The sequence below is a fragment of the Myotis daubentonii genome, chromosome 8 (assembly GCF_963259705.1).
Source record: "Myotis daubentonii chromosome 8, mMyoDau2.1, whole genome shotgun sequence".
NCBI lineage: Eukaryota > Metazoa > Chordata > Mammalia > Chiroptera > Vespertilionidae > Myotis > Myotis daubentonii.
Window position 1 is genome coordinate 89,517,370 of NC_081847.1, and position 111,728 is coordinate 89,629,097.

Sequence of the window (111,728 nt, forward strand, 5' to 3'; positions counted from 1 at the left end):
CGGAATCTACATATATAAAAGCCTAAGCGACCGTTATGACTGGTCGATGGAAAGACTGGTAGCTATGACCATGCACTGATCACCAGGGGGCAGACGCTCAATGCAGGAGCTGCCCCTTAGTGGTAAGTGCACTCCCACAGCCAACCTCCCATGGCTGGCCAGCCCTTATCGGCCCTGATCAGGACTGGGTGAGATGGGCCCAATCGGCCACAATCACTGGCCAGGTCGAGGGACTGCACCCATGCACAAATTCGTGCACCGGGCCTCTAGTATTTATATAAAATCATGTAACTGTACCTATTTTATGAGAATAAATGAATTAAAACATTTAAGGCGTTTAGTCAGGTATTTTTTTATCCTTAGCTGAGGATATTTTCCCATTGATTTTTAGAGAGAGAGATTAAAAGACAGAGGGAAATATCGATGTGAGAGAAACATATCAATTGGTTGCATCCTGCACGAGCCCTGACCAGAGCCTGGCCAGGGAGGAGCTTGCCCTTGACCAGAATCGATCCTGGGACCCTGCAGTCTGCAGGCTGACTATCTACTGAGCCAAACAGGCTAGGGCCAGATCAGTTTCAATAAATGCCAGTTTAAAGAATGCTGCACTGTTCAAATTTCTCTAATATAAAATCTGGAAGAGACTGTGGAGTAACGCAAACAAAAAAATCCCATAACACTAAGTAAAATTAATGAAGTATTTTGTAAATACTTTAATAGAACAGAAAAGGAATGTCATCCTGCACCGGAAATAACTTAGTGAAACGGAGAAGCCTCTATCTCCCACTGACTTACTTGGGGGAGGTGGACTCTCATTATTATAATCATGGAAGTCAGTATTCGGAGGAGGAAGATGCTTTAGTCTTCTCCTTTCTTTCAAAAGTAAATGTCCTCTTTCGCCCTCTGGTGGCTAAAGGCAGCATTTTCCCTGTGGATGAAACAGTTGAACTATGGTAACAGCCAATTATGTTTAATGCTTCTGATTCATCTCGCTGTAAAAATATGTGTATTTTTAACCAATGTAAATATAACTGAGGCAGTTTTGCTCTAATGGTTCCCAGCACTTTATTCAAATAACCCTAGGTATAATATCTAAGATAAAAATATTAATGAGCAATGTAAAAAGAATTTTTAAAAGTTAACTCATTTTGAAAGTTAAAATTAAATAGGGAAGTAACTTTCCTTGAACTGAGTGTCCTTTAGTATAAAGAATAAACAAGCTCTTTACGAAAACAGAAAGACCCTAATATATTTTCAAATGATAAGCATAGTAGATACCATTCATCTCAAAGAGGTTTCAGTTTGGTTTTGACTGTTGTAACAATATTCATAATCGTATGTTCACAACTCACCACACCAAGGAGAAGGTGGATAATTTAACAGCACATGGTTGTGCTTCTCTGTATATTTTTTCTTAAGTAAAATTTTCAATGTACTTATCAGTGCATTTTCTGCATACAAACTATCTCACTTCAGAAAAGAATTAAACATGACAACCACTTAATGTTGAATTTCTTTATTTTCGCCAGAACAGTTGAATATTGAAACCCAACTTGTTACTTTGAGAAAGGGAAGAATCGAGAAACATGAAAAGACAAACATTTTGTTTAACTTATGGTATTGTGAGCAGTCACTTTTGTAGGCAACACTTTTTTTCTTTGTAGAAAAGAAGAAATAAAAAACAAACAGCACCATTAAAGAATGCGTGATCCCTGAATTCCAAACAAAACGCCGTCTAAAAGTTGTTTAAATGCTTGTTGTACTCAGTCAGATTCCGTCGGGTATCCAATCAAGCACACCAGTTTCCAATCGCAGCCGCCTCGCTGAACCCACCGCGCCCCCTGCTGAGGACTCCCCACTCCTTTGCCGAGCTTTCCCGCGGGAGGGATATATTCTTTGGTAGAGGACCGAGGAGGGCGTGCCCTCTCTGGATGCTGATATAAAACGTCTATGTATGTCTAGGGCCTGAGCCCCAATCTGTTTGTCATACATGTTGTGTTGGGGCGATTTCACATTTTCCCGTTACACTGTAAGAGTAATACCACCTTTAAAAAAAAAGGCATTAAATGGCTAATGTCAAACAGATGTAAACATTCAGAATACTGACCAAAGAGGAAAAAAAAATACACACAAACACATATATAAAAAAAGGAAACTGCAGTGAAAAATATGAATCGGATTAGGTTTCCATGAAGCAGGGGAAGAGATACAGCAGTACAAAGAAATGATGGCAGCCGAGTAGAGCACTTTCTTCGAAACATTCATGAATAGTACAATACAACCAGGTTTTCCTACGGCCTACATTCTGCGACTATCAAATATAGTACAAAGCGAAAGAGTATGTGCTATAAAAAAAAGCAGCTCCTTTCAATTATGTAAAAATGCGTCTTGTTTGCTCTGCAGTGACAGAGCGTGAGGACTGAAGACAGCACGGATCTTCTATTCAGTGACATTCTGGCTCCGCAGGCCCCTGACAGTCTGGTGAGCTCCTCTGCCCGGAGTCACATGGACAGTGGCTCTGGGCTCTGCGTGTTCCGTGGGCTCCTGCCCACCGGGCAGCCAGCACGGTGCTTGGCCTTGACCCCAGAGACCACGCAACCCTGACCTGGCTGCAGCTTCCGTCAGTGGGACTTGACCAGACCGAGGAGGAACCCAGGCCAGGGGAACGCCCCGCTTTTGAAATTCTGAGTGTCTGTCAAGGAAGCCGGTGCATGATGGGTGCTTGCCCCTGACTGCCTCGTGAAGCCGTGCACCGCAGCTCGCTTGTGTCTGTGTTTATTCTGGAAGAGTAAGACTACCCAAGGTCTGGAAGTCAACTAAACCTTCTACAGCTCGTCCTAGAAGCACGCATCTCCACAAAGTCTTTATAGCAACCAGGCTCAACCTCATAGGCTTTTCAAGTTTCCTTTCTCACACTCGACCTTAGCAGGGAAGTCTGGTCACCGTGGTGCTTGGTTCACCACCAGCCTCCCTGCTCTTCTCACTTGGGGGGGGGGGTAAGGACATGCTTTTCATTTTGAAAATGAATTTGCATCCGAACATGCCCACTTATGAACATGCCCACTGACGACCTGAACGTCTTTGTACACCTCAGGCAAATGCATATCAAGTAGGAGGGGGGTGGGGAGTGGCGCGTCCCTCCTTCCCCTGCTCCGAAAGTGCTACTTACGGAAATACATCCTTTGTGATAAAAAAAAAAAAAATTGCATGTCACATGTGCAAGTTCTACTCCTGATGAGGATGGATAGCATAGCGGCCAAGGATCAGGATGATGCACATGCTAAGATTTGCACATTACACCACAATAACCATGTAGGAAGTCACATATTCCATTTGCACGCAGGCAGACACCTGTGGGAGTCAGGAAACTAAGGACCTACTCCCCTCATCTAAATAGACTGGCTTTTGTGTATCTAGTCAATGGACCGTCTACTTCTGCATTTGTTTCTTTCTTTCCATGATTTTTTAGCCCAAAGATACTAATTTTTCAGTCATAAAAACCATATGTCAACATTAGAACTTTAAACTGGGGCAAAAACAAACAAACAAACAAACAAACACACAAACCCCACAACAGCAAGGGCATGGAAAAAGTAAGCTCTTTGGACCAGGGGATAGAATCCATGCATGGTCAACGATTGATCTCCCAAACCTATTCGGCGAAAAATCAAAACATACAGAAGGACACTTTTCTTTATTCCCAGTAAGCGACTTGCAGGCAGGATTCCACCAGGACGGAGCGGACAACGGGCTCAGCACCACATCGGCCTCGATCGTACCTCATCGGCAGAGTGCAAAGGTTTCGTAGGCTGGGGTGTCTTTCAACACCGTGTCAGTTACTGATAGGATAGAAGTGAATCTGCTGGTGTAGACAGTACCTGACACTGGCAGAGCAGCAGCTGAGCGTGGAAGGAGTTGGCATGCACGTGTCTAGATTAGGGGATGCCCCTCTGAGAGCCGGAGGAGGTGACAGCATGCTCCTCTGACCCAGGGTACATCAGAGCCCAGCAGGCCACTGGGACGCTGAGACGAGGATGCCGCCCTCAGGCCACCCGGAGCGGAGGCGAGGTTCGCGGGCGCTCAGCTGCATCCCTCCTCCCCGGGAAGGGCTGGTTCAGGGCATTGCTATTTTTCTCGGGTATGAGTTGATCTTGTTACTGTTCATGTGAAAAACAGAAGTGACGGTACTGAAGCACCAAATTGAGGCCACCCGGGCCCTTCTTTGCTTGTCTTGATTTGGAAGATAAAATACCTTTCCCTACCAGCAATGCGTTAACGACGACAGCTCTGCCACCTAACAAAATTTGGCAACATCACAATAATAAATATGGAGGGGGGGGGGACATATACCATAGTTGATTATTGTGAAAAAAAAAAATCACAAGTGTGTTTTTTTTCTTCTCCAGAATGCAATTTCTGTTCATTCCAGTTCATTTTTAAGACGTATTTTAAGGGAATGTCAAAAGTTTGCACGGATTAGGATGATCCCACGTGAAAATATCTGTCATTCTCACCGTGGGCAGGTGAAACCCCCACCCCCCATGTTTTGTGTTTTTAAATTCTACAGCCTCAGTCAATCAGCGGGTTAATGGCACTCCACGTTTTGTGCTCTGTAATCGGAAGTGAAATGGCGGGGCTTTTGTTGTCTCCCATCTTCTCACAACATGCATGTGCTTTTGAACTTGCTTTAGGGAACAGAGCTGGAACTAAAGCTGTTCTCCGGCACGAGGGCGGGCCACGCTCAGGGAGGGAGCTCGGGTAAGCAACACTCAGACGCACGGGGCACACACGGGCGCGTGGAAGACGCAGCGTCCCTTTTCCGAAGCAGCTCCGCTCCCCAGACAGGAAGACTGCACTGCACTCACCTGAGGGGAAAGAAAACACAACAGGCGATGCCTGCGACGATTTCAAAAACGGTGGCTGTTTCAGCGTGAAGCAGGATCGGATAGATTTCGAATCACGAGGAAAAAGTTGCTCAGAAAAACGTCGGCCCTTCAGCCTTCTGTGGTCCCTTGGATCGTCAAGGACACTTAAACATGAGGTGGCCAACCTCTGCGGAGCTGGGAGCCGGAGGCACTGGTGCCGCCCGCAGGGTCTATGGTAACTTCCCCCCAGCGTTAATATCTAGTCATTGTAAAGGGGTGAAGAGAACGGACTGATATTGACATGACCCGCCCCTTTGCATGTGTTGGCACGCACAGCATTTTTCTTTGAATTTTAAGGCATTGTTACAATACTTGCTCTTAAAGCCCGCACACGAAGCTCTGACATCCTCTGGGCCTAGGGCTCTGTGGTGGCCAACGGATCCCCCAGGATCAGGTGTCAAAGGGCGCGGACCAGGCTACTGCCATGCAATGTCCGGCCCGAGACACATTATGGGACAACGTGTGCACCATGTCCCAGGCCCACGCAGATAGCCTGCCGTCTCTGAGAGGAGGGCGCAGGGAGGAAGGAGAGTCAGGAGATACCTTTCACTGTATCTTTTGTGATGTGAGTAAAGACAAGGAAGGGAACATTGAGATCAGAGTCCCCTTTCCAACTACGGTCTCACCACGGGGAAAGGCGGTGCCAGAGGAGCCAACCGTAAACCCTCGCCGTAACGGCTCATCTACAGGAAATGCACCGCCCACCTCACATCACTGACCACATCTTTCTGCACCTGCATCGGGTTAGTACTAACGGACAATGTCCCTTTCCTTGTGCACCTGAACTGAAACAAACACCACAAACGAAAGGTGGGTAGTGACCTGCAAACACGGGCGGAAATTGTCCAAAGCTGGGGAGCCACCTACAGACGTGACAGACACGCCACTGAGCAACTCGGATGGGAGGCCCGCTCGCCTTCCCGAGACACGCAAACAGCCCCACGGAGAGCGGTCACCTGGCCCAGAGGAAGGAAATGAGCGCACCCACAGCTCCGCGCTACTCGACTGGCTGCGGCCGCTGGGCATTTGCACCGTGGAAAAGGGACACTGCACCTCGCACTGCGCTCACCGCACCCCCAGGCACGCCACGCACAGGCTCTCACTGCACCACCAGGTATGACATGCACATGCGCTCACTACACCCCCAGGCATGCCATGCACACACACACTCACCGCACCACCAGGCATGCCACACACAGGCTCTCACTGCACCACCAGGCATGACATGCACTCATGCTCACTGCACCCCCAAGGCACGCCACGCACACACACACTCACCGCACCACCAGGCATGCCACACACAGGCTCTCACTGCACCACCAGGCATGACATGCACATGCGCTCACTACACCCCCAGGCACGCCACGCACACATACACTCACCGCACCACCAGGCATGCCACACACAGGCTCTCACTGCACCACCAGGCATGACATGCACATGCGCTCACTACACCCCCAGGCACGCCACGCACACACACACTCACCGCACCACCAGGCATGCCACACACAGGCTCTCACTGCACCACCAGGCATGACATGCACATGCGCTCACTGCACCCCCAGGCACGCCACGCACACACACACTCACCGCACCACCAGGCATGCCACACACAGGCTCTCACTGCACCACCAGGCATGACATGCACTCATGCTCACTGCACCCCCAGGTACGCCACGCACACACACATGCACTCACCGCACACACATACACATGCACGCTCACCGCGCCACCATGCACACACGTGCTCACGGCACCACCAGGCACACCGCACGCGTGCTCAACGCACCACCAGGCACGCCACGCAGAGCTTGGAGGGCCCTATGCAGTCGTCGTGGCAGAAGGCGCCGCAGCCCTTGCACACGATCATGGCTTTCAGGCGGCAGGAGCACTTGAGCTCCAGCTCCTCGGCGCTGCTGCTGTCGGCGAAGTTCTGCGCGGGCATCGGGGCGCCCTGGCCGGGCAGGCCCGCGGCGGCGGCCCCAGGGCCGCTGCCCAACATCCCGATGGACTTCTCGATGGCAGAGGCCGCCCGTTTGAAGCTCGTGCCGCCGAAGTGTATGGCTGGGTAGTTTCCGCAGAGCGGCGGCGGAGGCGCCGGCATCTTCTGCGCAGCTAATGGGGGGAAAGGCTTTTGTGGCTCAGAAAGCAAATAGGGAGAGAAGTCTGCGTTCTTCAGCGCAAACGCTTTCAGCTGTTCTTTCATCTCGTTCTGGTCGTAGGGAACCTGCTTCAGGCCCAGTTCACAGCTGCTGCCCAGGCCTTCCTCGAAGGAGACCGGCTCGGATTTGATATTGCTACAGAGGCCCGCGGCCGGCGGCCAGCCCAGGCGCTTGGCGGTCTCCGCGGCCACGGGAGGCTGTTTCTGCTCGGCCGGGGCTTCCGCGTGAGCAACGGGTGGAGGTAGTGGAGGTGGTGGGGGCGGCGGCGGGGGCAGGGCCAAGGGCGGCGGGGGCGGCGGCGGGAGCACCAGTGCTTTGCTGGGCATGGCGTGCGCGGGCCCCCCCACGTCATCGCCCTCTTTAATGGGCACGCTGGGGGACAGCATGTTGGCCAGCCTCAGCTGGTGGGGTGCCGGGGCCAGGCCCGCCTCCCCCAGGCCCTTTTGTTCCAGATGCCGATGGAAGGCGAAGGCGCTGCAGCCCGCGGGGGCCTTGGCGGAGGCCGGCAGCAGGGCCGCGGGGGGCACGGGGCCCCGGGCCACCACGGGCATTTGGTAGAACTGCTGTCGGTGCGAGGCGCCCGCCTCGGGATGGGGATGGAAGCCGCCGTTCTTGTCCGCGTGGAACAGGCTCTGCTGGAAGCTGCAGGCGGGCAGCAGCCGCTTCTGCTGCTTGACGTCGGGGCCGGGGGCCGCCCTGGCCGGCGGGGCCTGCTTGCCCAGCCACTCCTGCGGGAAGGGCTGCCCGGGGCCCAGCGGGGCCAGGCCGGGGCCCAGGACGCAGGGCAGGGCCTTGACCTCCGGCTCCACCAGCAACCTCCCTGGCTCGCATTTGACGTGAGCGTGCTCCCCCGCCGTCCTGGCCGCTCTCTTTTTGGGGTGGTTCTCCCGCTTTCGCATGTGGAGCGGCGCGAGGGTCCCCGCCAGGTAGCCCTTCCCGTCGGGGTTCGGGGAGCTGGAGGGCATTTCCAGGACGCTCCTCTCCGCGGCGGCTTTCCCCGCTGAGGTAGGTTGAAGGGGCGCCGGGAGCCGGTTGATTTCCAGCTTGGCTCCCAGCCGGGGCTGCGGCAGCACTTTCTCCAGAGGCAGGTTGCCCTGCAGGAGCTGGGTCACCAGTGGGTTGTTCGCCTCCACGGACGACAGACGGCAGCTCGAGCTGCCTGCGTTGGGCGCTCTTTTCAGGGTGTCCGCAGCCAAGGACACCGCCTCGTCCCCGGGGCCCGAGGTGGGGGCCTTCCTGTTCTGCGTCTGCTGCACCCCCGGGGCTGCCTCCGTGGCCGGAGGGGGCCGCTCGGGGCCGGGGAGGTCCCCAGTGTCCGCTCGGAAGCCCCTGTCCGCTCTGTCCACTGCCTGGGGCTCGGGCTTCGGGGGGAGAGGGACCCCCGGCAGGAGGCTCCTGGGGTGGAGCTCCGCCACGTGCGAGTAGCCGGCGCGCTCGGCTTTGACGGCCTTGGCACAGCCCAGCTCTGGACGCTCCTTCTGTCTGCTCGGCCCTGAGTGGCTGCCCGGCGGCCCGGTGCTCCTCACGGCCTCCTCCTTCCAGCTCAGCCGGCCGCCTGCGGTGTACGGGCCGCCGCTGGTTGTGTCGGCTTCACTTTTGAAAGTGGCCGGGCCACGGGCCTGCTCAGCAAAGCTGTTGCCAGGCGCCGTTGGCTCGTGTCGTTTCTCGGGAAGGACCAGGGGCGCCTCCCGGAGGCCTGAGCAGGGGGCCTGCATCGGTTTGCTGTCTGGTTTGGCTGCAGCCCCGGCGATGACACTGGGCCCGGGATCGATGCTTTCGGTGGCGGCCGGCTCTGGCCTGCTGATCACGGACACCTGGGGGCAGGCCACGGGCTGTAGGGCCACCTCTGTCCTCCCCGACCTGCCCTGGGTGTCCGCACCCGCCTCTGCACTGGCCACGGCCACGGCCAGGGACACTGCGGAGGCCAGGGTGGCGCTGTGATCCACGATGACCTTGCAGGGGATCGACCTGTTGATGGCTGCCGTGGCGAAGGCCGCCGGGTGCTGGGCTTTCCCACAGTTCTCTGCCCTGTTCCGAGGCCCTGAAGTTTTGTCCACGCTCTCGGCACTGAACTTGGGGGCACAGTCGTAAGAGCTGATGGTCAACATGCCTCCGGTAAACACGGCGATGGACGGGCGGGCCACCAGAGGGTCCGTGACGGCTCCCGCGTCCCTGCAGCCGAGGGCCGCTCGCCCTGGGGTCCCCGTGGGCACGGCCTGCTCGTCACCCCCCGGCACGGCTCTCTTCTCGGGAGGGAACCTGGTGCTCATTCCCGGTGAGGCAACCAGGACAGAGGTCGTGGCGAGGTGGTTTGGCAAGTTCTTTGCGATGGAGAGGGTTGGCACAGAGGCAAACTGCCCGGAGACCACGCCGCCCGCACCACCGCTGGACGTGAGCGCCTGCGTGTCATCCACGGAGCCCACGGTGCTGGCGCCCTTGGGGGCGGCGGGGAGGGGCGTGCTCTCGGCGCATTTTGGTACAACGGCTATGCACGGGGCATCCGCGCCCTGGATGGTGGTGAGCACGCTTAGACTGCAGGCAGAAATGGTGGTGTTTGCACTATCGACAGACACGAGGACGGAGGGCTGATCGACGGGACTCACAAAGGGATGCTCTTTCATCGCTCCCGACACAGCCGCGCTGCAGGCTGACACGGGGACCGCACCTGCACTGAACAGCATGGGCACATCGCTCTTTTCCGAAGAGGTAGAGGAAACCGGTTTCTCAGACACACGGGACCCGGGTACACGTTCCTCAGGACCATGCACGGCTGCGTCCGTGGCCGCATCTGGGGGTTTGGTGGGCGGGAGAGGCGGCTGGAGGGCAGGGGTGGCCTCCCGGAGGGGCGGGGGCTTGCTGCTGGGTGACCTGCAGTTGGGATTGGCCATGATGACGCCGGTTGAACCTTCGGGTTTGGCCTCGGGGGCGGGAGGGACCTCTAAGCTCGAGGGGCCTTCCTTGCAGCCAAGTGGAGGCAGCCGGGGCTCTTTGGCGCTCTGGAAGAGGTGCGCTCGGGCCTGGTGCTTTGCGAAGAGCTTCGCCTTCGTCTGCTCCTTGATGTGCGCCAGGGTTCTGGCTTTGCCACCCTCTCCCGGGCCGCCCATGGCCCCCGAGACGATGCTCGCCGCGGCAGCTACCGCGGCAGCCGCCGCTGCCTCTCGCTGAGCCCTTGCCTGCTGGGCCCGGGCCTTGATATCCGCCAGGGTCCTGGCCCCCGTGTTCCGGCCTCCACCCACGGATGTGCTGGGGGAGGCTCGAGGCTCTGGCTTGGAGACTGGCTGGCTCTTGATGATGAAAGGCGGCCCGATCTTGGAAAGCTGGATCTACAAGGAGGGAGAGTGGAAAGATAATGTTGGTCCGTGGTCACAGAGGAGACGCATGGCACATAACAGCAGCTGCATTTTCTCATAATGTGGCAGGAGCTACCCCTAAATCCCCGGTGGGCCTTTAGGGTACAAAGGGACATGACATGCAGCATGGATGTGAGAATTAAACATTTTAATCTCTGCTTTTACGCTATGAAAACAGCAACCTGGTGACTTCATTTGCAATGGAAATGAAGCACCTTCTTAATGCCTCATATAGATGGAAACCAAGTCCAGGCCTGTTAAAACGAGGTTAGCTAAAAGACAGTGAGGTTAGCTAATAGAGATATTTAGCTTTTAAATAATCTTCCTTGCTGGCATGAAAATCTGGGACCCTAACTCTACTTGAGTTTATCTGTCTTAATTACATACACACACCTCTAGCCGGGGGTCAGGAGACGAATTCTCATCCTGACTTTATTCAGAGGAACGTTGTGATGCTACACAAATCACTGTGTCCTCCAGTGTCTTCAATACCCTCCCTGAGCCAGAGACCCTAGTTGTGTATCCTTGTTTTTATGCATCCTTGTATCGCCGTGCCTGCTGCCTTATACATATGTAATAAGCACCCACAAAAAGTCTGTGAACTCAGATGTAAAGTGAGACTAGTTACTTCCGGTCCAGTTCCTTCAAAGGACTGTTAGAAAGATGGAACTCTGGTTTTCCGCCCCTAAAAGGAAGTATGAGTCAGGCAGTTTCTTTTCATCCTGGTAATCTATAGTTTGCTGAATTTTGTCAATGTCCCAACCCACACTGTTCACCTACTCATGCTAATGAAGAGACACAGTCATGGCCAATCAGGAGGCACAAGACCTAACAACCCACACACCATAGCAATGCCTGCGATTCTCTAGTCGCAAAGAATATCCTTAGATCAGAGCCTGGTAGAGCTAGAAGGGACCTAGCTAAGGTCTCATTTTACTCTGGAAAAATCTGGAGGTAATGCAGATCGCCATGCCGTTGGGCCATCTAGCACTGAGCCTCAGGGAGAGCCTTGGGGCTCCCCATTAAGAGCCGTTGACATGCCCTGTGTGTCCTCTTCCCCCTTCTATCCCCCTCCCCCCACAGAAAAAGCTTTCATAGAAAACATCTCTCTTCTTAACTGTATATTCACATTATAAACACCTGACACATACTAGTACTGCAGGATCATGTCACTTTGGAATTAGGCTGTGGAAGGCTGGCAGATGGAATTACCTTCCCGAGCTACCTCATTTCTCATTTTCAAACGTGTGATGTCTCTCTTCTGATTCAAACGCTCCAAAGTGAAGGTGAATTCAGAGAGGGGATTCAATGTTTCCTTTTCAAGATTTCCCTTAGTTTAAGAAACTTGGAACATTAAAAAAATTAAGCCTAATTAAGTCTTAAGACCTCAAGATCAAACAAACACCAAGTACACTTGTAGTATCTACCTATTTATCTATCTTTACATAAAGTGTGTATCACTTTGAAAATAAGCTTTTGGCAAAAGAAAAGAATACGTTTAAGAAGATTTCTAATGAAAAGCATGCTAGTGTTTTTCTTTCCATGGCTTCATAAATTAAAACACATAGCCGTGTTTTATATTCATCTTTTACATCTCCAGAATCTCATTTACTAGGGACTGCTTTATTAAACAATAACTACAGCCACACTCTTAAAAGCCAACCCGATGGAGATCATGAGTCACATATAAAAAGGTGGCAGAGCACAGCAAATAAAAAGAGATTAAGAAAAGCAAAGCTTGAGTGTGTTTATGATTCCAGACCAATCCTACGTGGAATAATCCATTTTATTGTGGAGCAATATAAATGGACTCAGATAAAAGCATGGCATAAGTTTAAATTACAGTGGGTAGAATTTTTTTTTTTTTTATTAAACAGACTTTCTTTGAATTACACTTAATTTTCAGATTATCAGGAAGAGCCAATTTATATAAAAGGTTTGTTTTCCAAGAGTTAAAATCTACTGGGATCAAAAGAAAATATTTACATAGAAATGTTTGTCCACAGGCTTTATGTTTTGTGTGAAGTTAAATACCTCGTTCACTAGCTCAGAAGGAGAAAAAAAAAAAGGGTTTGTATGCCTATATATCCACAGCATTTCCCTTCAGGGTTCACAAAGCAATTTCATTGATTTGTTGAAGGAAATTTAATGAGGCTCTTCCAGAAGCCAGGTCCCTCTCTGCTAGGCAATGGTGGTGTTCAATGTTTGTTGGAAAATGAATGAAGGGATAACAAGTACCTTCATCTCTTTAGTGCATGCCTCGAATCCCAGACTTCTTTCTCTAGTTCTTCTGAACTTTTAAAGGCCAAGGAATTAGCTTTCAAGTTTCCCCAAGTTCATTTAGTGCAATGCTCTGTCCTACACCCTGGAGTCCCCAAAAGACCCTGCATCTCACTGGCCTGTGGTCAAGTCCAGGCCCTGTTCTGCCTCCCCACTTCGTTTCCCTTAAATGCTGAGGTCAAAGTACATACATGCATCTAACTTCTATTAGCTCAACGCACAGTCTTAAAAAGGATCCCTTAATATTAGACTGGTGCCGGGAGTGTTCGATTATCGACTGCTACATAAAAACCCAGAGGGAGCAAGATCTCATTTATTTCTGGAAAATTCAGTCTCTAAGTCGGGAGAGCCTATGCATGGAAGTGCCGTTTTCCCCTTTTCTCCATTCTTATAAAACTCTGTACCTTGAGAGGAGGGACTCTGGGTTCCTCTCGTGGAGGCTGCTGCTCCTTCTCAGCGGGGCTGCCAGATGCCGCGTTCCGGGTGGGCGGCTCATCCTCGATCCTCGCCCTCTTCTCCTTGCAGATGCCAAAGCTGTGCTGCTCTGCGGTCTTCCTCTTCGCGATCTCGGATTCTCTGCTTTCGTTCCTTCCGCCGTCAGGTGACTTGGAGGGCTCTGACAGCTTGGAAGGATACGGGGTCTCCAACCGGTTCTGCGAGCTTCCTTGCTTATGTGTTTTACTCCTGGAGCCTTCTGGAAATGAAGCCTTCTCTCCCAGGGAGACAGACTGCTGGTCCTGTGACTGGGCTGCGGGAAGCTCCGTTCCTTTACTCTCCGTCTCCTCCGAAAAGACAGGCGGTTCCAGCGGTGAAGACGCCCCTTTCTTTTCTGTTCTCGGCAGCACATGAGGATTTTTCCCTTTGGTGATTTCTGCAGAAGGAAGTTCTGGAATCGGGGCGGGATAGGGCTTCTCTGTGTCACCATGTGACTGACACGGCTGCTGAGCCGGGGGCTGGCCGGGGAGTTCTGTGGACGGAAACGCTTCGGGAGCCATGGGAGAAGGGCCCGGGAGGATGGGCTCCGGAGTGCTGGACCGAGTCTTCTGCTGAGAGAGAAGGCCCTCTCCCAGGGGCTGGGCCGGGGCGGGGCCTTCGTCCTTCTGCGGAGAGAGCGGCTCTTCAGACCCGGACGGGGACTTTCTTGGTTGATGCGTCGCTCTTTCATTCAGGGAGGAGCTGGAAGCTGGAGATGTTTCTGGAGGGAGTGGCACGCTGGATGCGAAAGTGGTCTCGGCCGTGAGAAGCACGGAAGACACTGAAGACGTTTCTGATGTCAGCGGCAGGTCGGACAGGGGCGATGCTTCCGACGTTAAAGGTACATTGGATACGGGGGATGCTTCCGAGGTTAACGGTACATTGGACATGAGCGACGCTTCTGATCTTTCAGGGGAAGTGGACGCGGGCGATATTTCTGATATCAGAGATGCGTGGAGGTTTTCATCGGAGGGCTTCCTCTGGTTGTATTTGTCCGCGTGTTCAGTGCTGGATACCTCAGAACCAAACGTCGTCTCCAGAGAGGCTGGAGTGCATGATTCTTCTGAAGTCGACTGGGTTTCCCCTCCGGGGGATGGCGTGCTGGTACCGGCCCCCTCCGGGCTCTCAGAGGAGAAGGAGGTTTCAGAGATGCAAGCGTTTTCAGAAAGCTGTTCCTCAGGATCGCTCTGTAGCTCCATGTCCACAGCGACCCCGGCCTTCGGAAACTGGCCGTCTAAAGGAGATGCCCCTGTTTTCGTTTTTGGAGTATGGGTCTCTGCGTCAGTTTCTGGCTCCTCATGTTCTGGGTCGTTGAGGTGAGTCACAGGAGAAGTGGAAGGAATGAGAGAGTCACAGACTTCTAGCTGCTCAACAACCACGGACATTTCTTCCTGGGGAGACTCGGATTTCTCTTCCACCTTCAGCTCAACGTGAGGCTCGGTCTCTACAACATCGTTCATTATAACACAAGATTCCAAGTTTTCTTCGGGAATTGCTATCTGGGGCTCTTCATGAGCACTGCCTGGAATTTCAGACTCCTCCAAAAATTCGGGTATTGCCTTAAGATTTTCATCCTGGCACTCACAGATACTTGTCTCTACCTCTTCTGCAATTTCCTCCTGAATCACAGATTCTTCAGGGATCAAGATATCCTCTGATTCCGACTCTGCCATTACCTCCTTTCCTACATCTACCATAGGGCAGAGCCCAGAACAGAACTCAGGCTCTGCAGAAGTTGGACTTTTCATGATTTTTGGCTTTTGTTCTTCCGAGGGAGCCTGTGAAGAAAGACCTGGAAGACTCGAGCTCCCACATGAAGAACTACTTTCAGCTCCATCACTGTTTGGTCCAGCCGTGAGCTTTGTAGATTCCTCTCTTGACATGCCCAACCTGCACAGAAATTAGGAACATTGTTGTTCACAAAATGCAAAAGGTACAGTTCGATCTCTCACAAATGTAGTATTTAATAAAAGCAAATGCATCAAATTAACTTTATAATCACTAAGTAATATGCTCAATTTATATAAATTAGTTCATAATGACTTGGTTTATCTACTTTATAATCATAACTATTTCTGGTTAAGAAAGATATAGATTTTTATTCTGTAAGCAAAGAGATATGAACCCTACCAACTGTTTGTAAAAGGAATAAGAAAATTACAGACTACAAAAGAATAGAAAATATGGTCAGAAAAGCAAAAAATGTATAAGATCTAAGATTTTTTAAGTCATAAAGTAGAAATCTGTCACTATAGTAGAAAAATAACAGCCTTCAAAGGATGCACCATAACCAAATAATTAAGATCCATAGAAGATGGGTATGTTGTAAAATCTTGACACTGAAATGACTTCCAAAGATTAAGTTCTCTTAAACCAATTAAAGAGTTGTTGTTCAATCACCTTATTTTAGAATCTAAGCATCTAACCTAAGACAACATGGAAATTTCACTAAAGAATAACAAACATATTTGGGATCATCAGAGTGGATTCTGCTAGGTTACATTTGTGTGAGGCAAGACGAATTCTTTCGTGTAGATCTCTTACTGTAAAAATATTCCATAAAAAAAGATTAGAAATAATCCAGCCTAATGTTCAGATCATAAGGCAAAGTTAATCAGGATTACAATCAAAGATACTGCGAATCACTGTTTCCTGTCATACGGAGCTACCAGATCAGCATCAGGGGCAAGGGAACACGATGATCTAAGTGCATTACATTAGAGCACTAGGGGCAATTGCAGAGATAAGTGGGAGAGAGAACATCTCCAGAGCAAGAAACACGGCTGAAATACAGCTCTAATAATATCCATGCGGGAAAATACCTCCGAGAAATCTTCAACCTTTTACTTAAATTACATCCTCAAAATGAAAGGGAAAAAGCTGAATACACTTTGTGGGTGTTTGATCATTGACTTCTTTACTAAAACATTCTGAAAAGAAGAAAGAAGATGCTGCTTTCATAATTAGTCTCTTTTCTTTCAACTTTCCCTAAGATGGGTTCAAACTAAGCTATCATTTATAACTATACTATACTGAGAGGAACAGAATAGCTACATTACAGACAAATTTTAAAGCAGAATTATCAGCTAGAAATAAGGTCTTTGGGGGCTAGGTCAAGCAGGGATACCAGGCTAGATACTAAATTAAGTGTAGAGCATACAGAAGCTATCCACTAGCAGCCAAATTTGCTAGTTGGTTACTGACAATGTTATTAAATATGTTTAACACACACACACACACACACACACACACACACACACACACACACACACATATATACTAGAGGTCCAGTGCATGAAATTTGTGCATGGGGGCAGTGTCCCTCAGCCCAGCCTGCACCCTTCCAATCTGGGACCCCTTGGGGGAATGTCCAACTGCTGGTTTAAACTGGCAGTCCAACATCCCTCTCACAATCCGGGACTGCTGGCTCCCAACTGCTCGCCTGCCTGCCTGCCTACCTGCCTGATTGCCCCTAACTGCTTCTGCCTGCCAGCCTGATCACCCCCTAACCATTCCTCTGCCAGCCTGATTGATGCCTAACTGCTTCCCTGCCAGACAGATCACTCCCAACTGCCCTCCCCTGCCAGCCTGGTTGCCCCCAACTGCCTTCCCTCCCCTGCCAGCCCGGTTGCCCCCAACTGTCCTCCCCTGCAGGCCTAGTCACCCCTAACTGCCATCCCCTGCAGGCCTGGTCGCCCCCAACTGCCCTCCCCTGCTGGCCTGGTCACCCCTAACTGCCTTCCCCTGCTGGCCTGATGGCTCACAACTGCCCTCCCCTGCCAGCCATCTTGTGCTGGCCACCTTTTGACCACTTGAAGGTGGCCATCTTTGACCACCTGGGGGCAGCCATCTTTTGTGAGGGCATGGCAGTTAATTAGCATATCCCCTCCTTATTGGCTGTGGGCACCACCATCTTTGCGATGGAGTGAGGGTCAATTAGCATATTCCCTCTTTATTAGATAGGATGTATGTATATGATATATAGGGTGTCCCAAAAATGTATACACACTTGGAATAATTATGAATTCCAATGGGTTAAATCTGGAAGGAAAAAAAAAATCAACTGAGCTATCAGAAAAAGTGTATACACTTACAAATCATATAGAAATCATATAGGTCATATAGAAATCGTATAAATCATATAGAAAACAGCACTGTGTGAAATATGCCCATATCAACATTTTATTTTCATGGGAAAATAGATTTAAGATGGCATAAGGCATAGAAAGAAGAGGCTTAGAGCACACCACATAACCACACAAAGGAAACCCTGCCCTCAGAAATCTAAACTGCAAATCAGACCAACTCTCACAATTCTGAGTTAGCATACATGTGGGTGATTCCCAAGTAACTAAAATATACCAGAGTACTATGTCACCAGCAGAGTGAGCCAATAAGGACCATCATAAAGACCTCAAACAAAGAGAAAAAAACGAAATCAGACAGATTTAACTAGAAGTGAAATTGGATAGCAACATTGTGGGGAAAACTCGGAGCAATGAAAAGGCACATGGTGTCAGTCAAGGGACAGGGTGTGATACTCGGGAAAAATCCCTCACATATTGGGAAAACGTGGGCAATCTAAAAGTCACAAAACTAGAAGGGCAGTCAGTGAAATGTCCAGAATATATCTGTCATCCGATATGAAATCAAAGACAGGAAAAAGCAAGCAAGAAGTCCAGTACCTTTAAGAGACAGAAACTCTGTGGAAAACTATAGCAAGAAAGCGGTTAAGTGAAAAAGAACTGTTTGTATTTGGAGCTCAGGAGTGGAGATGGGAGCCTTCCTTACAGTATTGTAGCTGTCACCCTCTGGGGCAGGGACCTTTAGCCTGATCAACCTATGGGAGCCTGTGAAACCCCCAATGCCATGTAGAAAAATGTATGTGGCTCAGCTGGTGTAGCTCAGTGCTTCAGCATCAACCCATGAACCAGGAGGTCACGGTTCGATTCCCGGTCAGGGCACATGCCCCGGTTGTGGGCTCCATCCCCAATGGGGGGCTTACAGGAGGCAGCTGATCCATGATTCTCTCTCATCCTTGGTGTTTCTACCTCTCTCTCCCTCTCCCTTCCTCTCTGAAATCAATAAAAGTATATTTTAAAAAAATGTATATGTATGAATTTTTCTGAGAAGAACTTGTAGCATTAAGACCCTGAGCAAACGACTTTGCCATGCCTTATAAATCAGGTAAAATTAAGTTTCACTGTCCCTCCATTTTGGACACCGTTTTTAAAATATAAGGATAATAATGATATCCACCTTATAGGATTTGTTGGGAGAATTACGTGAAGTAACATTAGCAAAACTCTTAGAAACATGTCATGGCCAGAGTATGCGCAATGATTATTTGTTGGAGGAAGGAAAGCTACATGGACTCTGGAATGTAGGCCTTCGGAGGGCAGAGCCAGGAAACTCCCAGATGACTGTACCTCTGGCATCTCGGACGGTGTCTGACACTGAGGAGATGTTGGATAAATGTTGGGTTCATGAAAGAGTAGGCCCAACACCAATAATAATTCAGGACTAGTGTGTTGGAGGTAACTGCCTCAGTTATGCTTCTGCCGTCACAGAAAAGCATGCCCCCCACATTCCCTTTGTCAGAGGGTGATGAGGGCGGGCTCCACTCCTGGACATGCCCAATCGGTATGTCTGGGGCGGGTTCTGGAAACCTGTACCTATTTTTCAAAGCTCCGATGAGGATCGGATATGGCCAGGCTTGAATAACACTGCCAGTGACTATCTAGGAAGGCAAAGACCTAGCCTGCCACATTTTTGTTTTTGAAAAAAAGATGGTAATGATCTTTTACTTTTGCTTAAATACGTTTACGTATCCAAGGTCCTAGGACAGCCCCTGAAAACAAGCCTTCCGACTCCAGAGCACGGCCTTGGGGCAAGTCACCAAAGGGTAAGGAGGCCATGTGGCATGCGATTCCTTTCTGTGACATTCCTTCTGAGGCTTTTTCCTCATTTACTGAGAATGGGGGAGGGGGAGAAGCGAGGGGGGTTGTGAAATGAGTCCAAAGGTACAGGTTTTGTTACCCACACGACCTCAGTATCTTTTACACAAAATAACTCTCAGGCATTAATCGAAGCATTACTCCTGTACATGGGAGTTAAAGCTCAAATTCCTCTACTTAGGAGGGTCTCAAGTTACTGTCAGTGTCAGCTTCTTAATCCCTCCTCCTTCTAGGGATCCGATGGTCTCTGAGATGCCGATTCTGCTCACGTAGAATAGGTACGTCCCTCTAACCGTGAAGCAATGGAGAAATACTTTCAGTTTAGTGCCGTCACTACCACGCTATGTGTGGCCAGTATTATTTTGAAAAGAAACACACACGATAAAAATAACTTAAAACAGGTTGCACCCCAAGAGAAAGATGGGTAGAGTGAAGGGTAACACCTCAAGCTCTCCCTGAAATAAAGACTAAACAGACATATATATATATGCATGGTCAGTATTTTTGGGAAAATGTGGGGATTAAATATGCCTAAAACTACTTAGGTCTAAAGTATTCATTAATAAAAATAACTTGGATTAATAAAAACGGAGATTTTTACTAAAATCCAGTTAAGAAGGCCAAAATTGACTTCCATGGGATTTCATGCTGTTTTCAGTCCAAAATGAATTTTCATGGACAAGTTATAAACCCTTGAAAATGCATTTTTAATCATTTAAGTGCTGATATGCCACTATAATTTTCCCTGCAGTTTCTTACACTGAGGGACTATTGCCTTTTATCACAGGTTTATTAAGTTTTACAGCATATGAGTATGCTATGCGAAGCAGAGAATTACATTTTCATTTCCTTCTAAGAGAAATGAGAAAAAATGCTCTAGCACTTACTTTTCTCCATAAAACCTTTCAAAGAATTTTTCTTTCCAAGGTTCTGTTTTCTTTTCCTTCTCAATTTCTTGCCTTATCCGCAATTGCATTTCTGGCGTAAACTCTCCTAGAAAGAAAAGGCTTATATATTGAGTCAAAGAGGCCGCATCTCTTGCCAATTAATAAAGAATACATGTCATTAATTTGAGTAGACTTTTATGGATGTTGAAGACTAAAAGCTGAGTACCGGTAATATTTCTACAGCTTCTCTTTTTATGAACATCACTTAAACAGTCATTGAGGCACAGATGAACCTAAAGCATTTAGCAAATGTCCTGCATGCTCAGGGCTGGGAATGAGAGTGGACCCACTGTCCTTAATGAAGTCTGTCTGGTGAGAGAGTAGGCATACATTTAGCTATAATATGATGTCAAGAGCCCTTGATAGGATAAATGGACTAAAAGTATAGAAGGGAAAGCATTTAATTCTGCCTAAATCTATTAGAGAAGGCCACATATTAGAACTGATGCTTTCTTTTAAAAAAAAAATCTTTATTGTTGGAAGTATTACATATGTCCCCTTTCTTCCCCCACTGACCCCTTCTAACCTGCCCCTACCCACCCCAGGCCTTCACCTCCCTATTGTCTGCATCCATGGGTTATGCAGATATGCACACAAGTTCTTTGGTTGATCTCTTCCCACCCACTCCTGCCTTCCCTCTGAGATTCCACAGTCTGTCGGAACTGATTCTTGAGTTAGCTTCTCAAAGATGATCAAGCTTTCATAAAGTAATTAACGCAGAAGGCACAGAGATATGAATATGTATATTTATGTTCTTTTGAATGGACAATTGTGAATAGAACATAGGATGAAATGAAATAGGAAAGGCAGGCTGCCGCCAATTACCCAACGTGCATTCTAACAAGAGCTCTGAATGTTTCCTGTCAGACACAGAGGGAGGTTCTGGTGATGGTCCATGAGGGAGGAATCTGGCCAAAGAAGCAGTTACATCGAAGGACTCCACCTAGGAGCCCACTGACTACCGCAGAGGAGACATGGAAAGCGCAGTCAGACAGTAGCTGTGGGACCAGGAAGGGTACGCTGACTCACAGCACAATTAACACTTCCTGGACAGATGGACCTGTGGAGATAGAAGAGGACCAAAGATGCTGTCCTTTAAAGTGAGGAGCCGTGAGGAGGGTGGCGCTATTAACCTTGAGAAGGCAGAAGGAATCGGAGATATTACAGGGAAGATGGGGAGTTTAGCATTGGCCTGTTGGTTTGAAGGTGCCTTATGTCAGCTAGGGGATCCAGTAGGTGCTGGGAATGGAACACCAAGGAACAAGAAAGAGGAGTGAGAGCCAGGTGTGGGCCATAGCGAGGGGAAGGAGGCTGGGTAGAGGCTATGTGTAAGTTACCAAAGAAAATGTCAGGGAAGAGAATGGTAGAGGCATTAACATTTACCTTCTGATGAAAGAAGAGGGGATCCGGAAAGAAGCTGAGGATCAGCGGTCAGAAAGGCAGCTTTAGGAAGAGATTTTACTTATATTATGAGTGCCCACAGGGGATGGTTTCCAGTTGGATGGGATAAAAAGCAAACGAGAAACTGGAGAAGGAACATGAACTGTAAGGACTGAGGCGAGGAGACTGGACTTGGCCATTAGGAAGCTGTCAGCATTTTCTAGGAGAGATTATTTCATTGTGTACAGTGGGGCCACACCCAACCATGACAAGCTGAGTGAGTGAGGGAATAAAGTGTGGTAGGTAGCATTGATATTGTTACTCTTTCAAGAAGCCTGGTGACAAAAGGAAGATAAGGTAAAGTGGTGGCTTCAAGGGAAGAAAGTATTGAAAGAAGATTCCTTATGCCCCCAGGACATGAATCCTATATTATAAAAGAGTGACATGCAAATCAACCAAACAGCAGAGTGACTGGTCGCTATGATGCACACTGACCATCAGGGGGCAGACGCTCAACGCAAGAGCTGCCCCCTGGTGGTCAGTGTGCTCCCACAGGGGGAGTGTCACTCAGCCACAAGCCGGGCTGGCAAGCACAGTGGCCCACCTCCGCTGCAGCACTAAGGATGTCCAACTGTGGCTTAGACCCGCTCCCTGCAGGGAGCGAGCCTAAGCCATCTGTCGGACATCCCCTGAGGGTTCCCGGACTGTGAAAGGGTGCAGGCTGGGCTGAGGGATCACCCTCCCTCCCCCCCGAGTGCACGAATGTCATGCACCAGGCCTCTAGTAAAATATAAAATGCATCAAACAAGTAATTAAATTTAACACTTCCCCCCAATATCTTGCTATAGCAACATTTTTATTATGTTCTGGATAACATCATGCTTTCTTCAAAAAATGTCTGATATCAAAGATGCCAAGTGTAACGAAGCATTGGTGAAGTCCCTGGGAACAGAATGTGAGTTTTTATTAAATTAAAGTAGACTCCGGGGGGTGAAGAGACTGGGAAGCAGAGAAAGGGGCAAGCTCAGTACAGCGTGTGCACTCAGATACGTCAAGTAGGAGCGGGAAATAGGCATTTACCTTCTGCCAGCCGCTGCTTCCATCCTTGTGCTGCATATGCAAAGAACTCATTATTTAGAGCTGATGTGCTGAGGCGTAAAACTCCATCACTTCCCATCTAGGAAATAAGCCGAAAAAACAAGATTCCATGAAGACTAATTCCAAGGCAAAGTATTCAGGAAAGAAGCAAAAACTAAGGGTGTGTGTGTGTGTGTGTGTGTGTGTGTGTGAGAGAGAGAGGGGGGGGGGGTTGGGGGGAGAGAGACAGCGCAGGTGGGAGGAAGGGAGGAAAGGAGCCCAAGGAAAGGGACCCTCCCTGTGTGAGTGGCGCACTGTTCACAGCAACTGGTACCAGGACCAAACCCATCTACCCCAAGGAGACCCTACGAGGTGTTTCCGTTATGGGCGGTGAGTAAAGTGAATGGGTGCAGTTTAATCAAAACAAGTTTTACGCCCTGGCCCGTTGGGTTAAGTCGTGTCGGCCTGGGGACCGAAGGGTCGCAGGTTCAACTCCCAGTCAAGGGCATGTACCCTGCTTGCAGGTTCTATCCCAGCCGTGGCAAACTACGGCCCGCGGGCCGGATCTGGCCCGTTTGAAATGAATAAAACTATTGAAAAAAAAGACCGTACCCTTTTATGTAATGATGTTTACTTTGAATTTATATTAGTTCACACAAACACTCCATCCATACTTTTGTTCCGGCCCTCCGGTCCAGTTTAAGAACCCATTGTGGCCCTCGAGTCAAAAAGTTTGCCCACCCCTGTTCTATCCCCAGCCCAGTTGGGGCGTGTGCAGGAGACAACCAATTGATCTCTCTCTCTCTCTCTCTCTCTCTCTCTCTCTCTGTCTGAATCTCTCCCCCCCCCCCTTTCACTCTCTCTAAAAATCAATGGAAAAATATCTTTGGGTGAGGAGTACAGTAAATAAATAATAAAATAAGTTTCCAGTGTTTATTCTAATATGCCTCAGATTGTACCAAATTAAACATCAACATATGTTTCTACCTTTAGATTAGGTTTTTTAAATGAAATTTTCTACAGTGTGTGAAAAATAAAGAAATCCGGTCCGATCCCTTGGATTCCTTTGCTGTCAGTGGTGTGTTCAATAAAAAGTTATGAAGTATATTAAAACAAGTACACCCACACTATCATACCTATCCCTGCACCCCTCCTTCTACTGTTATCACCTCTTTGGATACACACAAAATCGGATAGACAACAAAGATTAAAATATGTGCGACTTCACACTACTAGCCTTTTCCTCAAACACACTAACTTTTTTAAAAACACACTAACTTTTTAAAAACTCACGTATACAAGAGATTCAGGTAAATAGCACCAAACCGGATGCTTTTAACTTTCCAACTAGTTACTGTGTCTTCTCTGGGCATGGAGTCTGCTGGCTGACACAGGGGATTGAGCCTGTCTTGTCCCTGGCCAGCTTCGTATGAAGAGTGAAGATAAAACACATAAATAGTCGGCAATGCCAGCATGAGACAGGCGGGAAGAACTTAACGCCAGAGGTGACCCTGGTACAGGGTCTGGGGAGAGGACAGACTGAGACAGAGTGGGTTTGGGGGTACAGCATACAGTAGACGGACTGTCAGAGAGTGTGAGCCGTACTGTAGATGCCGGGCATCGTGGCCAGTCAGTAACTGGACTGTCTGAAGGTGTGAGGATGCTGTATGTAAGCCTGCTACTCCCAGGCCCTGCTCACAGTAGCTCCAATCCTATTTGCACAGATTTCCTCTTTCCCCCATGTGCACACATCATACATCCTCAACTCCAATTAGCCACTGTTACCTGGAAATACACTCAAAGGTTTCTTATCCCCGTTTCTGTTTGTCTGTGGCCTTCTCATACGCCATCTTTGCCCACAGACACATGAGCCCTATTTTAAAATTTAACTCAAATAATGCCTTCAGGAATGTGTCAGCTAAACCACCAAGCAGGAGCAGAGGAGAGCACTCAATCGAAAAGTAAATGCTATACTCGCTACTCTAAACTGGACCATGGCCAGTCAAATCCAGAAACAGTGACATCGTGGACAAATGTGAGACCTGCTGAAGGCTGCCAATCACATCTATAGCAAGGCACAGATCTGAGATCCTGTGATTCTTCATCTACAAAACATTCATCTGAGTTTCACTCTAAAGTTTCTTCATCTAAGAAACACTACAATATTGAATACCCCTGGGCAATTTCAGCACACTTTCATTCATTCATTCGCTGTTTACTTACTCAATTATTTCATCTGTGCTCAGCAGACACTAAGCCACTCATGGGAACCCATGTACTGGAGCCTGTGTGGGTGCTGGCAATGCAGGGGCAGTATGGATACGTTCTACATACAGCAGATGCTTCTGGTCTCTGTACATCCTCCCAGCCACTAAAGTCCAGCACAGCTGCACTGTACGGTTGTATTACAAGCCAGCATCCCACCTCTTGGTCTCACCACAGCCCCAAGACGTGAGTACATAAATGTCCCAGCCTTCCCATCTTCTGATTGGACAATTCTAGGATACTGTCCTGTGGAGCGCAGAATACACACTGAAGCAATGGATGGGGTGAAGGAGTGAAGGGGTGAAGGGGTGAAGGGGTGAAGGGGTGAAGGGGTGAAGGGGTGAGGAGATAAAGGCACTGGAAGAGTAGTTCAGGCCCGGTTGCCATGGCTCAGTGGCTGAGTGTCAACCTATGAACCAGGAGGTCACAGTTCGATTCCCGGTCAGGGCACATGCCCGGGTTGCTGGTTCAGTCCCCAGTATGGGGCGTGCAGGAGGCAGCCGATCAATGATTCTCTCTCATCATTAAAGTTTCTATCTCTCTCTCTGCTTCTCTGAAATCAGTAACAATATATTTTTTAAAAAGACTATTGCAGGAGACACTACCCACGCTCAGGCCGATGGTGGGAGATGGGGTGAATGAAAAAGGCAGCCGGGCTTGGTCAGAGGTGCGCAGGGGCTGTGATCAGGGATGGCTAGCAAACAGTAAGGATGAGGGAGAAGATACGCCTCCAGGGAGTCCGACGTTTCCTGTGAATATTGACTCCGAATATTTGTCCTTGTGGTTTGGGAATGACGAGTAAAAGCAACTCCACTTAGGAAGACTAACGAGGAAGAGGTATCCTTATCGCACGGATTCTAAATAGACTAGACGGTGGAAGGCACGTTCCCTCAAAAGGTAAAGGAGTTTGTTGCTGGGAAGTGCGTGTGTACAAGGAGGTGGAAAAGGTAGACTTGCTACACCTGGGGTTATGCATGTGCCGTGTACCCCTCTGTGGGCCATGCGAGGCCCAGCGTATCACAGGCACTCAGTAAATGTCTATCGCACCGCCCTTGCTCTCTGTAGTGAAAGATTTAAAACTTAACCCCAGGAGCTGAGGATCAGGGTTTTAGTTTTGTGCCTTCTGCCAGGCCAGGGACATGATTAGCTGTTAATTGAAATTTCCGCATTATTTTAAGACACAAAGAAATACCAGTTCCAGATTCGCTCTGACAGATTCTCAGGATTTGAGCACATGAAAAGGCAAAGGCAGTGTGACATAAACACATTCGAGAGAATACGGAAGCTAGCCCTGGAGGAAATGTGTGTCCTTTAAAACAGAGAAGTCGTATTAACCGCCGGAGCCCCAGCCTGTAAGGAGACAGCACAATTAAGCACGGGGGCTAAATTAGACTTAGGAAGTAAACGCCAATAAAGCTTTTAAAATACACTATTAATTTTATGGCCTTTAAGAAATACTGTCCGAGAGACATAACATTTTAATGAGCTGGAACAATAAACATTTCTGAAAGGGTTATTTATTTATTTATTTATTTATTGCTGAGCTATAAATTCTTGTTTTCCTGAATTACCCTTAATAGAAATGCACATTCTAAAACTCACCCCCCCCCCGCCCCGCCTCTCTCACTGCTAATAAAATGTCTCAGCTATTGATCAGTATGCCCCCTTTTCAATTAGGAGGAAATCTCTGATCATACCAATGGCTACAGAGGAGAATAAATATCAGCACAGGGAAACTTATTCAAGTAGAGATCCTTTTACAAAACTTTAAACTGTGGGTGAGTATATCATTTGCCTTTAGTATTGATTATATGAATATACATTTTATGGGATGAATGTCAGTGGAATTTAAGGGTTGAAAAGTGGCTATTTACATATCACCCAATGTTTAAAGTTCAATGAATGTGAATTCTGTATAAGAATATAACTACATTTGCCCTAACCGGTTTGGCTCAATGGATAGAGCGTCGGCCTGCGGACTGACGGGTCCCAGGTTCGATTCCGGTCAAGGGTGTGTACCTTGGTTGTGGGCACATCCCCAGTAGGTGGTGTGCAGGAGGCAGCTGATCGATGTTTCTCTCTCATCGATGTTTCTCTCTATTCCTCTCCCTTCCTCTCTGTAAAAAATCAATAAAATATATTTTTTTTAAAAAAAGAATATAACTACATTTGATAAAGTCCTTTAACCCTCTACCATATTCTTTATCACTTTGTTCCCTATCTTGGGTTTCTTGTGAGTGACTCAGAGTGCGAGGCAGGCAAGCTGCTTAGAGCAGTGGTTCTCAACCTTCTGGCCCTTTGAATACAGTTCCTCTGGTTGTGACCCAACCATAAAATTATTTTTGTGGCTACTTCATAACTGTAATGTTGCTACTGTTATGAATCATAATGTAAATATCTGATATGCAGGATGGTCTTAGGCGAAACTGTGAAAGGGGCCGTGACCCACAGGTTGAGAACCACTGGCTTAGGGGGATAGTGAGCGATGTGCTGGAGAGCGAGAAAGTGGCTGAATGGTAACGGGACGCCTAGTGTCCTAAGCAATTGGGGCTTCGTTCTGCAGACGGTGAGGAGCCCTTCACAGCGAAGCCAAGCCATGCTGAGAGGTTCCTGCTGAGTGTGTGCAGGTGAGCCGACTGTGGCTTTAGATACAGGGTTCAGAATGGGCCTCTCTAACGCTTGCCATTGATAAGGGACATTGGAGCAGACACCTGAACGAAGTGAGGAAGGGAAACACACAGCCCTGGCCCAGTTGGTTGGAGCATTGTCCCATACACCAAAGGTTGCAGGTTCGATTCCTGGTCAGGGCACATGCCTAGATTGTGGGTCCCATCCCCAGTTGGGGAACTTTTGGGAGGCAACTGATTGATGTTTCTCTCCCACATCAATGTTTCTCTCTTACCCCCTTCCTCTCGCTCTAAAATAAATTTTTTTTAAAAAAGCATACCCTCGGGTGAGGACTGAAATAAGAAGGGAGGCATCAGCCATCTGGGGAGGAGTGGGAGACGAGAAGGAAGGGATATAAATGCAGAGGCCCTCAGGCGGGCTGCAAGGAGCCCCTAAGAGCTGAGAAGACCTTGGAGAATGGGAGGAAAGGAGCGGAGGGGACAGATCATGCCAGGCCTTGGGGCCCAACGCAAAGACTGGCTTTTCTCCGGGTTCGCTGGGACGCTTGTGGAGGACTTGGGCCGGGAAACTGCAAAGATCTGACATTTCCGAGGGCTGGCTCTGCCTGCTGTGTGTAAAGACGACTCTGGAGCAGCTGTCTGAAAGCATAGCTGAGGGAGCCACACATGTGATTTTAATTTTTCCATAATCACACTGAAACAGTAAAAGAAACACGGGACATTAATTTATTTCTAAGTCAACTGATCCAAAATGTTGTTTCGGCATATAATCAGTATGAAATATTGTTGAGATAGTCTTCATTCTCTTTGTACACTAATTCTCCAATATCCAGTGTGTGTTTTTACAACACATCTCAATTCAGATCAACAGCCACTGGTGGCTAGTAGCTACTACATTGGACAACATAGTTTTAGGAGATAAAGACTTCCCAGGGACATGAATAAGTCGTTATTGTAAAACTCCAGGAAAATGACGATAGCACTATGGACTAGGGCAGTGATGGCGAACCTATGACATGCGTGTCAGAGGTGACACGTGAACTCATTTTTTTAGTTGATTTTTCTTTCTTAAATGGCATTTAAGTATATAAAATAAATATCAAAATATAAGTCTTTGTTTTACTATGGTTGCAAATATCAAAAAATGTCTATATGTGACACGGCACCAGAGTTAAGTTAGGGTTTTTCAAAATGCTGGCACGCCGAGCTCAAAAGGTTCGCCATCACTGGACTAGGGTGACAGCAGTATAGGGGGTGAGAAATACTTGGGTTCTGATTATATTCTGAAAGTTGAGCCAACAGGGCTTGATGACGGGTGGGATGTCTGATATGAGAGAAATAGAGCTGGCAAGATGGCACCAAAGACTTTTGGCAATTGAAGCAAAAGGGGATAACTGGGGATGGAAAGAGACTGTGCTTTGGGTGAGGGGTGCGCGGTGCAGTGTGAGGTGAGGTTTTGTTGAGGTGTACACTTGAAACCTGTATGGTTTTGTGAACCAATGTCACCCCAATAAAGTCAATAAAAATTATGAAATGGCTATTTCTTAAAGGAGAGGAGGAGGTTTGGTTTTGAACCAATTAAGGTTGAAATGTTTATTATAATTCCAAGTAGATATCTTAGATAAATCATTCTGTAGGTAGCACAGAGGATGCCCTGGACATAGGCAAGATGAGAGACAGGGACTCCTATCAAAAAGCATCAAGAAGCCCAGCTGGTGTGGCTCAGTGGTTGAATGTTGACCCGTGAACCAAGAGGTCACTGGTTCGATCCCCAGTGCAGGGGCAGGGGTGCAGAAGGCTGTGTATCATTGATGTTTCTTTCTCATCTATGTTTCTATCTCTCTATCTCTCTCCCTTACCCTCTCTCAAAAATCAATAAAAATATATTTTTTTAAAAAGCATCGAAGAAAGGCCAAGGAACAAATGATGGAAAGTTTGTTCAGGCAATGGGAGTAAAGATATATATCAGTCAAAAGAGGAACCAGCATCGATGGGGCTGAATGAGCATGTGTGTAAGTGGTGAATATGATAAAGGCATGAAAGACGATTCCTAGGAATAAGGCTTGTATAGCTGGGTAGACGCTGGTAGCAGACACCAGGACAGGAAAAGACACAAGGAGGAACCATGTTTTAGACAAAGAAATAGTAGTTTGTTTCTTTGCATATGCTAATTAGGGATCTCTGGAAGGCTATCACGTGAAGATGGTCTAATCAATAACCCAGACGAGGGCAAGCAGCTCCACAGTGATGATGGGACTGCACATGGAAGAACAGGAATTATTAGCGAAGAAAGTGTAACTGACAACGTGGATGTGGGTGATCACACACAGGAAGAATGACCTAAAGAGAGGATGACTTGAAGCAGAGCCTGGAGGAATGCCAGCATAGAAGGGATGGGCAGAAAAATCCATGCTGTTAGGAAGACTGAGCCAAAGCAATCAGAGGCAGGAAGAAAATCAGAGCAAAAAGCATCATAGATGCAAGGAAAGAATGTGTTTCAAGAAGGTGATCTGTATTGCCTACGTGCTAGTATCTCCAGCCGTGTAGAATTACTTAGGCCAACAGTCTGTGCAGTACACCATGTTAGCTGCTGTGTCCAACAAAAGCAATCAAAAGGGTCTTTCGAGCAAAGCCAACCTAGGCAGTAAGAGTCCAACCAGGAGCCGAACGCAACAGCAAAAGAGTAAGGAGCAGATGAACTACGTAAACTGTTATCACGTACCCTCTTATATTCTAATCCGAGGGTCTGAGCCATTTTATCCATAAGAAAAAATGTAATCCCATAAGCGTAAAGTGAGGCATAAAAATAATAGAGGATGGCTGAGAGTACCAGGAAGGGCGATAGGACCAACAATATCCTAAAGACAATCTGGCCAATACTTTTTGAATGCTGTTTCCAGTGTTGCAATCTATGATAATAAAAGCGTAATATGCTAATTAGATTAGATGTCCTTCTGGACATCATTCTGGACATCCTTCCGGATGAAGCTGGGCCAGAGGTAAGCCCGGGTCCCGGGGGCCAGAGGGAAGCCAGGGCGGGCAGCCAGGGGAAGGGAGGCCTACTCTTGCACAAATTTCGTGCATTGGGCCTCTAGTAAGAAAGACACTATTTCTCAAACTGGGCTTTGCAAAATAGGAATCTTAATAGGTGATTTTAATTTTAATGGGTAACCTACCCAAAAGGAAAACTGTCCGAAAACCCAATAAATATAACCAGTACTTGCTAAATATGGCCAAATGGTGTTTTGTTTTGTTTTGTTTTGTTTTTTGCTACATGTAATGCTAGAATTTGTTTTAAGCCCCAAAGAATATATTTATCATTCAGTATTCCCCAAATGTTTTAACCTTGTAACCCTCTGACAGGAAAATTATCACCATGTCATAGAACAAGAGACCGTCCGGGAAATGATGCATTCAGTGTTGTGAAAGCATTGTTGTCAGAAGCAGTCCAACGAGAAGAACTCAGCACCGTGGTCTGCACACGCTAGACACTAAATCCCTGCTGAATAAGTGACTGACAATCTCTAAGATCTGGATATAGAATAAAGTTCAAGCCATCGCAAAAACCAAATGTTCCAAATAAAGAAAACAGTAGCAACTTGTAAAGGGTGATGTAATAGCTTTGGTCTGCAAACGTAAATGGCCGTGGTCTCGAAGCCCACTCCCTGAAGCAACTGCTTGACTTCCCCTTTTAAAAACTGGATCAAAACCTACGTGTGTGTACGATCAGGGGCTGTCACTACTGAGTGGTAATAAAGACCAACTGGAATCATCAGGATGTTCACGAGGAAAGAAAGCTACACTATTTCCAAATTCTGCCCGTCTAATTAAAATATTACGCATGACATGAAGCTAAAGTGAACAAAAGGGAAATCTCATCATGGATGTTTCTCTCTCTCCCTCCCTCTCCTTTCCTCTCTGAAATCAATTAAAAAATATTTTTTTAAAAAAGGGAAATTCAGAGAGAAAATATCACCCAAAAAAGTCAATATTTTGCCATACAAGTGGAAGGCTTTTTGTGTCCTCGCTGTTATCATTGGGCTTCAAAGCTGCTTTTATAAAAAAGCCTCCCTTCCGAGCCAAGCTGATTTCTTCTTTTCCTCTCCTGTTGCTTCGGGGGACCACACCAGTGCAGCATCACCAGGAATGAAGTCCCGCCTGAGGACCGGGGAGCTCCCACTCAGAATGATGTCAGCCGCACTCCTTCCCTCGGATAGAGTTCTACCTCGGATAGAGTTCTACAGCCAGAGGAGTGGGCCGGAGGAGTACAGAGCAACACTGCGTTATTAAATGAGATCTGTGAGTATGTACATGGCAGAGGGTCTGAAAACCAAAGATTCTATGATAACATAATAACAACTAATCTTGCCCTGGCCAGCGTAGCTCAGTGGATTGAGCGTCATCCCATGCACCATAAGGTCACGGTTCTATTCCTGGCCAGAGCACATGCCCGGGTTGTGGGCTTGATCCCCAGTCGGGGGCGTGCAGGAAGCAACGGATAGATGTTTCTCTTTCACGTGGATATTTCTCTCCCTCTCCCTTCCTTTCTCTCTAAAACAAACACACAAAAATCAATAAAAACGTATTTTAAAATAATAGTCTTGTGGGAACTGAATACAGCCTTCTCATTAAAAAGATACATATGAACATCTATGTGTATAGCCATATATTCTTATCTATTTCTATCTATACATACATGTACATATACTAGTATGTCTGTGCATGCATGCACACACACAACACACACACACATACACATTTTCTCCTTCCTCTGGACACACCATTTGTAAGCCAGCGAACCGCTTGCTAAGACAGATGATGGTCTCCTTTGGAATGACTCTCTGGCACCTCCAGGAGAAGCCTTCTTCCTTCCACCAAGCGACCTGCTCAGGGCCACAGGTCTCAGAGGAGACGTTCCATTCGAGGGTGGAAGGCATGCCCTCACGCAAGATCTCCTGGCAAGCGATTTCTCCAACCTCAGTGAATGGGGGAGAAGAATTCGCTGGGAATATGAGAAAAATATTTTCTCTCAATTGCTGAAAAGAATTTCAGCATATACTATATGGGAAATCATACTTGAAGAATGTATATAATATTAGAAACATATTTTATTTAAAAAGATCATCTTGATATTGGTTCTGAAAAGGTTTCAATTATTGAACTTCATTTACTATAGTTACATGGGATTTCCCTTCATTGCTCTACAACGTTAAAAACCACAATCATTCCATAGTGATTTTAAGTCTACACTTTTACATTCTGCCTCCTTTCCTAAGAATCATCCTGCTTTCAAATTTCAAAGCTCTATTCAAAGTATCACAATGTCCCCGATGCTACAGCAGTCCTGCTCAGAAGACGTGTAGCCCGTGGTGAGATAGGTAATAACAACAAAATAAAGGCATCTAAAGGCGAAAGTAAAGGCATTGACAGATCAAGAGTTAATCAACTCCTCAAAATTAAAGAAGAATGCTTTGATATTTATGGCTCATCTTTTTCATTAAACGTTGTGGACAAGCCCTGGCCACATATTGGGACAATCTGATCGGCCTTGATGAGAAATGATTTTTTTTAATCCAAATGCATATAAATAAAAATTTGAACATGCTGACAATATGTGTATGTCTTAAAAGAGGATCTCTCTTATAATTTGCATTTTTATCAATGTTTCCTCTGGGGGAGGAATATAAAAAAAGCAAACTTTCTTTGTACCCAACCATGACACAGAAAACAAATGCTCTATTTAGTGCAAATCAAGCTCATGTTCTTGTACAGATGAAATAAGGGCATGTTACAATGTAGTAGGAGTCAATGAATCACTGTTTCCACTTGAAATACACTGAACAGCTGTGTTTAAGTGACTATTAGTCACTCGTGTCTTTAACAAATATTTCATAAGCATCTACTACGTGCCAAGAACTGTGAAGTGGACAGTTTCTGCTGCCACAAGAGCATAGCACCTAGCAAATGAGCGAAAGGGATGCTGTCCGTTATAATAGCACTAGAGGTCCAGTGCACGAAATTCGTGCACTCGGGGGCTGGGGGTCCCCTCAGCCCGGCCTGCACCCTCTTGCAGTCTGGGAGTCCTTTGGGGATGTCCGACTGACAGCTTAGGCCCGCTCCCAATGGGGAATGGGCCTAAGCTGGCAGTTGGACATCCTTAATGCTGCTGCGGAGAGGCTCCTGCCACCACCATTGCGCTCACCAGCTGTGGGCCAGGCTTCTGGCTGAGCAGCACTCTCCCTGTGGGAGTGCACTGTGCACCAGGGGGCAGCTCCTGCATTGAGCATCTGCCCCCTGGTGGTCAGTGCATGTCATAGGGACTGGTCGTTCTGCTATTTGGTCGATTTGCATATTAGCCTTTTATCATATAGGATAGGATGGTAAGTACCCGGAGAAGGAATAGAAGTGGTGAAGACCCTCCAGGCGGAGTGCCTAGCAGGCCTTCAATTCCCCTTTGTAGTCTGTTAATATCAATGTCTTTTCTCCTCTCCCAGTCACCCAGTGGCTCCCAACCATTTAACTGTTCAGTAATAGCTCTAATGCATAACTATAATAATAACTAAAGTCAATTTAATACCTACAGCCATGAAGGCAGGGCAGGCAGTGTTTTCACAGGATTTGGCCCCCCAGAATGTAGCTTTTCCATTCCACAGGCTTCCTTTATTAAGGTGTTTAGTCTTCCACTCAAAACCTTCATGTGCTCGGTGCTGGGAACACAACAACAACCAAACAGGAAAGAAACGGTGCCTGTCCTCTGAGGCCGTCCTGACAAACATGTAAGGACCCTGAAGGAGCAGGAACCAGCCCCCGGTGAGAACGCTCCAGTGTGCGCAGGAGGGGTGGTCTGAGGCGTTCACTCCAGGCAGAGATGCCCGTGAAGGAGGGGACGAGTGAGCCCTGGTGAGCAAAGAAGGGAATCCACCAAAACTGAAAAGGGAAAAGAAAACGCTTGTTGCCAGGGAAACGGGGGGAGAGTGTGGGAACCGAAGGAATATATAACACCAAGATTTGTTGTTGTTTGCCGGGAGCCGGTCCATCCTTGCTGTTTCAAGGGACCTGGCATATATGGCATATGGTTCTTAATATGTTTGCTCACCTTCTTGGCGCTGTGTTTTAACCAAGGTCACCTCTCCGAGAAAGGTTGAATCCCCAGGTAGGGATTTTCCCCTGAAGTTAGGGAGGGAATAAAACCCCTCAACTAAGTGCCAGGCGGGTAATTAATCCCTTTAACTACGAACAATCATGCTTAAACTACATAATCTTTTCTCCCTGGAATGGAGATAAGAAACGCCCTAACCTTTGTAATAGAGATTGATAGGATTGAATCAACTGGTATAAATACAGTTGTAACAAGACAGAAACACTCAGAACTTAGAACAGAATCAAGAAGACAGAACCTACACGGAGCCTAGAGACAGAAGAACTTCGCTGGAGAGAGCATGCCGGAGGATCCTGGACAGGGACTGGCCTTAGAGCCTAGAGACAGAGCCTAGCGGGAGAACATGGCAAGGGATCCTGGACTGAACCTGACTACAGAGATTGGCAGGAGAACCTGACTGGAACCTGGACACTGAACCTGACTGGAGAGCCTGGACAGAACCTGGCTGGAGAACCTAGCGAGGGAACATGGCTACAGAACCTCGCTGGAGATCCGAAGCAGAACCTCTCTGGAGATCCAGACCAGAACTTGGCTGGAGATCCTGGCTAGAGATCCTGGCTAGGCTGCTGATCAACTGAACACTATCTCCGTGTCCTTCCTTCTTCGCCGACTCCGTCTACACCTTTGGGGAACCCCTGGACCCGCTGGGGCTGGACCCCGGCATATGGCGCCCGAACAGGGACCCCTAGGTAAGCGCCCCGCACTCGGGACGGATCAGACTCCACCGTAGGAAGAGGGTGGATAGTCTTCGCCTACTCCGTCCACACCTTTGGGAACCCCTGGGACAGGATTCCCTTAGGTAAGCCCCCCCCCCCCTTGAAAACCCCCACACTCGGGACGGATAGGACTCCACCAGGGTGCTACAGACCCCCCTATAGAGGATAAATAGGGTAAGAAGGTGGATAGTACAGAACTTAGATTGAGAAGATGTGCCATACTGAGTCCAAAGAAAGAAGACTCTGTATTGATCTTTAGATTAAGAAGATGTGCCATACTGAGTCTAAAGAAAAAAAGACTCTGTATTGATCTTTTAAACATATATGCTTGCTAGCAGAGGAATTAAGGTTACTCCCAGTCAGACAGAACGTTTTATACAAGAAATACGTCCATGCTTTTCTGAGGAAGGAAAGGTGCTGGAAAGGTAAATGTAGAGGCATGGGAGAAGGTAGGCCCAAGGAGCCTTATCCTTAACCCCACTGCAGCCTTTCTACCCTGGGAAAGTGCAGGATTGGCAAGCTCTCCCTGGGATGATAGATCAGGACTCAGGTAATAGCAGAAAGCGCCAATCCTACTCTTAAAATGGATATAAGAGAGCATTTCAGGTTTTTCTTTTTAATGCCTGCTTTTAAAAAATAAAAAAGGGGGAATTTGCCGGGAGCCGGTCCATCCTTGCTGTTTCAAGGGACCTGGCATATATGGCATATGGTTCTTAATATGTTTGCTCACCTTCTTGGCGCTGTGTTTTAACCAAGGTCACCTCTCCGAGAAAGGTTGAATCCCCAGGTAGGGATTTTCCCCTGAAGTTAGGGAGGGAATAAAACCCCTCAACTAAGTGCCAGGCGGGTAATTAATCCCTTTAACTACGAACAATCATGCTTAAACTACATAATCTTTTCTCCCTGGAATGGAGATAAGAAACGCCCTAACCTTTGTAATAGAGATTGATAGGATTGAATCAACTGGTATAAATACAGTTGTAACAAGACAGAAACACTCAGAACTTAGAACAGAATCAAGAAGACAGAACCTACACGGAGCCTAGAGACAGAAGAACTTCGCTGGAGAGAGCATGCCGGAGGATCCTGGACAGGGACTGGCCTTAGAGCCTAGAGACAGAGCCTAGCGGGAGAACATGGCAAGGGATCCTGGACTGAACCTGACTACAGAGATTGGCAGGAGAACCTGACTGGAACCTGGACACTGAACCTGACTGGAGAGCCTGGACAGAACCTGGCTGGAGAACCTAGCGAGGGAACATGGCTACAGAACCTCGCTGGAGATCCGAAGCAGAACCTCTCTGGAGATCCAGACCAGAACTTGGCTGGAGATCCTGGCTAGAGATCCTGGCTAGGCTGCTGATCAACTGAACACTATCTCCGTGTCCTTCCTTCTTCGCCGACTCCGTCCACACCTTTGGGGACCCCTGGACCTGCTGGGGCAGGACCCCGGCAGTTGTTTGTGCCTTTTTACTTTTTAAAAAGTATATTTTTATTGATTTCTGAGAGGAAGAGGGAGGGAGAGACAGAAACATCAATGATGGGAGAGAATCACTGATCGGCTGCCTCCTGCATGCCCCGACCTGGGGATCAAGCCCACAATCCAGGCATGTGCCCTGACTGGGAATCGAACCGTGACCTCCTGGTTCATAGGTCGACGATCAACCACCGAGCCACACTGGCTGGGCAAGTGCCTTTTTACTTTTGTTAAATGAATATTCTTACCTGAGAAGGACCCTCCTCTCCATGCTTCAGGTTTATCATTTGTAAACTAAGAATAGCAAACTGCATATTTCATAGACCAGTGGTTCTCAACCTTGGCTGCACATTAGAATCACCTGGGAATCCTTTTAAAATCCTGATTTCTGGGCCTCATCCTCCGGAAATTCTGTTTCTTTGTTATGGGGTGGGGCCACAACATTAGTAACAAAGAAACGGAATTTCCGGAGGATGAGGCCCAGAAATCAGGATTTTAAAAAGATTCCCAGGTGATTCTAATGTGCAGCCAAGGTTGAGAACCACTGTCATAGACATTTCGTGAGAATTAAATCAGTAAATAGATGTAACGTGCTTTGAATAATGCTGATTTGGGGAAAGATCTCAAGAAGTTCAGTTATAGCAATAATCAGTTGTATTTGGTAGCCCGTGTGACAGACTCACCCTAGGGTGCCCCCAGTGAGTCCCACTTTCTTTTTTTTTTTTTTAAATATATTTTATTGATTTTTTACAGAGAAGAAGGGAGAGGGATAGAAAGTCAGAAACATTGATGAGAGAGATCGATCAGCTGCCTCCTGCACATCCCCAGACCAACGTACATGCCCTTGACCGGAATCGAACCCGGGACCCTTGAGTCCGCAGGCCTGCCGGGAGCCGGACGCTCTATCCACTGAGCCAAACCGGTTCGGCGTGAGTCCCACTTTCACACAGCCCCCCTTCCCTGGAACGTGGAGAGCCCGGGACTTGTTTCTGACCCACGGGACCTGGAAGGGTGACACTGTCACTCTCGATCATGTGATGAAAGACTCCATCGTAACCCAAGGAGGCGGAAGCACCCTCACACTGGCCTTGCGGACACGCCAAACCATGCTGTGCCTTTGTCTGTGGCCCCGAGAGCGGAGGGCATCCGCCCCACAGCGGGCAGGAAGTCCTAGTAAAACCGGCCAGCGATCTGCATGAACTTGGAGGAGGCCCCCGGCTGCCCGTGAATCCGCCCAGGCCCAGACTCAGCCTGAGGAGATCGGAACAGAGTACTCACCACGGGGCTGTACGCTAACACACACGTGCTCCCTGAGCCTCTAACGTGTGGGGGCGTGTTACACAGCACAGAGAACGAACACAGGGCGGGGGGAAGCCCGTTGGATTGCTGCTGCTTTGTCAGAGAGGGGACACTCTCGGTTGACAGGTGTGTCAATCCCTTTCACTCTCCCTTAAAATTAATGGGAAAAAATATCCTCGGGTGAGGATTAAAACAAAACAAAACAAAACAACGTTAGAAATACTGAATGTAAAGACTCTCATACACCCCCCAGCGAGGAGTGGGATTTTAGAAGATGAACACAGTGGCCCTGACCACGACTGCGGAGCTGGTGATCTCTTAAATCCCGGGACTCTCCGCCGTGTCCTCCTCAGTTTACCCACCTGAGCAGAGGCCGTGGCGTCTCAGCAGCAGCGCTGGGAAGGGGCTGCCTGCTTTGGGACAGGGATCGGAGCTGGAGGGGCAGGTGGGGGCAGGCTTGGCTGCCCTTGTGCTGGCTGGTCACGTGACCCGCCCTGTCTGAGAGCAGCCCTTAGCCACCTGAGCCGAACCAGCCCTGCTCCCAGGCCCTGGCTGTCTGCCCGGGATCAGGGCCGGAGACGAAGCTGCCGCAGAGCAGAGCAACATCCTAGGACAAAAAGATCAGTGAATCACCCCCTCGCGGTCTCAGGGAGCGGTAAGGTCTGAACTACCCACCGTCAAAGAGAGGCCCCAGGACCACACGGGAAAGGAAGAGGGAGGCGGCGCCTGGCAAACCCCCCCTCTCCTCCTGTAACTCCTAAAGGCTTGTTTTCCCCCTCAGATCTCTAGTTTGTGCAACCTGACCAGGGCCAACTAGGAAGTAGTACACTGAGTAATCTTCAAACACGGTCCACGGTGAAGAGAGAGCAAAGTTTGCAGGAGAAAGAAATTCCAGTTGCCAAAGGAAAGCCAAAGGCCACGGGAAGGTTGAAGGTCAATAGGACAGCAGCACCCGCACGGGCGGAGGTTCACAGGGGTCAAACTCCACACCAGGGGAGCCCCCCAGATCCCACGGACACCCAGCATCTCGGACAAAGTGCCGAGACCACAGCTCTCCTGTCCTTAGTGATGAGAATGCCATCCTCTCCCGACCTGGGAAATAAGATGTCACAGATCAGCACCCGCCAGGCCAGCCTTGGCTGCTCTGCTTCCCCCACTCCCCCAGCACACGGTCCGACAGTCATCCAGGAGGTGTTCCAGGGAAATAAAACTTCTATGATCGCTTCAGTTTGAGAAACATTGTTTACAGTGAGTTCAACAATTTTCCTCCCTAGCGAGCTTTGGGGCCTTTATCATGCAAATGAGAGCAACATCCCTCCGCTCCCAGGAGCACCAAGCAGGGCTCTCCATAGCATGTCCCCTGGGAAGTGTGTTCTGTGCTTCATGTCCTATAGGAAATGCCTCCTCACAGGGTTGGGACCACATGGGCGCACCCCAGAAGCACAGGGCGAAACTCTACCACTCTGTCCCTGAATGAAGGCCTTTGTAAATTCCAATTGTTAAAAAAAATATATTCTTAGTGATTTCAGAGAGGAAGGGAGAGGGAGAAAGAGATAGAAACATCAATGATGAGAGAGAAATCACTGATCGGCTGCCTCCTGCACACCCCCTACTGGGGATCGAGCCCGAAACCCTGGCATGTGCCCTGACGGGGAATCGAAACGTGACTTCCTGGTTCACAGGTTGAAGCTCAACCACTGAGCCACACCACCCGGGCTGTAAATTCTAATTTAATGAATTCTCCACCTGCTGTCAGAGGCCAGAACACGAAATGGCCTTTGTGATCTGTGTCCTGGCCATTCTTACAAAACTGCCATTGGAACATCATTCAGATACTGTCTGGTTCTTCCCACACATGAATTCATGATTCCTTAAAAAAAACATAACAAACAATGAGGCCTGTGTGACTTCTTGTGTTTGACTGTTGCCTTTGATCTCAGGAATCTTTGAAATAAGTTGTGTCCTCAACCTCAGGCCCTTTACTCGGGGTGGGTTTTGATATAATGACCACATTCTCTCTTTTCTCTTTATTGGCTGCTAAGTATCTCTTACCTATATCTCAAAATCTTAATTTTTTTAATCATATGTATTGGCCTGCTGCTTCTTAAATATAAAGAGATCATAAAAAATAAAATCAGCTTTAAGATCCTTGGTTTTCCTGTAAATATTTGATAAATAGGAAAAAATATTGTTTGTGCTGAAGCTAAAGAAAAAATAGACACATCATTGCTAATGAAAAAAATATTACTCATGCAAAGAGGATGTCTGAGGTGTTAATCAATGTATTTTTGAAAATTACAAGTCCACACTGGCCCGCTCCCTACAGCAAACTCACTCTTCCTCCAGTGACTGCCTGAGGGGTAGCAGGAGGCTAACCTGAATGTGATGAAATGTCCAAATGGCATTTAGCAAAGCTGACGTGGAAGCAGAGATGACGCTGGGACGGAACGTGAGGCCGTGTCTCTAAGATGCCAGCGCGCATGGCAGACCGGGACGTGCCAGGTTGGCTTTGGAGCGGGAGGAATGGGTTTGCTGAGTTTTAAAGAGAACTTGCTGGTTCAGGAGCAGGAAAAAGAAAGAAAACCCCAGAGAACACAGTGAGAGTGGGTAGTCCCAGGAAGGTCATGTAGACTCGGAATTTCAACTAAAAACATACATGTGTTAGGTAGCAAGGTCTCCAACACAGCACTCCGCCCAGAGTGGGCACCAGGCAGTGCTCCGCTGGGAAGCAGAAATGAAATAGAGCAGCGACATTCAACCTTTTTCTTCTCATGGCACATAAACTAACTGCTAAAGTTCTGCGGCACACCAATATGACCAAAAAAAAAAAAAAGTGTAATTTTGATTCATTCACACCGAACAGTGGTTGTTGTGCTGGCTGTTGTCATTTTGTTATTGGACAGTTGAAGGGAAAAGAGGTCGGTGCCCCTGACTACACAGTCAGGTACTGCATGTTTTAACAATTCTTGTGGCTCACTAGTGTGTCGCGGCACACCAGCTGAAAATTGCTGAAATACAATGAGACACCGAACCTCACTTGACCTTCATGCCCATTGCCCTGAGTCACTTACTGTTGGGGAGGCAGTGAGGGAAGAGGGGGAGCTAATTCCACGTGGAAGCACCTCCACCTTCATTCACTCTATTTGAAAGCATCACACCCAACTAGTCCCCAGTGAAGTAACTTGACCAATGGTAGATTTTAACTAAGCTAATCATCAAACAATGGACGAGGGGCTTGGAAGGTCCCTACCAAGACATGGAGTCAGCACTAATAAGCAAATGTAATGAACAGAAATACAGCGAAGCTGGCGTCGGCCCTTCTAGTAGGAATTCACCAGGAGCCACATGGATAGAAGGACCAGGATGAGGAGCCTGGGGGACCCGGGGGGGGGGGGGGGAGGAAGGGGACGGAGATGTATACACCAGGGGTCTAAAAACACCATCAACTCAGGAAATGAGCTGTGGTCAAAAGCTGAGTTGGAGGAAACTTGGACGGAATAAAAAGGATGCTTGCTTCCCGGGGGAAATATGGGAGCAATAAGAGAGATCCTTGGCCCGAGTTGGAGTTAGAAGAAACCATATGTCGCTGGGCAAGTGACTGCAGCCAGATGAAACTCATTTAAAAGGTCCGTAAAACCAAGTGATTAAAATAGAAGGTCTCTAATGTTTCTTCCAGATCCAAGGGCCTCTGACACAGGTAGGAGCAAAGGGGAGGGAGATGGCAGTGATCCCATGAAAAAGCTGAAAGATCAAGCCCCAAAGAGCGCCACCTAATGACAACAGGGGGAAGCAGAGTTAGGATGAAAGTGGGCGCTGACAGGAGCGATCAGCGTGAGTCCCTGAGCCAGTGGCCACCTGCATTGAAGGCAACCTGTCCTTGAAAGTGGCTGCTCTAAACACAGGAATGACACTGCAGAGATGTAAAGGGCTGGCGTGCGTGTGCGTGTGAGAGCGTGGGTACCATGAAGACCCGAAGCAGCAAGGGAGTGGGGGGGAGGACTACCAGGGGAAACCTTTCTCCAGGTTGTGGACTCAATCCCTAGTAGGGGGCGTGCAGGAGGCAGCCGGGCAATGATTCTCTCTCCCCTCCCTTCTTCTCTGAAATCAATAAGAATACATATATTTTTAAATGTACGTGTGTGAGCCCATAACTTGAGCATGTGCCCTGACTGGGAATTGAACGGGTAACCCCTGATTAATGAGTCTACACTCAACCACTGAGCCACAACAGCCGGACAAACCCTATTTTTAAATACATTCGCTTTCTGTCATTCATAGAGGGTAAATATCTAAAGCAAATATCTTGCAATAAAGTGGAAAACACAGAGCTGAAGTCATACTCTATGATTAACCACTATGAACAAATACACTTTAAAAATATAAGAATTTTACACAAATAGCAACTGTAGAATCAATACTAAATCCCAAATTTTTGCCAAAACAACATGATCTATTTTCCCTTTAATTCTATTCTCATCTTAGCAAGCAAATAATGTCCAAAGAATAACCTACTGTCCGTACACCAGAAAGTGCAGGAGCGTGCGAAGCTAATTAACGTCAGATAGTATAAAGATGCGAGAAAATGAGGATTGCATATTTCATGACTGCACTGCTGTTTCTCCAGCAGCTGCAGGAGCGGGTAGAATTTTAATCTTTCTGACAGAAGTTTTGTGCTGCTCAATGATATACAAGTGGCTGCACCAACAATCTGTGAATGTGGGACCCCGAGAGGAACTCTCAGGGAAGCCACCCTGTAAAGCGTGGCCCTGCCTCTAAGGGGACACCCCGGGCCCCCCAGCACAGGCTGATCCAATCCCACCATATGCTCTCAGCCGCAGGATCCCTCCGACCCGAGTGCAAACAATCACTTCCAACAACCGCATTTTATTCACGTGACAAAGGGAATGAATGGCTTTGAAGATTCCAAGCTGTTTAAAGATCAGTTACCAATGACACAATTCATTATCATAATAACTGAAAAATGTGCCCATCCAATTAAATAATAACCATATCCTGACAAGTTAACAATTAGTTCATTGGGGAGTTCAGAGAGTCCATAATAGGTTCTTACCTCATAATCGGCAATTACATCAATACTGAATAAAATTAGGGAAGGGGAGCCAAACTCAATTCTGGAAGAAAACCATGTATATTTTCAAAGCCAGTGGAAGCATATGGCACAAGATCAAATAAAAAATTAAATGGGAAGAATATTCATCAAATTTGCATATAAAGAGCAAACGTGAAAGCTATCGACATTAGAAATAAATAAAAAGAGATCTATTTTACCAAAAGGAATAGAGAAATTATGGCAATAAAATAAATTCAAACATCTGTTTACAAAATAAGATGTAATTTAGTTAATTTAGAAATCAATCCAAGAAAAACCATGATTGTTACAGTCATTCTAAAATGACAAAACTGCTCTGTTGGGCTAAAATACAAAAAACTAAACAGAAAATCTAAATAAAATAATAAAGCTGAAAAAGTGAAAAAAAGTAAGGATATCTTAAAACATTAGTGAAAATAATACTTATATGCCTAAACAACAATGATTTATATATACATTTATTTTATCATCAATTTAAAAACATATTTTATAAAATCAAAGCTAGGTAAAATATTTCTTTTCCAAAAACAATCAAACAAAATTTCCTAAACATTCAATAAAGAAATATTATCAAGAGTTTACTATGGTCAGGTAAACTGCAAATCCATATAGCTCATCATATGGTTAAAGGCAATAATTTAATACACACACTTTTCATGTTTGAAAAAAACAAAAGAGAAAATAAATTTTAAAAAATATTCACCAATTGATTAATGTCTAAATAATTAGGGGATTCAAAATTAGATAATCAAATCAAGGACAAAGATTCAAGGAAAATAGTGGTTGGATCAATACTATTTAGAAAGAATACAGAGACATATGTCTTTAACAATTAAACTAATGGGGTGTCTAAACATATATTCAGAGGCTCCCAGGCATCCCTTCCTCTAACCACAATCAAGTGGAAGAGAAAACTAAAAAAATTAAGTTAATTATGAACAACTCTGTCTAGACAATACTTTTTTTCCAATTATGGTTGCAATTTTTGAATCTGAAACTAATGCTGATAGCGTTTCCTAACTGACTTTTAATGAGTGACCAATGAAACAAGGTACAAGTAGCAGAAAAAAAAACCCAAAACGTTTGTCCACGATTCCATTTTTAAGTCAGGACACATGGGCTAGGGGTAGCTGTGGGAGCATAGGTGATCAGGAAGCAGTGTTGAGAAGGAAGAGGTGATCAGGAAACCGTGGTGAGAAGGAAGAGGTGATCAGGAAGCAGTGGTGAGAAGGAAGAGAAAGATAACTCTAGTTGCCGAAGAGATTGGCCATTGCAGAGGCAAATTATGGGGAGAGTAGGGTTTTTTTTTAAACAATGTTTATAACTTTTTATTGAACATATATAGAAAGTGAATAAATTACAAGTACAGAGCTTGATTAATTTTCACAAACTGAACACTCCCATGTTATCAGCATCCAGATTAAGAAGTGGAACATTGCCTGGCTAGTGTGGCTCAGTGGTTGAACATCAACCTATGAACCAGGAGATCATTGCTCTCGATTCCCTGTCAGGGCATATGCTTGGGTTGGCGGGCTCCATCCCCAGTAGGGGTTGTGCAGGAGGCAGCCGATCAATGATTCTATTTCATCAATGATGTTTCTATCTCTCTCTCCCTCTCTGAAATCATTATCTATCTATCTACCTATCTATCTATCTATCTATCTATCTATCTATCTATCTCCCTCCCTCCCTCCCTCCTTCCCTAAGAGAAGGAAACAGAGCAGTGACATCACTCAGAAGTGCCAGGCACTAATTCCCAAGGATAATATAATGCCACAGATGAGTCCTGCCTGTCTTCGACCTCCATAGAGAAAACATTAGACAGTACATATACTTTTGTATTGGGCACGTCGGCTCAACTTGTTTGTAAGATTCATCAACACTGTTGTATATGGAGGTGCTTTGTTCAGTCTCACTGTGTTAAACTCAAACACTGGAACACTACACAATTTATCTATCTGTTCTGCTGTTCATGGGCATTGTAGTAGTTTCCACATTTTGAATCTTATGGCTATATGAACAGTATGGCTATAAACATTGCTGCTCATGCCTTTTGGTACGGCATTGAGTATAAACATAGAAATTTAAATGCTGGGTCAACTTTAATAAATATTGTCAGATCATTTTTCAGAGTAGCCGCACACTCCCACCAAAGCACGAGTTCCAGCTTCCCTTCCTAACCAGCATTTGTTATTGTGCATATATGTATATATGTATGTGTATATACTAGTATACACATGTTTTTAATTTTTTTATGTCTGGTTGCATTTGTGTTTACTCGATGACCAGTGAGGCTGACCACCTTTTCATATGTTTATTGGCCATTTCCATAACAGGTATTTTGAAGCGCCAACTCAAGTTTTTCCCCCCCAAATTGATAAAAGTTATTAGCATTAATAAATAAATTTAGCAAAGCTGTTGCGTCGCAATCCAGAAAAACCAATGTTATCACTAAATATCAGCGCCAAACAGAAAATAAATTTTAGAAAGGTACTATATACATTAGTGTGAATGATACGGTAATACTCTGGGAGAAGTAAATCCAAATGAAAGATGCGTGAGACCCTCCACACCAGTGATCTCAGCCTCGCAGCCTGGAGAGATCTGTCCGGCCAGGCACAGTTAACAATATCTAGAGCAGGGTTCTCAACCTGTGGGTCCCGACTCCTTTGGAGGTCGAACGACCCTTTCACAGGGGTCACCTAAGACCATCGGAAAACACATATATAATTACATATTGTTTTTGTGATTAATCACTATGCTTTAATTATGTTCAATTTGAAACGATGAAATTGGGGGTCCCCACAACATGAGGAGCTGTATTAAAGGGTCGCGGCGTTAGGAAGGCTGAGAACCACTGATCTAGAGAGTGCTCTCAATTGTTAGGAGGGAGGAATGGGGTCTTACTGAGGACTTGTGGGCAGAGGCCAGATGTGCTGGCAAATGTCCTGTCATGCATGTGACAGGCCTCCCCAGCCCACTCCCCACCCACAGAGGATGACTCAGCACAGGGACCCTGCCGAACACCGAAAACTACAAAACGCCTCAGAAATTAAAGACCTCAGTAAAAGAAGGGATGGGGCAGACCATGCTTACGGATGGGAAGGCGTACTACGGTTAGACGTGAGCAGGAAATGAGGGCATTCTTTGGGGTGAGACGTCTGTTCATTGTCTTGACCTCAGGACTGGTTTGGTGCACGTATTTGTATGTCAAAATGTATCAACTTACACACTTTCAATGTGTGCAGTATATTTTATGTCAACTATACTTCAATGGAGCTGTTAATTTTTTTTAACTCTTAAAAACCAAAATTAATAAAAATGACTGAAATTAAAAGAAGTTCTACATCTACTAAGAATATTGAATCTGCAATTAAAAGCTTTCCACATAGAGATCTGCAGGCCTAGAAAACGTTACAAGTGAATCTTTCCATTTTGAAAAAGCAAGAATCTTATACAAATTTCCCCACCAAACAGAACATTTACTAAGTGATTTTCAGAGGTCAGCATTACTGTTACTAAGCAAAACCTGACAAATCATTATCAGAAAGGAATATGATAGGCCAAGTTCTCCCTCTATCATAAATGTAAAAATCCTAAGCAAAATATTAGCAAATTGCCTTTTATATGTATGTGTGTTTTGTTTATTCCAGAAATATACAGCTTCTTTAAAATCTGAAAAGAAATTGGTCATTAACCACTTGAATATAATAAAGGAGAAAACAATCATCTTAATAGATGCAGAATATATAATTTGCGATTAAAACTCAGAAAACTAGAAAACGTATAAAACGTCCTTAATATGATAAAAAGCTTCTATTTTAAAAAAATCTACATTTAAGCTTCCTGCATATACTAGTAAATGAAACAATACAATCTTTATCCCTGAGATTGAAAACAAGATACAGATGGAAGCTATTACCACTTCTATTCAAAACTGTACTGAAGATATTATGCAGTGAAATCATGTAATAAAGATATCAACATTTTAAAAGAATAAACAAAGCTGTAATTGTTACAAACAATATAATTGTATATGCAGAGAATCCAAAAGAAACTATACACTTTACAATTAATAGGTGAATTAGCACGTTCACTGGGTAAAATCAATATACAAAAATGTATTTCTATATCATCAACAAAAAATAGAAATAATTTAGAATAGCAGCAAAAATGAGCAAATATGTAGGAACAAATCTATTAAAAGATGTGTAAGAGCTTACCTAAGGAAACTATCAAACATTATTGAGAGACATTAGAGAAGACATAAATAGAAGAACAAACTATATTAATGGATTACAGGATTCAATGTGGTAAAAGTTTTAATTTTTTCCTAAACTGATCTATATATTAGATGCAGTCACCAGTATGTTTTGATAACAAACATATAAAATGTTGCTCAACTGCATTAGTCATCAGAGAAATGCAAATTAAACCCAAAATATAAAAAATTATAAACACTGACAATACCCAGTTCTGGTAAGAATATGGAATAGCCTACATCTTCATATATTCCCCGTGAAATGGGGGTAGCCACTTTGGGAAGCTGTTGCATACTTCTTTCAAACGCTGACTATATGCAAATTCTATGACCCAGCAATTAGACCTGTAGGCATCAACCCAAATACTTTGTTCTTAGGCCAACCAAAAAAAATAGAGAAAAAAGTGTTTGTTTGGAGCAATACCACTCAAAATAGCTCCAAAATAAAATTAACCTAAAAATCCACCAAAAGAATCAATAGAGAAATTATAGTATAATTCCTCAACGGACTACTACACAGCAATGAGAATACTACATTAACCACTGCCACATACAACAAAATATGTGAATCTCACTAACAATATTAAGTTTAATGAAACAAATAGGGTACACACAATGTCTTCATTTACATAAACTTCAAAAACAGGTAACACTAGTTGATGGTTACACAAGTCAGGATAGTGGGTTCCTTGGAGTGAACCCACTACTCGAGTGAGTCACAAAGAGTTCCCAATAGGATAGGGTCCCCCTTTAAAAAAAAATCTGTATGCCAGTTACAAGGGTGTGCCCCCTTTTTAGAAATTCATAAAACTACAGAACTATCAGATGGGCGTTTATCCGTATGCATGTTATACTTTAAAAAACACATATAAAAATCAAGAAATAATTGTTTTCCTTCCATTACACCCTCCTGGTAAGAAATAGCTGACCTATAGACCAGCAAGAAAAATGAATGTGACACCAGTAAAGACCCAGGGTTGATAAACTCAGAAATGGCCAAGGTAAATTGGGGAGCTTGCATAAATAATACATTTTCTACAAGCATCTGTTGTGTGGTGTATGTTTTTAAAAATCTTGAGTAAAAACATGACTTTGCTGGTGAATATGGCTCCTTTTACATAAAGTTAAAGCTTATCGTAATTAATTGGCCACATCATTAAATTTAAATAAAGTTGTCAAACACATTTGGTGTAAGGAAAATATTTTCAGTTAAATTTTTTTTAAAATGCAGCATATCATCCAGCTGGTTGAGCATCCGACCATGAACCAGTAGGTCATGGTTTGATTCCTGGTCAGGGCACATGCCCAGGTTGAGGGCTCGATCCCCAGTTGGGGTGTGTGTGTGTGTGTGTGTGTGTGTGTGTGTGTGTGTGCAGGAGGCAGCCGAGCGATGTTTCTCATCGATATTTCCCTCTCTCTACCCCTTTTCCTTCCTCTCTCGAAAATCAACAAAAACATATATTTTTTAAAATGCAGCATATCTTCAGGATTTGGATATGCATCTGTATGAAAGTGGTGGGATGGTAACCCTTGTTTTCCTTCCCCAATGAAACATATTTAGTGTATATTAAAAACACAATAAAGTTGTTTTGCCTTTTGTAATATGAAGTATATGCATGTGTATTTAAGATACCCCCAAAAGCAAAAAATATGCCATATTTATTAAGAACCAAATGTATATTAATATATTGAGTTATATTAATATAATAAATATATCTAAGCTATTGAAAACATATTAAACAATATCTGAGTGTCAATAAGAGCTTATTCAATCCTGTTTAACAGATTTTTTTCTAGCTTCCTTCTTTTCCTTTCAATGGAATCTCTGAATAGATAAAACATTAGATGAATAATTTAAATGAAAACACAGAGTACAAAAGTAACTTTCTGGAAACAATCCCAAGAGGAGATGAAAGAAAACAGAGAAATTGAACCACTTGAAATAAAAGATGGTTTATTTCATCAACTATCCATTAATGAATTTTTTCTTTCACTAACCAATTATTTAATGTTATCTCTATGTACAAAACACCAGACTTAACCAAAATTTGGCACTAAAACATCAATTAATAAACACAAATCTCTAAAGTTTTGATACAAACTTACTCTAGGCAGGAAAAATAAATGAAACATATTCTAAGTAGCATTGCAACCTCTGAACTCCCCCATTTCAAAGGCATTCTTCTGTTTTAGAACTTCTCGCACTATTTTCGAAGGCTGTATATCAGACTCTTCCAGATTGTAAAGTCCTTGAGTACACGCTTCCACTCATTAATTTTATTCCTAGTGGCTACCAAAGAAATAGGGTACTTAAAAACAGGCTCAATAGTTATGAGTTGCAAAGTGCAATTTTACTGTCACCATTGAAAATCTAATATAAATTCATTATCCCTTTCTCCAAAGCAAATATAAACTCCTCAAAATTATGAAAAGTAACTATAAGTTAAATGTACAGTCAAAAGAAATATCTTGCTTTGAAGAAAAAGTACTTAAACAATTGCTAAAGGTGTTACTAATGAAAACTGTCAAACTCTATGTATTGTTTTTTAAATTATCTATACTCTAATTCAACTGTCTCTCTACAACCTTCTGTGATATAAAAAAGCTTAGCAATACTGCAACTCTTCTCTTTGAAGTCTGAATGCAAAATGTAATCTAAGATGATAGGAAGAATATAAAGCAGTTTTCTTGAGGTGTTTTGCTCATAGAGATAAGATTTTAATCTGAATTTTACTGAAAAAAATTATCTGATATGAACATATGGCTCATATCAAAACATCCATGCATTACTAATATATCACTTCTGTGAAAAAGATGGTTTACTTATTAAATGCTTTAGTAATCCAGCAGAAAAAATCTTATTTTTACAGACTATTTATTATAAATAAATTATTTATTACCATATATAAAATTTCATTAAAATTCTAAAGGTAGCAGAGCTCCACTTTCAGAATGGGGATGTGAGGAACTCAGTGAAATAACCATAATAGTGAAAATCATTAAAAAGCACTCACACACCACTTAAAGTTTCTGGAATACAGCCAATGAGAAAACAGTTGTTCAAAAAACCCTCTAAATCTCTGTAACCACAACAAGAGTCTGTGCAACTTAAGCCCAAACCCACTCCCTCCACCCCACCGTTTCCTCCGAGGGAAACTCTTCTCCTGGGGTTGTACCCAGAAGGCAGGGCCCCCACTTCCGCAGCCCCCAGGAAGGAAGGCAGTGAGTCATGGGAGAGGCAGGCCAGCGGCATTTCTCATCCCCTCCAGCCCTGAACTGCAGAGGCTGAACTCCTGGCAAGCACAGCCAAGAGGCCAGGGCGCCTTTTCTCTACCCAGCGATCTCCAGGTCTCCCGAGGGTGGTGGCTCTGCCCGGGGGGTGGCAGGCCAAGGATCCTGGGCCCCGGAGGCTCTTGCTCCAGCTCACTCGTAGGGTGAGGGTTCCACGCCCGCAGAGGCAACACGAGCAGGCCAGACAGAGGCTGCCTCCTGCACCCGTGCTCTGCTTCTAGAGTCGGGGGATGACTCCTGTCACCAGCTCTGGAACGTGGCTCCAGGTTTGTCTCAGGTGGGAAGGGAGCCCGGAGAACAGAGAGCTTCTATGGCCTCCCCGAAGTAACTGCTTTTTAAAATGGAGCAGAGAAAAATTCAAGCCAAGGGTGCTCTTCAAAGGAATGGAATTTCTGCTGGTGAGCAATTAAGAGGAGGCTGGTAGCTGAGAGCAGCCAGCTGACCCTCAGGCCACCTCATTTACCAGCGAGAAAAGAGAGAAAGAGGCAAAGAGGCGTGAGCAGTGCTCTCCTAGGGCCCTGCAGAGGAGGTCTGACTTAACTGAGTCCCACCCTGGAGACATTTATGCCCCCCGGGCATTGTTGAAATACAGCCATCAGGCAGCAAGGGATGCAGCCAAAGGGCTGGGTGTGATCCAAATGAGATTGTAAAGTCCTTGAGTGCAGTCCCTCTCACTGCCCATTCATCTTATCCCACTGATTAGCAAGGAAAGGAAACTCTTAGAAGTAGGCTCGCAGTGTTTACAAATGACAAATGTAATTTGAAAACCTAGTGCAAATTGACTACCCCATTCCCCAAAGCAAATATAAACAAAACTACACCAAATAATGATAAAGTTACCATGAAAAGTGCTCTCCTGTCAGGAAGAATACTGTACACACTCACGACATGGAACATATCATGGTTTAATGAGAGATGAGGAAAAGGAACGAAGAGACTTCCAGCAAGACTGTGATGGCGGCCATGCCTGTCCTCGGAGCAGCAGGTGTTGCATCTGTATTAGGTATCGAGATGGTTTCCACCAGAAACTCTTGGACCCTGTATATGTTTTCCAGGCTCACATAAGGGATCAGGAAACGGTGTATGTTTGCTCCATGGATGCTCTCTGCCCAAGTAAGTTTTGGCACTTGTGAGGAGTAGGAATGGATTCTTTAACAAACACCGTCTTAACCATATATTTAAGGATCCATTGGTGAGGTTAGGCCTCCCTTTAGCTAACCATTCAGCCAGCCTTTGGACACAGAACACAAGCAGCCCATTAGCCAGTAAAGGCGGGAGCATTTTCTGCAGTGTACCCTCTGCTTAGAGGCTAAAGCCTAAGCAACATTTCCCGAGTAGGAGGCTGGCAGAGATGCGCTCCACTGTGGCTCACCCTGCCTCTGGCCCTGCCCACTCAGAGCTGGTTTTGTGGGGGGGAAACCTACAGTCCTTTCAGTCAGATCCCAATCTTTCCAGGCACCCACTTTCATTTTAGTAACCTCTTAGCTCAATCTGTCCTCCCCCCACCCGCCCCCCAACCATTATCTCCTGCAGAAATTCCTCACAGTGTTTGGCTTCTTCCCCTGGATTCCAGGACTAATAAAGAAATATAATAGAATAATGAGACTTGACTATGCATACTTAAGCACCACCTTAGTCCAAACATTCAGACATTGCTTCAGCATTCACTTCAAGCTTACAGCTGACTCTTTATTCCTTGACAATGATCTTTAATAAATGGTGCAAAGGGAACCCAAGGATTTCCTCAGGCAACTATTTTTGACGAGTGTGTCACACCTACTAGGAGTTCTAAAGGTGATTTATAAGGAAATCCGTTTTCTTCCTTCTTACCCTTGAGCCTTGACTTAGGGGTGAGTCACTGCATGACACCTGTTCCTAAAGGCCTCTGGTGACCTTGGCATTAGAATTGTGGAGAGAAGCTACAGCGTTCGGGCAGGTTCAAGCCTCGGACTGACTTGTGGCAAAGCCACATACAAGCCCCAGCTTGGAGGGCAAAGCCCTGCCAGCACAATTATAGCCAAAAGGCTATGGTTGTAAGCTTGACCTTATAGTCCAACCCTGCAGTCCTAGGTAGCTAAGGGATGTGGGCTGCAGGGGATGCAGCAAGTGCTGCCTTAAACAAAGCTTGATAGAGTTCAGAGAATGGCAACAACAGGAAAGAAGCAGATTTGAAACTCGCAAGAACACTGTGAACATCTTGCCCTTGTTTTGCTCTGTGTGCTCCGACTATGAAATAAGCTCCGTACAGACTGTGTCACTGTTTCCTCATCCAGACACAGTGATCCACCTGGCCCCAACTGTATTCTCCTGTCTGTTTTTGTTAACCCTCCACCGCCCCTCCTCAGGTTCACCCCTGGCTGTGCTGGACACACTTCAAGAATGTCCTTTATTACAGTGACAGACACTTACATATAATCTGCCCCATGCATGACTCCCTTCCTCCTATTCTAATCATTTGTCATTTGTTTGATAAAATGAGGTTAAAGTTCCTTATTCTCCATGCTCACATAAATTGACAGTTGAGGGTTACATGTACATGTATTATTAAGTTACCTATATAAGATAACAAAGGTAATTATCCAATATAATAAAAGGCTAATATGCAAATTGACCGAATGGTGGAACAACCGGTTGCTATGATGCGCACTGACCACCAGGGGGCTCATGGCTGGTGCAGGAGCCTCTCCCGCCTCTGCAGCAGTGGCCCTAAGCCATCAGTCAGACATCCCCTGAGGGCTCCCGGACTGCAAGAGGGTGCAGGCCGGGCTGAGGGACTCCCCGCCCCCTTCCCTGTGCATAAATGTTGTGCACTGGGCCTCTAGTGTAAATATGAGATGCCAATATTACATATGTAACAACCCAATATGGGAAGGGTGGCAGTTGATTAAACACTCCCTTCTCAGGAGCCCAATATAAAAGAGGAAGAAGTAGTACAATGCACAGCCTGGGGTGCTCCCCGGCTTACGTGAGCATGTGCTCCTCCGTGCATAGGGCTGGAATGAGCTGTTTGTCCGATTGCCTATTACATGCAATGACTTGTTCATCTGTAATCCAATCCAGTTGATTCATCATTTGACATTCATTGAAGTTGATACCGACAAACAGGATTCGAGGTTCATGATCCAGTTAGTTAAGAAATGAATACTATTCAAATGAAGCCGCTTCCCTTCATAAGCTTAACGCCCAAATGCCAGGAATGGAGATCTCCAGGCGGGGTCTAAAAGGACGTCTCTGGCCCTGAATGACTGACCATCCCCGGGAAGCCGCTGGGGCTGGAGGGAACGCTGGCTTTCCTAAGTACCTTCAGATATGCTTTCAGACGCAGGTGAACGCCGGAGTGTCAGTCCCATTAAAATAATTACATCTCAAGCACACACTTACTTTTACCTAAAGGCTTAAGACCCTAGTATTTTTTCATATCCTTAATACCTTTGAATTTTTATAATCTGTTAGGCAAATTGACATTTCATTATATACGCTATTTGTAGAATGAAATAACTGTATAATTTTTAAATCAATATATACGGTACATAGAGCAATTTCTAAGAAGCGTCTGAATTATTGCAAATGTCTGAGCTATTTCCGTCGAGGAAAAAGATGGGAAGTCATTTCCCATTTGCATTTATAAAGGCTGCGTGACTTCTTTAAATATACACACTGGTGCCAACAGATATCAATAAATCACACCCCCGCGTGCTTTAAAATGTCTGACACGTGCATTCATTTTCCTAGTCCAAAACTCTCTGCAAAGGGGACTGTATAAATGTTCCATTTCCGTTTAATGACATTCACCGTTCAAATTACGTGCATTATTGCCAGTGAGTGCGGAAACCTGGAGAGCACAGAGCGAGGCAGGATTTCAAAGCTCCTACACAGGGCGTATCTGTCTGTGGCTAATCACTGAACAGACCTCAGCAACACAGATATAACTGCAGGACGAAATCGGGAGATCGGGAAGAGTGCATTGAAATGCTGCAATTGCCATTTGAACAAAAAATAAAATAATAGGTGTCATTTACTTAGAGGCAGTTGGGGATCGTCTTGTACGTATTTGGAGAAACAGCCCTGATGGCCCCAAATGCGCCTCACTTAGAAACGATGCCAATGACAGAAATGACAACAACCTATTCATCAGTGATGTTCCATTTGAAAGTGTAATAAAAACCTAAATATGACTCCACTTTACTTCAAATGTATTCCACCAGCTGTCATAGATTTTTAAAAGGTCACACGATTGTTCTGTGTAGACACAGTGTATAAAGTACACATCCTTAGAGCCGGCAGGGTGTGCTCTGTATAATCCAGGAGGTCCTAGAAATCCTCCAAGCAGATCTTGCAGAGAGCTGAGCACAAAGGTGTGTCTGGCTTCAAACCCAAGCACTAAATTTATTAAACCAGCATTCCCGCGTGGGGACTGAAGAACTAGCTACAAGTCTACCTGCTCACTGGCAGGGCCCAATGCTGCTCGGTCCCTCGTGTCTTTGGTTTTGATTCTGAACCTAAGTTAGGGCTGCGGCCAAGGAGAGGACGTTTGATCCACATGTTTACCTGAGCCTGACCAGATTTTGAGACTCTATAGAGCACTGTTCAACTACATGCACTTCTTCCTTTAAACACACATCTACCTCACCCTGATCTGGGACTTGCAGCCTCCAGAACTGTGAGAAAATAAAACTTCTGGCTTGGGGCCACCCAATCTGCATTTTGTTCTGGCACCCCCAATGAACTACTACAATGCCTCATACATCAGGCATTTCCTTTTCATTCTATAATGGCTTTGGTTAAAGTTCTTCTGTATACAGGACATACTAACCTAGCCTAATATGTGGTTGCCCAGCCTATACCCATTCATTCATTCATTCATTCATTCATTCATTCATTCATTCATCATTTACTGAGCACCTACTACATGCCAGGCACAGCGAACAGAAGAGACAGAGCTACTGTCCAGGGGCTTCTATTCTCAGGAGGAAAGCACAGGGAAGGAAATACACAGGAAAATAAGGCAGAAAACAACTAAAGAGGGTGTGCTCCATGGGAGGGGAGGCAAGGAGAGTCCTTGGGAGGCGATGCCATGGACACTAATTTGGGGGGTGAGAGTGAGCTGGCCTTGTCAGAAGATACCGGAAGAGCGTTTCTGGAAGAGCTGATAGCAAGCACGGAGGCTCCGAGAGAATTAGGTTTGAGGGACAGGAAGGCAGATAGTGTGTTGGGGAGCACAGGAGACTTGGTTGGAAAGTTTGTCAGGAGGGCATTCTGAGAAAAGGGAGTGTGTGGAAGGCCGCCTGCCCTGTTTATCGGAATTCCGACTTAGGGGAGACTTAGGGGAGTGTCGAAGGCGGTGCCCCTAATTATTCCTTGACCTTCCCAAACAAGTCTGTGCATGTGCAGACCCCCAGGTGTTTACTGGAATCTTATGCTTAATCCCTGGATGCCCTTGCCTAGAGTGCAATGTAAACACATGTGTCCTCCCAAGATTACTCACCCTACTGACTGTATCTAAAGATAAACATTCCAGTAAAGGCCTAACATTCAGCCAGGCCGTCCCTTAGCCCTCTCCCCCACAATGAAACTGTGTCTGAGTAATCCATTCATCCGTCGTTCAAGGGCTGCTGGTCAGCCCCGGCAATAGTGTGGCCGAACCACAGGCAGGTGGAGCTCGGGGACTCTCCCTCGGCATCGCGCTTCATTCCGCCAACAGAGCCCCTTTCCTACGCTGCAACTCCAAGCACGTCATGGTCACATGTAAATGTTCAGTACATTCCACGTTGCTTGCAGACCTACGAGGCTTTTTCTAAAGGCTTGCTCCAAACCACCTTTCTACTTGACTTACCCTATAACCCAGCAGTCTCAGCTATGTGTTGATAGACATCATATGGGTGTCTGCTTGTGGCCTGGGGCAGGGAGCATCATCAGGGGAAAGAGCATGACCTGGATCAGACAAATCTGTGTTCAAATTCCGGCTCCCACGTTGTTACTTGGGAGACGCTGGGTAAGCCCTCGTTTCTCCCTGACCCTCCGCTTCCAGTAGAGAAAGTTGGGTTAATATACAGACCCTTCGGGGAGGCATTGTAAGGATGAGTGAAAACCTATGTAGAAGTAATTGCAAGTAATCAATGTTGTCACGGGCACATATTGTTTCCTGTGCTAGGATGTCCACTACACTTCTTAACCTGGTCAACTTCCGTCATCTTCTGAGACCTCAATTCCTATGGTACCTTTTCTCTGCAGCCTTCCTACCACCCACAGACAATATCAGCATCCCCTGGATGTTGCATAAAACTGCATTTACCACCACGTGGCGTGTTCTGTATCTACAGGATTTACATCTCCATCTCCTCCGGAATCAATGCCTCTCAGAGTAGGAACTGTGACTTCCTCAAAAGGGCTGTCAGTGAGGTGGCGGCCTAGCAGGCATCCTCAGGTTAGGATGATTTGAGGAGAGTACATGTATGAGACTATTCATAAAGGTGTGGTCTGCGTGCCCACAGAGGACAGTGCCGTGAACTAGAGCTGATAACGGGCTGGTATGGAACCTGAAAGGCAAGGGACAAAGGGCTTCACCGAACGTAGCGAGGGCTGTGTGGGCAGGACCCTCTGATAGGAGCTGGTCAGCGGATGCAGCGGTGTGGGCCACACAGGGCAGATGAGAGGCTCAGTCCCACTCCTCCTCCTTCACCCAAACTTCTGTTGGGCTCCCCTGAAGCTGAACCCAGTTAGAATCCAGGGGCCTTCTCTTTTTCCCCTCCTGAACAATTCTGGCCTTAGGTTTTAAGTAATGCAGGCCTCTGAGCCACGAGGTGGTGGAGAGGGCCCACGATGACCCAGAGAACAATCCCAGGACCTGTGGGGGAGGCAGGTGTCCACGTGGAGGGAGGCCTGGAAGTGGCTGTAGAAACAGCATGGTGAGGACGGCGCCTGCACGAGGAGTGGCCGATGTGAGTGTCAGAAGTCAAGTGGGAAGGGAAGGTTGCCTACTGCGGCCTGGGGGTGAGAGCCCTTGTGCAGGAAAGAGACCATCCACAAGGGGAGGTGCGGTGACCAGGGGGGAAGACTGGCTACCTACAAGGGGTCTCATCAAATGTTCAGTATATTAAGGTTCCTCACTGTCAGTCTAAGGCAGCTTTGAAGAGGGAGAACACTGGGGTGAACCATGAGATACAGAGATAATCAATAAACATGGAGATAAACTGTGTTGTATTTCTCTATCGTGACTAGGCTCATGCCCTTTTTTTTTTTTCTATAAGGTATTCTTTGTTTTCAAAACACAGATGTAAGAAGGTGTTCACACACCATACATGAGCACACACATGTTTTATGTATTCACTAGAGGCCCGGTGCATCGGTGGCGTGCCTCAGCCTGGCCTGTGCCCTCTTACAACCTGGGACCCCTGGGGGGATGTTGACTGCCGGTTTCGGCCCGACTCTTACAGGGGCCAGCCTGTCTTGCCCAGCCCCTATCAGGGCCGATTAGGGCCCGGGAGGGACCGCGGGAGGGCTCCAGGGTGTGTCTGGCCCATCTCGATCAATGCACCCAGCCGGTTTCAGCCTGATCCCTGCAGGCCAGGCTGACGAATCCATGCACCAAGCCTCTAGTATACATATAAGATCTTTGGTTAATCTCTTCCTGCTCTCTCCCCTCCCTGCTTCCCTCTGAGATTCATCAAGTCTATTCCATGTTTCCATGCCTGTGCATTGAGCGTGTCTGCCCCCTGTTGGTCAGTGTGCATCATAGCTACTGGTCAAATGGTCATTTGGTCACTTAGGCTTTTATATATACTAGTATAGATATTCTATCCAGATGTCCTAGCTCTGTCTTAGAAATACATCCAGATATTTCATCACTCTGTCCTAGATCTGGGAACAGCAACACCCTAACAGTGAAGAGCACATGTTTTGAGAACCCTTGATTTTTAAATACTATCCTCTACTAAAGGGAACATGGCCCCTCAGACAAGCGGTACATTCCAGGGCTGGGGCACATAAAATGCAGATGCGACTGGAACTGTCTGATGACCTTCAAAGTGATAAAGTGCTCAAAGAACAATGTTAGAGACATAGGAGCCCCTTGAACAGGCTCCCAGTGACCAAATGCGGGACAGTCAAGCACAAGAACCTACTGAGAAATCAGGAAACAGTGAAACCATACAGGTATAAATAAGTGAATACACGGAGAGTCTAAAGAAGAGCAGTATATTCACACAGTTTAAAAGAACCTTCTCGTAAAATATGATTTAATTACCACAGGGAAGCAGTAACTTTACACCAGAGGAGCGCGGCAGATACGCTTTCATCAAATGATCAAGTGAGCACCATCAGGATTGAGACAAATCAAAATCGTGTGCCACTTAAGAGCTACAAGGAGAAGAATACAGCATCATTTATCACGTTCCTCCCCAAAATACTTCATGTGAATCTAATCACAGGGAAACATCACACACACTTCCGAAGTGTCAAAATCATGAAAGTCTAGGGAACGACTGGAGAAGGGTTCCAGAATGAAGGCGATAAGGAGACATGACAACTAAATGCAATGACAGATTCTGAACTGGATCTTGTTGCTAAAAAATGACATGACTGGGACAACTGGCTAAACCTAAATAGAGTCGAAGAATCCCATGGTACTAACGATCACTGTTAAATGTCTGATCGTGATTGCTTGGATTGTGCATATGGAAGAGAATATCCTTGTTTGTGGAAAATACAACCTTCGGGTCACAATGTACTGGGAGGGGCGACAGGATGGGTCATCAGGATGGACATTTATTCTCTAGATATCTTTAAATTTTCTGAAAGTTCAAAAATTACAAAAAACAAAAAAACCGAGGAGGCACAGGTCCTCCGGGTGCAGCAGTCCATGCGTGAGTTAGCCTCCCAGAGCCAAGCAGAGCGAAGAAGGCTGAGGACAGAGCTAAAGGAACAAAGGAAAGACAGCATCTTCTCCCTCAATGACCTCCTAAAGTCCATCTGCCACTGTGGCCTGCATGTGACTCCACACGGACGATTTCTCACGGACTTGTATTTTCTATCTTTTCCCTGGCTCCTTCCCATACGCTTTCTCACGTTCTCTCACAAATATATGTATTCCTCTGGGATGACAATGATGTCTCCCAGCCTCCTCACATCCCACGGCTGACACTGCTATCCACGTAGATGTTATCACTCACTGAATTTTATTCAGTCCCCAAACCTGAACATACAATCGTTTCTGGACATTTCATATAGTACAGCGGCTCTCAACCTGTGGGTCGCGACCCCTTTGGCAGTCGAATGACCCTTCCACAGGGGTCGCCTAAGACCATCCTGCATATCAGATATTTACACGACGATTCATAACAGTAGCAACATGACAGTTATGAAGTAGCAATGAAAATAATTTTATGGTTGGGTCACAACATGAGGAACTGTATTTAAAGGGCCAGAAGGTTGAGAACCACTGATATAGTAGAAGCATTTCAACCCAACATGTTAAAACTCAACTCAACACCTATTCCCGCCCCTACAGTAGGCACTGTTAACTGACTAGCAAGCTTCTCCCCATCCCACCCCCACGACATATCCTTCTAATAGAACCTCTTAAAAGCCAGATTTCTGAAGTATATCTGACCTCTACCACAGTGCACCATTTTACCTCTAAGGTTCAAGAGGGGGCCTGCATGCTTTAAACCACTGTGCATAGTCCATTGTCTTGGCTAGCATCATTGTTTTAGAAGTGATCATGTGACCCAAGTAGTACCTTTAGTGTGAATCCCAGGTCTTCTTTGAAATACTGAAATAGAAGTACTTTCTTCATGAATATGAACTGAGAGGCAAGTACCCGTTTTGATTTTTTGATTCAGGTTTAGAATAGTGCCAACAAGAAGGGAGACGATTTTAAAATTAATTCACTAATAATAATTAAATGGGTCCTTAATAAATACTGAAACCAGGACCAATAACCAGAAGCCCACTCGAACCTCTTGCTTCTAATTACCTGAGCCAATAAATCCCCTTTATATTTCAATCAGTTGGAGTTTGATTTTCTGTTCCTTGCAGCATAATGTGTGGAGAGTAAAATGAAGTGTGACAATGTTATAAAACAACTAGGAGTAAATAAAAAGTGTAAACTAAGATAAAAATACCTTCTTAAAAAGAAAGAAAAGTACAAATATAGGAAAACAAAATACCAGACAGGCTAGCTTAATGACAGTTGGCACTGACAGGAGAAATGGGAAGCCTGGCTTGTATTCTGAAGATGCCATAATGCAATGAACCTGGCTTTATGTGGTCCAGGGGAGGAGGCCAGGGAGGGTGGCGCTGGGGGAGAAATCAGGCAGAAACCTGGGGAAATCAAAGGCAGGAAACAAGAAAGCTGGGAATCTCAGATGTTGTAAAAAATATGCGAAGACAGCTTTCATACCAGTGAAATTCTCAGGTATTCCACATAATTAGAGTGCCTCCCATTGGCTCAAATAGTAAATCTATGCAATCAGATTCCCATACCGGTGCCTTTTCTAGGGATCGGATTCTGTCCCAGAAAAGAGTGGTGTCCATTCCCATTGGGATATTTATAAGCGAAACTGAAACATCAGCAGTTTGGTAGCAGGAGCGAGGGTTTTGCTCATCTTGACACAGAGACAGAAGAGCTCTAAATTCCTTGGTACCAAATGCTGATAGGATCACAGAGCCCTTCTGTCTTCCCAAGTCACCCGAGATAAAATCCCCACTGCCTTCTAGACCTTTCACAACCCCATCTCCCAGGCAATCTCTCATGTCTTCCTACTTGGCTGGGTTGAAAATACGCCTGGAATTCAGTCCTTTCTGTTCTCTTTCAAGGCCAAAAGCCCAAGGTCAGACCCTTATCTCTGTTTTCAACTACTACAATGGTCTCTAAACCAGTATCCCTGAGCCTTAACTTTCTGCCTGTCCCATCCATCATTCACAGGGCGACTGGCTCTTAAGAGAAAATGAAGACTGCATTTTATTCATCTTTTAGGATCTTCTTCCCCTCCTTTCTGTCCAGGCACTAAAATATTTGTATACATTATTCCACGCATGCCATTTCTCATTTGCAAAATCTCTGATGGTACCCATTCCTTTGAGAAAGAGTTCCAAGAGCGTAGTCTGCAACCAGGTCATCAAGGTGGTCAACTAACAACCCGTCAGCACAGCATCCACCTCTTCCCCCCTCATTCAGGCACAATGAACTGCTGGATCTCCTGGTACTCAGGTCGTTGTAAGTGGCACGCTCTTCCTCTGTAAGAGTCACTGTCCCTTGATTCTACTGATGAAACACCTATTAGTGCTTCAGGGTTCCATTATCCTTTCCACCATGAAATCATCTCCAGGACTACTTTCAGACTGAAGTTCTTTATCCTCTGGACACTCAGGGGATGTTCTTTATTCTTCCATTTTGGCATTTATATTACTTTCCCGTGTCTTATGCTAAATTTGGGGTAGATCCACCCAGTTTTTAAGACTTAGTTCCTAGTAATGAGCAAAGTGTATATTGTACAGCATTTTAACACAGGCTGTCTTTCTTCTCTGTTATTCCTCTAGAACAGTGGATGTCAATCTTCCTAATGCCACGACCCTTTAATACAGTTCCTCATGTTGTCGTGACCCCCAACCATAAAATTATTTTCATTGCTACTTCATCACTGTAATTTTGCTACTGTTATGAATCATAATGTAAATATCTGATATGCAGGATCTATTTTCATTGTTACACATTGAACATAATTAAAGCATAGTGATTAATCACAAAAACAATATGTATTTATATATGTGTTTTCCGATGGTCTTAGGGGACCCCTGTGAAAGGGTTGTTCGACCCCCAAACGGGTTGCGACCCACAGGTTGAGAACTGCTGCTCTAGAAGATTCACTCTTGTATCCTCTGTATTTTGCAATGTATACGAAGCACATAATACATGCTCAATAGATATTTCTTGAATAAATAATTTCCTGGTGAACTAACTGTTATTTGTGGACAGGTATTGTGCCTTGCTCGTTTATATTTCTCACAACGACTAGAAAAAGCTGAGTAACAGAAACTGCTGAGGCTGGCCTCCTGGCTTACTGAGCTATTTGACTAAACCTAGGACAACTTGTCATTTCTCTATTCTGAAAAGATGTACTGACTATCCTTTATATGCCAAATCTTATTCTAGGAGTTGGAGGCCAAATTGCCAACAAAATAAACCACACAGATGTTGAAGTGGAGGAAATAGTGTGTAACTAAAAAAATCAGTCCCCACCACCACAAAAAAAGTATTTTTTTTCCTTAATTCCTGCATTCAATTCTCAATCACACAAGCTTGAAATCTCAGAGTCATCAGTAGCTTCTCCCTATATCTTACTGCAACTGCTACTTGACAAAATGTAAAATTGCTCCCACTGGGTGATGATGAAGATAATGATGACATTATCCTCCTCCTCGATTTCAATCTTATTTTCCAAATTCAAGCCCTCATTTTGCCTTTTTGAAACAACTAAAATTGCTTTCTAACCACTTTTTCCACCCTCATGCCTCCCATCTCTAGCATTCCTTTTTAGTACTGCCAGAGTAAGTTTCTTAAAGAGCAACAATATTGTACATTTTAGCTCTGCTCAAAAGCCCTCTATGGCTTTGCACTGCAAACACAGGGAGGACACTTTCTAAGACCTCTTAGCCTTTATACGCACGAATCTCCCGAAATCAACTTCTAGTTTGTCTCCCCAGATTCATTGGCACAGTTCCACCTAAAATCCAGTCTCCCACAAAGGTAGCTCTTGATTTTGTATCTGAACCTTTCACCTTCCGTCATTTATTTTCAAATTCTGCCCATATTTCTCGGCCCAATCTTAAATCTGTTTCTGATTCTTTCCTTCGGCATATGAAAGCTCAATATACTTTCTGCCTTCCCCTAAAGCTTATCTGTTTCTATCTCATATTTTGATTATTTAGAAATATAGCTGATGTATCCAACTCGAGTGTATGTAATCATTGATTTCATAAATATTAAACAATTTTTATAGAATGAAGGCAAACTTCCAAACACAAATCTTCCCAAAATGAAAATAGCATTTTTCCAGATATGAACAATAATCTCTACCAAAGAGATCTATAAGAATGACAGAAAACTAGATGGCTCAACAAATTTTAAGTATGTATGAAAGGAGATAAGTTAGTAGAAACAGAATCAAATAAAAAGCTAAAAAAATTATTCACAGTAATGTGAAAATACTGAATCAATCTCGCCCATATCAGTCTATGGAGGTACCTATCATTTTGAGGTACGAATTCATTTAGAGATACAAATTCATAAATATGCACACACTATGTCCATCAACTGGAAACAATATACAGTGTCAAAATTTATTGAAATAAGAATCACAAGGAAATTTCCTATTTACCATTTAATAATTTTTGTGAGATTTAATAAAAGCTTATGTGATGAATTTGTTGGCCTCTTCTAAGGAAACAGCTTTAGAAGATGACTGATGCCTGCTATTGTGGGTCTATCTTTGCATTTCCTTATTTTAGAGGCCTTTCAAAAATACTAAACGACACTTAAAGCATTTCCCGTTGTACAAAAAGAAAGATAAAAGGTGATTATTTACAGGCAATCGTATTCATGATGATAGGCTCTCAGAAGGCAACTGCAAACATAAATTTTAAATGCTTTTTGGAAAGAGTTGAGAATAAAAACATTTACATAATTTCTTAGAAGCCCTGGCTTTTTATTGCTGCACTTCACTATTCCCTCCGGGCAGGGAGCAGCTACTTCAACGATGTATTTGATGGTGGAATGTTTGATTTCTTTGCTTTCCCTTCCCATGGTGGGTAGGTCTATTGTTTTCACTTTATTGCAATGTGCTGTATCTTACAATTGGGACTGGTTCACTTCTGATAATAAAAAATGGCTTTGTTTTGGCAGATGAAACAAATACACCAATGCTAGCGGTAAGCATGTAAATTACATAAATACACTGTAACATTACAAAAACGGTCCATCCACTCATCAGTCATCTTTGAGAACAGACTTGCCACTTTATAAATACAACTAGCGACTCATATCAAGTGTCTAAACTTCCACTTACCTGCCGATCCACTTCTGGGAGCAAAAGCAGGAGGTACTGTTGAAAATGCTGAGGTAAGGAAGCAAACGTATGTTTATTGATTAATGCCCTCAAGTTAGTGTTGACAAGAATAGATCCTGGCGTTTCTATGTCAATGTCCTCAGCTTTGGTCCATTTCAAGTGTCCTGTGATAAAGAGCAAGAGGCATGAGTTTACTATGGACTGGAAACATCAGGCACGTGTACACACAAATATATGTATACCTGGAGCACATATATATGCACATATAGATTCATGAATATATTTAATTCTACCCCTTTTAAAAATGGTATTTCAGCCAAAACTGGTTTGCCTCAGGGGATAGAGAGTCGGCCTGCGGACTGAAAGGTCCCAGGTTCGATTCCGGTCAAGGGCATGTACCTGGGTTGCGGGCACATCCCCAGTAGGAGATGTGCAGGAGGCAGCTCATTGATGTTTCTAACTCTCTATCTCTCTCCCTTCCTCTCTGTAAAAAATCAATAAAATATGTTTTAAAAAATGGTATTTCAGAAGGAAATCTCAAAGCTTCTTTGTGTTCCTACTTGCCTAAGTTGTCTTTAATTTTCATCATGCATACTTCACTCAATGCTTCCATATTTCTGTCTCAAAGGAGCACCAGTTCTAGATAAAGAAGTATTTTATGTTCGTCTAATTCACCAGAATTTTAAAAAAATTGGGGGAGCATAAGTGGTAGCAAGTACAATATTTGTACATTCTATAATACACAGAATGAATAATAATAGTGCTGGGAATTTAATAGAGATACGGGTAGCACCAATAGCTCTGGGGTCCCCATGTGTCAGGTAGAGCACCAAGCACTGGATTATTTCAGAAGACTCATCCAGGTTATTTTGAGAGCAATAATGTATAAAGCAATCCTTTATAAAAATATCAGCTGCATGGTCTGCAAAGCCAGTATGCTTTGAAGGATAATTCTACAACGCAAGGCGCACTGGCCTCCAACAGGATGGCATATATAGAGGTCACAACTGGCAATGCCAGCACAAGAAAGTAACCTACCATGAGGGGCAGTCAGCTGATGCATCAAACTGAAGAATTTCCACTCTTAGCTACTTGAGTTAAGAGAACCATTTGAATGTGATATTAATGGAGTGTATTTTCAATCATTTGTTGATAAATTACAGCTTATGAGCTATAGCCAGTCCAACTGTTTAGATTCCCTAGGTCTACCTCTGCATTACAATTCAGAGTTGAATAGTTGTGATGGAAATCACATGACCTGCAAAGCCTACTGCATTGCCTCTCTGTCCTCTGATAGAAAAATTACTGGCCTTTGTTTTAAACAATTAGAGACAAAAGAAGGAATAAAAACCATTATATAAAAACAGGACACTATGATCAAAAAAAATAGACACATTTGAAATATGACCATATAAAATGTCTAAGGAAATTAGTTCTTTAAAAATTTTAAAAAATTCAATGAACACAGCAGAAGAAAGAATACACACACACACACACACACACACACACACACACATATTAGGCGTGCGCCTAAATGTCCATCCAACCGGTAGCTATGATGTGCACTGACCACCAGGGGGCAGACGCTCAAAACAGGAGCTGCCATGATGCACACTGGCCATTTAAAAAGAAACGGCACTGCGGAGCTGGCGCCCACAAAGCAACTTTCACCTCCCCCCCAAGTGGGACACAGGCCCCGCCACCACCCAGGAGCGACACTCCACCAAATCGCAGCTAATGCTGCCAAGACCCCATGACGCAAAGTGTGGCCCCCAGCCCAGCCCGGAAACGGTCGCTGGGGGTGCCGGTTAATGATGTCACGTAGCAACGTGGCTTCCTGTCCCTAGCGACTAGCCTCCTTGGAGTTTCTTCAGCCCAGGAACATGACTTGCTTTGTAGCCAGGTGCAAACATTTTACACTGTAACCAAATGTCTGTGAAGTGTTTTCCCATGCCTCATCTCATTTGATCCTTAGATAAGTCCTGGAGTAGTAGGAGACTGGGTAGAATCCTATTTTCTTTTCATTAGCCGGAAAATGGAGATTTAGAAAGCTTAGAAACTTGACCCGACTGAAAAGAAGTAAGAAATGGTAGACCTTAAAAATGACTTCAGGTTTTCTCACTGTGCAGAATATAGTCAAACACTGCTGCAGTTAAATATTTTACCCTTTGTTCTCCCTGGGTGATCTACAATAATAATCTGCTTCATGTTGATATTTACTGCTGTGTTGCTGACAATTCCTTGAAAGAGAAGTTGGGGTGCTTCACTGGGCTGGAAAAAGTTTAGCTAAATCAGAAAGCAGGTCGAATTAAGCAAATTTATCTATCTACCTATCTACACACACACACACACACACACACACACACACACACACACACACACATATAAAGCTCTCGCTGGCATCAATCACATGCATGTTTCAATCTGTAATTGTTGATCGTGAATTTGGTTGACACTTCTATTATAGAGAAAGGGCGAGTAGCGATGTTAAAATATTTCTTCTAATTAATTTCCTTTCAATGTGCATGGATCTGCGCACTGGGCCTCTAGTTATTAAATAAAATATAGAGTTGGTAAAATATCTAGAATACAGCACATAAGATGATGAGTAAAAAAACACGATAGAGAACGAAATACAGGGAATGGAATAAGTAGTCTGAGTGCATATCTGTATGAGTTTCAGAACAAAAGCACACAGCAGGTGGCAGAAAAGCAATAGTTGAAGAGCTAATGGCTGAAATCTTTAGAATTGAAAAAAATGATGAGTCCTCAGATAAAGCAAGGCTCCAACTCTGAAGGACAAATATCCATGTGATATGTTGAAATCACAAAACATCAAAAAAAAAAAAGAATATCTTAAACAGTTTTGAACAAAAATAGATTACCTCAAAAGGGATGACAATAAGACCGAAACCTTATCCTCAACAGATAACAGATGACAGTGAAATATCAAAGGGCCAAGAGAAAATAAGTGTCGATCTAGAATTTCATTGAAAACAGTCTCTCAAAACGGCAATGGCACGAGAACATTTTCAGTATCCAAAATGGAAACTAACCCTTAAAGAACTGTGCTAAAATAACCAGTAAATGTTCTTAACAAATAATTAAGTTGAAGAAAGAATGAGCAAGTAGCAAAAGCAATGTGTCAACTAAAAGACTAACAGAAACAAGTCCAAATATACTTAATGGTGAAAAAAAATACTAATAACTAATGAGTGTTAAAACAAGTGGAAATACAATAGTGGAGAATCATCGCAAGGGGATGGGAAGGTGTGATTGGACTGAGAATACTGTAAAACCCTGGCATGTTTTGGGAACAGGAGAGAAACAGGCTAGTTCTTGACTTTGTTAAAACTCTATAGGTAGCCAGTGGGGGTCAGGGGGAGGACTCATAACTTCAAAATAAATGCATGGGAGGAAAACTCAATCAAATGGAAGGTATAAAAGGAGGAGAACTTTTAAAGAAATAATTCACTGGGAAATATATTGACCTTAAGCCTGCATCTATTTAAATAGGATAGCATTCAAAATCTAAAACTGAGAGACTTGAAAAGAGAAACTGGAATTATACAATGCTAGAGGGAAGTCTTAAGATATTTGATCGGAAATTGCAATATCAGACAAAAAACTTGTCTTAAGAATACAGAGGACATCAGCAACTCAATAATCCATCTTGTACCGATGAATTTAACCTAGGGCACTGCACGGAGACCTTCAGAAAAAGCAATGTTTTTGTCAGCACTCCAGGGACAGTAAGAAAACAAACATAAACAAAACCAAAAAACTGACCAGTGAGTCTCAACAAATACTAGAGAATAATATAAAACCTCATCTTTCTTTTCACAAAGAAATATAAGTAGGTATCACTAACACGAACACAGCAACTGTTCAGTCCTCACATACCCATCATTATTTGCACATTCAAAAACACATTTCTAAATATTTCATAAGTTAAAGGGAAAAAGTTGCAACAAAAATTACAAAATATTTTGATTCTGAATGATAATGTTAAAATTTGTAAATTGAAGCTCAATAGGTTCTAAAGGCAAATTGTATATATTAGAGAGTGGAAAAAATATTGAAAATTCACTTGTTAAAGTGAATTCACTTGTTAAAGGTACACATCAAGAAGTTAATACATGAACCCAGGAATAAAAACTTGAGAAAGAAAAATACGAAAAATTTAAAAATTAAGATAGGCAGTCATGAAATTTAAAAAAGGACAAAATAGTTTTTCTTTTATTAGACTAATAAAATAGGCATACCTCTAGAAAGAGATAGCATCAATGAACATGAATAGGAATGAAAGGTAGGCACGTAGTTTGAGATAAATTATAGGTTTACAAGGCAAAAGTAGTTATATAGAGATTTTATTTTATTTTATTTTATTTTTTTTTCTGATCATCAGATTATTTATTCACTTGATTCTTAGATTCATTGTTGATAGATGCATATTTGTTGTTCATAATTTGTATCTTTACCTTTTTCTTCCTCTTCCTCTTCTTAAAGGATACCTTTCAGCATTTCATATAATCCTGGTTTGGTGGTGATGAACTCCTTTAGCTTTTCCTTATCTGTGAAGCTCTTTATCTGACCTTCAATTCTGAATGATAGCTTTGCTGGATAAAGTAATCTTGGTTGTAGGTTCTTGGTATTCATCACTTTGAATATTTCTTGCCACTCCCTTCTGGCCTGCAAAGTTTCTGTTGAGAAATCAGCTGACAGTCGTATGGGTATTCCCTTGTAGGTAACTGAGTTTCTTTCTCTTGCTGTTTTTAAGATTCTCTCTTTATCTTTTGCTCTTGGCATTTTAATTATGATGTGTCTTGGTGTGGTCCTCTTTGGATTCCTTTTGTTTGGGGTTCTCCGCGCTTCTTGGACCTGTAAGTCCATTTCTTTCACCAGGTGGGGGAAGTTTTCTGTCATTATTTCTTCAAATAGGTTTTCAATATCTTGCTCTCTCTCATCTTCTGGCACCCCTATAATTCTGATGTTGGTACGCCTGAAGCTGTCCCAGAGGCTCCTTACACTATCCTCGCATTTTTGGATTCTTTTTTCATTTTGCTTTTCCGGTTGGATGTTTTTTGCTTCCTCGCATTTCAAATCATTGACTTGATTCTTGCGGTCCTCTGGTCTGCTGTCGGGCGTCTGTATAATATTCGTTATTTCAGTCCGTGTGTGCTTAATTTCTAGTTGGTTCCCCAATATAAGATCGAGGGTCTTATTAGTTTTCGTGTAGATCTCATTAAGTTTATCGGCAGCTTCTAAACAGTTCTTGAGAGACCTTAAAAGTGTGGTTCTGAACTCTATTTCTTCCATTGACAATTTTGTCCTGTTTCTTTGTCTCCGCATTTTGTTATGCTTCCTTGGTGCACCCCCTAGTGGTCTTTGTTCGCAGTCTTATAGATAAATCTTGATTGTTGTAGCTAATTCCAGGGAGGGTTTGACCTCCAAGCCAAGTGGCTATGAGAATCAGCTGCGTCAGCAGTGAGAGAACTTCTGTCCTCTAGGGAGGTGCTAATCTAGCCTTTGCCTGAGGCTATCCGGCAAATGGTTCTGCGCTGGGCTTGGGCGGGGCGGGTCGCACAGGATCAACAGGGTGGGCCGGAGAGAGCAGTTATGGCGGCTCTCAGTCCTGTCCCCAGGGGCTCTGCCTCTCTGGGTCCCAGCACCCTTTGCAAAGCTCAGAGAGAAAGCTGCACTCGCTCTGACTTAAGCCAGACAGTCCTGCTTCTCCCGTTTGAGTCTGGGTCCCTAAAGACTCACCCGGATCTGGTGCTCAGAGTCTGCGACTCCCTCCCGATTGAAAACAACAACCGCGCCCTCCGCCGCCAGCCCGCTCCGCGCACTCCGCACCTCAGAATTTGACTTCAGCACTGCGCCTCCTCTGAGTGTCCATATGCATTTCTCTTTCCTCCTAGTTGTAGGACTTCCACTCAGCCAGCGTTCCTGTGGTTCTGGGTGATGTCCCTTCCGTTTTTTGGTTTCACTTTTGAAGTAGTTGTTCAAAGCAGCAAACTCCGGCGTTAACCTATGCCGCCATCTTGGTTCTCCTCGTTATATAGAGATTTTAAAAAGCACAAGTAATACTAAGACTTTAGCCAGTATCTTTGAAGACAAACTGTTATGTTTATAAACTTTCACATTTAACTTAAAAGTAGAAAACCTGAATGAATTTATAAAATCTCTTAAAAAATGGATAAATAGGCAACCCCCCAGCCTACATGCGCACAAAGCACTTATCAGAAACAGCTCTGAAGATGAATTTTACCAGGACACCAAGAAACTTTCCCATTACTTCATACTATACAGGTCTCAGTGACTAGGCAATGCAAGGAAGTACTTTAGTTCACTTTATGAAGTTCATAGAACCTTTATTCCAAAGTAAGGATAAAGACAGAAAGAGAGAACATTTCTTGGCCAATCTCACTTATAAACACAAAAAGTACAAAAGCTGTATCTATCTTTTAAAAATCTAAAGCAAATCTCACAAACTCCTAATGTTTGTTGAGTCACGGTGTGGATGTGTACACGTCTGCTTCATTAGATTCTGTATTTTTCTCTCTGTTTGAAGTACTTGACAATTAAAACAAAAAGACCACGGGGTGAGAATAGGGAAGAATCTGCTTACCTTCCTCAGAGGCAAAGGTAAAACCTAGAGGCAGAAATGTTGAAAATAGAGGGAAGGCATTTGCTTAGTTGTTTTTTATGGCCTGGAGATTCTCAATATGAAGGAACTGGGGTCGCTTACCAACAGTAATTCTGATTGGGAGGGGGCACTGGAGAAAAGAGAAAACTGAAACACTTTTGAAATACATGTTATGAGCCATGTGAGAAGTATGGATTATGCTGCTGGTTACTGTTTAGTTTGCTTCAAAATCATCAAGAATATCAGAGGGAAAAAAACGATCCAGAGAGGTACGTGGTCTTTTATGGCAACACCAAAAGACCTGCTTCAAAGATGTCCATTTAAGCAAAAGCATGTTTCATAATGTTGGAACAAAAACAGAACAGATGAAACTCTTGCTAAATTTGCTGCCACAGAGAATGTTTAATTCCTTTTTAATTCTCCTCACACACTTACTCCTAACTGGCTTAAGGACAATCCAATTATATCTGATTGCCCTAGCTTGTTAAAGCTGGTACCTCGTCTCCCTACAGTATCCAGAAAAAAGGAAAGATGCAGTCATTTTAGTGTCTAATTCCTGACACTAGAGAGTGTCAAGTATTTGAGGGCCATGGGAGGAGAAAGAGAAGCCACAGTGAGAGTCTCTGCTATAGGAGCACCAGGATGATTCCAAGATAAAAACCATGGGCTTGTGTCCAAACAGGGCCAGGGCAAGTTTCTGTTATGTTGACCAAAGGGACTTGGAAGAGCACCAGTCTCAGGAGAGGCTGCAGACGTCGGTGCTCCCGTGGATCAGTGGGTAGAACGCTGGCAGAAACACTCAGACTCCCAGAAGGGACCCACACAGGATTTACACACAAAACACAAACCCCAAGACACACCGTTGACATGGGAGCAGGAGCACAGGCCAGGGCAGACCAGAGCGCGTGGGACCAGAGGAAAATACAGAAGGAGTTCAGAACGAAAAGAGCGCTTCATTGCCTCATTGGAACTGAGAGGAAGGTTCTGAAAGAGCTCGGAGAAGAAACACAGAAGCTTTCCAAGAGTGAAGTCTAAGGGGTACACATGTATCTGAGGTCAAAATCACACCTTCTATGACGAGGGTCCGCATAGCCTTCACACATGAAAAACCGTGTAGAGAGTCTACCAGGGAGCACTGAATCCATTGAAATATAGTACCGGGGTCATGAACTATGGGAATGCTGACTGCAGAACAGAATATAAATGTTAACAACGATGTATAAAAAAATAATAAAACTAACCAAGACAGGGAGGTAGGAGGGGCTACGCGTGTAATTATTTCCCTGTCCTTTACAATATACTGTCCAACGTTAAATGAATACTTAAAAAAGATAATTACTCCTCTTCCAGTTTTTTCATTTATTTAATACCTTTGGAGAGACCTTTTAGCAATAAATAGATCTCGTGGCAATGGTTAGCAATACTGTTTTAAAATTTTACTTCTGTTCTTTTTTAGTAGGCAGCCTGGGCTTACTTAAATTTTATACTTTTAATTTAAATGGCATAATACAGTTTCTCAGTGATGACCTCTGGCTAGACTTACACATGAAGAGATGTCAAATCTGTTATAAAACACTGAGAGAGATTATTTTGGATGATAGATTGAGGCTTATTTTTCAAGTCTTATTTTTCTGCATTGATTTATTCTTAAAGTATATAACATTTTATGAAACCAGTAATGTTATCATTCTTCACTACAAAAAAGATTAAACCAAATAAAATATATTGGAATGAATCCCAGAAGTTGGGCTCAGCAAGCACATTTATTCCAAACCCCTCAGAGACATCCATTACAATCTTAGGCGAGTTGGCAGGCACTCTGTAAACTCCTTCTGAGTGGGTAGGAAGAGCTATCATTAAAAACTGGTTTAGGTAAATGACCCCTGATTTTAGCTATGGGAACATGTGAGAAATTAATTTGTAAGAGAGTGGTAGGAGAGAATAGCATTAAACAATTTTTTAGATGTGTACAATCCACCCTCCAAGTGTCCTGGACTCCATGAGATGATAATGTACCAGGGTTCTCTCTGAAGACTCCACAGGGGAGCTTTTAAATGAGTTTCATCCTTTGCTAAGATAAGCAGACAGGATATTAAACCAACTGATTAGGCAAGAAACACATGTACTTTAAACCCCATTTTCAGCTGTCACCTACCTCTCAGCTCATTGGATGTGGTAGTCTAATATTTACTATTATAATAACCTGCAAGACATATGATATAAAAGAGCTCTTGGAGATACTGCTAGCATTTGTTTTACGCATCACAGAATAATGTTTCCTACCGTACATGATTAAGAAATGGGGGAGGGCTAACAAAAGTTTTGTCTTTTTCTATAACATCATCAGAAAAATATTCTATAGATCTGTTTTTTTCAACTGCACTCAATTGACCCATGTCTCCTGTCTATTCCATCAGAGAGCTACTCAGAGAAATATCCTTTTACTTCCCATAAATAATCCTGGTTAAGAACAAAACAAACAGAACCAAGATAACACAAAACACCAATGTCAAAAGTAGTGGGTCCCCAGGCGGTGACATATTTCCCACAGGATCTCAAGAGCACGACCAGAACTAGAATGACTGGGGTGTCGGCGCTCACTGTGTCTATTTTTATTGTGTGCTCTAGCCCTCTCCCGGGAGCTGGCCTTGGCAGGGACCTGAGGGGCCCTGGGGGGGCATCCTCCACTGCAGGGTCCTCAGGGAAACACTGGGGTCCACTGTGTGCTGGGCTACACTCAGGAGGCTCCGAGACTCAGGTGAAACCTCCACCTCGAAAACGGTGACTATCCTGCAATTTGACAAACTAACATGGCAGAGACCAAAAAGCAAGTGCATAAGGGACGATGAAAAGTATTTCATATCCTGTTCGGGAAATCTCACAATAAGGATGAAAATTTAGATTAACACCCTCAAGGCTGATATTTACTGAGTTTAGTGTCAGAATTACCTGAAATTAGAAACGACTTGTAGCATTTGTTTTCGTTCAGAATTAGAGGCCCGATGCACGAAATTCATGCAAGGGGCTCAGCCCTCACAGCCATGGCGGCTGCCTCAGCCCTTGCAGCCCCAGAAGGTCATCCGGAAGGACGTCCGGAAGGTCGTTCGGCTGTCAGGTCTAATTAGCATATTATGCTTTTATTATCATAGATGGCTTCAGTAGATTAGGGCTTTTATACAGTTACCTCTACCTGGAGATGGCAAAGGAGGTGAAAACCGCATTTCTGAAACTGTAGAATTGGATGTCTAACTGCTGGGAAAACAGATAATGAAGAACCAGTTCTCCCCATCTGGCTGGCTGGGAGTGCTGGTTGTTCATCTTCCTTCACATTGGTTCTGGAGCTAACATTGGTCCTCAAAGAATGACCTATCCCGAGAGCACAGGTGTCCTGGGAGAGGTCATTTTATTCCAGGGTATCTAAGTAACTTGCCTACTATGCAGAAACCTATGGGATACCTCATCCATCCAGACAAACCTACTAGCCCATCTGGTTGCCTATAAATAATGCATTCAAAACTTAGTCAGCTCTGGCTGAGTAGCTCAGTTGGTTAGAGTGTTGTTCCAGTACGTCAAGGGTCAAGGTTACAGGTTCAATCCCAAGTCAGGGCACATACAAGAATCAACCAATGAATGCATCAATAAGTGGAACAGCAAAATTGATGTATGTCTCTTTATCTCTCTCTCTCTCTCACCCTCCCTCCCTCCTCCTCTCTCTCATCAATAAATATAAATTTAAAACGTGTATTTAGCACCTTCTAATAAGAGGGATATAAGGGGTGTGGTGAGAGCCTCGAAGATGGACAGAAGGTCATTATTTGAAAAAAATGAGCAAGGTTAATGGCAGTGGTTGGAGAGCAAAATCTCCATCAATGTGCCTTACAGAGTGCTAAACACCATCCAAACTACAATGCTTCACAGCACAGAGAATCTTCCACCCTGCCAGCTCCCTCAGGCCAGAGAGCATCGGAACAATCCTTCCTGAAAGAGACGCGGCTACTGTCTGGAGATGGTCACATTTAAGGCGCTTCCTGTCATTTTGCATTTTTTCACTTTTCACTCTAGAGTATTGGGCTTCATAAGTACTATTGACTTCATTGCCACAAAATAAGCCACGCCCCTAAGCTGCTTGCTAGGTTAGAGTCAGTCACACTTCCTTCCCAGTAATTACCTGTTTATCTTGACAAATGTTTACCGTAATTGACTTAATTTAATTCCACCTTTTTCCTCATCTCTTTCATTTTACACGATCAGCCAAAAAATCTTAGAGTTGCTCATTCTCCTTGTTAGAGTAACTAGGGTGCCTGCATTTTTTTGTTTGTTTAACCCCCACCCGAGGATAAGAGTGGAAGGGAGGGAAGGGAGAAAAAGAGAGAGAGAGGCAGATAGAGAAATATTGATGTTCGAGAGACACATAGATTGGTTGCCTCCTGCACACACCCCACGTGCCCCTATTGGGGCAGGGATGGAACCTGCATCCCAGGTACGTGCCCTTGACTGGGAATCCAACTGGAGACCCTGCAGGAGCTGACACTTCACACCAGCCAGGGCTAGAGTTCTCGCATTTTAACACCTCTGGCAGACTCATGTGACAGAGGGCCATGCTGCTCTTCAGTGGTCTCCATAGGTCTACCAAATCGGCTAAAGCAGTGGTCGGCAAACTGCGGCTCACAAGCCACATGCGGCTCTTTGGCCCCTTGAGTGTGGCTCTTCCTAAGCCTTAGGAGTACCCTAATTAAGTTGATAACAATGTACCTACCTATATATTTTAAGTTTAAAAAATTTGGCTCTCAAAAGAAATTTCAATTGTTGTCCTGTTGATATTTCGCTCTGTTGACTAATGAGTCTGCCGACCACTGAGCTAAAGGATTTGACAGTCAGGCCATATCCAAGATGAGCTGTTTAGACTGGAGTTAGCTGTGCCTTCACTTGTATCTTAGCTGTGTCATTGATGGGTCTGGGCAAACCTCCTTAATCCTCTGGTCCTGTTTCTTCAGCTGAAGAAAGTGGAAATAATTCTACTGTACATCATTGAAGTGAGGACTAAATGAGGAATCTTCTGTCTAAACACCTAGACCATTGCATTCAACATGGGCATGAATATGAGTTTACTGCTCCATTCTTTCATTAAGGGGCTTCATTATTTCTAGCACTTTGAGGTCTAAAAGAAAGCAGGTTAAAAAGAACACAGCAATCTCCTTTATTGCCTTTTTAATTTGCTAACAAGTCAGCTAAAATACTCTCACAATACAATTTTTAACAAGCGAGCTTCTTCCTGGCATGCAGGACTCCTAGGCAACAATTAGATAATGAGATCCTGGCTGCAGACCTGAGCGCCTGCGAGGATGCTGATGGCCAGCACACAATGGCCTTGACTTCCAGGCCTGAAGTTAGCTAAGCAATTAAACAGCAAGGCCTGTGCCTTGACATTTTTTAGCATATATTTTCATTGATTTCAGAGAGGAAGGGAAAGGGAGAGAGAGATAGAAACATCAATGATGAGAGAGGATCATTGATCAGCTGACTCCTGCACACTCCACACTGGGGATCGAGCCTGCAACTTGACCGGGAGTCAAACCGTGACCTCCTGGTTCATAGGTTGGTTGATACTCAACCACTGAGCAACGCCGGCCGGGTGAATTTTCTGATATGATGCTGAATTTACTGAGTTTCTCAGCAGACTATTTTTAATTGAAGGTCAATGACTTTTCAACCACTTTGGGTATCATAATATGGCATTTTTTTAGGACATTCTTTACATATCATTCTCCCATGACAGTTTTCTACTTCAGAAGCTACTCATGTTAAAGAATTGATTTTACAACCCCCCAAAAGGCTAGTAGAAAAATAAAAACTACATCAGTATATGTGTAAGTGTGATTATACACAAACACACACATACGTTTGAGGCTACACAAAAACTATAAAATTATTTAGCTTTGGAAATAATGCAAAAGAGATCATTATGCTACCTTGAAAAAATTAAAAATAAATTCTGCTTCCTGGGAGATATCTAAAAAATATAGCAAGACTTATTAAATGTGCCTAGGAGTTAGCAAAATTCCTGGTGTATAATAGGTAATCAATAAACCTTTACTAAAACACTAAAAATAAATGCATCACAATCTTGCTTGAATTTTGCAAACAGAAAAACTCTACAAAGAAGAACTACCCTAAATTTCCAAGAAAATAAGTGCAGAACCAGGAATAAAGTTCAGGTCAGTAAATGTGTAGTTTCTATCATTTTACAAAACGTTACGATCATTATCACTGCCCTTCTTGAGGGGTGAAGTAACTAAGAGAAATGAAGCCATTTGGCCCAGACTTCCAGCAAGGCCGAATCGGCAGAGAACGGCAGTGTGCCGCCCAGGAGCGGTTTGTTTTCATTGTTCCTTCTCATCTTCCTTCTCCCCTGGCTGCTGCTGTGGAGTTCCTGATGAGATGTTATCCGGAAGGGGATCTTCAGAAGAAACTCTGGCGCTGACTTGTAAGACCCATGGACGGGGTCTCCCACACTGATTAGCAGCTTCACACTAGTTTCCAGACAAGCACAACTGACTATTTCAAGCAGCACCGATGAGAAGCAAGGCTGGGCAGCTTACTGCAGCTGACCCCCAGAACATGTACTCTCAGCCCAGTGAAGTCTTTATAAAGTTGCATTCCCCCCATATGGTATATTCTTAAGAAGTTAAATCCGGTGGCAGGAACAAAATGTTGCTCATCAAATAGAATCATACTTGGCAGATAAATACTTGTAGATGTAACTTTAAGTATCTTATCTTTAGCCTTTGTTTCGTACAATAAGGTCATTCACACATTTTAGCAATTTTTAAACAATATTTAATCATCTGAATGCTTAAGGTCATTCCATTATAACTACATTTCCTTATTTAGTACCCTTCTGGTTTAGATAAATTGGAATGATTTAAGAAATGTTTGTTTTGCCCTTAAAAAAATGTTCTGAGACTTTCCACAATTTCATTCAAAAAGATATAAATCTCTAGACTGTGAAATGTCATACTCCATTGAACACTCACCTAAACCAGACTTTTTTAACCGTTTTAAGTGCTGACTTGTTTGTTTTCCAGTGGGAGATTTTTGCCCATGTTTCATTTCTTTATCTGAGCTGTCTGCTTCACCATTTTTAGATTCGGATCCTAAAAAAGGAAATAGTTATTAGGTCATTATCTTCCTCTTGCTGTCCTTGGAAAGAAACATCTCAAATTGTCTTAAAAAGCTGTAGATATAATCTCCTTTTCTAAGAGTTAATTCACTACCTTGGGCCACAATCTGATTCCTTTACTGGCTACAAAGAGAAAGCCCAATAAATCAATCACACAGAACAAAAAGCAAGAAGAGAAGGCCTAATAGTGGCGTCAAAAACACGTTCGCTGATCTGACAGCTTATAAAAGAAACACTGAGATCTTTTGTAAAAATACTCCAGTAAGCTCCAACAATATTATATCACTTAGAGACGATGCAAGACAGGAAGCTGAAGCAAGAAGAGAAGCTCAGAGAGAGAGAGAGAGAGAGAGAGAGAGAGATATCGTACCTTTATAAATAACTTTACGTTGCAGTAGGCACAGAAAATGCAGCCATCGGTATATCACAAACAGAACGGCACATCGCTGATGAAGTGACAGGAGGTAAATTAGAAAAGGTCAGGCCTGCGCTGAGGTGGGAAGGATGTGGCCAGAACACGAAACCTAATCAAGGATGCCCGGTGTTGCAGCCGAGGACCGCAAAACAATGCACACCCCCCGAACTGCTGCTGCGGGCAGTGCCCATCAGCGTGCGGTCCACCATTAAAGTTCCACGTCCACACAGAAGCAAAGCAAGAGCAAACACCCCACCTAGAAGTGCCGTTTCTTATCCCTACTGACGCGAGCAAAGGAAGTCCTTTGCTGATGGGTGAGCTGGTACCTTTGTTTAAGGAGCAAAACACCCTGTGTCTTTTAATCACTGAAAGAGTCAAAAGGTATAGAAACATTGGGCCACAATCTGAATTAACTCCTAGAAACATTAAACAGAACCTCGAGTGGAACCATTGCTCAGTTGCAGGGAGAATTCCTGGAATCTCCCTTCAGCGAGGAAGTCTCCCGGGGGGAGCCTGGCCCGCGGACCCTTTCGGCTCTTTACCTGACGGCGAATCCGACTGCTCGTCAGACACCTTCAGGGGTGTCAGCACCACGCGGGGGACAGTCTTGTTGACCATCACTGAGACTCCATTTCTCCTTTTCTGCTGCTGCCTCAGAGCCTACGAGACATGGCAATAAAGTAGAACATAAAAATACAGCCCCAACGGTTTCTCGTGATTGAATTAAATGATCCATTTGCCCATTAGATAGAGCCTTTTATGAGACTTAAACGCACAGAGCTACTCATTTGTCAGGATTCGCAATAGCCACCTTCAGGTCATTTTCCCTCCAAACCCACAATCGGCCTTTGGCCAAGGGTGTCACCCCGAGACCCTCTCGGGTACCATTCAGAAAACAAAGCCCACAAAGGCCTGCTCCCCCTTTGCCGTGGGGCCGGAAAGCCCACGGGAGGAGAAGCCACGATGCCCAAGTAACATACACGTCAAAGGCATGTGTCCAGACCGGGATGGAAAGCTCCGCGTCTGCGCGTCCCTGGCAGGTGCGCCCTCCGCTGCTCAGCCAGTCACGGTGACAGCGAGTGTCATCAGTATGTACAGCGGGTGGGGACACAGTATTGATGCGCTCGCTCGGCCGCGGGCAGCGCCGCACAGAACCGCGGGACCTGGCAGGAATCGTTTATTTCTGCGAAGGGAATCAGTCCTCATCTTGGAAACCTGGCAGCGCGTGGCTCTGCTGCTGGCTTGACTTTGGGCATTAACCTTCAGGACACGAGCCTGACGGCCTCTGGCAGATCCCGGAGAAAAATAAACCGAGACGAGAATCAATCTCTGCAAATGGGAGTGTTGCGTGATTCATAAATGAATCAGCCACGGTGCCGATGATGAAATAAAAGACATTTGAAAGTTCTGAGAGACAGCTTATCTAGCTGATGGATTTACGCCGAAAATTACCTGTAATAAAAAGGGTCTCAGGCACACAAAACCGAAGACACATTGAATTCACACTTACAGGAAGGCTAAGACTCCTCAGCAAGGTTCAAAGGCTGGCCCCAGACAGTCTCAAACCTTTTTATTCCTGGTTCCTGTGTAATTTCTTCCAATTTTCTAACATCTCAGTTACTTGATTAATGTTCTTCGACCAACAGCTGTCACGGGCTGCTGAAACATTGCACTGACTATATATTTCCTCGCTGTCAGAAACGATGCCATTCTATTTGCAGAGTCGTAGCTGAATGTCCAACTTGTTGATCGCAAGATTTAGCAATCCAATAATTACAGATGTGAAAAAGTAAATGCCATGTAAATGAGAGGAGGCATAGTCAGATTATATTTATAACCACCTGGGAAAGTGAATGGGTTGAGAAATCTATTACAAACTAGAGGCCTGGCGCACAGATTCATGCACCGGTGGGGTCCCTTGGCCTGGCCAGCGGGGATCAGTGGACCTCTGCACCACAGCAGCCTGGCCTTGCCTGCCAGCTCGTTGGGCTCCAACCTGCTGTCTGCGCTGATCCCACACAGCACGAAGTACTGCAGGCGGCCAGGGAGGAGCCCGAGCCCGGGTTAGGCACCCTGCCGCTCTCGCTCACCCAGGCCCGGCTGCGACTACCGCCGCTGCCGCAGGGGCATGCAAGGGGAGGGTCCATGGGAGAGGTTCATGCCACTGCAGCTGCGCTCACCAGCTGGGAGCCTGGTGTCTGTCAGCTGAGCAGTGCTCCCGCTGTGGGAGCCCACTGACCACCAGGGGGAAGCTCCTCGATTAGTGTCTGCCCCCTGGTGGTCAGTGTGCATCATAGCTACCAGCTGGTCATCCAGTAGCTTAGGCTTTTATATATATACTAGGGGCCGGGTGCATGAAATTCGTGCACTGGGTGTGTGTGTGGGGGGACTGTCCCTCAGCCCAGCCTGCCCCCTCTCACATACTGGGAGCCCTCAGGCGTTGACCCCCATCACCCTCCAATCGCAGGATCGGCTCCTTGCCCAGGCCTGACGCCTCTGACAGAGACGTCAGGCCTGGGCAGGGGACCCTCATTTCCCCCCATCACTGGTTCTGCCCCCAGCCCAGGCCTGATGCCTCTGGCCCAGGCATCAGGCCTGGGCAGGGGACCCCCAGACCCCTCCGATTGCTGGCTCTGCCCCTTGCCCAGGCCTGATGCCTCGGCCAGAGGCGTAGACCCCCATCACCCTCCAATCGCCTGATCGGCCGCTTGCCCAGGCCTGACGCCTACGCCAGAGGTGTCAGGCTTGGACAGGGGACCCCCATCTCCCCCCAATCACTGGCTCTGGCCCCCGCCCAGGCCTGAGGCCTCTGGCCCAGGAATCATGCCTGGGCAGGGGACCCCCATCTCCTTCTGATCGCTTGCTCCACCCCCCGCCCAAGCCTGACGCCTCTGACCCAGGCTTCAGGCCTGGGCAAGGGGACCATCATATCCCCCCAATCCCCGGCTCCGCCCCCCACCCAGGCCTGATGCCTCAGCCAGAGGAGTTGACCCTCATCACCCTCCAATCACCAATCACCGGATCGGCCCCTTGACCAGGCCTGAGGCCTCTGGCAGAGGTGTCAGGCCTGGGCAGGGGACCCCCAGCTCCTGGGACTGCCAGCTTCGACCGTGTCCAGCTCCCATCGCTGGCTCCACCCCTACTTCCTGCTATCACTGGCCAGGGTGGCAAAGGCGCCTGATTCTCTGATCATGGCTGGGGGGCAGGGCAAAGGCGGCCCCAGGGCCACCTTTGCCCTGCCCCCCAGCTCTTAGCTCCCCCCTGGGTTCCCGACCACTGTCAGTGGCAGGGGGCTTCTTCCTGCTTTCCCTTTCACCTCCCTGCATTGTGCCTACATATGCAAATTAACCGCCATCTTGTTGGCAGTTAACCGCCATCTTGCTGGCAGTTAATTTGCATATAGCCTTGATTAGCCAATGAAAAGGGTATCGTCATACGCCAATTACCATTTTTCTCTTTTATTAGTGTTGATAGATGATTCTGTTGCTAATGATAACACAAGTCATCTTCCCTTCTTAGATGTACAAGCTTTTATAAAGAACCAGTTACTGTGGGGGGGCGGGGAGACAAGAGACACAAAAATGAATAAGATGCCATCCTCCTCATCATTTTCTAGCTCTCAATAATACACATATATATTTCTTACTTAAATGTTTTTTATTGATTTTGGAGAGGAAAGGAGAAGGAGAGAGAGATAGAAACATCAATGATGAGAGAATCACTGATTGGCTTCCTCCTGCACCCGCCCCCCCTGAGAATTGAGCCCACAACTTGGGCATGTACCCTGACTGGGAATCAAATCATGACCTCCTGGTTCATAGGTTGATGCTCAACCACTGAACCATGGCGGCCAGGCGTCTCAATAATATATTTAATGAGAGCACATGTGCTACAAAGTATTTAAGACATTTGCTCTTTTTCATCAAGGTGTATACATGACTCTCTCTAGCCTTATGTACGAACACAAAGCAATTTATGGACATTAAACCATCAATCCAATAAAAAAAACAGAATGAGGCAACACAGTGCTCTCCATTACAATTAAGTCCATCTTTGCCCACTATGTAAGACACCCACAAAACAACAAAATCTACAAAGAGTGACAGGCTCTTAGGAGGCTCAACAGCATAGATTTAAACTATTTCCCTTGGCAGTTCAAACAGGCATTTAAAAAATATTCATTTGATGTCAGGTGTATTTTGGAAAATATTGTTTGGAAAAAAAAAAGAGAGAAAGGGATAGAATACAAAGAGGCCCATCAGCCTGAATCATAAAGTCAAAGATGGCCTGCCTTTTCACAGCATCTGGTGGTAATAATTAAAGTAATAAAAATTCCACCCTCAATTTTTAGAGCTGAGAAGACTCTATTATAGGAAAATTAGTAGTTGGATCAGAAGAAACCATGACAGCAATAATAGTATAAAAACAATGAAAACCCTTAGCTTCCCTGGCCGGTAAGCTCAGTGGCTAGAGGGTTGGTGTGTGCACTGAAGGGTCTCAGGTTTTGGTTCAATTCCTGGTCAAGGGCACGGCACATACCTGGGTTGCAGGCTTGCTATCCAGCCCCAGTCAGAGTCTCTCTCACATTGATGTTTCTCTCCTTCCATCCCTTCCCCTCTCTCATAAAAAAATAAGTGGGAAAAAATATGCTTGGGTGAAAATTGACCAAAACAAAACATTTTTTTAAACCAAACCTACAGCTATTTTTAATTTTAAAGAGTCATGGTGGAACCAGGTAGGGATAAAATAATGCTAATCAATATTGTGCTTATTTCAATGATTTTCTTTCTGAACATGTATTTCCTACTCAGAAATTTAAACAGTATTTCTTAATATAACATTTTAGAAAAATATTTTTTTTATTTATTTCAGAGGGGAAGGGGAGTGAGAGAAAGCTAGAAACATCAATGATGAGAGAGAATCATTGATCGGCTGCCTCCTGCACAGCCCCCACTGGCTATCAAGCCCGCAACCTGGGCACGTGCCCTGACTGGGAATCGAACCATGACCTCCTCACTCATAGGTCAACGTTCAATCACAGAGCCACGCTGGCCAGGCCTTAATATAACATTTTTTAAATTACTGTTATGCAACACTCTGTGCCTGTAGGTGACTAAATGCCCAACAGAAAAAGGACTGTTTTAAGTGTATGGAAAGTATGCATACTTTTTAGTTTTACCTCTAAAACACAAGCATTATGTTGGACCCCAATTAATTTTTCTAGGGGCAAATAAGCAACAATTGGGGAGTGTGTCACAGTGGACAGCAGGCTCCCAGGTAAGCTGAGGGGCACCTGGGCTCAGCTACAGGAAGGCGCATCCTGACCACATCCACGAGATCCGCCTCATCGTAGGCTGAGCGGTGCTGGGCTCGTGGAAGAGTCCACGTCCCTTCCCAGCAAGTGGGGTTTATTGGACCAGGACACTGAGGACTCCTCCCTGCAGGTCGGTGTGGAAGGATGGGGGAAGCAATGCGGACCCCAATGAGATGTTCAGGGTAGTTTGGGCTGGCTCCGACCAGAGAACTCTGACGCTGGTCATGTCCACCAGGCAGGCCGTGTAGCGAATCCGGCCTCGCATTATTATACATATTAATGTGTGTCTTACATTGCCGGTCTCCTGGACAGATCCTGCAAGTGGTGAAGAAGCTAGCTAGTCATGGTTTTGGTTTTGTGTGTGTGTGTGTGTTTTGGGGAGTGGGGAGTTATATAACCATATTTCTGCAACTCACACAGAGAGGCTGCTTGTCCTCACAATTCCTTGAAAAAAATGTGCAGTGCTGTTTGGACCACACCGCCTGGGGTAAGACAGTGACAGAGGGGAGGCTGAAGTGAGTGGGGATACACACCCCACTGGAGGGGGCAGCACCTGCTCAGGAGAACCAACACAACTGGCCTTTCAGGATGTTTAGGTGAGTTTTCCTGTTTTGAACAAAACAGAGATGGTTCTGAGCCTGGGTCAGCCTGAGGGCACCGATCTTTGACACCAATAACAGTGCTCCTCACCTCACCCAACGAGTCTGACCATGCCCAAGGGAGAGGGGAAGCCCCCTCCTGGTCGAGGATGGGCTGCTGCAGAGTCCTGGCGATAACTGTGGGGTGTGGTGGTTAAGACTGCGGGTGCAGAGCCCTGGTTAAGACTGTGGGGTGCCATGCCTGGCTGGCGTGGCTCAGTGGTTGAGTGCCGGCCTATGCACCAGGAGATCATGGTTCAACTCCTGGCCAGGGCACATGCTGGGTTTGCAGGTTCAATCCCCATTATGGCACGTGCAGGATGCAGCCAATCAGTGATTCTCTCTCATCAGTGATATTTCTCTCTCTCCCTTCCTCTCTGATATCAATAAAAATATATTTTTAAAAAAGACTGTGGGGTGCGGTGGTTAATGGCGAGGTGTAGAGTCCGAGAAAGAGTGCGCGAGCAGAGCAATGCTGAGTAAATTACCTGGTACATGTCCCTGTGAAACAGACACAGTGCCGCTAAGATGTATAAATAGGAAATGCACAGAGCTGTTTGCATTCAGGCTGTTTGCATTCAGGCTGTTTGCATTCAGGCTGTTTGCATTCAGGCTGTTTTATTCAGGCTGTTTTATTCAGGCTGTTTGCATTCAGGCTGTTTGCATTCAGGCTGTTTGTATCCAGGCTGTTTGCTTTCAGGCTGTTTGCATTCAGGCTGTTTGTATCAGGCTGTTTGCATTCAGGCTGTTTGCATTCAGGCTGTTTGCATTCAGGCTGTTTGTATTCAGGCTGTTTGTATTCAGGCTGTTTGTATTCAGGCTGTTTGCATTCAGGCTGTTTGTATCAGGCTGTTTGTATTCAGGCTGTTTGCATTCAGGCTGTTTGCATTCAGGCTGTTTGTATTCAGGCTGTTTGTATTCAGGCTGTTTGCATTCAGGCTGTTTGCATTCAGGCTGTTTGCATTCAGGCTGTTTGTATACAGGCTGTTTGTATTCAGGCTGTTTGTATTCAGGCTGTTTGCATTCAGGCTGTTTGTATTCAGGCTGTTTGTATTCAGGCTGTTTGCATTCAGGCTGTTTGCATTCAGGCTGTTTGCACACAGGCTATTGTATTCAGGCTGTTTGCATTCAGGCTGTTTGCATTCAGGCTGTTTGTATTCAGGCTGTTTGCATTCAGGCTGTTTGTATTCAGGCTGTTTGTATTCAGGCTGTTTGCATTCAGGCTGTTTGCACACAGGCTGTTTGTATTCAGGCTGTTTGTATTCAGGCTGTTTGTATTCAGGCTGTTTGTATTCAGGCTGTTTGTTTAAAGGCTGTTTGTATCAGGCTGTTTGTATTCAGGCTGTTTGCATTCAGGCTGTTTGCATTCAGGCTGTTTGCATTCAGGCTGTTTGCATTCAGGCTGTTTGTATTCAGGCTGTTTGTATTCAGGCTGTTTGCATTCAGGCTGTTTGTATTCAGGCTGTTTGTATTCAGGCTGTTTGTATTCAGGCTGTTTGCATTCAGGCTGTTTGTATTCAGGCTGTTTGTATTCAGGCTGTTTGTATTCAGGCTGTTTGTATTCAGGCTGTTTGCATTCAGGCTGTTTGTATACAGGCTGTTTGCATTCAGGCTGTTTGTATTCAGGCTGTTTGCATTCAGGCTGTTTGCATTCAGGCTGTTTGTTTAAAGGCTGTTTGTATCAGGCTGTTTGCATTCAGGCTGTTTGCATTCAGGCTGTTTGTATTCAGGCTGTTTGTTTAAAGGCTGTTTGTATTCAGGCTGTTTGCATTCAGGCTGTTTGTTTAAAGGCTGTTTGTATCAGGCTGTTTGCATTCAGGCTGTTTGCATTCAGGCTGTTTGTATTCAGGCTGTTTGTTTAAAGGCTGTTTGTATCAGGCTGTTTGCATTCAGGCTGTTTGCATTCAGGCTGTTTGTTTAAAGGCTGTTTGTATCAGGCTGTTTGCATTCAGGCTGTTTGCATTCAGGCTGTTTGTATTCAGGCTGTTTGTATCCAGGCTGTTTGTATTCAGGCTGTTTGTATTCAGGCTGTTTGCATTCAGGCTGTTTGTATTCAGGCTGTTTGCATTCAGGCTGTTTGTATTCAGGCTGTTTGCATTCAGGCTGTTTGCATTCAGGCTGTTTGTATTCAGGCTGTTTGTATTCAGGCTGTTTGCATTCAGGCTGTTTGTATTCAGGCTGTTTGTATTCAGGCTGTTTGCATTCAGGCTGTTTGTATTCAGGCTGTTTGCATTCAGGCTGTTTGTATTCAGGCTGTTTGTTTTCAGGCTGTTTGCATTCAGGCTGTTTGCATTCAGGCTGTTTGTATCCAGGCTGTTTGTTTTCAGGCTGTTTTATTCAGGCTGTTTTATTCAGGCTGTTTGTATAAAGCCTGTTTGTATTCAGGCTGTTGCATTCAGGCTGTTTGCACACAGGCTATTGTATTCAGGCTGTTTGCATACAGGCTATTGTATTCAGGCTGTTTGCATTCAGGATGTTTGCATACAGGCTGCAGGGGCGGTCAGCAGCCACTGCCTTCTCTCAGTAGGGCCTCTGCACCTCTCTTCACAGCAGGGTACCCTTATATCCCACTGTCCTCAACTCTGAGCTTTAGCTACAATTCCTAGAACAAAAGTTTCTATTTTATATTATTACAAATATAATAGAAGTTAAATGCAATTTAACTTGTAACCATCTAAGTTTAGGTATCCCGCAGCCTGGAAATCCATGGAATAGATTAAGAAAGTAGGATGAGGAAGGCCACTTTAGCGGGTCCTGGAAGGTTAGCTCCTCACAGGGTGCCATGAAGGGGAAATATTTTTGCGGTGGCGACAACCTGGGGCTGCGATGCGGGGTTTTTCTATTCCACACCAAGGGCCTCAGTTAGCCCCGGGGGCCTGCTGGTCCACCTGCATACCCTTCTATTTGACACGCATGCTACTTATCATATTAGTCTAGATGCATTTTAGGGGATGCTATCCCCAAGGCACCCCTAACTACCCAAGCCTGAGCTCTCCACTGACATGCTAATGGAGAGCTTATTTAACAACTTTAAATCCTGGAATTTCAAACCCAGAAAGAAGCAGCATCAACACCTAAATAAACAAGCAGATGGCGAGCGTAAATGCAGTCTACCATGCTGCCCACATGTAAATGTTCTCATGCCCAAACTACAGAGTCTATTGGACTTGCCAAGTCAAATGCTTTCAGGTACTAGTCCATATGAGAGACATTTACAGGCCACAACTTGGAAATAAACGTACTATTTCAAGGACACATAACAGAGCTCAAGCAGTCTAGGAAAAGGAAAGATCCCACCAGACATTAGTTACCGTTTTAGATCGATGTGGAAAGAAACCAGAAGGTGCTGACTCGGCATGCTTTTCTCTAGAGGTGCACCCCAATTTTCTCTTAGAACAAGAGACAATACAGATGATGCAGAACTGTATACCTGAACCCACATCGTTTCATTAATCAATGTCACCTCCAATAAGTTCAACTGAAAAAAGAGACATGAAACCCTTTAGATCAAGCATGTCAAACTCAAAGGCTAACACAAGCCAAATAAATGAGGCATGCGGCCCGTGGGCCGCGAGTTTGACATGCTTGCTTTAGATAAACATTTAAATTGGTAAACAGAAAGCCTGTCAGATAACTATGCAAACATGACACAGTTCTCATTTCCCCTCGAATGAAAAATAAAACCTAAAGCTAGAGGCTCTTGTATTAGCTTGGATTTGCATAAACAAGTAACGCCTGCTTTATTTTAGTTGAAAAACAACACCGACAATGTAACTTAAGAATGCACTGAATGTAATAAGCCCTTCCCTGAAATTCTGAAAGTACCACATGCTGCGAATGCTAAAATCACTGCAGACACACACACACACACACACACACACACACACACACACACGAAACAGCCGGCTGTGTCAGGCACCAACAACCTGCATTGTTGCTAGTGTGCTAAATGTCAGAAACTGCTATCAGCCTCTGGAATTTCGCAGTATTGGTCAAACATACAAAGCTAAAGCAAAATGCCAAGAATATATCTTCTTTGGGGTGTGAAGAGGGAAACCGGATGTGCAACTTTATGAATAAATCCTACACCCTAAATAAGTAATGCCGGGAGCCAAACCTGGGGGAGCCGCCAGGTTACCGCCCATAGCAGACCTCATCCTCCTCCAAGCTTTCCTTTGATTCTGTTTATAAACTTCCAAAGCTTAATCTTTCTTTATTACCCTTTCTTCATTATTCATGCGATTACACCCAACATGCGATGCTAACTAACATTTCCATGATTAGGAAGCAGTAGGGTCCCACGTATGTAGGAACTGGGAGAATGGTCGGTGTCAGTAGCCAAGGGGTATATGGCTCTGTAAGTCCCAGCCTGCAGATACACTGCCGTCCACAGCACTGCCCAGTAAAAACCCACCACGCAGCTACGAGCTTCAGACTGGGGTGGCGGCCTGGGCTCAGGACTAGGAACTCTATCTGGCTTATTTTGTGGGGATATTTGCTTTACATTATTATGATTCACTTACATTTATGAGTATAAAGCTACTGGATTTTGGTGGTGGTGTTTTTTCCCGCCCTTGAAGCAGCCGAGGCCGCTGCTGACCAGGCCCTCCTGGAGCGCAGGCGTGCAGAGGCCCCTGCCGCCTGCCCCCGACTCTGCGCAAGGAACCTCCTCCTGTCCGGTGGACCCGTTACGGCGTCCCAGTTAATTAGAATATTTCTCCATTGTATATACATATAGATGCCAAAAGGCAGTATGCATTAACGGGGCAGTATCTGAAATGATGATTCTGGGCTGAAATGTCATTGCCAAGATTTACTCACTGGACGATCTAAGGCAAGTTACCTAATGTCTCTGGACCTTAGTTTCCTCATTTGAAAAATGGGGATGCCAGTCCCTGCTTTTAAGGACTTGCATGAGGATTAAACGGCACAGAGGCACAGTGTCTAGGATTCAGAAAAGTAAATGTTGGCTGATGCGATTATGAGGGTCATTCAGCTGGCCCTACATTCATGAAATGATGACTTGGGCATGTAAATATATACACAAAACATACATTCGCAAACACAGAACACAAATACTGGATATCTAGGGACATATAACATATACACTTACACCACTTCTCTAGGGCCAGTCAACTCTCCACAAGAAAGGTGAGCTGCGTACACGCGGAGCTGCTACAATTTACAAAGCCTCGTGTTCAGTCAACTTGTGAAATGCTGCCTGAAGAAATTCAGCAATTACAGGGAATCTGAGCTACATTCTGCAAGAACAGCTTTTCTTCTAAATGTATTTCCGATAGGAATTTGGTTATTAATCAAACATTAGCATAGCTGCTATACAGCGGGCCATATTCCCTGGTGACTCATTTGTTACTTGGTTATACAATAGGACATTTTAAGACACGGATAAATAGCTCTTTCTGGACATTCAGAAGTTTTCACAATAGAATTTCTTAAGACAAGGCTTAGAGCCTGAGCAAGCAAGTGCCACTTCCCATGAACACGTGCTCTGCAATAAAATAACACAAAAAACCACTAACTCAGAGCTGTGCGATATTTGCGTCATTGTAAAAAATGTTCAGATGATATGAAACCCAAATGAAGGGAGTGAAAAGCAATGAGACCTGACAACGCAGAGATGTGAGTTCTCATGTCTCCGTTCGCACACAGGAAGCTTCATGGGGTGCACGTTTTCTAAATCGCCGCCCCTCGGAAGCATGAGTTTCATTTACGATTGCGTCTATGTTTCTTAAATGCTACGACTACCAGCACCCAGTTTTGTGTCTTTTGCTCTGTCCTGGTCAGCATTTTATTACCTGAATAATCCCTTCCTAGGTTTCCCTCCCATCACCCAGCCTTTATTTCAGCCTCATCACAAGGAACCTCAACACTAAATTCAACTTTGTTCTTTGGGGTCTAAACCATTTCCCAAGAGCGAGGATATAAATGGCAAGATTATTTGACCTATGTTACTACCATCGATATAATCCCAACGAATGGAAATACTTCAAATTTCAATAATTCATATAGAATAAAAAGTAATATAATTCAGTACAACAGTATTAAGTTGCTTTGTTTGAAGTAAAGGAAAAGTAGGTGGAGACAGTCTAAACCTAGGAGATTGGATGTGAATATAAGAAGCTCCACAGAATCACTGAACTTTTAAAGAAATGATTGATGGAGCTTTTAAAGAAATGCTGAACTTTATTTACAAGCATGGTGTCTCTTTCCTTGTCATGAATACTGTATCCCTAGAATGACACCAGACTTGGTAAGGGTCAGCAAGAGGTGAGGTGGAAGAGGGCGTCATTCAAGGATCCAAATAAAAATGTCAGCGTAAAGCTGTCCCCCAGGGGAAAACCAGGAATTCAGGGTTGAACGTGTGAGCCTTCCGCTCATTAACAGCGTCAGGATGAGCATCGCACAAGGTCCCCATCTAGCCACAGCACCCTGCCTTCCCTTCCCTGCACAGTGGAGCAGGGGCGGTGTGACCGCTGTGGCTGACACCTCCTGAGTGGTGACTGGGGGCCGGACACTCACTCGACCACGTGCTGCCAGTGTACCACCTCCTCAGTCCTCAGATCACCCCCACATTTTCTAGAAATAGAATTTGAGAGGCGGAGAATACAAGCGGCTTGCCCAGAGTCAGACAGAGAGTAGCAAAAATTGAAACCAGGGTATGTCAGAGGCCAGAGTTCAACCTCCTAGCCATCACCTCTCACCACTATCTCTGGACAAGGACACACAGGTCAAAACTGCTGATGTGATACCAGGACGATATGCCAAGGTAGCTCCACTCAGCACCAAACCACGCTCACTGAAGACGCATATTCTACATGCGAGCAAGCCACAATTACTGTTTTCCTCATTTGTAACTTAATGCATCTCAGTAATGAGAAGGAAACTACCTGTGATTTTTTAAATATATATTTTCATTGATTTCAGAGAGGAAGGGAGAGGGAGAGAGAGAAACATCAGTGATGAGAGAGAATCATTGATCCGCTGCCTCCCGCACGGCCTCCACTGGGGATGGAGCCCGCCACGTGGGCATGTGCCCTGACCAGGAAATCGAACCGTGACCTTCTGGTTCACAGGTCGATGCTCAACCACTGAGCCACGCCCGGCCGGCCTCTGTTTATTGTTGATGTCAACTTTCAGATAAACATGAGACAATACACAGAGACGCTATTTTCAAAACATGCAATGCGTTGATGAACCCAACATGCTTACTATGAATCACACACACAAAAGCCTGCATACAAGTTTTTCTATGTTTCCAGGCACATTTTCCCTCTTCTCTTTTACATCCAAGTGCTCAAACAAGCCTCCCGCAGCTTTGGCCCGAGCTGGAAATGACTGCACTGAATACCTCGGAAGGGGTTGGATTCGGGGATGTGTATCGCCTGCTGGTTGCTATGTTCTTATTTATTTTACTTTCTCCACAGAAGACGCGTGGCCTTCCGTGGGCAGCAGCCCAGGACGGAGGACGGGGGCCCGAGGCCGCGGGCTCACCTGCTTCAGGGCCTTCTTGGTGTGTTGCTGGAAGGAAGACACCAGCTTGCTCGGAGCGGCCGTGTTAGGAAGGCTGGGATCCCGAGTGCAAGAGGCTTCGTCGGGCACCTGCTTGGCACAAACTGGAAACACACAGAGAGAAGGGTATTACCCATTTGAATTCCTTTTCTGTTATATCCACTGTCATTAACCGGGAGCTTTTCTCCAGCTGAACACGGATTCCTAAAATAACGCAAAAGAGCGCAGTGCAAAGGAGAGCCGCTACCTTTGGAACAAGGGATCGATTAATAGCTGTGAGGCCACAGTCCCACTTTGCCAGGCCTCCGTTTTCTGACCCCCTGACTGATGATGATCCCCATGTCACAGGGCCCTTGTATGGACATAAAAAGGAACACAACGTCTCCCTCGAGAGTCGGGGGTCAGTAGAGACTCGGCAGTTCTGAGCATGGAGACGAGGCCACGCGCAGGATTGTGAAGAAACAACCCAAATTAATGGAAGTGCGTTAAATCCATCCACCTTGGAGGCCGTGTAATTCCTCCATCCCTCCTTCGACAGAGTCCCTGGCCTCCTGCGGCATGTGCATCCCTCCTCGGGACCAAGTTACGTGGCACGAGAAGAAAAAATGAAATCCAACGTGCCAGCTGTCAAGTGAAGATGACGATTTCCAAGAACACGGAGCCCTGGGCAGAGGCCACAGGACTGGCCGTTTGTCCCCGAGTCGAGCTTCCCTGATGCTCACGCTACAGACGGCTCCTTAGAAAAGACGGCTTTTCAGAAAAACCACTGCCTGGCTGGCACGGCTGACCCACGGGCCCACACTCCCCGCCTGCCCTCTGAAACCTGGAGGACTGGAGCATGTCTTTCCGTCCTCACCCCTCCCATCGGAGAGAGGAGGGTTAACACGGGGGCGGGGGAGGGGGCGGTCTGCAGGGGTGCGGACCGGGGATGGGGAAAGAGTGACTGGGAAAATCACAGTGGGGAAGCACTTTGGCAACTGGCAGAAGGCAGGCTCGGGTCAGAGGCAGGAGGCAGGAGGGAGTGAGATGGAAGAAAATAACGTAAGGACACGCAGTAAAAGCTCAATGTGTGACTTGCTAAGGACAACGGGGTTGACACTAATCCAAGAGAATTTTCTAAGGAACAGCAGCGCAGGAGGACGCTGACCCTCACGTCAAAAACACACAAAACAAGGGAGAGTGGGTGCTGGTCGGACCCGGGAGCGCTCGGGGCCCAGCGTTGCGAACACCCAGCAGCTGTGGACGGACTCAGGAGCATGGTGCCCAGAAATGGAATGTGGGTCATCACAGACAATGCTTGGGAAGAAGCGTTCACCAAGTTTCGTTTCAGCACAGAAAGCAATAGGCAAGCCAAACGGAACACGTTTCAGACGATAAAATAATGGTTGGTTATTAATGCCAGGCGCTTAACCCGTGTGATCTCATGTCTTCCTCACAGCTCCCGTGCCCGACGGACAGGCATTACCTCCAACCCGGAGAGAGAAAACTAGGGATGGAAAAGGCTCGATCACCGGCCCCTGGTCACACAGCCACGGGAACAGCAGAGCTGGGTCCCCAGGCCAGGCCCATCCTTTTCCACTGGAAATACCTGGCGTCAATACCAAGAGCTGATGCCTGCAACACAACGTCTAGAGCAGCCTGCTCCCTGCACCAGGATGGCAGTCCTGACACAGGAGGTGACTGGGGCCCAGGGAACAACGCACTCAGCCCCAACATGAGAAAATCGAGAGCCCTCGGCGAGAATGACCAGCCCAGGAGAAGGTGCGGTTGAAGTAGCAAAAGGACTTGCCCATGGAGATAGTGCGAGAAGTCCTTGAACTAAAGATCAGGTGACCTTTTCTGTTTGATACCAGTGAAATGTTTCCTCAAAACAGTCTAACTGTTCCAGTTAAGAAACATTTTAAAACACCGCTGGCATAAACCACAGGCTCCTCACTTCTCTCCTCGAAATGACAGCTGGAGGAGGACTTGGTACACTCTCACAAAGCTTACCTGTTCAAAAATATGAGAAATAACCACCAGTTGGCCAGACCTAAACGAGTGTGAGAGAAGCCTAGCCAGAAGTAAAGTGGGCATTAGCAAACACGTCTTATTACTTTTTCATTCTTAGAGCAGTATTTCCATCAAAAAAAAAAAAAAAAAAGGAAATGTACTGGTTAATTGAAAAGGATAATCCGATGGACTTTAGGGACTTTGTGGAAAATATGAGAGTGCTTCTGACTTCTGGACATCTAAACAAATTTACCAGTTTTCTTGGGAAAGGATAGTCTTCATAAGTATTTCAGAGGTAAACATCAACGCAGCAGGATCAAACACCACCAGCCGCGTCATCGTGTGCGTGTAGTTAAACCCTCGGGCCCGCTATGTTTTCCGATGCTCCCATAAGCAGCAGACCATCAGCGGTGGCCTTCCTGAGGGCGACAGACACCTAACTTACAACTCAACTCGCTCTACTTCTCTCCGACTCAGGAGACCATTGCATCATGATACCCGTTTCAGCATCACCATATGTGCTGCAGAGTCTGGTTTAAATTCAGTATTAAATTCATGGTGCTAATGGTGATTCGCATGTATGCACACAGTGTTTCCAAAGAAAGATTTTTGTTCAACTTGAGGTCTAGAACTTCAGATGGAAGGAAGGACCGTAAAACTGAAACAGTGTCAAGAAATACTATGAAGTTTCCCCCCAAGATGATTCATTTTCCTCTAAACCAGCTCTAGCCTGCTTTATCTGACCTTCCAAGACCCCGGGGAAGGATTACAAGAATTCCTTTACTACCTAGGCACTTCTTTCTCCAACCCTTCTTTCTGGGATTTAGTCCTATTTTTCTGAGTCAAACTATTTTCCCTAATTAGTAAATGCTGATACAATCATTATAAACTAGAATCTTAAAGAACGTAAATGTAATAGACCATAAAATCTATAAGGGAGTGTTCCTTTGGGTTAAAAACACTTTTGCCCTAGCGGGTTTTGCTCAGTGGTTAGAGCGGCAGCCTGCGGACTGAAGGGTCCCGGGTTCAATTCCGGTCAAGGGCACATGCCTAGGTTGCGGGCTCGGTCCGAAGTGTGGGGTGTGCAGGAGGCAGCCAATCAATGATTCCCTCTCATCATTGATGTTTCTCTCTCTTCCTCTTTCTTCCTCTCTGAAATGAGTAACAATAATTTAAAAAAAAACACGTTTAAGGGGAAAAAAGAAAGAGGGACATGGGTGAGGCACAATGTAATGAGTCCCTAGATTGCCAAGGGTACGCCTGCGTGCACGCCTTGACAACATGGCTGTTGACCTGGGCGTGTCTGGCATGAATCACTCTTGTGCCACGGATGTGCGGAGGGTGGCTAACTCTAAAACACTGTGTCATTGACTGTGCAGGTTCTCGCAGATTTATCTTCTGACACAACACATGGTTTCCACTTGGACTTATTCTTGTCGCTTTCTCAATAACAGGCATGATAAATAAATAACGGAGGGTTTATTTTAAACAGTGGCCTGAATATTTATCTAAGGGACTGAGTTTGGCCTCTGAAATCCAAGCCAAAGAAAATGAATGCTAAAGAAAGGACCTGGGGAAATCCCTGTACACGGAGTTGCCCCGGGAGCCAGGAAACTGAAGGATTCGGACAGATGTTTTATCCAGTGAGTATCCCATATGCACGGGCAGCTTAGAGAGGGACGCCTCCTCGGCATTCGGGACAGAAGGGGAGCTTTCTCCTGACCGTGCACTGGCGCCATCACAACACGCATGCCAGGGTCTTATCCCTCCAAGCCCCACAGGACTGCCTGCTCCTCCACGGTGGACACACGGATGAGGAACACCATTCTCAAGCGACAGGAACCCTGTTTCTGAGTATGTATGGCTTGACTGCCCAAACTCGGCCAGCCACAAGCACAGTGCAAAGCTAATTTGCTCCTTTTAAATTCAAGCTGTTGATGGGATCCTTGGTATTTGCTGCTCATCTGCTTCTCCGTTCTTTCACTCTCAGACTCCCAAAGCCCTCCTCCAGCATGTTCTGTTTGGGAGCAAAGTGAGGTGGAGGGTGACGGTTTCCTGGGACGGGCGTGAAGGCAGAGAAGCCGGCGCCTGGGTTCCAGCAGGACTGGATTTCAGCCTCTGTCCTCAGGGTCTCCAGCCTGCCCCTCTCTCCTCTTGTTCACTCCCTGTTCATCTTGAAAACGTGGCTGAGCTGGAAAATATGGGTTAGAGCTCATACTTTTAAAGTTGGGTGCTAGGAGAGGGGATGATGCGGTTCCCTCCCATCTCATTACTAACCCATTGGCAGGTGTGCAAGAGGCCTTTGACCTTGAACTTGAGACACAAAGAAGGGCAGGCTCAGAGGGCAATCTTGACTCTGTCTCTCCTTCCAGACTCACATCTTGGTCGCCCCCCTCCTCCCATCCCCCCCCTCTCTGATACAGCCGCCAGAGACCCGGCCGGATTCCCGGAACACATACACTTGCTGCATTTGCTGCAATTGTTCTGACTGTCCCTCTTCCACGGACCCTTTCTCCATCTCTCTGCCTGGAAAACTCATTTTTAAAATTACATTTATTGAGATAAGCCTGGCCAGCGTGGCTCAGTGGTTGAGCATTGACCTCTGAACCAGGAGGTCATGGTTTGAATCCCAGTCAGGGCACATGCCTCAGGTGCAGCAGGGAGCCAATCAATACTTCTCTCTCATCATTGATGTTTCTATCTCCCTCTCCCTCTCCCTTCCTCTATAAAATCCATAAAAATGTTTTAAAAATTGTTGAGGTAACATTGGTTAATAACATTATATAAATTTCAAGTGTACAACTTTATAATAAACATCTGTATTCTCTATTGTGTCCTCACCAAGAAGTCTGGTTTCCTCTGCCTCCGTATACTTGACCCCCTCTCCCTCTCCTCCTTCTCCCCTGGTAACCACCATTCTGTTGTCTGTGGCTATGAGTATGTTTGGTGCTTTCTTTTTGGTTCACTTGTTGCTTTTTGTTTTGTATCTCACATGTGAGTGAAATCATATGGTTCTTGTCCCTTTTCTATCTGACTTATTCCCCTTAGTATAATACCCTCAAGATCGATCCATGTCGTTGCAAATGACAATGTTTCATCTTTGTGACGGCCGAGTAGTATTCCACTGTCTATATGTACCACTGAGCATTACTGACAAGAGCCCACACATGGAAATAAGCCGAGTGCCCTTCAACGGATGACTGGACAAACTCATCTTGACGGACCCAACTCACACAGCCTCCCCCAACACTTTCCTGACCACCCCGGTCTCTGAGGTGGGCTTGCTCCTCCCCGAATCATGTTCCCTCGGAACTTAGTGTCCGAATTCACCGCAGTCCCAGGTGGGGAAGGAAGTGTCTGCCTCACCACCCACAGGCTCCGCCACTCAGGGACGGATGTTACAGATCTATACATGTTCATCTATAAACGTTGGTTAAACTAAAGTGTCCAATTTGATTTCCATTAAATTTACCTAAACACTTTCTAAAGCTAACTTTCAATCACTGTTTTTAATAAGAATTCACAGAAGGAAAGGTCAGCAAAACAGTTTTTCATTATGGAAACGCACACATAAAAGGTGAAGTTACTTATTTACTTTTTAAAATCTTCATTGTTGAAAGTATTACATATGTCCCTTTCCCCCCAGCCCCATGTACACCTTCTCCAGCCCATCCCCACCCCTCCGCCCCGGGCTCACTTCGAAAACGGAAGCCCTATTTTGAAAATGTTTAAAATATCCTGGAGTCCATTCGGGCAAATATGGAAACTGAAGCACAGAACGTCCTATGCGAGTCAGTGGAAGACGCAGGGCCTGCCGTTAACTGCCGATCTGCTGTCCTGACTCACCGCCTTATTGTAAGAGGACAGTCGCAGTTTAGAGGCTTTGCAGACCGAAATAAAAATAAATTTAGAGTCAAATTTAAACATTGCGATGCTTACTTGGAATAGCAGGAGCTGTGTGGGGACAGAACCACCAAACAGACCGGATGTTGCATAACACAGTCACTCCCACAAAGGGATTCGTGCGTCTCACTCGGCTGCACAGTAAGTAAGAGGCTACCTGAGGCCACTGGTGTTCAAAGGTGCAACCGAGGCAGGGAGAAGGGCCTCCTGGGGTCAATCTCATTTCTACCAGTTCCCCCTCCAACGACCCCCTTTCCAAGTTTCTGAAAACTCATGTTAGATGCTCTCACATCAACACAGTGATCTGTAGAAATAATCCTGACACACACAATAGTTTTAATACGGTTCTCATAAAGAAAACCTTAAATCCACGGCCACACATGAATTCGAACACGTGTGCCATGGGTTAGCATCCAGTCACATCTTAAAAGAGGGCTGGGTCTTAGAAGGAGCGTATTTTTTTTTTATTAATTATTCATTCAGTTGTAAAACTTTTATTGAGATTTTCATGCCAAGTCCCGTAGAAAATAAATGCAGAGAGAAAAACAGTGAATAAGACCCAAGTACTAATGTTGAGACCACAACTTTTTAAAAGGTAACTTTCAAAGAACAATTGTATAGAACTAGTAATTTTACCTGAGAAAAACCAGGTCTATAAAAACCGAGTCATGATAACTACAATTTGTTTTGAAAGATTAACAAGCAGATAATTTGAAAGTATCCCTAATAAAAAAAGCTTCTGTTTGGAGAAAATATATATAAAATATATATATATAACATCTTAGTTACACTTGAAATTGTGTGCATCACATCTTCTAGAAATACACAGAAACAAAATACGTTCCAAAAAAACTATTTAAAATGATGGTGAAGACCAGGCAAAACCCATCTGACCGAAACTAAATCCTTTCTGACCTCTATGTCTTATAGAAAAAAAAAATAGTAATTCCTTAATACCTTTTTAATCTAGACTAAGGAAAAGTGCCCGCTCCCAAAGCATTCCTATTCTAAGGTAGATATAAGTGTTTAGATTTAGATAATTTCCCTGTTGCATTAAAGAAAACATTCAAAGAGTATGAGATATCAAGACAGGCCAATTAAATAGAGCCATAATAGCAACCAACTAATGGAAATAATAATTCCCCCTTAAACAAATTTTCAAGGGAGAAAGCATCTGAACGTGGTATGTATTGATACGTGGCCATATTTCATACCATATCACCTATGAATGAAACAGACCTAACGTAACTGAAGCTGGTACTGTATCTATGGCCTGCTTCATTGGCCCAACCTAACGAATGCACTCAACCTGTCCCAGAGCAACTTAGTTTTACTAAAATCTCTGGATAGCCATAAAAATATCCCTGTAAACTCAGACAAGAGACACCCGAATCAGAGATAAGGAGATTTCATGGGAAAAACCTATGTTTTAGGTACCAGCCTCGCGCTACCTAACCCCTCCTACCACAGAAGTACGGATTCCTCTCAGGGCCACGGACCGGGTGTCACCATAAGCTGCCGATGTGCGGAAGACATTACAGCTATTTCTCCTACACGGCACAACGCCTGTGCTGGTCTGCAGTGCGTCAGGTTCCCGAAACATCTCCACCAGCGATGGTGAACCTACGACACGCGTGTCAGAGGTGACACGCGAACTCATTTTTTTTTGTTTTCTTTGTTAAATGGCATTTAAATATATAAAATAAATATCAAAAATATAAGTCTTTGTTTTACTATGGTTGCAAATATCAAAAAAATTTCTCTATGTGACACGGCACCAGAGTTAAGTTAGGGTTTTTCAAAATGCTGACACGCCGAGCTCAAAAGGTTTGCCATTGCCCTACCCGGTTTGGCTCAGTGGATAGAGCGTCAGCCTGCAGACTCAAGGGTCCCAGGTTCGATTCCGGTCAAGGGCATGTACCTTGGTTGCGGGCACATCCCCAGTGGGGGTGGGGGGGTGCAGGAGGCAGCTGATCGATGTTTCTCTCTCATCGATGTTTCTGTCTATCTCTCTCCCTTCCTCTCTGTAAAACATCAATAAAATATTTTTTTTTTTTTAAAAAAAGGTTCGCCATCACTGATCTACACGGAAGTACAGCAACCCACCTAGAAAGTGGGAAATAGAAAAAAGGCAGGAGGAAGAGTATCGCCAAGAGGTCGGTAGAGGTCAAGGGTAAGTGCTCCCCTCTCGGGCACTGCTGCTCATCACTTTATACCCAACACGGGAAAGGGAACTCCAGGTACAACCAAGGAAGCGAGAGGAGGGGTTCAGGCAGCCAGCTGCTGGAGAAATGGCTCTCTATGTCACTTTAGACAAAAAGGAGAGAATGGATGATCTGGTATCAGCTTTAAAAGTACTTTATTAATCACACACTGCATACATCAAACTGAAGTGGGGCCAGCTAAGCTGAGTAATGTTGAGCATACCTTTAATTTTGATTTTATTTGAGAGGAGGTTTGTTTTTATTATGAGATCATAGTCTCTTTCCAATCCTTATCGCCACATGATGAACTATTCCCCTCACAGCACAGAAAATGAGGGGGAAAGTCCACTTAAATGGGCTAATTTATCTGCACTTAACAAGAAAACTCTCTTTTCTTCCCTGACTCTTGTATAAATCTTATTATACAAGAACAGAGGCCCGCAGTTCCAGGGGAAATAGGTAAGAAAAAGAGGTCCCTGGTGGGTAACAGAAGTACAGAATAGGGACCTAGAAGTGATGTTTGACGGAGGCGGGCTAAGTCATTGGGGAAGTTGGGATAAAGGGAGTGGGGTCTAGATGATGTCCAGCTGCTCTCCACCATGAGGGAGGGCGGGCGGGGGAAGAAAACTCATTTAATTAAAAGCACAAAAGGTTTTAGCCTAAGAAAAAAAAATCCTTGCCTATCAAGGCTATCAAAAATGCAGAAAGGCAGGTAGAAAGGGACTGCGAGAGTCCCAGCCCTCGGGACATTTGCTGTTAGGATAATGTCTAAGGAATGGACTGGGTTAAGGAAAATGCTGGCAGGAGAGGACAGGCCTCCGTGAACTTCCGAGGCCCGCCTGCTGCTCGGGAACTGTGAAAACCGTGGGCTGGGATGAAAGCAGGGAGAGCGAGAACGAGTGGGCCGCGGAAGTTTACATCCTGCCCGTGGCCACTGCTGACTGTGAACAGTACTCCCTTTCCTCCGCCCTGGCTTTCATGTGTAACCCAAACACCACCACTGTCACAGGCTCCGGTGTCTCGAGGCCACCAACGTGGAACAGGTGTCTCCATGAGCAACAGCGCTGTCCAGGAAAATGCAGGTGTTGGATAAGAGACAAATGAGCTTCACCCGAGAAAATGGGGGACCTGGCAGGACGCCCCGCCCTCATCTACAGCCCTGTCTGGAGTGGCCGCCAGGTAGAAATTGATCGTGACGGCTCAGGCCATCCTGCGCAAAACCACCTGGAGCCCAGACAAGCTCCTGAAACGCCTCCGGCAAAGCCAGGCCCGGAGGCCGCGAGGCATCTTTTAAAGTTACTCAGAACAGCCCAGTCGGAGTGGCTCGGAGTGGAGCATCAGCCTATGAGCCCGGAGGTCACGGTTCCCTTCTGGGTCAGGGCACATGCCCGGGTGGCGGGCTCGATCCCCAGTAGGGGATGTGCAGGAGGCAGCCGATCCATGATTCTCATCATTGATGTTTCTATCTCTCTCTCCCTTCCTTTCTGAAATCAATAACAATATATTAAAGAAAGAAAGAAAGGTACTCAGCACACTCCATGCACAATGCACAGCCCCGCACAGTCCTCCCCCGGCTGTGTGTGAAGCTGGCCCCCCCCCCCCCCTAAAGCCGTCTGACCCTCATTAGTCCACATGGCACTTCCTCCAGGAAGCGCCTCATCTGTGTGCAATTGCTGTCCCCACAGAGAGCCCCTGCACACGCCCCGGGCCCTCTTAAAGCGCTTTTCCCTTTTGAAAAGCGACCCCTCAAAGTGTGGCCTCGGAGGCAGTGAAAACAAAGAGTGGACCGAGTAAGGTTTCCTTCAGTGAACACTTCTCTGCCAAGAATCACACAACCAGAAACCCCCGTACAGAACGGGCCCTGAAGAATCGTGAAAAAAGGACCAGAGAAAATTCTTCAACTGCGGGAGTCATTACTTACCCTGGGACCTAAGGGCTGAAATGGAGGATGTATGTTCTCTATAATTTCCCCCCTAAATAGAGGCTTAAAATACTAATTCCCCCGCCGGATTGGGCTTCCTCCCTGAAAGCCATTAGGGTTAATAACATACAGGAGCCCATTTGATCTCTGTGGATGAAAATGGTACAATCTCCAATTTCCTCATTAAAAAAAAAAATTAAACAGAATGGCTGCTTTTGAGTTTAAACATGAAATAGATGAGGGCCACAAGAGGAGAAGCTCATTTTCCTGCGAATAATAATTTATAAAGAGAAGGTGAAGACTACCTACTGATGGTATCATTTTATATGAAATATAAACGGGTTACACAGCCAGCAACGTGCTGTAAGTCAATTTAATGTGTGTGAGCAAACTTATGATGCACCAATGTATTATGCTCAGAAAACAACTCAGACACACACACACACACACACACACACCCATAAATCTCGGACTAAAATAGCCCATAAAATTCAAAATATTTTCTTTGGGCGACACAGATCTATACTTATATTGGCATAAATGGTCATGGGTTGTCAACAAAGATATATCAAGTGATTCACCTAAATCACTCTTTGATCTCTAGAGCGAAGCTTGTAAAATGTGGAGAGTTTACTTTCTCGAGTCTGTAAGCCTCATTCTTATTAACTTGAGACACTGTTTAGGAGTCAAAGAAACATAACACATCACTATAGTTCTGTGTCTTGTAAATTCTATAATCAATAATATACTCCTTTCCCCACACTGTAAAAATTTTAACCAAACCTATAAAACACAATATCTTGGCAAAGCGACTCCCACTTAAAACCCAGCAGCTGGTTGCGAGAAGAGGGCCCAGGCATGGCTGTTCTTATCTTCATTCTACCCAAGGGCTCCAGCGCTACTGACTGGAATTAAGCTGCTAAGATTTTTTTTTTTCCTTCCCAGTTTTCGTCAAGTGCTTTCTTTTCAAATGCTTCTCTGCTGACCCTCTTTAATTAAGGGTGCAGCCAAAGTCAATTAATCTTTGTTAATCTGAAATAACTCTTATGGTAGCAGAGGTTTATTTTTCGGAGTGCCACAAGGGTATATTAGAGATTGATAGTGATTAGTATTCACCTCAATACCTCCCAATATTTCATTCCAGGGGAGAGATGAAAAGGGAGGAGGGGGATGAGATAAAAATAAAAAGAAAGAAACAGATGCCGGCAGCCTTCTCTCCTCCCCCTCCTCTTGCCCTGCCCTTCCTCCCATGTCCACACATCCCCCCACAGGCCCCACCTTCTCCCTCTGATTATATTTTCAAAGTGTATTTGTACAGCTGTAAGAAGCATGGGTATTATATCCATTCAAACTTCTGGTTCAAACATGTATTCGACACAGGGTAAGCAAGAAAATCACCTACACCAGCTCGGTTTCCGGGAATTTATTCTGGATTTGTAAGAAATCACGTGGCATCCGTCTTCTTCATCTGGATGCGCCAAGGGCTCCTCTTTGTCGAGTTCTCAAGTTTATAAGCGGAACAGATCTGGACAAATGTTGTGAAGGCAAACTGCATCCATGGCTCCTGGCCCGCAGTGACCCCTGTGGTTCCAGCAGGCTCTCGGGGTTACACACGTCTACCTGGGCTTGCCACTTGGACGGGACATTGACCTTAGCTCTAAGTCTGTTTGCTCGCTACTAAAAAATAACACAACAGAGCCCAGGAGTGACTATCTCACAGGACTGCCGTGCGGATTCAACAACATACATGCACGGAGCTGACCAAGGCTGGGCACTATAAGCACTCAATGTATTTTCAGTGTCTAGGTTTTGAAAACGAATCCTAAGGCTAGGTTAATGGACTATACATATAAGTATATTATTTATATTTGCAGGGATGAAAAATATACTTGTCCTACGGGAAGCAGTTGTGGTTTGCAATAAGATGCAAAGTGGGCAAATCAAGGAATACTCAAGGAAATAAGCTACATATTTACTGTTCTTCCAATGACTCCCCACAGCGATTTCCCTAATGCCATTTCCAAGGAGGGGCCAGAACATTCTAGCTTGGGTCACGTCAGCTGGAGATGTGTAGGGATGTGTTCTTTGGCTGCGGACCTATTCACATTTCCAATTAGGGGAGTTTGCTTATCGCACTTTGGTTTAATTATTGGCTGAGTGCTCTCACCCTCTGCCCGACCCCATCCCAGCCACTAACATCCTCCCGCTCTTTCCTCTGAAATTCAGGATTAGTCATTAGCAAAAACCTCCTCGAATCCCCTTCTTTGCACACTCCCTTTGCGTCTTAATCTACAGAACCCGGCCCGCTCCTACGGACACTTCTTCCTCTTGCGCCCACCCTCTCAGGCAGCGGCCCCCCTCTCTGCCACAGGACTTGGACCACTGGATTAGAAATGGGGCAGGCGGCCTCCATTCCGCTTCCTGCTCCTTCGATGCCTCTGGCATTGTATCTCATGTCCTCAGACTATGGTGCCAATTACTCCTCCTCACTGTACTGACCACCAACGAACTCCTGAATGACTCCCCTTCGTTTTAGGAAGATTTAACTCCTAAATGTCATACCCTTTCCATGCTAGTTCTACCACAATCGTCTGCTTCAATAGCCACACAGATGATCCTGTAATACTGTACGGCAGGACCAGCCTCTGCAACGGGAGTGGGGAACGCCCAGCCCACGGGCCACATGAGGCCAAGAAATCATTTGGCCTGGCCCTGCCAAGGCACGAGTGACGAGTTAAGTAAATGTTTGACCATATCGAGCGGCTAATGTCTATGCTGACACATTCGTACGGCCCGCGAATGATGATATAAATATCCAAATGGCCCTTGGTAGAAAAAAGGTTCCCCACCCCTGCTTTACAAGGTCTTCATGCAAAAAAGAGAAAGCGACGTTTCCTCCCACTAGACCCTGTTCCAGGACACTAAGGTGGGGCCGTGGCGGACTGCTGACGTTCAGCTACGGATGCCCCCTCACCCAGGCCCTCACCCAAGTGCACACACTGCCTGGCCCCGCCCCCCCCCCGCCCCCAGGACAGCCTGACACCCAGCCTCCACCTTTCCTCTCCCTTCAGACCTGTATTCCACAACGTTACCCCGAACTCAACTAAATAAACCTGAATACACTCCACTCTCACATCACCCGTTCTTTTAACTCATGTTCTCTGTAACAACAAATCACAGAACCCTTCCCCCCAAAGATGCCTCCCCCTTTCACACCATCCCTCCCACCCACCCCCTCAAACAGCTTCAATTCCACAGAGACTGATCGTAACTACTCTATTTCATGCACCCTCACCTCCCTCGCCCCTCACTCTTTTAATCACTGACGCCTGGCAAAATCCCAACTCTAGTCAAATCCAACTCTGTGCCTACTCTGGACTTGCTCAGTGATTGGTCACGAACATGACTGAGAAAAATGCACAGCCATGCTGGCTGGCCTCATTCAATTCAAGATTAGCAACTTTAGGAGTATCCATAATGATGTCAGACTCTAGACAAACATTTAATATCTTCTCCTGAAATCTCTACAAAACTATCTTCCCTATCCTCACCCTCAGCTGATGAGTATGTTTCCTATTTCACTGAGAAAAAGCAGCAAACTTCTACAAGTCCTCTCCCACATGTACTCACCTACCTTTATTTCTAGCCAAGCACCCGGACATTTCCGACGGCTTCCTTAGAGAACCTCTCCCTAGAACAGTGATGGCGAACCTATGACACGCTTGTCAGAGGTGACACGCGAACTCATTTTTTTGGTTGATTTTTCTTTGTTAAATGGCATTTAAATATATAAAATAAATATCAAAAATATAAGTCTTTGTTTTACTACGGTTGCAAATATCAAAAAATTTCTCTATGTGACATGGCACCAGAGTTAAGTTAGGGTTTTTCAAAATGCTGACACGCTGAGCTCAAAAGGTTCGCCATCACTGGCCTAGAACTAAATAAGGACTAGCCCCTCCATGCTTAAAAGGTCCCATTTCCGCCTGACCGGTTTGGCTCAGTGGATAGAGCGTCGGCCTGCGGACTGAAGGGTCCCAGGTTTGATTCCGCCCAAGGGCATATACCTTGGTTGCGGGCACATCCCCAGTGGGGAGTGTGCAGGAGGCAGCTGATTGATGTTTCTCTCTCATCGATGTTTCTAACTCTCTATCCCTCTCCCTTCCTCTCTGTAAAAAATCAATAAAATATATTTTTAAAAGGTCCCATTTCCTCCCCCGCCAGTGTGGCTCCGTGGATGAGCACTAACCCATGAACCAAAGGTCCCCTGTGATTCCTGGTCAGGGCACATGCCAGGGTTGCAGGCTGCATCCTCGGTAGGGGTGTACAGGAGGCAGCCACAAGACGCTTCTATCTCTCTACCCCTCTTCCTTCCTCTCTCTCTAAAATCAATAAAAACTTATCTAAAAGACCCTTTTCCCTCTCATCATATCATAAGCACCTAGCAATAGGATACCTCATCTATCAACTGACCAAATGTACATCTCCAGCAAGGTTTTTTCCATGAGTTTAAGACAGGTAAGTCCAATTATTTAACACATCAATATGGTTGTTAAAAATTAATCTCATACTCAGTATGTCCCAAACTAAGTTCCTGATCAATAACCCGTGCCCCAAACCGGTTCTCTGGCAGGGTCGCCATCTACGTTAAAGACAATGCTATTCTGCTCTTGGCTCACACTCAACCCTTGGAGTCATCTCGAACTCTCCTTTCTTTCATAACTGCATTAAATTCAGCATCTTCTATTGGATCTACATTCATATGTATCCAGAATCCAATCACTTATCATCTTTCTCTTATTCACACCGCCATCACCTCTTCTCTAGATTATAACAATAGCTTTTTAACCAGTCTTGCTGTTTTTACCTAGTTAACATACAATCTCTATCTATCTACATACATATATAAATAGATAGAGGTGAAAACAGATTGATGTCTATATGCCTGTATCTATCTATATATATATTGTACTGAGTGATCCTAAGTGAGATCATCGTCTCTTTAACTCAAAACCCTACAATGGTTTAACATCTCATTCAAAACAGAAGCCAACATCAAGGCACTATATAGTCTGGCCTACAACTTCTCTTACTTCTTAATTTACCATATTTTGCCTCCCTCCCCCCTTTAGCTCTTTCTGGCTCCCAACCACACTGGCCTCTTGATGTTTCTGGAACATTCTATGAACTCTCATGCCCCAAGACTTATATAATTTCTGCTGCTTCTACCTAAAACTCTCTCACATTAAATATCTTCTCCCTCACTCTCATTGGGTCTTTTCTCAAACGTACCCCTCTCTCCCACTTTTATTTCCTTATTTATGTTGCCCCATATCTCTTGTCAGCACTGAATAAGCTATAAATTTTACATATCTGTTTTTTAAAAATATATATGTTTTTTATTGATTTCGGAGAGAGGAAGAGAGAGAGAGAAACAGTAACATCAATGATGAGAGAGAAACATTGATCAGCTACCTCCTGCATGCCCCCTACTGGGGATTGAGCCGACAACCCAGGCCTGTGCCCTGACCAGGAAATCAATCCAATGATCTCCTGGTTCAGAGGTCAACGCTCGACCACTGAACCACACTGTCCAGGCTACATATCTGTATGATAATTGTCTGTCTCTTTACCAACACTGACATCCATGAGCGGTCTCTTTTCCCTCTGGATTTTCACTGTTGTGACTGTCATGTCAAGAGCAGTCCTTGCACTCAGTCCAAGCTCAGTATACACGTTGAGAGACAGCACACAAGTGCTGATGCAAATGGGCAGTACAACTAGAGGGGCGACCCACCAAGATTCCCTCTGTCCTGAAGGAGGAGAGTCTGCCCCACTCACCAGCCCTTCCAGGAAGCCAGACATCGCTGCGCACGCTGATGTGTCCTCCCTCTAAACACAGGACCTGCCCAAGCTCACAGTACAATTACAATGGTGGTGGGTTGAGTTTTCAAAAGGTATAGGATTAGGGGCATCAAATTCAATGAAAGCTGATTGAAAAAAAAACCAAAACAAAACTCTACAAGGCTTATTTCAGCCATTTGACTAAGACAAGACCCTGTGTTTCCTACACTGATTCCCAATCTCTGCTGCAGACCAGGTAGGCGCTGAGGCGGACTCCATCTCGGGGGACCATCAGAGAACACACCAGCTTAAAGGCAGGGTGCCTGGTACAACACCAAGGGACTCCTGTGGCCAATAATAAAACATGTGGCTTTGGCTATCAGTGACATACACTGTTTCCACGAGGATCCGTTAAGGTCTGTCTGTTTAAAGAAAAGAGACCGATTTCTACGAGTCCACTGACAGGGACTTTAATGACACCACCTTCCTCCCCAACCACCACCAGGGTCCACTTGTGGGACCAGTGGGCAGCAAGTGGAAAATAATTACGGCGGCTTTTGAGGAACAAAACTTTGCCAAAACTTCAACACAGACACTACATACACAGCAGATTCATATGCAAATGTCTAGAGAAAGATAAAATGGATTCACCTGGAGAGAACTCAGGGGTGGAAATGCCCCCTTAGAACTGGAAGGGCTGCTTACTTTTCAAAAGTGTTCACAAGAATAGGACTTATGTGGCCCTTGTTTCACTAGGAGGAATGAGAACACTAAGATTACCTTATTATGGACAAACCTGGAAACGAAGCTACTATAAAACTACTAGTAGCCCTGTGCACGAATCTGTGTGCGAGTAGCTAGCTGCCCCACCCTCCTATACCACTCCGTGGCTTGTAGATCGGTCATGACGTTACAGTGTCCCGGCTAATTTGCATATTCCTCTATTATTATATTAGATTGTAATGTCAAGCACCATCAGACATACACCCCCGGCATGCTCAAGCCTCACATAAGACTAAAGCCACCAGGCACCCTCAGGTGACCCTCTCACCTGGTATGAGAAATATGCTGATAACACTCACGATTACCCAGGGGAATCCATCCAAAATGAAAATAAAATAAAAGCAAAAAGCCAAAAACTGTTTACTTTTCTTAGGTACGAATCTTTTGAATCACAGTTGTTTGATGATAAATCTAAGTGGGTGATAAACACTTAGAAGAAAAGGGTATCGACAGTGGTAGGGAATTCAGTTAGTGAATTGTTGGAATTCGATATGACTTTGAAGGGAACAGGGATTCCATCCTGAAATCCATCTCACTGACCTCCGTGTCCTTCCCCCCGGCCGCTGGCCTCCGCCATTTCTGTGCCATCCACTTCCGACTCGCAGCCTAAATCCAACGTCCCCTCAGCTGGGCAGGACGACTCCTCTTTCTACATCGTTTTAAAAAATGATTTACGGAGATGTGTTAGCAACTGACAACATTCAACACGCTTCCAGCACCCTAAAGCATCACCACATTTACCTGTCATTTGAAATTTTAATACTGACTTACTGTTTAATGTAAAAGCACACCTTTAAAAAAACAAAACTGGCCCTCGCTGGTTTGGCTCCGTGGCTAGAGCGTCGACCTGTGGACTGAAGGGTCCCAGATTCAATTCTGGTCAAGGGCACATGCCCAGATTGTGGGCTTGATCCCCAGTGGGGGGAGTGTGGGAGGCAGCCAATCAAATGATTCTCTCTCATGATTGATGTTTCTATCTCTCTCTCTCCCTCTCCTTTCCCCTCCGAAATCAATAATTTTTTTAAAAAAGAAAATGTATTTATAAAAGCAACAACAAAAAACTGGGCAAGGCCCACTGCCACAGCTGAGTTTTTGGATAACCTTTTAAAAATCCATAAAAAAACCATTCCCCTTTGACATACATTGTTTTCATTATGCTTTTCAATTCTACATTCTCTCTTATGTTAGGAAATGACTTCACAACTCAGAATTTTAATCACTAAATGAAACACCCAAGTAGCTACAAAAAGCAACTAAAATAATACAAGGTTAACCTGTAGTTATTTTCTGAGACACACACAGTAACAAGAGCTTAATGCTTAGGAGCTGAGAAAGAATCTTTGTTTCTTTGCCAGGTATAACTTTTAACATTCAAAACAAAACCTTCTCACAGGAAATTAATGAACTTTCAATGTAATCCATCATTCATGAAAGCAGTGGCTTCTTTTTAATTCATAAGGAATAATACACTGCTTTTACTCCATCCAAGGCACATGACCGTTGGGAGACCATCGGCTTTGTCCTCGGGAATTCTGCATCTTAGATGGCGTTTCCCATTCCAGTGGAAAATGGGAATTGCACTCAAACAATGAAGACTCCGTTATCTGCAGCTTTCTCTATTCTTCTCGCATAACAAATATGCACTGTTAGTAAACCTGCGTTGAGATCACTGTTTGCTTTAAAAACCTAACAACATTTAAATCAGCAAGTTTTCAAGGAGAATGGAGAGATTGCTTCTTTTTATGAAACACAGAAAGGCATCAGGTGTGAAGCTATGTATCCACCGTCGGCCATTAAGCCAGATCGTCTGTGGCAACTGTGATCTGAAGCTCTTGGCTGAGGATCCATGGCACCCGTCCATGTGGATTTTTAGGAATCAAGAATGCTAAGAAAGCCACAGCTATTTTCCATTACCATATGTTAGGCTGCAGCCACAGATATGTTTTCCTTAAAGAAAAATGTCATTGTTTATTCTTAATATGAAATCATTTTTAAGACATCTGAAAACATTTAAGAGGCATCGAGGTCATTCTTCTAAACCTTTACCCAAATCTAATTTTGTTTACCTGACCATGAGGGGCCGGGGGTAATGCATGATACACAGGAATAACAGACATACTATGCAGAACAATGCAACTTACTTTGAGAGCATAGAGGCCTGACTTTCCAGGGATCTTGAAGAACGTTCCATCCCCTATTCGAGTGTTCGTGTGTAGCATTGCATTCAGACAGGCTAATGGAGAAGTCCCACTAGAAAACAAAAGTGCGCAAAAATGAAGCAGTCTGAGACGCAGCTCCTGTGGCAGAACTGTTCTCTCGCCTCTTAAAAAAAAAATCCTCTCGCATGCCTTTTAAAAATATCCTCCCAACCCTGAAAACATCTACATTACAATAACAGGCCAGTCCAGTTTGCCAAAGTTAATCAGATGCATCTGTCTTATAGGCTCCAGGCAAGTCTCCTGAATTGAAATTATGCTTTTATTCATAAAGCAACCAACACTATATTTCAAAGAAACCGAAGCCCAAACGTTTATG

At 45.2% G+C, this 111,728-nt stretch overlaps 1 protein-coding gene across 1 annotated transcript; it reads right to left on the bottom strand.

Moving 5' to 3' along the window:
* Window positions 1-6,699: 6,699 nt before the first annotated feature.
* On the bottom strand, window positions 6,700-111,437 carry ASXL3 (ASXL transcriptional regulator 3). The gene is made up of 10 exons (XM_059707379.1): window positions 111,335-111,437; window positions 109,734-109,842; window positions 92,529-92,650; window positions 79,607-79,724; window positions 78,504-78,623; window positions 64,821-64,984; window positions 22,556-22,652; window positions 20,036-20,141; window positions 13,122-15,081; window positions 6,700-10,410 (listed from the first exon to the last, which is right to left on the bottom strand). The coding sequence occupies exons 1-10, from the start codon at window positions 111,410-111,412 to the stop codon at window positions 6,706-6,708; spliced, it is 6,579 nt and encodes a 2,192-aa protein (XP_059563362.1). The 5' UTR covers window positions 111,413-111,437; the 3' UTR covers window positions 6,700-6,705.
* Between the last annotated feature and the right edge of the window lie 291 nt (window positions 111,438-111,728).

What these genes read in the sequence shown, in the direction of transcription:
- ASXL3 (XM_059707379.1), bottom strand. Translation starts at nt 111,412, where the DNA reads ATGCTACACACGAACACTCGAATAGGGGATGGAACGTTCTTCAAGATC. An exon ending in CAGGCCTCTATGCTCTCAAA is followed by an intron (nt 109,843 to 111,334) that starts GTAAGTTGCATT and finishes AAAACGATGTAG; the next exon opens with AAAGAGGAGTCGTCCTGCCC. An exon ending in CCGGGGGGAAGGACACGGAG is followed by an intron (nt 92,651 to 109,733) that starts GTCAGTGAGATG and finishes GTGTGTTTCCAG; the next exon opens with TTTGTGCCAAGCAGGTGCCC.